We start from the raw sequence: 144179 nt of genomic DNA on the forward strand, positions 1-144179 counted from the left end.
ACTGTATAGCACAGGGAACTATATTCAATATCTCGTAATAACCTATAATGGAAAAGAACATGAAAAAAAGAATATATGCTCATGTATAACTGAATCACTTTGCTATACACCTAAAACTAACACAACGTTGTAAATCAACTACACTTCAATTTAAAAAAAAAATCCAAATTAAGATGTGCTGTAAGTGTGAAGTACAAACTGATTTTGAAGATGTTATAAAACAAAAAAAGACTGTAAGATATCTCTTTAATAATATTTTTATGTTGATTGCATGTTGAAGTGATATTTTGGATATGTTGGGTTCAATAAAAATATATTATTCAAATAAATTTTAACTGTTTACTTTTTTCAAAATGTGGTGACAGGAGAATATACAACTGCAAATGGCCCGTGTTATACTTCTGTTGGACAGCACCACCTGAGCCTTCAAACCTGTTTGTGAAGGGTGACATCTGTGCCTCGTGCATCTTTTTATCCTCAGTGCCTAGAACAGTAGCGGGTGCATAGTAGGCACTAGGCAAGTATTTATGAATACATGAATGAAACCTATGAGTGAATGGAATGAATGAATGAATGACTCTCTAAAAGTAATAAACTTCCCTCAGAAGGATGTTCATTACATTGTATCTTTGACAATGTTGGATGTAAATGTGCAAAAAGACTCAGGCTCTAAGTGTTTTGCTTGATTAGAACTCCAAGGAACCCCTAATGATCTTTGACTCAGACTCCAGCTGTAAAGTGGAAGGAGGTGTTAAAGCTGGCAGTTGCATTTCCTTAGGGAAGTGGGAACTGCCACCAAGAGGAAGGAGGTGATGTGTGGTGGGAACAGCAGGGCTTTGGAGTCACACGGACTTAGGTTTGAATTATGTTCCACCACTGGCTGTGTAACCTCTCTTTATTTTCTTAATTTTGCTGGGGCTCAGTTTTCATGGTGAAATGGGGATAAAAATACCCCTTAGGATTGTGTGTGACAATTAAATGAGATGACATATATTAACTTGCAAACCGCTTGTCACTTGGAGGTATTTCAGTAAATGTACATTCCCGCCTGCTCGCAGCCTGGATACATTCATGGCACTGCAGAGTTTAAGCTAGTCATCAATCAGTCAAGTGTTTATTGAATGCCTACTCTGGGTTAGACACTATTCCAGGAACTGGAGTACAGCAATGAGGCAAAACAGACGGAAATCCCTGCCCTCCTGCAGCTAACAGGTTAGCATGGGAGAAATAATAAACAGTAAGGTAAATGCATACTTTGTGAAATGATGATGGGTGTTATGGAGACAAAGAAGAGGCGGACAGGAGGTGTCAGGGAGGGCAGAATGGGGGTTGCAGTTTTCAATACAGTGGTCAGGAAGGCCTCGCTGACAAAGTGACAGTTGAATACACTTGAAGGAATGAAGGAGAGAGCCAGGTGGAGAGGGAGCAGCAAGAAAAGGCCGCACAGGACAGAGCAGCAGGTGTGTGTCCTGTTGAGGGATCACACGGAGATGGGTGTATCTAGAGCAGCAGGAGTTAAGGCTGAGAAGAACTGGAGATGAGCTCAGCAGGGGATCTGGAGATAGATCATGTCTTGTAAACCACTGTAAAGATGTTGGGTTTTATTGCAGGTGAAATGGGAAGCTAGTGGGTTATACTGAGCAGAGAAGTAACAGGATCTGATTAGGTTTTAACAGGATTGCTGTTACTCTGCCTGCTGTGTAGAGAGAGTGGGAGATGAGTTAGTTGGCTACTGTAAAAAGGGGAGAAATGAGGGCAGCTTGAGTGGTAACAGTGAAAGTAGTAATAACTGAAGGCTCATGGACCCCTAGGAGATCTGTGGATAGGCTCAGGGGTGTCCTTGAACCCCCTGAAATTTTATATAAATATTTGTGTGTAAGTGCATTTTTGGAGGGAGGGCTTCTACTGGAGTCTCAAAGCAGTTCCATGGTCCAAATCAAGAAGGACCTTGGTAGCAAATATGCAGGATACCTCCTGGCTCTTCAAAGTCCCATGATTAAGTCCTTCCCTCAGACCTTGATCCTAAATCTTCCAGGGCACCGATCCTGTTTGAGAGTCTCTCAGAGCTTCTGCCACCCCCTTTAGGACTGTAGCATCCCTGACATCCGGTTTTCACTCATCAGGATTGTTAAGAAGAAAAAAAAAATCACAGGGAAATGGGTAGATTCTGTTCTTTTTTTACGCTACACACTGTGGAAGCTTGGAAGCCACAGGCAGTAATAGCGAAAAGGCTTCACACCTGCCTAGAGATGGTGTGGGGCACTCATGAGGCTAGTTTGCACTCGGTGCATTTCTTTTTAATAAGCTCTGGTCTATGAATCACATAAATTTCAGCACTGAGAGCTGATTTTACGGTTTGGTTTGCTTAATAGTCACACAATTAAAATAAGTTGTAAAAAACAGTGGTGGTGTTTGCCAGGATAAATATTTAAAAGGGAACAGCTGTAGGAAGATGTAATAATTCATATCAGCCCATGGCTCTTCATTCTCAATAAAGCCTATGGAGGTTGGCTTTTTTTTTTTTGGCTGTGCTGTGCGGCATGGGGGATCTCAGTTCCCCGACCAGGGATCAAACCCATGCCCCCTGCGGTGGAAGGGTGGAGTCTTAACCAGTGAACCACTATGGAAGTCCCTGGAGGTTGGTTTAACCAGAGGGGGTTTTTTTTTTTTTTTTTTTTCCTCTCCTTTGAACATCTTTGTGCTGCAGCTGCCAGGTTGAAGTAAGACAGCTGAGAGGAGTCAGGTGTGCCTTTGGGAGTAGTTAATCCATGGCACAGAGACGGGGCTTCTGGGGCAGGGTTGAGGTCACAGATACAGAGTGACCTTCACAGAGTGAGGGAGACTCAAAGTTACTACCATCCTCCTTGAACTTTTGGTTGGGTTTTCTAGTGTGAAGTCCTGGTGGTCATGTTTTTTAGGAGGTAAGTTAATAATTTTCAAAGGGAAAATTAATTTTACCAAGAGAGCCTATTTGGGAAGCAAACTTAAGTTTTGTGTCCTCCACGGGACTGAGGGCCGGTCAATAGGTAGCACTGATGACTGCTGGTTTTCCAGCTCTGGTGTGCTGCAGAGGTTGAAGACTGGGTTGAACACTTCCTCTCTTGTTCCTCATGCCATTTCCTTTATACCAGGAGAGCCCCAAGCCCTCTTCTCTCCTTTTCTGGGAGGTTCCACTTCCTGCTGAAGCCTTCGGACCGAGCAGCCCACTATGGTTTCCCTCTCCTGCCTTCAGCTCCTGTCTCGGTCTTGGTGATTGTAAAGGAAAAAACTCTATTGTTTCCGTTTACATTATACACAATACTCTCTGAATATTACTTAACTCTGACACCAGATACATGGGTTTTCCAAACATCAAGCAATTCTGTGACACCAGCTGGGTGTCCTGCCATTTTATTCAATTCTGACGCTATCTACCTGGAGCTAGTGTCAGACCCCATCGGTTAAATGCTCAGTCCAATGAGACTGCCCCTTCCCACCACTTCGGATGCCAGCCACAAATCCAGGTTGTTACCTGCGCTTCTGACTGACTTTAGATCAGAATTTCCCACCACCCCGTCCTCAGGTTTCGATTAATTTGCTAGAGCAGCTGACAGAACTCAGGAAAACAATTTACTTACTGGATTCCTGGTTTATCATGAAAGGATATAACTCAGGAACAGACAGAAGAGATGCATAGGGCAAGGTATGTGGGAAGGGGTGCCGAGCTTCCATGCCCTCTGGGCACACCACCCTCCAAGCACCTCCCTGTGTGCTTCCCCACCTCCCTTCCCCAGCCTGGAAGCTCTCTAATGCCATCCTTTTTGGTTTTGATAGAGGCTTCATCACATAGGCATGATCCATTAAATCATGGTCCATTGGTGATTGAACTCAGTCTCCAGTTCCCTCCCCTCCCTGGAGGTCTGGGGGTGAGACTGAAAGTTCTAACCCTCTACTCAGTGGGTGGTTCCCCACGTAAACAGCACCCATTCTTAGGGGCTTTCCGAAAGTCACCTCATTAACATAAACAGGTGTGGTTGAAAGGGGCTTGTTTTGAATAACAAATGACGCCATTATCACTCTTCTCTAATCACTTAGTAAATTCCAAGGGTTTTAGGAGCTCTGTGCCAGAAATGGGGACAAAGGCCAAAATATATATTTCTTATTATAAATCACAATATCACAGTGATAGAGGTGAGAGGGTTCTTAGGGAATACCCAGACAACACAACACCCAGAGAAGGCTGGAGGAGTAAACTGACTAGGTAGATACCACATAGCTAGTGAGTGGGAGAAATCCGACCCTAGACTTTTGATCAAGGTCCTACCTGATTTTTTTTTTTTATTGGAGTATAGTTGATTTAAAATGTTGTGTTAGTTTCTGCTGTATAGCAAAGTGAACAAGTCATACATATATTATACATATATCCACATTTAAAAAAAAAATTATTTTTATTTATTTTTATGGCTGTGTTGGGTCTTTGTTTCTGTGCGAGGGCTTTCTCCAGTTGCGGCAAGCGGGGGCCTCTCACTATCGCAGCGTCTCTTGTCACGGAGCACAGGCTCCAGACGCGCAGGCTCAGTAATTGTGGCTCACGGGCCCAGTTGCTCCGCGGCATGTGGGATCTTCCCAGACCAGGGCTCGAACCCGTGTGCCCTGCATTGGCAGGCAGATTCTCAACCACTGTGCCACCAGGGAAGCCCTATCCACTCTTTTTTAGATTCTTTTCCTGTATAGGCCATTACAGAATATTGAATTCCCTGTGCTATACAGTAGGCCCTTATTAGTTATCTATTTTATATATATAGTAGTGTGTGTATGTCAATCCCAATCTCCCAATTTATCCCTCCCCCCGCCCCCATTGGTAACCATAAGTTTTGTTTTTTAATTGGAGTATAATTGCTTTAAAATGTTGTCTTAGTTTCTACTGTAGAACAGAGAATCAGCTATATGTATACATATATCCCCTCCCTGTTGAGCCTCCCTCCCCTCTCCCCATCCCACCCCTCTAGGTCATCACAGAGCACTGAGCTGATCTCCCTGTGCTTTACACACACACATCTTCCCACTAGCTATCTATTTTACACACGGTAGTGTATATATGTCAATGCTACTCTCTCAATTTGTCCCACCCTCCCCTTTCCCCCGTGTCCACAAGTCCGTTCTCTATGTCTACGTCTCTTTTCCTGCCTTGCAAATAGGTTCATCTGCACCATTTTTCTAGATGCCATATATATGCATTAATATATGATATTTATTTTTCTGTTTCTGACTTACTTCACTCTGTATACTTCGTTCTGGGTGATATTTATTTTATTTAAAAAATTTTTTATTGGAGTATAGTTTTAAAAATATTTATTATTCATTTATGCTGCACTGTGTCTTAGTTGCGGCACATGGGATCTTCGTTGAGGCATGCGGACTCCTAGTTGCGGCATGCATGCAGGATGTAGTTCGCTGACCAGGGATTGAACCCAGGCCCCCTGCATTGGGAGTGTGAAGTCTTACCCACTAGATCACCAGGGAAGTCCCTTATTGGAGTATAGTTGATTCACAATGTTGTGTTAGTTTCTGCTGTACAGCAAAGTGAATCATTTATACATATACATCTATCCACTCTATTTTAGATTCTTTTCCCATATAGGTCATTGCAGAGTATTGAGTAGAGTTCCCTGTGCTATACAGTTAGATAACTTATTAGTTATCTAATTTATATATAGTAGTGTGTCTATGTCAGTCCCAATCTCCCAATTTATCCCTTCCCCCCCGCTTTCCCCCCGGTAACCATAAGTTTGTTTTCTACATCTGTGACTGTATTTGTTTTGTAAATAAGTTCATTTGTATTATTTTTTAAGATTCCACATATAAGCGATATCATATATTTGTCTATCTGACTTACTTCACTTAGTATGATAATATAATATTTGTCTTTCTCTGTCTGACTTACTTCACTTAGTATGATAATCTCTATGTCCATTCATTTGCTGCAGTATGGGTGATATTTAAACCCATGGGAATGAGTGAGGTCGCTGAGAGAGGAAATGTAGATAGAAAATAGAACACAGGGTTACAGGAATTTTTTTTCCTGTTCAAATTTAAACCATCTAAATTCCTGGTATCATACAGGCTACTAGACTCTCAGTATTAAAAAGCAACCTAAGGGGGGACTTCCATGGTGGTGCAGAGGTTAAGAATCTGCCTGCCAATGCAGGGAACACGGGTTCGAGTCCTGGTCCAGGAAGATCCCACATGCTGTGGAGCAACTAAGCCCGTGCTCCACAACTACTGAGCCTGTGCTCTAGAGCCCGTGAGCCACAACTACTGAGCCCGCTCGCTGAGAGCCCGTGCTCCGCAACAAGAGAAGCCACAGCAGTGAGAAGCCCGCGTGCAGCAACGAAGACCCAACACAGCAAAAAAAAAAAAAACCAACCTAAGGTCATCTATCTAGCCACAGTTCCTACCTACATATGTATTTACTCAAATCCCCCAACACATCATCCAGCCAAGTAGCTAGCCAATGGGTGCATCATTAACAGGAAACATACTATTTCCATTAAGACCTTCCATTCATTAGAAAGTGGTTTTTCCTCATATCAAACTTTTAGGTAGGTGAGTATATACCTGTATCTGTATCTCCAAAAAGGAACAGTGTTGAAAGTGAAAGGGGACACCATTCCTAATTACACCAAGACAGCTGGGACTATCCTGGGCAAATCTTGCAAGTAAAAGTAACAATACTTTGGCCATCTCTGTCTCCAGATAGTCAACTGAATGACTTTTAAAATCTTTAAAAGGTGAGATGCCACTTGTCTCATGGCAAAATTAAGTATTTGGAGTTAAAAGAAATCTCAAAAAAAGAAAAAGAAAAATCATCTGCTCTAATTCCCTCATTTTAAAGAGGGAATTAAGGGACATTAAATTATTAGCCTAAGATCAAGCTAGCAAGTTAGTAGTAGCATGGGGCAGAGTTAGACCAGATTCTACTAGTAGAAACCCTTTTATTGCTTTATTTATAAACTTCAGTTTATAAACTCCTTTCACATGCATGTATTATTAGACTGTCACTACAGCCTGTGGGGTATCATCATCATTTTATAGTAGAGCAAACTTAAGTTTCAGAGAGGCGACTTGCCCAAGATCACTAGACATTAAAAAGTAGAGTAGGGGGAACTATATTAAATATCCTGTGATAAACCATAATGGAAAATAATATGAAAAAGAATATATATAACTGAATCACTTTGCTGTACAGCAGAAATTAACACAATATTGTAAATCAATTATACTTCATTAAAATTAAAAAAAAAAAAGTAGAGTGGGAACTTGAACCTGTCTTTTCTCGTGCCAATTCCCTTGTTCTTTCCATTACTCCATACTAATCTAGTGAGTGTTACATTAAAAGTGTTAGGTCTAAGTTATACTCTTTTCCCTGCAATTTTAATTCCATAGCGTCTTATTTTGTTCCCTGGTGTGTAAAAAGTAGTCATTACTTCCATCATTAAATGAGATCTATGTGAAAGCATTCTGTAAATTGTAAGGCACTGGACAAATGAACATTTGAAGGCTAGTTATGAGATGAGCATTTTTTTTTTTCCTCCAAGTTAGGGGAACTGTATTCAATTGGGTGAGACGTAGTATTGACAATAATTACTTTTTGTAGTATTTACAATAATTCTAACACATAGGCATACCTCATGCCTTTGTAGTATTTACAATAATTCTAACACACAGGCATACCTCATTTTATTGTACTTCATAGTGCTACATTTGTTTTTACAAACTGAAGGTTTGTGGCAACTGCATTGAGCTAGTCTATTGGTGCCATTTTTCCAACAGCATTTGTTCACTTCGTGTCTTTGTCACATTTTTATAATTTTCACAATATTTCAAACTTTTCCCCTATTATTTGTTATGGTCATCTATGATCAGTGATCTCTGACGTTACTACTATGATCACTGAAGGCTCAGATGATGGTTAGCATTTTCTATACAAGAATTTTTAAATTAAGGTATGTACTTTTTTCAAGACATAATGCTATTACACACTTAATAGACAACAGTATAGTGTAAACATAAGTTTTTTATGCACTGGGAAACCAAAAAATTTGTGTGGCTTGCTTTAATGCGATATTCACTTTATTGTGGTGGTCTGGAATGGAACCTGCAATATCTTTGAGGTATGCCTGTAAATGTTGGCTGAATTGGGGGGGGGGGTGGTCTCTAAAAAGAGAACAAGTGACAGGAAGAAATCCCTGGGACCACTTCTTACAATTTGGAAACATTGGTGGTACTCGCAGTCTAATGCCAAAACCTATTTCCCACAGCTCTAAGAGGTACCAAGGAGCTCTCTAAGGCATGGAGGAACAAGAAGGATTCAACAACCAGTGTAGTTATCTACATCAATCTCAGATACAACAAGGATTCACTTGATTTTGATCAGGGACCCATCACTCATGCTCTGGGATACAGAGCATTGGGAGATTTTGAGAGCTTTTGGGTCCTCCTAAAAACCCACTGGGGGTTTATATGCCTGGCATTCCTTAAGCTCATCCTTTAACTGTGTTACAGTAAAGGACTCAACAACCTCAAGGTACTCAACTCTTAACTTAGTGAAAGTTCCGACCCCTTAGAGCATGGCATTCAAGGCCCTCCACAACGGTTCGTAACCTACCTTTTCAGTGATAACTCCCACTGTTGTCAGGAATAAACACTCTGCTCCAGTTAAACTGGGCTGCTCACTACCTCCTGAGCATGTTGTATTTTTCCACCTGGATACTTTTCTCTTTATTTTTTTGGCTGTGTCGTGCAGCATGTGGGATTTTAGTTCCTCAACCAGGGATCGAACCCATGTCCCCTGCACTGGGAGCGTGGAGTCTTAACCACTGGACCACCAGGGAAGTCCTGATACCTTTCTCTTTAAACCTGCGCTGTCCTTTATGGTAGCTGTTAGTCACATATGGCTAGTGAGTACTTGAAATACGGCCAGTCCAAATTGAGATGTGCTATTAGATACACCCAGATTTCAAAATACATTTCTACAGGAACCCCCAAAATGTAAAATATTTCATTAATAATACTTAAATATTGATTACATATTGAAATTTAACGGAATATTTTGGATATATTGGATTAAATAAAACTAATTTCACATTCTTTTTACTTTTTCATGTGGCTACTAGAAAATTTAATATATGTATGTGGCTTGAATTATATTTTTAATATACAGTGCTCCTCTAGATCATTAGCATAGCCTCTTAGGCCCATATAGAAGTTGGCCCACCATTCAACACCCCCCTTGTACTTTCTCACATCCTGAAATAATAAGATGATAAACGACAGAAAACTCTAAGTGTGGGTTCATACATTTGATGCAGACATGCCTTTTACATTATCAAACTGAAGTTGCTATCACAGATCCACTGGACAGCTCACAAAAGCAAAGCCTTTCTGCCAAAGGCCTCAGGACAATTAATATGCTCCATAAGTGTTAGATAACTTCCTTTAGGCACCCACACTAGAAAAACCCAAAACTCCTGAATTCCACCTATATATCTCCTGTTTTTCTTCACTTCTAGTCAGTGTTAGCCCTTTCTGTGAAATTCTTTCAATACTATTACTTTTCTCTCAATACATACCTAATTACAGTCTTAGCTGCCTTGCTTTTAAAATCTAGTTTCCAAGTAGTCTCCCAGCTTCCTAGCCCCTACCCATGTTCATTCCGTTCTATACACTGCAACTGAAATAATCTTCCATAATATTTCTTTTTTTTTTTTTTTTTCATAATATTTCTTGCAGATATGACTCTCTGCTCAAAAACTTCCATTTTGCTCACATTGCCTACAGGATTTACTGAATCTCTCCAATGGTAGGGCACGGGCACATGAATTTTTTAAAAAGCTTCCTAGATGATCCACATACACTTTAAAAAAATCTTTGTATGAGATCTTCCTGTGTACCTACATCCGAGAACCACTGGTTTAATCAAGAGAAACTTTGGATTAAGGAGGTTGGTCATACTTGGCATATATTTTTCACCATATTCTCCTGGAACACCGTTTTGAAACAGAGACCTGATTAGCCCTGAATGACTTATATGTTTATGAGTAGTGTTCTTAAAAACAACAACAAAACAACCCCCCGCCCGGCCACAACCCTCTTGAGTTTGATTTAGGGAGTCAGAAAAGAAAAAGCCATATACATTCTAAATGCCACACTTGGTTTTCATCTAAAAGCTTGTCTGTTGGTCTGACTTCTATTAACTTATAAATTTCAAAATATAATTCTTAAGTAAATATATATTTAATATGTACAATATTTACAGCTTACAGCTTTTACAACTCAAACTTTAGATCTATAAGTGTGTGAAAAAGTGGGCATTTGAGTGTAATACTTTGAAAACTTCAAAAACACCTTTACCTCAAAAATATTTTACACCAATTTTCCAAAGCGGTATCTTCACAGGCTCATTGTATCTCGACAACCCAGTCAAGTTACCAAATCTCCAGGCATGGAGTAAACGATATCGTATTGAGAGGCGGCACTTTTTATACAGTCGTAGAGGATGTAGAACTCTTGGGTCTTTGAAACTCTATAACAAAGTCCCTTTCACCCTCCAATCCTGAGACAACAAATCCTGTAGTTCTACCTCATCATCGCTGTCAACATTCTCCTCTTCCTTTTTCTGCAGTTCTTTTATGGTCAGAACCTCTTTAAGCTTATTTTTTATCTCATCCTGGCGATTCCGCAGCTTTTCCACCCGACGGTAACACTCTATCTGCTCATCGATCTCCCCAATCTGCCGGTCCAGCCGTCCCTCCTCATCCTCTTCGGCAACTATGGCTTCGGAAATAGTGTTGACCTGTCTCATGGCTTTTTGAAATTCGTCCCATTCTTTGTCCATCTGATCCTTTGGGGCATCAACCTTTCGTACCCTCGCATCTATCTCAGGGTCGTCAAAAAACCCTTCCGGTAATGCTTCCGCGGTGTTTTCTCTCCTTTCCACCACTTTTTCATGTATTTCTGCTTTCTCAATTGACCCTGAATGAGGAATTAAAGGGGCCTTGGGAGGATTTGTGTCCGAGAAATCGCTTGGCAGCCTACTACCGGTTGCCTCCCGCGCGGAGGAAAGTGAGTGTTCCTTGCCCTGCGCGTTGGCCGGATGCTTACAGACATCCCCTCTTTTCCCTTCTCCTCCTCCTCCCTCCTCTTTCTCCTCCTCCTCTTCCTCATCTTCATAATCAGGGAGTAAACCGAGTCCCGAAGCCTTACTGAGGGTCGCCCTAGTGGACTCCTTTCCGGCTTTGTCAACGTTGGTGGGCAAAGCGGAAGTGGAGGGCTGTACTTGAGACACCAGGGAGGCCCTCGCTCTTTTGGCATCTTGGCTCTCTGCGTCCGGCGCCTTCCTCTTGGTGGACTGAGGCACTGCGCTGGCGGACTGAGGCACTGCGCTGGCGGACGCTCCCTGGGCGGCTTCCTTCACGCCTTTCAGCTCGGCCACTTTCTCTCGGTGCTGCTTTCCCAGGACGTGAGTCTGCCACAGGAGCTCGCTCTTAACCGCGGTGTTACACAGGGCACAACTCAGCTGCCCCAAGCGGTTGTACTTCGCAAATGGAGATTCTATCCGTTTGCGGTTGGTGCTCAGACGCTGCTTCTCCTTCATCAACCGCCGCAGTTCGTCCTGATTAACCACTCGCTTCCCCGCCTCAGGCCGAGCGGAGGCGGAGGACGCCATTTTTGCGACCGGACCCGAAGCGATTCTGGCTTCCGTCCCGCCGACGCCTGATGACGTCACTTCCTGTCCGGGCGCGGATTGGTTGAGGCTCAGGAGCGTGAGCCGTGGCGGCAGGGTTTCCCTCAGAATAGCAGCTGAGGCCGCTTTAGGCGGAGGCGGCGGGGCTCTCTTTCTACCGTCTGGCCATGGCTGCGATTAAAGCCATAAACTCCAAGGCTGAGGTGGCCCGGGCCCAGGCGGCCTTGTCAGTCAATATATGCGCCACCCGAGGGCTGCAGGATGTGCTGCGGGCCAACTTGGGTCCCAAGGGAACCATGAAAATGTGAGACGGCGGTTGGAGCGGCGGTTAGGGCGTCGGGGTTCGTTGGGTGTCGGGGCGCGCTGTGAGGCAGACGTTCCACAAAGAGTTGGGAGCGACGTGGACGCACTTGTGGGCCTGGTTTCCCTCGTTCTCATTCCTGCCCTGAGCTCATTTCTAGCCTGGTGGGAGAGGAGGAGAAATGCTACCCGAAGAAAGGGCCGACTGTGACCCCCCTCCCTGGCCCCCGACTTCTTGTTAAGGTTCATATGCAAGTAGAAAGTCAGTTCATTTAGTGTCGTATATGAAACATAAGCCATCTAGCTCCCCTGCTGTTTAAGAGTTTGGGTTTTGCTTGGCAGTGTGTTGTACTGGAGACGGCACGGGCTTTGGAACCTGGCAGGCTTGGGTTCAAATCCAAGGTCCGCTTTAGCTATGCGTCCCTAGGCAAGTTGAACGCTCTTTCAGCATATATTTACTTAGGACCATTATTTTCTTTAGAAGAGAGGGAAAGAGACTAGTGAGGGCAAAGAGGTGTAAGAGGAGAGAGGTACAGTCTCAGAGGAATGAGCAAAGTAATTAATATTAACAGTAAAAGAGGGCACTGAGTATGTACTAACTGGGATGCTGGGAACTCAGAGATGACCAAGATACAGTTTCTATTCTTAACGAGTTCTGGTAGAGATGAATGTGCTAATTATATATATACCATTATACTGAGGAAAGGGACTAATAACTGATGGCAGAAGGGAGAAGGAAAAGCTTCTCAATAACAGAGGATTCTTCATCAGTCTTGAAAAACGAATTAGAGTTCTCCATTTGGAGAAGGGAGTAAAGGCCTTCTAGATAGGGTAACTTCAGGAACAAGAGAAGCTCAGTGGTGTAAATCCAACAGAAACAAAACCAAACATGATGTAGTAAGGGAACCACAAGGTTTGTCCACAAGATCTCATTTGGTAGAAGAGGTAGAAAAAATAGACATTACCCAGCTTGGGAAAGGTAAACTATGTCATTGCTATATAGTTTGGATTTTATCTTGAAGGTGATGGAGAACATGAAAATCATGGAAGGATTTTTGGTGAGGGAACTGACTGAATCACATTGCCTTTTAAAAAGATAAATGCAGTGTGGAGGGTAAATTCAAATTCAGAGATACCAAGATGCTAAGTAGTCCAGACTAGAGATGATGATGACAGTGGAGATGGAGAGGAGGGGGTAGATCCAAGAGACATTTAGGTTGTAGAGTTGACAGAACTTGATCTAATAAACGTGAGGGGTGAGGGAAAAAATTAGTTGAGTGAATGAATGGGAACATTTCACAAAATAAGAAACCTGCAGAAAGTTCACAAATTTGTGGTTTGTAGACTTCCAAGTACTCTTCCAGGTACCAAACCACTGTTCATAACTCACGGACTGCTCTTGTCCTTAAACTTGTAAATGTGCTGTTTGGAATGAAATCACCATAGCAGTCCATCTGGGGAGAAGTGATTCTGTGGTAGTTACTGTGGTATCCCCCATGGTATAGTGGAAGTTTTCCACACCCAGTTACTTATATTAAGGATGGTGGAGTGGCTAACACTGGGAGTGTCTTGTTTGGCTCTTGCTATATGAAGTTTATAACCACTTTTTTCTGAACAGGCTTGTTTCTGGTGCAGGAGACATCAAACTCACCAAAGATGGCAACGTACTGCTCCATGAGATGGTGAGCTGATGTTGCTGACTTAATAAACCTTTAATAAGCCTTAACTGAGAACATAGTACACTTTGTATATCCTTAAACCAAGGCCGTCAGCTAAATACTGCAGTCCTGAGATATGCTTGTTGGATTAAACCTTAGGAAAAAAAAAAGTCTATTGGCTGTTTTCAAATCTTTGTGTAGTGCAAATAATAGCTTAGGGATACTTCCAAATTAGTTACATCTTTTAAAGGCAATGCATTATGTCCTTTGTAATCATGGGGAAAAAAATCCTTTGCAAGTTTAGTACATATATTCATCTTCAAGATTGAAGGATTTAATCTTATTTTGGAAATGTCATTGCATTCGAAGCAGAGACTCTTTTCTAAAATGTTCAAACCTCATTAGTTCTCAGTTTTTAACTTTTCGTTTTGACATTTATTATGTATGATAATATAAAACTTGTGAACTTATAGAATGAAGCTTATTTCATTTCTTAATTTTACTGTTGACCCTTAGGTTACCTTGTTTTTGGTGGACTATTTCTTTATCTCATTCTCTCTCTTTTTTAATCTGTTGCTTGCTTTTTTCAGCAAATTCAACACCCAACAGCTTCCTTGATAGCAAAAGTAGCAACAGCCCAGGATGACGTTACAGGAGATGGTACTACTTCAAATGTTCTAATTATCGGTGAGTTATTAAAGCAAGCTGATCTTTACATGTCTGAGGTATTAGAATTTCATAGAATGCACATTCATGTGGTACTTTATTTTGAATAAAAAGTTATTTATTTTTTTGCTAGTAAAATGGTTTAATTTTAGAGGGCAAAAGTTAATTTTTATCAAGATACTTTTGGACAATTATAAATGGAAATAATGAAATTTTTAGTCAAAATAATGCCTTTTATTGAAATTATATACCTTTTTAAAAAATGAAATATTTGAGATATATATAAAAGTTGAAAAATTATCCATGTACCCACGACTAATGGCCTAAGAAAGAAAACATCACTGAGAAAGTTGAAAACAAATTATGCACCTTTTAAAAAATAACTAGAGAAGAATTATTGAAGGTTTTCCACATTGTGAATTTACCTACTTTTCTAGTTTTATTTCCCTTTATAAACCGTCTCCTCTAGCCAGACTCCTTCATTCACTGGCCTCTGAAATCATTACATACATTTCTACCTCCATGCCTTTGTTCAATTTGTATTGTTTTCTTTGCGTTACTTATCTGTCTTTTCTAATTAAGCAGTTGAATTTTTGCTCTTTCAAGGACCATTTTAGCAAAGCATAACCTGTCCTTTCAAAGTGCTAAAAGGATCACTTTGTGTTTCATTTAGTATTGGGATCTGTCTATTAATTCAGTACCTGCAACTTATCTCAAGATGCTTTTAGCTGTAAGCAGTAGAAACTTGACTAAAAGTCACTTAAACAATAAAAAAATTATCTCCCATAACAGGAAATATAGCAATAAAGCAGGCTTCTAGGGTTAGTTGATTAAAAAATTCATTCAGTCATCAAGTACCCAGATCCTTTCTGTCTCTTAGCTCTTCCACTTGCAATGCTGTTTCTTCATGGGCTTATTCCCATCCTGGATGAAAGACTGTCAGAAGAAATCAGGGCTACCTGTTCTCCTTACTAACACTCAGCAGGAGAGGGCAAGAGAAAACCATTCACCCAGCCATAGAATAAAAGTCCTTCCTTTATATGATTGGGCCAACATTGGTCTTATGTCCATCCCAAACCAGTGACAGTTTTTTGGGAAATTGACTTAATCTCATTAGGATCCGCCCCTTGAGCTAGGGATAGGGTCAGCTTCCTCTGAAGCACTGAGGAAGAGAGATACCTAAACAAAATTAGGGTTGGGCTAGGAAGGAAGAAATTAGGGAAGGGGAGATGCTGACAGACATTGACATAGTTATGAAACTGTGTGACAGTGCAGTGACAGAGCTAGGCACAGGATGGGATAGAAACACTGAGGAGGGAGGGGTATCCTAAACTAGCCTGAGGTAGTCAGGAAGCACTTCCTGGAGGAAATAGGCCTGCGCTGAATCTTTAGGATTAGAAGGAGTGAGCCTGATGAAAGAGTGAGGGGTGAGGGGTGAGCCTGATGAAAGAGTGAGTGGTGAGGAGTGAACCTGATGAAAGAGTGAGGGGTGCAGAGAATGGCATTCCAGGCAGAAGGGACAACATGAGCAAAGGCACAGAGAAAAGAAGCAAACTGGTGTGTGTGCAGAGCTACAAGCAGTCTGGTGTTGGTGGAGTTTAAAGTGATGCGGACAGTAGTGAATAGGCATGTAATATACTAATCAAGAAGAATGTTCATACTGACATATGAATGAGTGATATGGTCAGATTGGCATTTTAAATATTTGGGGGACAGTTTTAAGGGAGTCAAGACTGAAGGTTTTCCTAGTAGTCTAGGTGAGAAGTTGTGAGGTCCTAGGCTGAGGAAATGTTTTGAAGATGGTTAATAACACAGGCTCTGGTGTCAGGCCTTGTGGGTTTAAATCCTGGCTCTGGCTCTTACTAGCCTGGTGATCTAAGCCTTTAAGCCTAAATTTCCTCATCTGTGAAACAGGAATGATAAAAACACCCACTTCATGGTGTTGAGAGGACTAAAATAATACATGTAAATCCCTTAGAATAGTGCCTGGCACAAATGCTCAATAAATGTCAACTTTTAAAGTTATTATAGGACTGACATAAAGGAATGGAGGAAGGGAATAAATTAGAACTAGTTCCAGCTTTCAATAAGTTTATGTATTATTTTTCAGAATAAACAATAGTGTTTTTTCAAAAAATATTTTTGTTATAATGTCAGACCTACAGAAAAGTTGCAAGAATATTCCAAAGAATAACATTTCTCTCTCTTTCATGAATATATATATATATATATATATGTATATATATATATATATATATATATATATGGAATGTGTATATATATATAGTAATATACATATTTTTTTCTAATGGTATAAGAATAAGTTGCAGACATGATGATCTAAATATTTCAGTGTATGTTTCTTAAACCAGGGAATTCTCATATACATAACCACAGTATAGTGATCAAAACAGGAAATTAATATTAACACATTGATAAATACTTTTATCTAATTTGCAGGTTTTATTCAAATTTCATCACTTGTCCCATTCAGTTGTCATACCCCTTTAGTCTTCTTTAAGCTGGAATAGTTCCCGAGCCATCTTTTGTGTTTCATGACATTGCTGACATTGCTACTTTTAGAGGATAGGCTGTTGTTTTTTTTTTTTTAAGAAAGTCCCTCAGTTTGGATTTGTCTGTTTCCTCATGATCAGACTCAGGTTATGAACCTTTGGCAGGAGTGCCATGGAAATGCTGTATTGGTCTTAATGCAGCATATCTGGAGGCACATGGTGTGAGTTTGTCCCGTTCTATGATGTTAACTTTGAACATTTGGTGAAGGTGCTGCCTATCTGTCATTTTTCTCCAAACAATGCTGGTTCTTTTCCTCTACACTACAGGGAGTCTTTTCTGCTGTGCTCATTCAGAAGAGCACTACACGACAGTGTTTTATAGTTTTCAGACATAAAAAGAACTTTTGTAGTTTTTTTGTACTGTTGTAAATTGTAAACAATTTTTCTGTAAGTTTGAGATTGTTTGAAATATGAAGCGCTGAAAGATTACAAATTACATACATACACTTATATTTAGTGGCATTGATATAGGTAATTAATTTTTTTGGACATACCTATTAGTAGGAAAGGATGGTTACTTTTACTTTGGATAACTTACTTTATAATTTATAGTTTTATGTTGATGTATTAGGGCCTGCACCCTAGAATAATAGCTGAAGGATTTGAAGTTGCAAAAGTAAAGGCACTTGAAGTTTTGGAACAAGTTAAAATTAAAAAAGAGATGAAAAGAGAAATCCTCTTAGATGTGGCTAGAACATCTCTACAAACTAAAGTTCATCCTCAACTGGCTGATATGTTAACAGAGGTATGTGGTTAAACTCTTGCAGAATGAGTACAGCCTAACACATGGTGGTATTTTTCTTTTTCCTATAAGATAATCAGCTATGGCATGTGGTTCTTTTGAACATACAACAAAATATAGAAGACAGACATTTATAGGCTTATTTACAGAGTAGATTTGATTGGTCAGAACAGTATGTGTAATTTTTCAAAAGTGTCATATTAAGCCTTCTTTTTTTTTTTTTTTTGAATTTATTTACTTATTTATTTATTTTTGGCTGTGTTGGGTCTTCGTTTCTGTGCGAGGGCTTTCTCTAGTTGCGGCAATTGGGGGCCACTCTTCATCGCGGTGCGTGGGCCTCTCACTATTGCGGCCTCTCTTGTTGCGGAGCACAGGCTCCAGATGCGCAGGCTCAGTAATTGTGGCTCACGGATCTAGTTGCTCCGCGGCATGTGGGATCTTCCCAGACCAGGGCTCGAACCCGTGTCCCCTGCATTGGCAGGCGGATTCTCAACCTCTGCGCCACCAGGGAAGCCCAAGCCTTCTTTTAAGTTAAGTTGAAAGTTGGGAGGGACTTGGCTGCCTATGGATCACCCCCTTTGGAAGCTGTTGGGGTGATGCACACTGGTCTCCTAAACCTAGAGGTCCATATTTATCATGTGAGGTTGGGGACGTTGTTTTGGCAGTGTGCCTTGTAGTTAAGGTTACCACTTTAATGAGCATGATTGATCTGATAGATAATATTCACATCTGGGAAGTGTATACTTGTTTACTTCTAAAGATAGAATATATATATAATATCAGGACAAAGTTGGGTATTTTGGGAAGGCTTTTATCAGGTAGCTGTAGTTTGATGATATCATCATTGTTCCTCAGCTGTGCATTTTTTGACACTTGAGTATATTAGTTTATCAGGAATGATGAGTTCGTAACAATCAAATTCACAAGACATTGACATAGAAATCAGAATTCTATCTTACTAATTTACCTTGAGAAATATAAATACTGAAACACCTGAGTTGTTTCTGGTCAATTCTTACCAATAGGAAAACCTACTTGGGAAATGAGATTAAGATTAAGAAATTAAGACATTTTCTTGCTGAGCAGTCTAAATAAAGACTCTTCTGTGTTTTCTGCTGTTAAAGTACGTATATCACGTGGCCCAGAATCTTCAAGCTATCTGATTAGGGCCTCCATTCTCTTTTGGAGTTATAGAAACACTAATACTCTCATTTTCCAATGGTTTGTCATTATTCCCCATTAGTCATCAAAACCAAAAATCATGTTACCTCAGTAAACTTTTCTAAGGTATAGTTTTTTTGCTTTTATTTTATTTGAGGATGGTTATACTATAGCATTTAATTTCTGTAGTCAGTTATTTTCATATTACTTTCTGAGCTAAGCAATAAGCTGTGTGGTGCTGTGCTTCTCAAATTGCATATCCCTGGGGATATTTGGCAGAATAAATGAGACATGTCTTTCTGGAGTGTCAATTTTACTTTACGATGGAGGAAAAGCATTATTTTCACATTAAAACAAACATGTATAACAGAACACTGTAAATCAACTGTACCCCAATGAAAATTAAAAAACAACAAAAAACAAACGTATATATTATGGCATGATGTGGAAAAGTTTCATGGTAAAACATAAGACTTAAAAATTTCATGTTGTTAGAGCCAGCAAATTTGAACTCTTTCCTTAGATTTCATTTCCTTCTTTTCCATTAAGGTGTCCTTTGGTGGAAAAGTTTGAGTAGTGTTTGTATAGTAGGCTTGGCAGTTAAAGAGACTTGATTTCTAGTCCTGACTCTGCTACTACCTGTTAGACCTTGTTTTAAGACCATAACTTCTTAAAGTCTTACCTTAGTTTCCTTCTCTGTAAAATAAGGGGTTTGGACCTGATAATCTCTGAAGTCCCTGTAGGCTCTAAAGTATCCATTGGCATTGGTTATCATTCGTGTCCATGACAAAGTGACACTTTCTGACCTTGCCCTGTGTTTTGGAGCCTGAAACACTTTATCTGCTTAGTCTGGTGATAGATTACTAGGGCCAGTGGTTTCTTTTAGTAGACCAAATAATTTACTGTTCTCATTCATTTCTCTTCCAGGCTGTGGTGGATTCTGTTTTGGCTATTAGAAGACCGGGTTATCCTATTGATCTCTTCATGGTAGAAATCATGGAGATGAAGCATAAATCAGAAACAGATACAAAGTAAATGATATAAACTTTAACAGTGCATAGATTCTAGAATACTTGGTTATCTTCAGATATTCTTTCACTGATTTCATTAGTTACTTCTATTCATTATCAGTCTATTCATTCAGCATATATTAATTGGATACTTACCAGGAGCCATTCACTGTTTTAGGTGCTAGGAATGAAGAGTAAACAAAACAGAATTTCTTTTTTTAAGAATCTTACATTTCTAGTTGAAAGAGATGGTGGACAAATAATGCTAATAAGTGCTGTGAAGAGGCTAGAGCAGCTGTATATGTGAGCATGTGCATGATTTTAGGGTAGTCAGGGAAGATCATTGTGATGAGAAAGTAAACTAGAGAGCTAAAGGGGTTTCTAGTGCTAGCCATGTGCATATCTGGAAGAAGAGTGTTCTAAGCAGAGGGAATAACAGTGGAAGAAGCCCCGAGGCAGAAGTGTGCTGGGGTGTTCCAGTGTGCCTGGAACAGAGGAAGAGGAAAAAGTAGTAGAAGGTGAGGTCAGAGAGGTAAGACAGTTATAACATTGTCTGAGTATGTATGTACTCAGAGTGAGTAGCACCTTGTTGACTTCGGACTTAACTCATTTTAAACATTCTATTATGGGAAACTCTAAACATATATAAGAGTAGAATAGAATAGTGAATGAGCTCCCACGTATCTGTCACTCATCTTTATCAATAATCAGTATATGGCCAGTCTTATATCCCCCGTATATACTCCTCTTTCCTTCCCCCTGCCCAAACCTGGATTATTTTGAAGCCAATTCAGATGTTATATTTCATCTATAAATACTTTATTTATTTTTAATATATGTGTGTGTATGTGTAGGTGTCTTTACTTATTTATAGAAGTTCTGTTTGGTTCGTTCTTTTTTTTTTTTTTTTATTGAGAATGATGTTTGCTGTGGGTTTGTCATATACGGCCTTTATTATGTTGAGGTAGGTTCCCTCTATGCCCACTTTCTGGAGAGTTTTTATCATAAATGGGTGTTGAATTTTGTCAAAAGCTTTTTCTGCATCTATTGAGATGATCATATGGTTTTTATCCTTCAATTTGTTAATATGGTGTATCACATTGATTGATTTGCGTATATTGAAGAATCCTTGCATCCCTGGGATAAATCCCACTTGATCGTGGTGTATGATCCTTTTAATGTGTTGTTGGATTCTGTTTGCTAGTATTTTGTTGAGGATTTTTGCATCTATATTCATCAGTGATATTGGTCTGTAATTTTCTTTTTTTGTAGTGTCTTTGTCTGGTTTTGGTATCAGGGTGATTGTGGCCTCATAGAATGAGTTTGGGAGTGTTCCTTCCTCTGCAATTTTTTGGAAGAGTTTGAGAAGGATAGGTGTTAGCTCTTCTCTAAATGTTTGATAGAATTCACCTGTGAAGCCATCTGGTCCTGGACTTTTGTTTGTTGGAAGATTTTTAATCACAGTTTCAATTTCATTACTTGTGATTGGTCTGTTCATATTTTCTGTTTCTTCCTGGTTTAGTCTTGGAAGGTTATACCTTTCTAAAAATTTGTCCATTTCTTCCAGGTTGTCCATTTTATTGGCATAAAGTTGCTTGTAGTAGTCTCTTAGGATGCTTTGTATTTCTGCGGTGTCTGTTGTAACTTCTCCTTTTTCATTTCTGATTTTATTGATTTAAGTCCTCTCCCTCTTTTTCTTGATGAGTCTGGCTAATGGCTTATCAATTTTGTTTATCTTCTCAAAGAACCAACTTTTAGTTTTATTGATCTTTGCTATTGTTTTCTTTGTTTCTATTTCATTTATTTCTGCTCTGATCTTTATGATTTCTTTCCTTCTGCTAACTTTGGGTTTTGTTTGTTCTTCTTTCTCTAGTTTCTTTAGGTGTAAGGTTAGATTGTTTACTTGAGATTTTTCTTGTTTCTTTAGGTAGGCTTGTATAGCTATAAACTTCCCTCTTAGAACTGCTTTCGCTGCATCCCATAGGTTTTGGGTCGTCGTGTTTTCATTGTCATTTGTCTCTAGGTATTTTTTTATTTCCTCTTTGATTTCTTCAGTGATCTCTTGGTTATTTAGTAACGTATTGTTTAGCCTCCATGTGTTTGTCTTTTTTACGTTTTTTTCCCTGTAATTCATTTCTAATCTCATAGCGTTGTGGTCAGAAAAGATGCTTGATATGATTTCAATTTTCTTAAATTTACTGAGGCTTGATTTGTGACCCAAGATGTGATCTATCCTGGAGAATGTTCCGTGCTCACTTGAGAAGAACGTGTAATCTGCTGTTTTTGGATGGAATGTCCTATATATATCAATTAAATCTATCTGGTCTATTGTGTCATTTAAAGCTTCTGTTTCCTTATTTATTTTCATTTTGGATGATCTGTCCATTGGTGTAAGTGAGGTGTTAAAGTCCCCCACTATGATTGTGTTACTGTCAATTTCCTCTTTTATAGCTGTTAGCAGTTGCCTTATGTATTGAGGTGCTCCTATGTTGGGTGCATATATATTTATAATTGTTATATCTTCTTCTTGGATTGATCCCTGGATCATTATGTAGTGTCCTTCCTTGTCTCTTGTAACATTCTTTATTTTAAAGTCTATTTAAAGTCTATTTAAAGTCTATTTTATCTGATATGAGTATAGCTACTCCAGCTTTCTTTTGATTTCCATTTGCATGGAATATCTTTTTCCATCCCCTCACTTTCAGTCTGTATGTGTCCCTAGGTCTGAAGTGGGTCTCTTGTAGACAGCATTTATATGGGTCTTGTTTTTGTATCCATTCAGCCAGTCTATGTCTTTTGGTTGGGGCATTTAATCCATTCACGTTTAAGGTAATTATCGATATGTATGTTCCTATGACCATTTTCTTAATTGTTTTGGGTTTGTTTTTGTAGGTCCTTTTCTTCTCTTGTGTTTCCCACTTAGAGAAGTTCCTTTAGCATTTGTTGTAGAGCTGGTTTGGTGGTGCTGAATTCTCTTAGCTTTTGCTTGCCTGTAAAGCTTTTGATTTCTCCATCAAATCTAAATGAGATCCTTGCCGGGTAGAGTAATCTTGGTTGTAGGTTCTTCCCTTTCATCACTTTAAGTATATCATGCCACTCCCTTCTGGCTTGCAGAGTTTCTGCTGAGAAATCAGCTGTTAACCTTATGGGAGTTCCCTTGTATGTTATTTGTCGTTTTTCCCTTGCTGCTTTCAATAATTTTTCTTTGTCTTTAATATTTGCCACTTTGATTACTATGTGTCTCGGCATGTTTCTCCTTGGGTTTATCCTGTATGGGACTCTCTGCGCTTCCTGGACTTGGGTGGCTATTTCCTTTCCCACGTTAGGGAAGTTTTCGACTATAATCTCTTCAAATATTTTCTCTGGCCCTTTCTCTCTCTCTTCTCCTTCTGGGACCCCTATAATGCGAATGTTGTTGCGTTTAATGTTGTCCCAGAGGTCTCTTAGGCTGTCTTCATTTCTTTTCATTCTTTTTTCTTTATTCTGTTCCGCAGCAGTGAATTCCACCATTCTGTCTTCCAGGTCACTTATCCGTTCTTCTGCCTCAGTTATTCTGCTATTGATTCCTTCTAGTGTAGTTTTCATTTCAGTTATTGTATTGGTCATCTCTGTTTGTTTGTTCTTTAATTCTTCTAGGTCTTTGTTAATCACTTCTTGCATCTTCTCAATCTTTGCCTCCATTCTTATTCCGAGGTCCTGGATCATCTTCACTACCATTATTCTGAAATCTTTTTCTGGAAGGTTGCCTATCTCCACTTCATTTAGTTGTTTTTCTGGGGTTTTTTCTTGTTCCTTCATCTGGTACATAGCCCTCTGCCTTTTCATCTTGTCTATCTTTCTGTAACTGTGGTTTTTGGTCCACAGGCTGCAGGATTGTAGATTTTCTTGCTTCTGCTGTCTGCCCTCTGGTGGTTGAGGCTATCTAAGAGGCTTGATGGGAGGCTCTCTATTTGGTTCGTTCTTAAATCTGCCTTGTCACTTTTTATGGTTTCCTGTTCCCTGCAGATCTTTTCAAACTTACCTTTCGTTTCTTTAAACATATAGTTCAGTTTGATAATTACAATATTTAAAGTTTTGTCTTGTCTACTTCTGGTGTTTATTTTATTTATTTATTTTGAAAATTAAGTAATTTATTTATTTTTGGCTGTGTTGGATCTTTGTTGCTGCGTGCGGGCTTTCTCTAGTTGTGGCGAGCGGGGGCTACTCTTCATTGCGGTGCATGGGCTTCTCATTGTGGTGGCTTCTCTTGTTGTGGAGCACGGGCTCTAGGCACGTGGGCTTCAGTTGTTGTGGCACACGGGTTCAGTAGTTGTGGCTCATGGGCCCTAGAGCACAGGCTCAGTATTTGTGGCACACGGGCTTAGTTGCTCTGCGGCATGTGGGATCTTCCCAGACCAGGGCTTGAACCTGTGTCTCCTGCATTGCCAGGCGGATTCTTAACCACTGTGCCACCAGGGAAGCCCCGCCCAGGGACGACTTTAAGCTAAATCCACAGCTTGAGGTTTTTTTTGAATAACCAGTTGTGAATTCTAACTGCAAGTCCATGTGAGGGCTGCTGGTTTGTACCCTGAGTATGTAGCCTTTGAGGTTCTAGTTTAATGTGAAGAGGGTCTTACTGTTATACTCTGTACTTTGGATGAGCCTTGAACTTTTAAAATTCTGTCCCCCTCTCATTATGAGGTCAAAATTCAGATTTGCCTGAATTGTCAGATGACTTTAGGGTGAGTGGTTGCAGTTATCTACTTACCTCTTGGAGTTCCTGTTTTGTTTTCAGTTTTGAAAAGAAAACTTTTGTAGCTCTTTACTGTTTTATGGCTCTGCAGAGTTTTTAAGGTTTTTTTGTTTTGTTTTTAATCCAGCATTTTTAGTTGCTTTTGGTAGTAGGGTTGGTCCAAATTACCTTACCATTGCTGAGGGCAACAAGTACTTGGTTTATATTTCAGAAGGATCTCCGTGGTTGTTGTGTGGGGAGTACACTGTGGAGCAGGGTGGGAGGTGCAAGGGCAGAAGCAGGGGACCGGTTAGGAATCTGTTGTAATATAGGTGAGAAAAGAAAAAAAGGTTTGGATCAGGGTATACTTAGAAAGAAGGAGCAGTAGGATTTGTTGACGTTCCACATAGAATGTGACAGAAACAGAAGATTCAAGGATGTCTCCTGGGTTTTTGCATTAGCAGCTGGAAAAGCAGAGATGCCATTTCTTGGGATGGAGAAGACTGGGAAGAGCAGGTTTGGGGAAATAAATCAAGAGTTTAGCTTGGGGAATGTTATGTTTTGATGCCTATTAGATGTCCATGTGGAGATGTTGCGTAAGAATTTGGAGAGAGGTGTCAGGAGTTCAGGATCGAGGTCTGGACTGGAAATATTTATTTGGGAGTCATCAGTGTGTGGATGACTTAAAGCTATGAGAGTTTTAAATTTAGTTTTTAATTTTTTTGGCTGTGCCGTGCAGCATGTGGGATCTTAGTTGCCTGACCAGGGATTGAACCCATGCACCCTGCACTGGGAGCACAGAGTCTTAACCACTGGATTTCCAGGGAAGTCCCTATGAGAGTTAATAAGATCATCTGGGAAGTGATATAGATAGAGAGAAGAGGAAGTTTAAAGACTGAGCCCTGAAAACTCCAATGTTTAGAAATTGAGAAGGTAGGGAGGACTGAGCAGAGAAGACTGAAAAGGGGTGGTCAGTGAGATAGGAGGAAAGCCAAAGGAGAATAGTGTCCCAGAAGGTAAGAGAAGAAAGTGTTTCAAGAAGGGGAGAATAATCTGCTATGTCATGTGCGGTTGACAGTTTGATGAGCAAGTAGTGAACTGAGAATTGACCATTAGATTTGGAGAACGTTTAGTTTTTTGGTGACTTTAATGAAAGTTGATTCAATAAAGGGGTGAGTGTGAAAGTCAGATTGAAGGTGGGGTCAAGAGAGAATGGTTAGGGAAGAAGTGAGGATGCAAATGTAGACAACTCAGAGGAGTTTAGCTCTAAAGGGGAGCAGGGAAGTGGGGCAGTAGCTAGAAGGGAATATGGGAATGGGGTTGAAGGAGAATTTTTTGTTTTAAAGATGGGAATTACTATGACAAGTTTGTTCCCTGATGAGGATGCTCCTGTAGGCAGGAACAGTTGATGTGAGGGAAGAGGGGACGGTTGCAGGAGCAGAGAGGGGAAATGGGATACAGTACACAAGCAGAGGGGTTAACCTTAGAGAGGAGCATGGGCAATTCATTCCTAGTCATAGGAGGTTCAGGTTCAAGTGCAGGTGGATTGGTAGAGGTAGTGATGGGACAGTGTTTTTATTTTGTCAAAGCAGCAAAATCATTTGCTGAGAGTGAGAGGAAGGGGAAGAGTGAAGGAGACTTGAAGAGTGAAGAATATTGAACATATAGTTTGTTTTGTTCTTCCTAAATAAAGTATCTTCACATTCAGTTAGGAGTTGGAGTAATCTAGTTAGATGAAAATTTTGAAAAATTCCCTATAATTATGCTTAACTATTTAAAAAATTATTTCTTTACATGAATGTGTAACAAATATTGGTTATAAAAGATTCATAAGTAGAAATGCATTTCCTAATTGGGTATAAATGAATTTTTAAAAGTTATAAAAATATTTTCTCTTGAAAGATCACTTGGAAAATAGGAAAAAAGCCTCCCCCCCCCCCCCAATTATCTCTATTCCTACCACCCAAGCATAACCCTAGTCTTAGTTTTCTTCCATTTTTCCTTTTCAATGCCAAGGTGCTTTTTAAAAATAATTAATTAATTAATTAATTTTTGGCTGCGTTGGGTCTTCGTTGCTGTGCACAAGATTTCTCTAGTTGCGGCGAGTACTCTTCGTTGCAGTGGGCGGGCTTCTCATTGTGGTGGCTTCTCTTGTTGCGGAGCACAGGCTCTAGGTGTGCAGGCTTCAGTAGTTGTGGCAGGCAGGCTCAGTAGTTGTGGCTCGTGGGCTCTAGAGCACAGGCTCAGTAGTTGTGGCACACAGGCTTAGTTGCTCCACGGCATGTGGGATCTTCCTGGGCCAGGGATCAAACCCATGTTCCCTGCATTGGCAGGCGTATTCTTAACCACTGCGCCACCAGGGAAAGTCCCCCAAGGTGCTTATTTTTTAAAAGAATAGTTACAATCGTGCTTTGTATGTAATTTGTCATTCTCTGCTTATTAGCTACCCCTGTAAATATTTTTACATGTTATTACATGGTTTTCATGACTAACACATAGTTGAGTCATTATCTGCTGAACAATGCCCTATTGTTGGACATTTAGGTTAACAATTTTTAGTTATTCCATGTAATTATTTTGAACAAATGTTCCTAAGAAACTCATTGTGTGCCTACCTTTCATTACTTGATCAGCTGTGTCACATGTTTGAGCCACATAATTTAAAGAATAATTCTGGGTTGACTTTTCATTGTGACTTCACAGTCACACTGTGTTAAAATAGGTTCTCTTTCCTAATTTTACTAATTATGTGTTAGGCTTAAAGTTGGTATAAGGAAACAGTGTGTAACAACTGCCCTGGCAGATATGTTACAACTTTAAGAGTATAGTTTTAATTTTATACCAAATTTTAGAGTGTTTATTCAAAGTAAGAAACATTACATATTTTTAATAGGTTGATCAGAGGATTAGTTTTGGATCATGGTGCCCGTCATCTAGATATGAAGAAGCGAGTACAAGATGCATTTATCCTTACTTGTAATGTATCACTAGAATATGAAAAAACGTACGTATGTCAGTTATTCTTTGTATCCTTTGAAATTGTTTTTTTCTGAAAGTGTTTTTTAATCCCTTTCTTACCTCCCAAATGTTTAGTATAAACTCTTTCTACCTTTCCCTCTTCCCCCACCTTGCCTTTACTAGCTTGTTTTTATTAATCTTTTAGGGAGGTGAGCTCTGGTTTCTTTTATAAGACTGCAGAAGAGAAAGAGAAATTGGTAAAAGCTGAAAGAAAATTTATTGACGATAGAGTACAAAAAATAATAGACCTGAAAGACAAAGTCTGTGCTCAGTCCAATAAAGGATTTGTTGTCATTAATCAAAAGGTGAGACAGAAAGTTTAGATTTTCACTGTTCGTAAATGTTCTTCAGTGTTTTGCCAAGTGGGGTTTGTGGACCCTATTTCAGGGGGCCTGTGAGGTCAAAACTATTTTCATAATGTTAATAATAATGCCTTTACATTGCGTCGACATCTGCAATGCTGATGCAAAAGCAATGATAGGTAAAACTGCTGGCACCTTAGTACAAATCAAAGCAGTAGCACCAAACTGTGCTAGTCATCGTATTCTTTATTGCCACATCACCCTGCACACAAAAAGGGCAGTTTCATTTAAAAATGTCTTGATGAAGTGGCAAAACTTAATAATTTTATTACATTTTGATCCTTCAATTTGCATCCTTTGTTTATTTTTTAAATTGAAGGATAGTTGGTTTACAATATTGTGTTAGTTTCAGGTGAAGTGATTTTTGCAGATTATACTCCATTATAGTTTATTACAAGATAATGGGTATAATTCCCTGTGCTATACAGTATATCCTTTTTGCTTATCTATTTTATATGTAGTAGTTTATATCTGTCAATCCCATACCCCTAATTTGTCCCTCCCCACCTTCCCTTTTCCCTTTGGTAACCACAGGTTTGTTTTCTATATCTGTGAGTCTGTTCCTGTTTTTCGTATACATTCATTTGTATAATTTTTTAGATTCTAGATTCTACAATGTAAGTGATATCATACAGTATTTGTCTTTCTCTGACTTATTTCACTAAGCATAATATTCTCTAGGTTCATCCATGTTGCTGCAAATGGCAGTATTTCATTCTTTTTTTATGGCTGAGTAATATTCCATTGTATACATACACCACATCTTCTTTATCCATTCATCTGTTCATGGGCACTTGGGTTGCTTCCATGTCTTGGCTCTTGTAAATAGTGTTGCTGTGAACACTGGGTGCGTGTATCTTTTCGACTTAGTGTTTTTGTTTTTTCCAGAAATATATCCAGAAATGGATGCATCCTTTTATAATTCTGTGTCACAAAATGTGAAGTATGCACAAAATACTTCTGCCACATATCAAAATAAGGGTCTTGAAGGAAAGCTCTTATGTAATTGAGTTGCAAGCTATAGTAGCCACTTTTTTCATGGAATGCCATTTTTATTTGAAAGAATGACTGACAGAATGGTTATTTAGACATAGGTATTTGGTAGGTTTTTCTCAGAAATGAATGAAACAGTCCTGTCACTTTAAGGAAACAACAGGCAGTATGTGTTGGCAATGATAACATTTAAGCTTTCAAACAAAAATTAGAATTTTGGAAAACTTGTATCTGCCACTATGGGCTTGACAGCTTTCCAGTACTTAAAAGACTTTTCTGATAATATTAGTGATGATTAGCAAACATGATATATTTTTTAAACTATTTATTTTTTTTATTTACTTGGTTGTGCTGGGTCTTAGTTGCATCAGGCAGGCTCCTTAGTTGTGGCACGCAGTCTCCTTAGTTGTGGCATGCAGCATGCATGTGGGATCTAGTTCCCCTGCATTGGGAGCACCATGAATTGGGAGTCATAACCACTGCACCACCAGGGAAGTCCCACAAATGTGATATTTTTGATATTGTATAACCATGAAATATGTCAGCATTTGGAAGCTCTGCCTTAACTTAGTGAATATTTTCTATATGACTAAAAAAATGCATGATTTAACAAAATCAGTAATCCATTCAAAGTGCAAGATAGACAAATGGATTTTAATGTGAGGAGGTATGAAAAGTTCATTGATGCGGTTTCATCTTCCACTTGGAAACTAACCTTGAAGAAACTATCACTTGTTGAGTTTTGGTATACTATCAAAGAAGAATATCCACATTTATCTGAAAAGGCTATTAAGATATTCCTCCCTTTTCCAATACATATCTGTGGAGGCCAGGTTTTCTTCATATACTTTAACCAAAACAACGTATCACAGCAAATTGAACGCAGAAACAGCTGTCAGAATCCAGCTGTTTTCTATTGATAGACATTAAAAAGATTTGCAAGAATGTAAAACAACAACACTACTCTCACAGTTTTTTTTTTTTAATTAAAAAAAAATCTTTTTGGCTGCATTGGGTCTTTGTTGCTGCGTGTGGCTTTCTCTAGTTGTGGCGAGTGAGGACTACTCTTTGTTGCGGTGCGTGGGCTTCTCATTGTGGTGGCTTATCTTGTTGTGGAGCGTGGGCTCTAGGCATGTGGGCTTCAGTAGTTGTGGTGCGCAGGCTCAGTAGTTGTGGCATATAGGCTTAGTTGCTCCGCGGCATGTGGGATCTTCCTGGACCAGGGATCGAACCTGTGTCCCCTGCATTGGCAGGTGGGTTCTTAACCACTGTGCCACCAGGGAATGGTGTATTTTTTTGTTTAGGGATTTATAATAAGTTTTCATTAAAAATGTTATTTATGTTAACATAAATGAGTTTATGGTTATTTTAAATGGATTAATAAATATTTCAAAAATGTCCATTTTAATTTATAATATGATAAAATATTATAGCTCACATAAAATACAGCTCACATAAATGAAAGCTCTTTGGGTTCTTAATAATTTTTAAGGTATTGATGCAGTGCTGAGACCAAAAAGTTTGAGAACTACTGGCTTAAAACCTGCGTGTAACTTTTATGCTAATTTGATTATAGGGAATTGATCCATTTTCCTTAGATGCAAAACATGGCATCGTAGCTCTTCGGAGAGCAAAAAGAAGAAATATGGAAAGGTAAGCTTGCAGATAATTATGAATCCTAAATTTTTTGACAGATTAAATTGAAATTGTCCCATGTGTATTCCCTTTAGCTTTTACATAAATGTTGTTGAGCAAAATAGTACCATACAAATTCCAAATTTTTTTTGTAGTTTCAGTAAATAATGGAACTATTAAAAATTAAGATTGTTAACCCACCTCAGAACTTTTTCTCATCAGAACCTCAGAAGGCTTTCATCTTCTTAAAACAGATTTGAAAAACAATAGAATACAGTGAAAATGCAGTCTACTGTGTTAGATTATCTTTTCACCTTTAAGAAATTAGTCTGGGTGTTTTCCATAACCAAAGCTATGGTGGCATATATGTACTTTCAGACTCTGTCTTGCTTGTGGTGGAATGGCTGTGAATTCTCTTGAAGACCTCAGTATAGATTGCTTGGGACATGCTGGTCTTGTACATGAGTATACATTAGTGAGTGTTTCTGTGGGCAGTGGTTATAAAGTGAACAGTAAACCTTTTTTTTTTTAACACTAAATGTTTTGAGAATCCATAGGATAGATTTTACAATTTATTTACCTAAGTGTTTGTTAAGAGTTCAAATATATCTTAACTTCTTTTAACATATATTTAGTTATGCTTGATAAGAGAAATTCACATGAAGATTGGGTTCTAATATTATAAACTAGGTCTTGACTTCATAATGACATTACGTATTAAAGTTATGTCTTTTTGTATTACCCTTTAAGGTGAGGAAAAATACACTTTTATTGAGGAATGTGTTTACCCTCACTCTGTCACCTTGTTGGTTAAAGGACCAAATAAGCATACTCTCACACAAATCAAGGATGCTGTAAGGGATGGTCTTTGTGCCATCAAAAATGCCATTGAAGATGGTAATCTCTTTCTTGTGATACATATGAACCTCATGTATTTTTAGAGTAGTAATACATCTATCATGGTATACATAGTATTTTAAAACATATGAATGATTACTATTCTCTCATTTCACTTTGGACAGCTTATAGTTTGGATTGTGAAGTTTTCTCTTTTGGAATATTCTTAATAGTATGCTGCCTTTTTTTTTTTTTAAATTAATTAATTAATTTATTTATTTATTTTTGGCTGTGTTGGGTCCTCGCTTCTGTGCGAGGGCCTTCTCTAGTTGTGGCGAGTGGGGGCCACCCTTCATCGCGGTGCGTAGGCCTCTCACCGTCGTGGCCTCTCTCGTTGCGGAGCACAGGCTCCAGACGCGCAGGCTCAGTAGTTGTGGCTTACGGGCCCAGTTGCTCCGCGGCACGTGGGATCCTCCCAGACCAGGGCTCAAACCCGTGTCCCCTGCATTGGCAGGCAGATTCTCAACCACTGTGCCACCAGGGAAGCCCCTATGCTGCCTTTTTAATTAACTTCTGTTCATTAAATGAAAAACTCTTAATATTGTAGTATCATTTTTTAGAAATTTATTTTTAAAGCCATGAAAAAGCTTTTACAGCTTAGAACCCATTCCATTTCCTCACTGCAGTGTAATTTTAAGAAAGATTAGAGAAGAATATTAGCATTTATTATTTAATGATAATTTAAACCTCCAACCTTCTAAAAGGAGTTAGGGTAGATAATTCAATAAAAACACACATGTTTGGGACGGAGTCAAGTTGGCAGTGGTGGAGGATGCGGAGTTCGTGTCTCCCCACAACTAGGGTGCCTCCCGGATGCTGGTGGGGGACCTCGATGCCCAAGGAGACAGGAGGAATCCCTGAGCAACCGGGTAGAATGAAGGGGGAGTGAGGGGGAAGGATAAGTGGAGGCCGGACAGGACCAGCTCACCTGAGGGGTGGTTGGGAGGGGGGAGGGGTTCCCACGTCTGGAGGGACCCTCTGGGGCTCAGAGGATCAGGGAGGAGCACGCCTAGCATCTCCCCTGCCCAGTTGGGCCCGGGAAGCCTGCTGGGCTCCTGGGCCTGGTGCTCTGTTCTCCAGGGATCCCTCCAGCCTCGTGGGTCCTAGAGGCGTAGGAGGGAGGGAGGAGAGGGGAAGAGGAGGAGAGGTGGATGGGGGTGGGGACCATCCGAGGCCAGAGGATCCAGTGCCGTGAGCGTTTCCCCTGCCCACTTGGCCCTGGTAAGCCTGTTGGGCTTCCGGGTCTGGTCCCCTGCCTTCTGGGGTCCCCTCTGGCCGTGTGGATCCCAGGGGCATAGGATGGAGGGAGGGGGGAGAAGAAGAAGAGAGGCCAACGGGGAGGGGCCCTCCGGGATCAGATGATCGGGGGGAATGTGCTAGCGTTTCCCCTGCCCACTTGGGCCCAGTGAGCCTGCTGGCGTCCTGCACCTGGTCCTCCACCCTCCAGGGCCAGAGGCACTCCTGGGCCCCTCCTGCGGCATTGAGCCTAAGCCCCCCCCACCCCCGCCAGGACCTTTTCCCCACCCTGTGGGTCCTAAGCATAAGCCCCGTCTGCCACCTAAACCCTGCCCCTGCCTAAGCCCCACCACCCCACAGCCAAGGCCTTTTCCGACTTTTTCTTCTTTGTCTCCTCTTTTTTTTTTTTTTTTACTATTTTGGTTCTGTTTTACCTTCCGTTGTTGTTTCATCTATATTTTTATTTTTTATTCTTTCTAACATACCTGTTAGTTTTCTAATCTAATTTTATTTTTTACTCTTTGTTATTATTCTGCTCCTTTTTTTCTTTTTTCTTTCTTTTTTTTTTTTTTAGCTGCCCCACACAGCTTGCAGGATCTTGGTTCATGAGCCGGGGGTTGGGCCAGAGCTTCTGCGCTGGGAGCTCTGAGTCCGGACCACTGGACTAACAGAAAACCGCAGACCCCAGGGAATATTCATCAGAGGGAGGTCTCCCGGAGGTCCTCATCTTGGCACCAAGACCCAGCTCTACCCAACAGCCTACAAACTCCAGTGCTGGAAGCCTCAGGCCAAACAACCAGTAAACGAGGAACACAATCCCACCCATAAAAAAAAAAAAAGTGAGACGACAAAAAAATATGTCACAGATGAAGGAGCGAGGTAAAAACCTACAAGACCAAATAAATGAAGAGGAAATAGGCAACCTACCTGAAAAAGACTTCAGAGTAAGGATAGTAAAGATGGTCCAGAATCTTAGAAATAGAATGGAGGCACGGATTGAGAAAATATAAGAAATGTTTAACAAAGATCTAGAAGAACTAAAGAGCAAAGAAACAGAGATGAACAACACAATAACTGAAATGAAAAATACCCTAGAAGGAATCAATAATAGAATAACTGGGGCAGAAGAATGAATAAGTGAACTGGAAGACAGAATGGTGGAAATAACTGTCGAGGAGCAGAATAAAGAAAAAAAGAATGAAAAGAATTGAAGACAATCTCAGAGACCTCTGGGATAACACTAAACGCACCAACATTGGAATTATAGGGGTCCCAGAAGAAGAAGAGAAAAAGAAAGGGTGTGAGAAAATATTTGAAGAGATCATAGTGGAAAACTTCTCAAACTTGGGAACGGAAATAGTCACCCAAGTCCAGGAAGTGCAGAGTCCCATACAGGATAAACCCTAGGAGAACCACACCAGACACATATTAATCAAACTAAGAAAAATTAAATTCAAAGAAAAAATTTTAAAAGCCGCAAGGGAAAAGCAAAAAATAGCGTACAAAGGAATCCCCATAAGGTTATCAGTTGATTTTTCAGCAGAAACTCTGCAGGCCAGAAGGGAGTGGCAGGATATACTTAAAGTGATGGAAGAGAAAAACCTACAACCAAGATTACCCTACCCAGCAAGGATCTCCTTCAGATTCGACAGAGAAATCAAAAGCTTTTCAGACAATCAAAAGCTAAGAGAATTCAGCACCACCAAACCAGCTTTACAACAAATGCTAAAGGAACTTCTCTAGGCAGGAAACACAAGAGAAGAAAAAGACCCACAAAAGCAAACCCAAAACAATTAAGAAAATGGTAATAGGAACACACATATTGATAATAACCTCGAATGTAAATGGATTAAATGCTGCAACCAAAAGACACAGACTGGCTGAATGGATACAAAAACAAGACCCGTATATATGCTGTCTACAAGAGACGCACTTCAGACCTAGGGACACGTACAGACTGAAAGTGAAGGGATGGAAAAAGATATTCCATGCAAATGGAAATCAGAAGAAAGCTGGAGTAGCAATACTCGTATCAGATAAAATAGACTTTAAAATAAAGTCTGTTACAAGAGAGAAAGAAGGACACTACATAATGATCAAGGGATCAATCCAAGAAGATATAAGAATTATAAATATTTATGCACCCAACATAGGAGCACCTCAATACATAAGGCAAATGCTAACAACCATAAAAGAGGAAATCGACAGTAACACAATAATAGTAGGGGACTTTAACACCCTACTTACACCAATGGACAGATCATCCAAACAGAAAATAAGTAAGGAAACACAAGCTTTAAGTGACACAATAGACCAGATAGATTTAATTGATATTTATAGGACACTCCACCTGAAAGTGGCAGAATACACTTTCTTCTCAAGTGCACGTGGAGCATTCTCCAGGATAGATAACATCTTGAGTCATAAATCAGGCCTCAGAAAATTTAAGAAAATTGAAATCATATCAAGCATCTTTTCTGACCACAATGCTATGAGATTGGAAATCAATTACAGGAAAAAAAAACTGTAAAAAAACACAAATACATGGAGGCTAAACAGTGTACTAGTAAATAACCAAGAAATCACTGAAGAAATCAAAGAAGAAATAGAAAAATACATAGAAATAAATGAAAACGAAAACACGACCCAAAACCTATGGGATACAGCAAAAGCAGTTCTAAGAGGGAAGTTTATAGCAATTCAGTCTCACCTCAAGAAACAAGAAAAATGTCAAATAAACAATCTAACCTTATACCTAAAGCAACTAGAGAAAGAAGAACAAAGAAAACCCAAAGTCAGGGCTTCCCTGGTGACACAGTGGTTAAAAATCCACCTGCCAATGCAGGGGACACAGGTTCGAGCCCTGGTCTGGGAAGATCCCACATGCCGCAGAGCAACTAATAAGCCCGTCCACCACAACTATTGAGACTGAACTCAGAACCTGTGAGCCACAACTACTGAGACTGCATGCCACAACTACTGAATCCCGCATGCCTAGAGCCTGTGCTGTGCAACAAGACAAGCCACCGCAATGAGAAGCCTGTGCACCGCAACAAAGAGTAACCCCTGCTTGCTGCAAATAGAGAAAGCCTGAGCACAGCAACGAAGACCCAATGCAGCCATAAATAAATAAATAAATAAATGAATGAATAAATAAATATTTAAAAAAAAAGAAAACCCGAAGTCAGTAGAAGGAAAGAAATCATAAAGATCAGAGGAGAAATAAATGAAATAGAAATGAAGAAAACAATAGGAAAGATCAATAAAACTAAAAGTTGGTTCTTTGACAAGATAAACAAAATTGATAAACCTTTGGCCAGTCTCATCAAGATAAAAGAGAGAGGATGCAAATCAGTAAAATTAGAAATGAAAAAGGAGAAGTCACAACTGACACTGCAGAAATACAAAGGGTTATAAGACACTACTACAAACAACTACATACCAATAAAATGGACAACCATGAAGAAATGGACATATTCTTAGAAAGGTACAACTTTCCAAGACTGAACCAGGAAGAATTAGAAAATATATACAGAACTATCACAAGTAATGAAATTGAAACTGTAATTAAAAATCTTCCAACAGACAAAAGTCCAGGACCAGATGGCTTCACAGGCAAATTCTATCAATCATTTAGAGAAGCGCTAACACTGATCCTTCTCAAACTCTTCCAAAAAATTGCAGAGGGAGGAACACTCCCCAGTTCGTTCTACGAAGCTACCATCACCCTGATACTAAAACCAGACAAAGATATCACACAAAAAAAATTACACACCAATATCACTGATGAACACAGATGCAAAAATCCTCAGCAAAATACTAGCGAACAGAATCCAACAACACATTAAAAGAATCATACACCATGATCAAGTGGGATTTATCCCAGGAATGCAAGGATTCTTCAGTATATGCAAATCAATCAGTGTGATACACCATATTAACAAATTAAGGAATAAAAGCCATATGATCATCTCAATAGATGCAGAAAAAAGCTTTTGATGAAATTCAACACCCATTTATGATAAAAACTCTCCAGAAAATGGGCATAGAGGGAAACTACCTCAACATAATAAAGGCCATATATGACAGACCCACAGCAAACATCATACTCGGTGAAAAACTGAAAGCGTTTCCACTAAGATCAGGTACAAGACAAGGTTGTCCACTCTCACCACTCTTATTCAACATAGTTTTGGAAGTCCTAGCCACAGCAATCAGAGAAGAAAAAGAAAGAAAAGGAATACAAATTGGAAAAGAAGAAGTAAGACTGTCACTGTAGATGACATGATACTATACATAGAAAATGTAAATCAGAGCTGCAATGAGGTATCACCTCAAACCAGTCAGAATGACCGTCACCAAAAAATCTACAAACAATAAATGCTGGAGAGGGTGTGGAGAAAGGGAACCCTTTTGCGCGTTGGTGGGAATGTAAATTGATACAGCCACTGTGGAGAACAGTATGGAGGTTCCTTAAAAAACTAAAAATGGAACTACCATATGACCCAGCAATCCCACTACTGGGCATATACCCTGAGAAATCCATAATTTGAAAGGACACATGTACCCCAATGTTCATTTCAGCACTATTTACAATAGCCAGGATATGGAAACAACCTAAATGTCCAATGATAGATGAATGGATAAAGAAGATGTGGCACATATATACAATGGAATATTACTCAGCCGTAAAAGGGAATGAAATTGGGTCATTTTTAGAGATGTGGATGGACCTAGAGTCTGTCATACAGAGTGATGTAAGCCAGAAAGAGAAAAACAAATATTGTATATTAATGCATATATGTGGAATCTAGAAAAATGGTACAGATGAACCTATTTGTAGGGCAGGAATAGAGATGTAGATGTAGAGAATGGACATGTGGACACAGCGGGGGAAGGGGAAGGTGTAACGAATTGGGAGATTAGGTTTGACATAAATACAGTACCACGTGTAAAACAGCTAGCTAGTGGGAACCTGCTGTATAGCAGAGGGAGCTCAGCTCGGTGCTCTGTGATGACCTAGATACTGGGGGGGGGGGGGAAGGTGGGGAGGGAGGTCCAAGTGGGAGGAGATGTAGGTATACATATAGCTGATTCACTTCATTGTACAACAGAAAGTAACACAACATTGTAAAGCAATTTTACTCCAATAAGAAAAAGAAACACCCCCAAACCAAAAAAACCCAAAACACATGTTTAAATGAGAATAATAAGCACATGAAAAGATGCTCAACATCATTATTCATTAGGGAAATGAAAACCAAAACCACCATTTCACAGTCATTAGGATGGCTATAATCAAAAGCTGGACAATAATAAATGTTGACAAAAATGTGGAGAAATTGGAACCCTCATACGTTTATGGTGGGAACTGTTGAAAAACAGGCAGTTCCTCAAAAGGTTAAAGGTAGAGTTACTATATGACCAGCAAATCAGCTCTTAGGTGTGTGTACAAGTGAGGTAAAAACATATGTCCATCCAGAAAACTTATACATGAGTGTTCATAGCAGCCAACCAGTGAAACAATCCAAATATCCATTAGCTGATGAATAGATAAAATGTGGTATATTCATACAATGGAGTACTCTAAAGGAATAAATACTGATATATGCTACAACAAGGATGACCTTGAAAACATTATATTAAGTAAAAGAATCTAGGCACAAAAGGTTATATGTTATATGATTCCATTTATATGAATCCAGGAAAGGCAAAGCCATACAGACAAAAAGTAGATTAGTGGTTGCCAGGGGTTGGGGAAAGGGGAAATAGGGAATGATTGATAACGGGTACAGGGTTTTTTTGGTAAATATTCTGGAATTAGATAGTGGTGATGGTTGCACAATCATGTGAATATACTAAAAACTACTGAAAAGTATACTTTATTTTTAAAATTTTTAAAAATAAATTTATTTATTTATTTATTTATGGCTGCATTGGGTTTTCGTTGCTGCGCTTGGCTTTCTCTATTTTCGGCGAGCAGGGGCTGCTCTTTGTTGTGGTGCCCGTGGGCTTCTCGTTGTGGTGGCTTCTCTTGTGGAGCACGGGCTCTAGGCGTGTGGGCTTCAGTAGTTGTGGCTCGTGGGCTCTAGAGCACAGGCTCAGTAGTTGTGGCATGTGGGCTTAGTTGCTCCATGGCATGTGGGATCTTCCTGGACCAGGGATCGAACCCATGTCCCCGTGGTGGATTCTTAACCACTGCGCCACCAGGGAAGCCCTGAAAATTATACTTTAAAAGGCTGAATTTTATGGTATGTGAATTGTATCTCAAAAAATAGAGTAATAAACTCTATAAACAATACATCAGATTTGTCTGATAAGCAAAAACATATATGTGAAATAATGGTAAAATAGAAGCTGAAATGGAAAATTAGAACCTAGGAAAAAAGAATATGAATATAGCAAACATAATAGTATAATATTTAAACTGCCAGAACATCAAGAGATACAGTTAGCTATATAGGTTTCATCATTGAAAAGGAGAAAACAGAGCAGTTTCTAAATTGAAAAAATATTGGGCTTGATATAAGACCCTCCTTCTTGTAGTCACTTTTGATAAAAGCTAGTAGCATTTTTTTCAAGAAGATAAACGTATATGATTCAGGCATGAAGTCGTTGGTAGTTCAACCTGATTCTTAGAATTTAGGATACAAAGAAAGATGGACTATTTTTTAAATCACTTTAACCTCTTAGTTTTTTTTTTTAATTTTATTTTTATTTTTTTTTATTTTTGTCTGTGTTGGGTCTTCGTTTCTGTGCAAGGGCTTTCTCTAGTTGCGGCAAGCGGGGGCCACTCTTCATCGTGGTGTAACCTCTTAGTTTTTTAAGAAATAATATTTCAAGGTAAAATTGACATATAATGAACTACTACACACATTTAAAGCCATGAAACTATCCCCTCATTAAAGATAATGAACATATTTATCACCCCAAAAAGTTACCTCATTGCCCCTTGGTAATCCTTCCCGCCTCCTCTCACTGTGTCACCCTACCTTCAGGCAACCTCCAGTCAGCTTTCTGTTGCTATAGATTAGTTTGCATTTTCTAGAATTTTGCATGAATGGAATAATACAATATGTAGTCTTTTTTTTGTTTGGCTTCTTTTACTCACCATAATTATTTTTAAGTTAATTGATGTTATTAATCAGTAGTTCATTTTATTGCTAGATAGTATTCCATTATATGAATATACTGCAATTTATTTCATCAGATTCACCTATTGATGAACATTTGGTTGTTTACAGTTCTTGGCTATTGCAAATAAAGTTGCTATGAACATTCGTGTACAATTCTTTGTATGGATCTATGCTTTCATTTCTCTTGGGTAGATGCTTAGGAATGCAGTACTATGGAAGGTACATGTTTAACGTTTTAGAAGCTGCTGAACTGTTTTGCCATGTACCATTTTACATTCCTACCAGCCATTTATGAGCATTCCAGTTGTTCTACATCCTCACTAATACTGGATATGGTCAGTCATGTTCATTTTAGCCATTCTAAAATTTAAAAAGCCAAATTGTGACTTCAATTTGGATTTTCTTAATGATCATTGATATTGAGCATCTTTCACATGCTTATTTACTATCCACATATCTTTGGTGAAGTTTCTGTTCAAATCTTTTGCACTTTTAAAAATTGGGTTGTTTTCTTATTGTTGAGTTTGAGAGTTCTTTGTATATTCTGGATTCAAATACCTTTTCAGATGTATGATTTGCAGATATTTTCTGCTACTCTGTAGTTTGTTCTGTTATTCTCATAACAGTGCCTTTCAAAGAGGAATTCTTAATTTCAATGAAGTATAATTTATCAATTTTTTCTTTCATGGATTATGCTTTTGGGTGGTATCTAAAAAATCTTTACCTAACCCAGGGTCACAAAATTTTTCTTTTATGTTTCTTTTAGAAGTGCTATAGTCTTAGGCTTTATATTTAGGTCTGTGATTCATTTTAAGTTAATTTTTGTATATGCTGCAAAGTATGGATCTAAGTTTGTTTTTTTGTGTATAGGTATCAAATTGTTTCAGCTCTATTTGATGACAAGACTATCCTTTCACTGAGTTGCCTTTGCATTTTTGTTGAAAATCAGTTAGTTGTCCATATTTGTGTGGTTCTATATTTCATTGATCTCTTTGTTTATCTCAGTGTTAATGTCATTCTACCTTGTTTATAGTAACTTTATAATAAGTCTTGAAATCTATAGTGTTAATCCTCCCATTTTGTTCTTTTTCAAGTTACTTTGGTTATTTTAAATGTTTTGCATTTCATATCAATTTTAGAATCAGCTTGTCAATTTCTACCAAAAAACTGCTGGGATTTTGGCTGGAATTTCACTGAATCTATGGATAAGTTTGGGAATAATTGATATTTTAACAATATTGAGTCATGGTACATCTTTCTATTTATTTGGGCCTTCTTAAATGATCTCAGCAGTATTTTATACTTTTTAGTATGTGAGTATACTAAGTATTTCACATCTTTTTTTTTTCAGATTTATCCTTATGTGTTTCATGTATTTTTATCCTACTGTACATAGTATTTTTAAGATTTCAATTTCTGATGGTTAGTTGTTAATATATAGAAATACAGTTGATTTTTGTATATTGATCTTGAATTCTGCAGCCTTGCTAAACTCACTTGTTTTAGTAGCTTTCTTATAGATTTCATTGAATTTTCTATATAAATGATAATGTTGTCTTGTTAATGGAGACAGTTTTACTTCTTTCTTTCCAATCTGGATATCTTTTATTTCTTTTTGCGCCTTATTTCATGGGCTAAAACCTTCAATACAACGTTGAATAGAAATGGTGAGAGTAGGCATCCTTTCCTTGTTCCTGATCTTAGGGAGAAAACATTCAGTCTTTTTCCACTATGTGTGATACTAGCTGTAGGTTTTTCATAGACATCTGCTATCAAATTGAGGAAGTTCTCTTTTATTGCTGAGAATCTTTATCAAGAATAGGTATTGGCCAATCCAAAAATGGGCAGAAGACTTAAATAGACATTTCTCCAAAGAAGATATACAGATTGCCAACAAACATATGAAAGGATGCTCAACATCACTAATCATTAGAGAAATGCATATCAAAACTACAATGAGGTATCACCTCACACCGGTCAGAATGGCCATCATCAAAAAATCTAGAAACATAAATGCTGGAGAGGGTGTGGAGAAAAGGGCACCCTCTTGCACTGTTGGTGGGAATGTAAATTGATACAGCCACTATGGAGAACAGTATGGAGGTTCCTTAAAAAACTAAAAATAGAACTACCATATGACCCAGCAATCCCACTACTGAGCATATACCCAGAGAAAACCATAATTCAAAAAGAGTCATGTAACACAATGTTCATTTCAGCACTATTTACAATAGCCAGGACATGGAAGCAACCTAAGTGTCCATCGACAGATGAATGGATAAAGAAGATGTGGCACATATATACAATGGAATATTACTCAGCCATAAAAAGAAACGAAATTAAGTTATTTGTAGTGAGGTGGATGGACCTAGAGACTATCATACAGAGTGAAGTAAGTCAGAAAGAGAAAACCAAATACCATATGCTAACATACATATATGGAATCCAAAAAAAAAAAGGTTCTGAAGAACCTATGGGCAGGACAGGAATAAAGACACAGACATAGAGAATGGACTTGAGGACACGGGGAGGGGGAAGGGTAAGCTGGGATGAAGTGAGAGAGTGGCACTGACATATATGCACTACCAAATGTAAAATAGATAGCTAGTGGGAAGCAGCCACATAGCACAGGGAGATCAGCTCGGTGCTTTGTGTCCACCTAGAGGGGTGGGATAGGGAGGGTGGGAAGGAGACGCAAGAGGGAGGAGATGTGGGGATATATGTTTATTATAGCTGACTCACTTTGTTATACAGCAGAAACTAACACACCATTGTAAAGGAATTATACTCCAATAAAGATGTTAAAAAAAAAAAAAAGAATAGGTGTTGGATTTTGTCAAATGCTTTTTCTGCATCTATTGAGGTGATCATATGGTTTTTCTTTTAGTTTCTTAATGTACTAAATTACATTGATTTTCAAATCATTCTTGGATAAACCCTACTTAGTTATGATGTATTATCTTTTTAATAGTTTCTTTTTTTTTTTTTGAATTAATTAATTATTTATTTATTTATTTTTGGCTGTGTTGGGTCTTCGTTTCTGTGTGAGGGCTTTCTCCAGTTGCGGCAAGCTGGGGCCACTCTTCATCGCGGTGCACGGGCCTCTCACTATCGCGGCCTCTCTTGTTGTGGAGCACAGGCTACAGACGTGCAGGCTCAGTAGTTGTGGCTCATGGGTCTAGTTGCTCCGCGACATGTGGGATCTTCCCAGACCAGGGCTCGAACCCGTGTCCCCTGCATTGGCAGGCAGATTCTCAACCACTGCGCCACCAGGGAAGCCCTATCTTTTTAAAAATGGATTAAAGTTTTAGAAATAATTAAATTTTCTTTTTTAATTTTGGATTTTTTTTTTTTGTCATTTAAACCATTACGTGTACAGTTCAGTGGCAATAAATACATTCACATTGTGCAAAGTTCACCACCATCCATCACAAACATTTTTCATCTTGCAAAACTGAAACTCTATACCCATTAAACAATAACTCTCCATTCTTTTCTCCCCCCAGCCCCTGGAAACCACCATTCTACATTCTGTCTTTATGAATCTGACTATTCTATGTACTTTATAGGAATGAATCATACAATATTTGTCCTTTTATGACTGGCTTATTTCACTTAGCATAATGTCTTCAGGATTCATCCACGTTGTAGCATGTTTCAGAATTTCCTTCCTTTTTAAGGCTGAATAATATTCCATTGTATGTATGTATCACATTTTATTTATCTGTTCATCTGTTGATGGAAACTTGGGTTTCTTCACCTTTTGGCTATTTGAATAATGCTGCTTACTGTGTCTTTTTTTTTTTTAACATATTGTTGGATTTAATTTGCTATAATTCTGTTAAGAATTGTTGCATCTACATTCATAAGGGGTGTTGTTCTGTATATATATATTTTTGTAATGCCTTTATCTTTTTTGCTTTTAGAATAATGCTGGCCTCGGAAATATTCTTTCCTCTTTAATTTTCTGAAAGTGTTGAATTCTTATATAGAAATGGTGTTAGTTTTTCCTTAAATGTTTGGTGGAATTCACCAGTAAAGGTTTCTATACCTGGAGTTTTCTTCATGGGAAGATTTTAAACTACAAATTCAATCTCTTTCATAGATACAGGATCATTCAGGTTGTCTATTTTTCTTGAGTGAGCTTTAGTACTTTGTGTCTTTCAAGAAATTTTTCTACTTCATCTAAGTTAAGATCATACTGCCCATGAGCTAAATCTGGTTTGCTGCCTATTTTTGGTAAATAAAGTTATATTGGAACACAGTTACTCCCATTTGTTATGTATTGTCTGTGACTTTGTGCTATGCTAGCATAATTGGATAGTTGCAAAAGAGATGGTATGGTCCACAGAGCCTAAAATATTTATTTTCTGGTCTTTTGCAGAAAGTTTGCCAATCCCTGATCTTAGTTTTCAAATTTACTGGCATAAAATTGTTCATAATATTCCCCTATTATCCTTTAATATCTGTAGAATCTGTAGTGACAGATTCTACACGGTTTTCATTTCTGACATTGGTCATTTTTATTTCATTGATTTCCACTCCGATCTTAACTGTCTTCTTTATTCTGCTTATGTTAAATTTCATTTGCTCTTCCTTTCCTAGTTCCTTAAGGTGGAGGCTGAGGTCATTGGTTTGAGACCTTTCTGCTGTTCTAGTATGGGTGTTTAGTGATATAAATTTCTCTTCAGGTACTGCTTTAGTAGTATCCCACACATTTTGGTATGTTGTGTTTTCACAGGAGAATGGGATCAGGGAAGTTTTCAAAGCTACTGGTAATTTTCTGTTTCTTAAGCTGGGTGGTAGGTACATGGGTACATTTATTCTTTATATCTTATACATGTAAATATTCTTTTGTATGTAGTCAGTATTTAACAAGGAATTTTTAAAAAGTGTGAATGGGAGGTGAGGATGTAATTACCTTGTGGGTAGACAACTCTCTTGAGCAGTTATGGTACAGTGAAGCAGAGAAAGGGGGTAGTAACTTAAAAATGATGTGGAATAAAAGGAGAGATTCTTTTTGTGTTGCTGTGTTTTAAAGATGGGTGATTCCAAACCAAGTTTACTGATTTAAAGTTTACAAATTCAAAAACTTTATAGAGCCATACCAGCAGGTATAAGAGTCATATCCTGATGTGAAAATTGATGTGTTTAACCAGAGCTTTTGCCTTAGAATAATAAGAACACCGAAATTTTTTTTTTTTTCTCAGAAAGTTTGGGTTCTGCTTCTGTACAGAAAGCAAATACTTCCTTGAGTTCTGAGAATTCCATACCAAAAACTATGGCCAAATTATGTTGGCCTAACATTTTTTTCAAATCAGATGTTATAATTAGTTACCTGCCACCATAAATTATAAATAACTACCTTTTAAATATAGTCATAAAGGAGAAGGATGAAGGCGGAAGAAATGTCTACTCTGTAAACAATGAAATAAACTGTTTGTAGCCAGCTGTTGTCTGTACTATGTTAATTGTTTAATGGTGTATAACTTCAGGATGTTTCATAAGACATCTGAGTGATCACTGAGCTATGCAACTTATTTTATTTCTGTATATATTTAAATACATTTTAGAGGCAGGCAAGATAATAGAACATGAATAGCTAGTCGCTTTTTTCTCTGTTTCTTCTGTGTGGTATGTCTTGCCAATCATTTGTTTTCCTCCAATAGGTTGTGTGGTTCCAGGAGCGGGTGCAGTTGAAGTGGCAATAGCTGAAGCTCTAGTTACATACAAGCACAGTAAAAAAGGAAGAGCTCGTCTTGGAGTCCAAGCTTTTGCTGATGCTTTACTCATTATCCCTAAGGTAGAACTATCCTAATGGCCAAAGAACAACTGTTTAGACAAAAGGTGTCTAATTAATTTTAAATTGCCCATATTATGTATAACAGTAGAGTAGAAAGACAGGTATTTGTATTTCCCTACACAGTTTTGTTTAAGATACTATATAGCTAAAGCAGGGAATTTTTTAGGATAACAGCTCTGAATTCGTGTAGGAGTTTCATGAAATGGCTAAATTACCACTTTGCTTCTATCTCTGAGATCCAAAAGTTGAAGTAACTCCAAAAATTTCCTTCAAAAATGGTTCATGATTAATCATAATGAAGAAGTGTAGAATGTAAAATTTAATTAGATTTTGAGTAGACCTTTATTTTGTTGGTGGTACCCAAAGTATTAGCACTTTAAATTATGGGAAGTGAGAACTTCAGGCTTGCATTTGTCATTGTCATTATAATTCCTAGAAAAGGAGAGAAACCAGTTTTTTTCCATGTATGAACAGAAGGACAGAGAACTACCATTTTTTTCCTTTGCCTTAATCTGATTGCGAACTACTTGGAAACACAGAGAACTCTTTCAAATATACTATTACCATGAATTAAAACATTACTAACAATGATAGCAAAGTCTCTGATAATTGCTTTAAAATTATTAATAATTTGTTGAATCTTTGTGAATTAGATATCCATTTTTTTCTTCCCCTGAAGAGGCAAAGTCGGTAACGATCCTATAGTTGACACATATTGGTAAATCTGGTAGACTTTTGGTGGTACCTTTTCACTCATCAGCTGTTGGTTTAGGACCACTTGGAAATAAACCTCACTTGGAGTGCACGTATCTCCATCCCTGTTGCCACAGGTCATAACTCTCCTCATGTGAATGAGGGGCACAGATATAATGCAGATGGGCAGGTTTAGCAAGTGCCCAGGAAAAACCAGAAAACATGTGGCTAGAGGGACCAAGCAAACAAGCATACCATTCTACTTTCTTCCGTTTAAAAAAAAATCTTTTGCAAGGAGGTGTTACCGGAGAGGGACCCCTTCGGGGACCCTTGTCTAACACTCGGAAATGAATTGTCTGAGGAGACACACATACTGATAAAGCAAAAGACTTGGGTGCTCGAGCAGAGAACAGCAGGGTAAGGGAACCCAGGAGAGCTGCTCTGCCTCGTGGCTTGCAGTCTCAGGTTTTACGGTGCTGCAGTTGGTTTCCAGGTTGTCTCTGGCCAATCATCTTGCTTGTGCCATATTTGGCCCGACTCAGGGCCCTTCCTGGTGGGCGTGCACACCTCTCAGTCAAGATGGATTCCAGCATGAGGATTTCTGGGAGGTTGTCAGGACATATTATGGGCTGGTGTCTCCTCTCTCTTTTTGGCCCCTCCCAAATTCTTCTGGTTGGTTTTGGAGGCACCTTGTCAGTTCCCTGTTCCTTATCGGGACCTCCTGTTGTGAGACAACTTATGCAAACGGTGGTTTCTGTCCACGGTTCCCTAACAGAGGGAAATTAATGTAGCAGGGTGGGGTGGGGAAACTCTAATTAGTCTTCGTCAGAACTTAGTGTGATGTACATAGGGAAAATGTTTAAATATAAAAGTTACTAGGTACATGAAATAATTTGATTTAGATTAAGAATGGAATTCTTCAAAAGGAGATGATTACTATATTATGGATGTGTTGTCACAAGACTGGAGAGCAGTGCCTTTTTTTTTTTTAAAGAAATATCCATTTTAATTTTTATTTATTAATTAATTAATTTATTTATTTATGGCTGTGTTGGGTCTTCGTTTCTGTGCAAGGGCTTTCTCTAGTTGCGGCAAGTGGGGGCCACTCTTCATCGCGGTGCGCGGGCCTCTCACTATCGCGGCCTCTCTTGTTGCGGAGCACAGGCTCCAGATGCGCAGGCTCAGTAGTTGTGGCTCATGGGCCCAGCTGCTCCGCGGCATGTGGGATCTTCCCAGACCTGGGCTCGAACCCGTGTCCCCTGCATTGGCAGGCGGATCCTCAACCACTGCGCCGCCAGGGAAGCCCGAGTGCCTTATTTTTTATATCTGATATTCAAATATATATGAAGGAATTCCATACATACATTTATTATTTTTTATTTCTAAAGGTTCTTGCTCAGAATTCTGGTTATGACCTGCAGGAAACACTAGTAAAAGTTCAGGTTGAGCATTCAGAATCAAAACAACCTGTTGGCATAGATTTGAATACAGGTAAGAAAGTAAAGAAAAATCAGCTGCTTAATAAAAAAAGAGGTTATACTACAGTGACCCAAAACTTAAGTAAGGGGGTGGAGGTTTGGATGACTTTTATATTTAAATTTTGGGTACCTTTGTTTTACTTTTGAACTTCTTAAAAGCAAATATTCATTCACTTAAGAAATAGTTATTGAGTGCTTGTTATTTGACTCGGTATTCACACAGAACAAAACAAAGACCCTTCCCTTGTGAGCTTAGGTTGTAGCAGGGAAAGATAGGCAGTAAATAATAACCTTAATAAATAAGTTCCTTTAACATTTTTAAAGGTAATAAATTCTGTGAAAAAATTAAAGGAACAGTGTAAGGATGATTGTGAATGCTAGCACAGCAGTGTGGGGAGGGGGTTTCAATGGGAAGAGGGTGGTCAGGATAGGCCTCACTGAGAATGTCTGTTGAACAAAATCAAAGAAAGTTAGGAAGTTCCACGTGGGAACTAGGGAAAGAATGTCCTAGGCAGAGGGAACAGCTAGTGGAAAAGCCACTGTCTGGTGTTTTCGAGGAGGAGGGAGATGAGAGAGGTAATAGAAGGTCAGATCACGCGAGGGCGTGTGGGCCATTGTATAGAGTTTGACTTTTTCTGTGGTGGAATAGGGAGCAATTTTGAACAGAGGTGTGACATGGTCTAAATATGTTTAAAAGGATCACTCTTGCTACTCTGTGGAGAGGAGTCAACTGAACAACTGGAAGGAATTGTCATTGGAATTGCCATTAACTGCATTGGAGAAGACTGTGGGTAGAGCATGTTGTGGTGGCCGGAGGTCAGCATTGAGTTTTGGCAAAGTTAAGTTTGAAGTATCTGGAGACTTTAAAATAGACAGTTGGATGTACAAGTCTGAAGCTCAGGAAAGTGGTCCGGCTTGGAGATAAAAACTTGAGAGTCGTCAGAGTGTATATGCTTTAAATCTAGAAGATTGGATGAGATCATCTAGGGAGTGAGCGTAGAGAGAGAAGAATATAGGACTGAGCCTTTGGGTACTCTGACATTAAGAGCTCAGGAAGAAGAGGAAGAACTAGCAAAGTAGACAGAAAAGGAACCACTAGTACAAAAGAAAAAAACCAGGCAAGTGTGATGTCCTGGAAGACAAGTGAAGAAAGAGTGGTTGGGAGGGTATGATCAGCTGTGTTAGTTAAGTGCTGCTGATAGATGAGGTCTGAGAATTGACCTTTGGATTTGACACCATGGAGGTCGTTGGTGACCTTGATAATAGTAATTTTGGTGGTATATTAAATATTGTTAGACTATACAGCCAATATTAACAGAATATATCAAGATTGTAGATTTGAAATAGTTTGTTTTTCCTTTGCAGGTGAGCCAATGGTAGCAGCAGATGCAGGAGTTTGGGATAATTATTGTGTGAAAGAACAACTTCTTCACTCTTGGTAAGTTTGTATTAATAAAAAGAGAAAGACTTTTAAGGACATAATTGATAACATTAAGATTTTTCTATTATTTTTGCCTGCTACAGTGGAAAATGGCTAAGTGTATGAAAAGGCATGGTATCCAGTTATTAAGACAGCTGCTGTCATTTTACAGTCCCTTTTAGATTTTAGTTCTATCAGTGTAAGTTATGGGAAATGTTAATCTTACTGTTTATTTGAGAGAGAAGGGAAAGAAGGACATTTACTGAAATAGTACCACATGCATAGTGGGAAAAAGATCAAATGATATGCTAAAAATGAGCTCAGTTTTGCTGGAATATAAAATTAGGCTTCTACTTTATCAGCAAATGAGTTGGAATTATAATGCAAGGGGTGATGTTTGTATTTATAATAGCTTTGTCTTATCTCACACCAACATCATTGCAGAACAAAGTGTCATTAGTAGCTGAAGATTTCTGGGGGGGAAAGATAAGAGTGGATTGGTAAGCTTTACTCACCCTGTCATCTTTTCCCTCAGCACAGTGATTGCCACCAACATTCTCCTGGTTGATGAAATTATGCGAGCTGGTATGTCTTCTCTCAAAGGGTGATTGAGTTCAAAATCAACTCTTCTAGAAGCTGAGACTTAGCATATCTTACATCCAACTACCATTATAGAGCCTGAGCCATTCTTAATTTTTACACAATAAATGCAGTTTGTATTTGGTGGTCTTATAAGTCTCGAAAGTATTTCATCAAGGTATAAAGAACACAAGAAATACTTTCACAGTAAATAATATTAATGAAAATATTTTTCCCTCGAAGTTCTAACTCCCTACCCTTTATTGTATGTGTGATATTATGATATAATAAGAAATATATATTTGGCCTATTTTATTTTATTTTATTATTTTTGGCTGCGTTGGGTCTTTGTTGCTGCTCGCGCACTTTCTCTAGTTGCGGCAAGTGGGGACTACTCTTCGTTGCGGTGCACAGGCTTCTCATTGCGGTGGCTTCTCTTGTTGCGGAGCATGGGCTCTAGGGCGCGCGGGCTTCAGTAGTTATGGTGCGTGGGCTCAGTAGTTGTGGCACATAGGCTCAGTTGCTCCACGGTATGGGGGATATTCCTGGACCAGGGATCGAATCTGTGTCGCCTGAACTGGCAGGTGGACTCTTAACCTCTGCGCCGCTAGGGAAGTCCTATATTTGGTCTTTATCCCCAGTTCCTGGCACAAGATCTGCTAAAACCTTTGTAATTTCCTGAGCAATAGGGGTGATAGGAACATTTTTTATTATAATATTTAGTCTTGGTTCCTGGTTCCTGACATAAGATCTTTTAAGACCCTTGAAATCTCTGGAATTAATAAGAGTGTCTTTATGTATGCTCATGAGGTAACTCTTGATGGGCCGCTAGAGAGCTTCAGGTTGGAGGAACCAACCGTGTGATTAGAGGGTTAGAACTTTAAGCCTCCCCACCCTGGGAGGGAAGGAAAAGGGGATGGAGACTGAGTTACTAATCAGTTATACCTACATGATGAAACCTCCATAAAAAAATCCCTAAACTATGGGGTTTGGAGAGCCTCCAGGTTGGTGAACATACCCATGTGCCAGGAGGGTGGTGGACTCCAACTCCATGGAGACAGAAGCTCCTGTACTCAGGGCTCTTATGGACCTCGCCCTATATACCTCTGCATCTGGCTGTTTATTTATATTCTTTATAATATCCTTTATAATAAACTGGTAAATGTAAGTAAGTGTTTGCCTGAGTTCTGTGAGCTGGTATAGCAAATTATCAAACATGAGGAGGGGGGTCATGGGAACAGAAGTTGGACAGAAGTGTGGGTAACGTGGGGACCCACCACTTGTTCATTGGTGTCTGAAGTGGGGGACAATCTTGTGGAACTGAGCCTGTGGGGCTCAGTTCTGTGGGGTCTATGCTAACTCCCAGTAGTTAATGTCAGAATTGAATTGTAGGACACCCAGTTGTGTCTGGAGAGTTGGAGAATTGGTTGGTGTGGGAAAATCCCCACACATTTGATATCAAAAGGTTGTGAGTAGAGGAAACAATTTTCCTTTAGTATGCTATTGCAGTTTTCATAAAATAGAATCTGTTGTGATTCTTAGACGTTTTGGGCAATATTTTTAAAATATTTAAAAAATATGTTTACTTATTTATTTGGTTGCCCTGGGTCTTAGCTGTGGCTCGCGGGCTCCTTAGTTGTGGCACATGGGCTCCTTAGTTGCAGCTTGCCGGTTCCTTAGTTGTGGCATGCAAACTCTTAGTTGTGGCATGCAAACTCTTAGTTGTAGCACGCATGTGGGATCTAGTTCCCCGACTAGGGATTGAACCCAGGCCCCCTGCATTGGGAGCTCAGAGTCTTAACCACTGTGCCACCAGGGAAGTCCCTTGGGCAACTTTTAATGAACAAAATATGGAGCACAGGTTTTAGAGTACCCAAGTCAATTTCCGATTTATCAGTGGGTATAAATGTAACAGGGCAAAATGTTGTATTCTCTCAAAATTCCTTTAGTAACTTCTTGCTGCCACTCTTCTCTCTAATAAATATGGCATCACTTTGTTAGTATAGCTTTGTTTCACTGATACCTGACAGTTTATTTTGAATATAGTTTATTATATTTTACCTGGCTCTTTCTTATATATGATCAGCAATTTACACTAGTGTGCTAACTTTGGTAGCTGTCTGACTGGATGATTAGATAGAACAGGTCTCATCTGGAAAGGCTGGGATTGTTGGCACCAACACTGGGAAATAATTTTTTTTGGCTTTGAATGCAGCTATTCTATATCAGTATTACAGCAATATCTTTCTTATTCAAAACACTAGAATTAATCTATTTTACTTTTTATTATTATTAAGCTCCTTGTAGTTAACTTCTATCCATGGACGCAAGTTGATGAGATTAAAATATGGCAGGTGCATTAATAGAACCTTGGCCTGCTGATGCATGTGGGGCAAAGTTCATTTAACCATTTAATGCCTTAGTTGAAAGCCTATAGTTTTATAGTCTGTTTTTTTTCCACTTAATGTGTTGTCACCATCTTTCCAAGTTAATAACTACACTTCTGAACTATAATTTTTTCGTGGTTATGTGACATTTCATTGTGTGGCTGTTCTGCAATTTGTTTAGCTAATTCTGTTTTCAATTTTTCCCCATTATAAACAAACATCTTTTTTAGACTCTACCCTTATTTTATAGGATAGGGCTTTAAAAATGGGTATATCATGCATATTCCCAGACCTTTTCTATGTAAAATGTTTAAATTATGAAATACTTAAAATATACTGAAAGGACAGAAAAAATATAATAAACACCTTTGTACCCTCCACCTAGCTTTAAAAAATAGTAAAGTTTTGTCATGTTTGCTTCAGATTTTCTGTAAAGAAATAAGAAAGTATGGATGTTGTTAAATTGCCACTGTCCCCTACCTCCTCATCAGATGCTTTTCCCACCCTTTCTCCTTAGAAAAAGGACTACCTAGAGATATTCTTTGATCTTTTTTTTTAATAAATTTATTTATTTACGTATTTATGTATTTATTTTTGGCTGCGTTGGGTCTTCGTTGCTGCGCGTGGGCTTTTCTTGTTGCGGAGAGCAGGGGCTACTCTTCGTTGCGGTGCGTGGGCTTCCCATTGCAATGGCTTCTCTTATTGCAGAGCATGGGCTCTAGGCGTGCGGGCTTCGGTAGTTGTGGCACGTGGGCTCAGTAGTTGTGGCTCACGGGCTCTAGAGCGCAGGCTCAGTAGTTGTGGTGCACGGGCTTAGTTGCTCCGCGGCACGTGGGATCTTCCCGGACCAGGGATTGAACCCGTGTCCCCTGCACTGGCAGGTGGATTCTTAATCACTGTGCCACCAGGGAAGTCCCTGAATTTTCTTTACTTGGGTTTGTTTCTGGTTTAAATATTTTGTTCCGTTGCTCTGATAATTGTTACTATATCAATACCACATTGTTTTAATTCTTAAAACTTTATAAAAAGTCTTGATGCATGGTATCAACCCCTTCTTTATGTTCTTCAAAATTGTTTTGGCTATTCCAAGATCTCTCTTCCCTCTTTTAGGATCAGCTTGTTGAGTTATATGTTTTGATTAGAATTTTAGAATTTCAATGACTTTATAGATTTCTGGTAGAAATAGATATATATATTCCTTCCACTCATAAATATTTTATATCACTTTATTGATATCTTAGTGCTTCAGTTTTTTTTCTTAGTAAATGTTTTCAGTGAAGTTTTAAGTGTTTCCTATAAAAATGCATTACATGTTTGATTAAATTTATTCCTATGTATTTTTTAGAAGCTATTATAAATACCATCTTTTATAAAAATTATATTTTTAATTGTTCATTGCCGTACTATAGGCCCTCTATGGGCTTTAATATATTGACTTTTGTATTTCATAACCTTGCTGAAATCTCTTATTAGTGCAATAGATTGTAGCTTATTTTGGATTATCTGGGTTGATAATAACAGGTTAGTTCTTTCTTCTTTTCCACTCCTTGTACTATCTCTACTATTTTACTGTTTTATGGAGCTGCCTAAGACCTTTTAAATTAATTAATTAATTAATTAATTTATGGCTGTGTTGGATCTCCGTTGCTGTGCGTGGGCTTTCTCTAGTTGTGGCGAGCGTGGGCTACTCTTCGTTGCGGTGCGCGAGCCTCTCATTGCGGTGGCTTCTCTTGTTGGTGGAGCACGGGCTCTAGGCGTGCGGGCTTCAGTAGCTGTTGCTCACAGGCTCTAGAGCGCAGGCTCAGTAGTTGTGGCGCACGGGCCCAGTTGCTCTGCGGCATGTGGGATCTTCCCAGACCGCTGCGCCACCAGGGAAGCCCCTGCCTAAGACCTTTTGTAGAATATTGGATAGAAGCAATGATGGCAGTCACGCTTATTCCTGTTCTTGCCTTTAAAGAGGATGTTTCTAGCATTTTACCATTTTTTTGTTTGTTTTTGCTGTGGAATCTTGGCAGGTAGTCAGCTGTATAAGGTTAAATCTGTTCCTTTGTATTTCTGTTTTGCTAAGAGGTTTTTTAAAAAAAGTTATGATTGTTGAATTTTATCAAATGCTTTTCTGCATGCTTTGAGTTTTTTTCTTTAATGTGTTAATGTGGTGACCTACTTTAATAAGTGTTCTAATGTTAAACTGTTCTCGTATTGCTGAAATAAATCTTCTTTGATTGTGAAATACCATGTTTGTTGATTCTGAGATGCAGATTTTTTACATTTTCACATTTCTGTAAGTAGAATATGTTTTACAGTCAATGGCTTCTTCTAATTGCTCTTGCTTGAACTTGGTTACCTGTGATTCCTTAGCATTTTAGTTAACAGCCATTTAAGAACCATTTGAGGAAGGAATAGGAGTCTTGATTGTTGCTGAAAACTTTCTGTTGTTAACTTCTGGTAAAGTAAGAAAATTTCAGCAGCAAAACTTTCCGAATATGTGTCAGTGGCTTAGAAGAAAATGCCAGAGAGAATGGTAGAAACTATTTTTTGAAATGTTACATACTACCACCTCTTGATGGCAAGAATAAATATCAAAGACTCTGAATTGAAAGGCGATTTAGAAGAGTTGGACTCCAATATGAAGATCTTAATGTTATTTATTTTGCTTATATTTTCCTCATTTTGAATGTATAAGAATGATAAATGATAAAAATAAGTGTAACTAAGTCTGAAAACTCCTTCAGTGAGTATAAAATAAAATGTGTGAGTGATAAGAAAGCATTATGCTATGGCTGAAATGACAGGATTTTTGTTTCTTAGTATAAAAGTAATGGTGTGTCTTACAATCAGTGACATTTTTGATTTGATGAAATATTGTATTAACTCTTTTTGCTGGACTTGAGGCTAATATTTATTTAGGTTTTTGTAAGTATTCATAAGCAGGATTGGTCCATAATTTTACTTGTTCACTATCTTTATCCAATTTTGGTATCAATGACATACTAGGCTATTAAAATGAGTTGGGGAATTATTCTTCTTTTTCTTTTCTTTGGAACAGTTTGAGTCAGTAAGATGGAGGGTTATCTCTTTCTTGACAGCTTGGTCTTGGCCTAGTAGTTTTTTAAATGGGAGGGATGGATTTTCGACTACTGATAAAATTTTCTTCATTGATTTAGGTCTTGAGTTTACTATTTCCTTTTGAGTCTGTTTTCATTATTTATATTTTTATGGAAACCTTCTATAAAATGGTGCTTTTACCCTTAGAGCCTTATTTTGTTGTGTATTATTCTAGAGATGCTGTCTCTTTTTGGTATGGTGGGGCTGGGTGGGTGGGGGTTGAGAGAGGATAATATTTTTCTAGTATCCATTTACTTTCTTTGCGTTTATTTAAAAATATATTTATTAAGAATATATTTATTAATTGACATATAGTTGATTTTTAAAAAAAATTTATTTATTTATTTTAATTGAAGTACTTTCTTTGTTTTTAGAAGTATGTCTCTAAAAACAGCCTATAGCTAGATTTTTATTATTTTTAAAAATTCAGTCTGACATTTCTTTTAACTGACAAGTTAATATTTTTATGATTACTGATATATTAGATTTACTTCTACCATATAATTTTGATACTTTCTGTTTATCCTTTTTTATGCTTTTTCTCCTTTACTACCTTCTATTGGATTGACCCAATTTTTAAATTTAGTTTATTACCCCTGTTTTCCCTCTGCTAGTTTGGAAATGATACATCTTATTTATTACTTTAAAAATTTTAACTTGCTTACTTAATACAGTTAATAACTCTCTGCTCCCCACCAACAATACAAAGTCCTTAAAACATTTTAAATATAGTCATCCCCTCTTGTTTTTTGTTTTAATTTATTTTATTTTACTTATTTTTAATTTTTGGCTGCGTTGGATCTTCGTTGCTGCACGTGGGGTTTTCTCTGGTTGCAGCGAGCGGGGGCTACTCTTCATCGTGGTGTGCAGGCTTCTCATTGTGGTGGCTTCTCTTGTTGGGAGCACAGGCTGTAGGCATGCGGGCTTCAGTAGTTGTGGCACAGGGTCTCAGTAGTTGTGGCTCGCGGGCTCTAGAGTGCAGGCTCAGTAATTGTGGCGCACGGGCTTAGTTGTTCCACGGCATGTGGGATCTTCCCGGACCGGGGCTCAAACCCATGTCTCCTGCATTGGCAGGCGGATTCTTAACCACTGCGCCACCAGGGAAGTCTGCCTCTTGTTTTATATTTGTTCTTATTCAATATTTTAGTTCCATTTTGTCTTTTAAATCCCCTAAATTAGTCATAATAATAATTATTATTATTATTGTTTTATACAACAATAAAACAGTTCCTGTTTATATTTTTCATTCTTTGTTTTAAAAAATATTTATTTAGTTAGTTATTTGGCTGTGCCAGGTCTTAGTTGCAGCATGTGGGATCTTCGTTGTGGCACGCGGGTTCTTAGTTGTGGCGTGCCGGATCTAGTTCCCTGACCAGGGATTGAACCTGGGCCCCCTGCATTGGGAGTGCAGAGTCTTAACCAATGGAACACAAGGAAGTCCCTCCATTCATTTTTTTTAAAAAACATAATTTTTATTTATTTATTTATTTGGTTGCACCGGGTCTTTGGTTGCACTGGGTCTTAGCTGCAGGCTCCTTAGTTGCAGCTCGCCAGCTCCTTAGTTGTGCCACGTGAACTCTTAGTTGCAGCATGCATGTGGGATCTAGTTCCCTGACCAGGGATCGAACCCGAGCCCCCTGCATTGGGAGCGCGGAGTCTTAACCACTGTGCCACCAGCAAAGTCCCACTCCATTCGTTTTTAACTCATTGCTTTGTTTACCATTCTTTCTTGCAGCTGTACTCTTCCAACTGGGTTCACTTTCTTTCTTTCTGTTGTATATCCTAGTCCTAGTGCAAGTCTGGTAGTAATACTCTCAGTTTTGGTTCCCTCTAAAGGTCTTCATTGCCCTCTGCTATTGAGGTGTAATTTACATATAGTATAAGCCTTTGGTGTCTGGCTTATTTCACTTAGCATAATGACTTCAGGATTCATCCTATTGTGGGAAGTGTTAGAATTTCCCTCTTTTTTAATACTGAATAATATTCCATCGTGTGTGTATACCACATTTCGTTTATCTAAGTTAACCACTATTTTCTCTCAGCATTTTGAAAATATTATCCTATTGTTTTCTGCTTTGTATGTGCATTATATATGCTTTATAATTTCAACAGTATTGGCAAATTCCCCTCCTAGGGGTTATACTAATTTGCACTACTGTCAGCAATTTATAGAGCACGGGACCCGTTTTTACCTTTTTTTTTTTCACTTAGGTAATATAAATTCTTCATTTGCTCCTGAGCATGGTACAGACTTTGGGCTTTAATATCTCATAGGAGCCCTGAGCAGAGCAAGTTTCTTTACTGCTTCACTTGGCAGGTGGGTAGAGTTTGTCTAGCATCAAGGCTCCTTTTTCATTTAGGGGCCTAGTGTCAACTCCTCCTTCAAGTGTGGCCCTGTTTCTGTGTGGGCATTAAAAGCTTGACACCTAGACCAGATCTTGTGTTTTTCCCAGGCTTCTACAGTTCACCTTCAGAGTTTATCACTCTGTTTTGGTTTCCTCTTGAGGAAAATCTCCCTTTCTCTCTTTTAAGTTCAACCATACAGTTTTTTTTTTCTTCTTTTTTTTTTTTCTATTTATTTTAATTGTGTAAAATATTCATGACATAAGATGTATCATTTTAACCATTTGAAGTGTACAGTTCTGTGGCATTAAGTACATTCACATTGTTGTGCAACCATCACCACCACTCATCTCCAGAACTTTATTCTTTCAAAACTGAAACTTTTAACCCATTAAACAATAACTTCCCATTCTTCTCTCCCCCCAGCCTCTGGCAGCTACCATCCTACTTTCTATTTCTATGAGTTTGACTGCTCTAAGTACCTCATATGAGCAGAACCATATAGTATTTATCCTTTTGTGTCTGGCTTATTTCTCTTAGCACAATGACTTCAAGGTTCATCATGTTATAGTTTCTTTATTTTGTGGCAAGTGTTACAATTTCCTTATTTTTTAAGGCCAAATAATATTCCATTGTGTGTGTATACCACATTTCATTTATCTAGTCATGTGTTGATGGGCACTTATGTTGCTTCTACCTTTTTTTTTTTTTTTTAAATATGAATGGCTTTTACATTTTTTTAAAAAAATTTTATTTATTTATTTATTTATGGCTGTGTTGGGTCTTCATTTCTGTGCGAGAGCTTTCTCTAGTTGTGGTAAGTTGGGGCCACTCTTCATCGTGGTGCACGGGCCTCTCACTATCGCGGCCTCTCTTGTTGCGGAACACAGGCTCCAGACGCGCAGGCTCAGCAATTGTGGCTCATGGGCCTAGTTGCTCCACGGCATGTGGGATCTTCCCAGACTGGGCTCGAACCCGTGTCCCCTGCATTGGCAGGCAGATTCTCAACCACTGCGCCACCAGGGAAGCCCGCTTCTACCTTTTGATTATTGTGAATAATGCTTCTATAAACGTGTATGTAAGTATCTCTTTGTGTCCCTCCTTTCATTTTTTTTTTTGATGTATACCTAGAAGTGAAATTTTTGGATAATATTGTAATCTGTGTTTAACTTTTTGAGGAACTACCATAAATTTTACATACCTACCAGCAGTGTACAATGGTTTCAATTTTTCTACATCTTCACCAACACTTATCATTTTCTGTTTGTTTGTTTTAAATAATAGCCATCCTAATGAGTATGAAGTGGTCTCTCATATTGTGTATGTAGTTTTAAACATGCTTCATTTTATCTGGCAATTTTCTGTGTTTGTGAATTGAGGGTGAGGTGGAGGGTCGTCCACATTGGCTAAATCTGCTATTTGCTACAACTGCCAGACCTACATATTTTTAATGCAAGTTGTTTAACTAATTTTCTCTTTTGGAGAGTAGCCAACTTTTGAGTACATAAAAAATTCATGACACTTCCATTAAAAATAAAAAAGACTTTATCGTAAGTTTGTTTCATAAATCTCTCAGTTTCACTTAAAGAATCATGAGCCAAGAACTGTTATCCCCCATCTGCCTTTCTCCTCCTAACAGTTTGTTTCCTACCCATATATTTTTTTACAGTCCTTTCCATGACAATAACTGTTTCTTAGAGATCACTTTACTGGTGCCATCAGTATTGCTTTATGTTTTGATCCTGATAGTCATACATTACTGCCTTCCCAGCCTCATCACTGTCATTCTAGGGTTCTTGCTCTTGAACATAATTCAGTTTAATATCACTAAGTATTAAGGCCTTGTAACAATCCATTCACTCTTCCTTTACAGCTGCCCATATAATTGTCAATGAGATCTAGGGGAACAAGGGTATAATCATTAAGGATATCCCCAGCGACTCTGTAAATAGCCTTGCTTTCCTTATCCTATGCTAAATTGAGGTCTTTAAGCTTATCAACTAGGAAATCAAGTGTCTCATGAATTAGATTTAATCTTCAATCATACTTTGCCTGGCCAGATGTTTGGGCTATATAGGAGAGGGACAGAGATGGGAAACTAGAAGATCAGTGTTTTAGTATTTAGAAGATCACTGATTTAGTGCTTTTAGTGAAAAACAAACATATGCTGCTAAGCTGTCTTTACAGGTTGCCTTGCAACACGGACTTGATTGTGGATTCTTGACTATGCTGCTCTTTAGTTATTTCATGAATATTAGCCTTTCTTTATAAAGGAGACTTTGGGACCTGAGTTGGAGCCTTTACTGAGGGGCATTATGTTTGAGGACAGAGAGAGAAGGGAAGTACCAGGGTGCTGGTATTTCCCCAGAGCCCACAGATGGTAAGAATTGTTTTCCCATGACCTGACTTGCCACCTTCTCCATGCTCAGCAGAGTCCTTGACAGTACAGAACAGAGCTGATGACAGTCACAATGAGCAATGACTGCAGTCTCCTTCCTTCTGAGACTTTCTCAACATTCTCAATTGCTTAGTCCAAGAATCAGCTGGCATAGCCCTGTGTCTGCTCATCGCCTGGGCCAGGATGGAGCCAAATGTCTTGTTGGACAAATAGCTTGTGGGCCTGAATCTGGCTCCTGTCCATACCTTGGAGATAAATCTTGATGTGGAGCTTGAGGAACAGGTTTGGGCCATATGCTTGCCTGGCAGGTGCTTCACAAAAGCTCAAGATGCATAAGGTAAGGCTTCAAAAGCAATGAGCTTCAAAGGATCTTTCCCATTGCCTGTTTCTTCTGTTGCCCTGGAGCTGTATACGAGGTCCAGTTGGTTGCACCATGTTTGTTAGTGGGAGTGCTGTTGACATCTGGAAGGCACCGATTATTGTGTTGACTGTTCTATCCACTGTAGAATGTTTCACATTCCTAGCACCTGGCCACTAATGGCCGGTACACCCCCATTCCTTGTGACAGCCAAGAATGCCCCTGCATTTCCCAATGTCCTCTGGAAGGTGGTACCACTGAAGGAAACTTTAACTGTTCATGATCCACCCACTTGTGTATCATTGTATTCTTTGTCTTCACTAAACTTCAGCCTCAGTTAGTACTCTTTCTACCTCACCCCCAATCCAGGTCAGAGAATCTGATGGGCTATCCTGGGGGGAGGACAGTGTTGGAAACCCCCTGGGTCATGGTGTTGTCTTGGTGAAGCAGGGTTGTGCTGGCAGCTAAGAATGCTGGCTTGGGAGCCAGAGTGCATGGGATCGTATTCCATCTCTGCCATCTATCAGCTGTGTGCCTGGGCCCAATTACCTAACCTCAGTTTTCTCATCTTTAAAAGGGGGATAATATTTTACCTATCTTACAGGATTGTTGTGGGGATAAGTTTGTGCAAATTCCTTCACACAGTGCTTGATTCATACTTTGTGCTTAACAACTGCTTAGCTATTTTTTTTGATTACCATCAGTGGTATGCATCAGAGAAGGGTTAGGGGTGCAGTTTGTGACACACACAGAGTAAAATCAGCTAGTGCAGAATAACCCTGTAAGTGTCTGACTGTAGCCAGTGGAACTCAGTGTCAACATTGCTTTGTCTGTAGGACCAGGATTTTGCTGCCTGGAGGCAGGTTGGATCTTGAGAGTGTGCCAGAGGGATGCCAAATGAGTGTTTGCTCTCCTGTTTCCCCTTTGGCTCACCTCAGTCTCTACCCTAGACTGTGACTGAAGAAACTTGGGCATTTTTGGCCGGGGTGGGGGGCTCACGTTGCTGAAAGGCCGGAAGGCCTGTAAAGCCATTTTCCCTACAGTGCTGGGCCCGAGCACTGCACAGCGTGCACTGAGAGGCCTTTTCTGTCAGTCCAGGTGGAGCTTTCTAGGGACACAGGCTTGACCTTCCACATCCATGTGGGTAAGCTGAAAGAGTGTGGTTTCAAGGCACCAAGAACATCCTGATACTCAACCCTCCCTACCTCCTGTGGCTAAAATGCCAGCATTAGCATTGAATTCCTTTGTATTAAGCAATATCTGCTTTCTGGGTTTTTGTTTTAAATGCAAGTGTGCAAAAAAGTGTTAACATGGCAGGTCTGACTCCTGTCCTTTGAAAGGCCTGCTTCTGCAGTTGGTCCTTGGTTGGCATCTGGTAACTCGGATTTCAGGAGTATTCCCACTGCCCTAACATCAAAGAGTGGCTCACTGTGCCTAAACTGTCAACAATATGGCTTATGCTGAACATTTGCTTTCCTTTGGGTGTCTGGAATTTGGGTACATGTCAGGCACAGGGTGCCCATGTGACCAGTCTCTAAGAAAAACCCTGGGTACTGAGTCCCTAATGAGCTTCCCTGGTTGGCAACATTTCACACATGTTTTCACAATTTCTTGCTGGGGGAATTAAGAGCTTCCGGTCTGACTCCACTGAGAGGGTCCTTGAAAACTTGCCCTTGGCTTCTTCTGGACTTAATCCTATGCACCTTTTGCTTTGCTGATTTTGCTTTGTATCCTCTTTCTGTAATAAATTATAGCCATGAGTATGACTATGCTGAGTCCTTTGAGTTTTCCTAGTGAATCATTGAACCTGGGGATGCTCTTGGTGACCTCCAACACAACAATATTCCTGATATCCAAGAAAACTACAGAGCCATATCTGAGCAAAAATCCTCAATAAAATATTAGCAAGCCAAATCCAACATCATATAAAAAGGATTATACACCATGACCAAGTGGGATTTATCCCAGGAATGAAAGGTTGTTTTAATATCCCCAAATCAGTTAATGTAAGGACAAAACCCACACAGTCACCTCAGTATGCACACAAAAAATCATTTGCAAAATTCACAATGCAATTCAGTAAACTTAGAGTAGAAGGAAACCTCCTTAACTTGCTAAAGGGCATCTATTAAAAAACCCACAGGAAACAACATACTTAATGCTGAAAGCCTGAATGCTTTCCACCTGAGATCAGGAACAAAGCAAAGCAAGAATGTCCAGTTTCACCTCTTTGATTCAACATAGTACTAGAGGTTTAGCTAGTGCATGTAGACAAGAAAAGGAAATAAAAGGCATCCAGATTGGAAAGGAAGCGGTAGAACTATGTTTATTCATAGACAACATTATCTGGTATCTAGGAAATTCTAAGGAATTATATACACAAGTTGTACTTAGAGTAGAGCACATTGTCAAGTTTGCACGAGGATGAGTTTAGGGGACTTTCTTCCGGGAGTCCTGAAAAGGCCTGGCAACTTGGGTCTTGGAGGCAGAGGAGACGTTAGATGGGAAATAAAAGATCTGCCTGCTGTCTGGTATATAGTTAATTGATCTACTAGACTGCGTAGGTAGGGAGGAAGACAGTGTGCTCTGATGTGCATCCTTAAGGCCAGAGCAGGGGACGTAGAGGTTGTTGGCTGTTTAATACTCTACTGCCATGCCCGTGCCTTCTCATGACTTACTCAGAGTGAACGAGGCTCTCACCAAAGGGACGGGAGTATGGCTTTTGAAACCAGGCAAATTCAAGTTTGAAACTTGCTTCTTTCCCTTGCCTAGCTGTGGGATTTGGGGCAAACTGCCAACCTCGGTTTCCAGATGGGATGATGGTAGTAACTACTGTATCTGTTACAAAGACATGCTCTTGACTTCCAGCAACTGAGATAAGTAACTTAAGCAATATAGAAGTGTATTTCTCAGAAGCAGGGAGATCAGGGCTTGTATAGTGGTTCCTCAGTATCATCTGGGATCCAGGACCCTAATCTTTTTTGTTACACTATTGTGTGCGCATGATTTCCATTCTTAAAGTTGCCTTTATGATCCATGATGTCTGTTGGAACTTCACCCATCATAACCGAGTTCCAGGCAGGAAACAGGAGAAAAGGAGAAAGGGTCCAAAGGGCCCACCTCAGGAGTCTGTCTTTGTTTTAAGGAGCCTTTTCAGAAAGTCCCACACAGTGATTTCCTCTATATTTTGTTAGCCACGGCTTAGTCTTTTGGCTACACCTAGTTGCAATAGAGGCTTTAAAATGTAGTATTGAGTTAGGCACATCGTCACTCTAGATAAGACCAGGGTTCTCATGCTGCAGAGGTAGGGAAGCATGACACTGGATAGTCAAAGCGGTCCCAGCCACATCTTACCCTGCTGAGCTGATGGAGGTGCTCAGTGATGTAATCCCTGAAAATAGCAAGCACAGAGCAGGAGCTCATGAGTGTTCTTTCCCTCCCTCCCCCTGGCTATCGAGTGCTTTAGCCAGGAGTAAGATGAATTGTTCTTTGTGGGGCTGAGTATAGAGTATAGGAGACAGGGTCACTAACCAAGGGGTCCTTCCAAGGGCAGTGTCTTTCCCATGTCTGAATACTTGGTTCAGTGCCTACCACTTTATAATGCTCGTAAGTGCTTTTTGGATGAATGAAAGAGCGTGGGATTTGGAGTCAGGCAAACCCTGTATTTGAATTTTGTCTTTACCACTTCCTAGTAAGGTTACTTAACCTCTTGAGTCTTAGTGTCCTTATCTATAAATTGGGGATGATGATAGAACCTACTTCACAGTCATTTTGGATCAAATAGGAAAGCACTTTGTAAACTTCCCAAGTACTGAATGGATAGCATTGAATTTTATGGGGAAAAAGTAGTATGGGAGGCAAAATTTGTCCTTGAGGTTCCCTCCCCCTTGCTCAGCCTGCTTCCCTTCAAGCCATCTTTGTCCAGTTCCTGTCTGGAGCATCCTACATAGCTATGAGCGTGGACTCTGAAGCCAGCATGCCTGGGTTAAGTCTCAGCTCTATCGCTTGACTGGTTGACTCTCAGTAAGTTACTTAACTGCTCTGTACCTCAGTTTCCTCATCTGTAAAATGGGAATCATAAAATAGTACCTAATAGGGTTGTTGGGAAGGTGAAAAGACTTTATGAAGTTTTAAGAACACGGTGTCACTTGGCACCTTACATCATACTCCTGGCACATGGCGTTAGCTACTGTTATTATCTGGCATTCTCTTTCTCTCTGCCTACCTTGTCTACATTTTGTGTTCTTTTTCCTTCCCCACTGAAATTCACATCCTCTGTCTCTCATGAATGATGAAGCACCTCTTCCTCAGTCCTTGTAGCTGTCCAGTCAGCCCTCCCTCACCATCCTGCTTCTCTCTGGCGATGCCCCAGTGGATGACAAATAGTTCGCCACCTCCTTGTCCTCGCAGAACCCTAAGCAGCAGCAGAGTGTGAGCTTGTGGCGGGTGGGGTGGGGTGGGGGGGGATTGCTGTGTTGGGAATGGGAGGAAGGCTCCTGTCCGGGAGGGTCACCTGAGTCCCCAGCCCCCACCCGTCATCACAGTGGCCTAAGGGGCCTTACATCACACCACCCCACCTCCCTCTCCTGCCTCATCTCTCACCCTCCCCGCTCCCTTCACTTCTTTCCAGCCACACTGGCCTCCTTGCTGCTCCTCCTGTCAAGCTTGTTTCTGTCTTGGGGACTTTGCTTTTTCTCAGCCTAGAACATTCCTCCCCCAGACCCTTGCCTGGCTTACTCCCTCACTTAATTATTACACTTCCTTTTTTAAGAAGTACCCTGCCTCCTGCTATGTTCTGTATTGTCTGCTTTATTTTTCTTCAGACTACTACTCACCACCTTAGATTTAAATAAAATGCTTATTGGTTAATTTTTTACTTCCCCTGCACCAGAATGGAAGATGCTTTCTGTCCTCAGCTGAATCCTCAGTGCCTAGGACAGTCCTTGGCACATAGTAGGGGCTCCAGGAGCTTTTGTTGATCTAGTGATGGCTAGTTAATGCTGACCTAAGCACACTTTCTCTGACCGTTTTTCCCTTGTTGAGCCCAAGAGGCAGGGGTCTCTGGGGTGGGATAGGGTGGGGGGCTAGTTATCACCTGGTGGGCTTCAGTAGCAAGACTTGGGATGCTGTTCTGGGACCTTGTCTTGGCTGGCCCCTACTTTCTCCTCTTCTGGCCCTAGATCATCTGTTCCCATAATTAAAGTCAGTTACAATCAGTTTACCCAGCAACTTCTTATGCCTTGTCTCCTTCTTAATTTTCCACAACGCTCATACTTAGCTCAGGGAGGCAGGTCCACCGTACTCTAAGGTAGACTTTTCTATCAGAGTTGACTGCAGGGAAAAGTGGCTTCTGTGTGGCTCTTGGAGGAAGTGAGGCCTCAGCCTTGGAGACCAGGCCACCTCTTGGTGGGAGAGTTTTGGTAGGTATTCAGGCCCTGGTGGTGGAATAGTATGGACTTTATGATCCTTTCAAGCCTGCATGTTTGTGATTCTCCAATCCTTATCTTCCCCATGAGAATATTAAGGCTCAGAGCCATTAAAAGCCTTGCTCAAGGTGTAGATCTGGGAGAGGGGGCATTCAGATGAGGGAGGCATAAAATATCCTAAAGCAAGGTGTGCAGAGGCCCTTCAGGCCCATCTGATTTGTACAGGGCAGCTTGCCCTTCCACATGCCTTCCTTTCCCACCTGCTGGTGCGGAGCACAGAACCCACAGTGCAAGGCTTTCTCATCCTCAGGGCTGGTCAGGGCTGGCCCGGGTGCTGCGTGCCAGGCTGGCCATGGAGAGACAGGACTAAGGGCAGGGCTCTCTTCTCCAACCTGGACAGCATCCCCTGGCTCAGAGGCTGCTCAGGGCCAGCTCTGCTCCACCCCTCCCCAGCCTCTACATTTTGCTGCAGGCTATTAAGTGTCCCCATCTGCACATCTCTCATTAATTAAAAATGCTACAAACCATCTGTTCGAGAGGAAGCCTCAGAGAGGGGCTGCTTGCCCAAGGCAGCATTCTCTCATACCTCTCAACTTTAATTGAAAACTTATTTTTAGAATAAACCCAGGCATATAAACCCTTCTTGCTGCTGATGGCAGTGATGATGGAGGGGCTGGGGGCGTGGAGAGCCCTTAGGTGCCAGAGGCTCTGGAGTCAGGGGTGCTGGTGTTGGGCAGAATTTAGGACACTTGGCGTTAGCCAGCTTGTCAGAGAGGGTAAAGACACTGAGGCTGTGGTACGTAGGGGGAGTGAGGGGCAAAGAAGGAAGCTGGAAGCTAGAGGGACAAGGGCAGAGATACAGGGGAGGCCCAGCTTAGAGGAATACCCCTTGGGCATGGGGAGAGCCAGGAGGCCCAAGTTGTCTCCTAACTGCCCCGACTGAGTGTGGGCCAGGGCCACTTCCCCAAGTCGGTTACTTCCCCTCGCTGGGATACTGGAGTTGGGATGGTTCCTTGCTTTCTGCAGTGGGGTGGTTTAGAGATGGGGATACACTTGAGGATCCAGTTCCACCACTAAGGACCACCCACAGGGACTAGGGCAGATCCCTGGTCTTCATCCTTGTTCTGACTCTGCTTCCCTCTACCCCGGCTCCATTTTCCCATTGTCCCTGCCCTGCGGGTCTCCCTGGGAATATTTTAAAAGCTTTGCAGTCACAGTCACTCATGAGATGGGGACAGGGGGTGGTAGAGATTTCAGCCAAGGCCTGGCCCCCTGGACGCTCTGCCCCACGGCTTGATTTCTTGGAAATGGGCGGGGCAGCTCCCTGGCAACTGAATAATCCTTCTCCCCCATCCACACACAAAAGGCACTTGGGTTCACTAATGACATTCTTTTCAACCACCCCCTAGCAAGACAGAACAGGAATTATCATCTGTGTTTCCACATGTTCCAGAGAAGGAAACTTTATTTTTAAAAATTTTACTATTTATTTATTTATTTATTGGCTGCGTTGGGTCTTCATTGCTGTGCACAGGCTTTCTCTAGTTGCAGCGAGTGGGGACTACTCTTCGTTGCGGTGCGCGGGCTTCCCATTGCAATGGCCTGTCGTTGCGGAGCATGGGCTCTAGGTGCGCGGGCTTCAGTAGTTGTGGCACGTGGGCTCAGTAGTTGTGGCTCGCGGGGTCTAGAGCGCAGGCTCAGTAGTTGTGGCGCACAGGTTCAGTTGCTCCGCGACATGTGGGATCTTCCCGGACCAGGGATCAAACCCATGTCCCCTGCACTGGCAGGCGGATTCTTAACCACTGTGCCACCAGGGAAGTCCTGAGAAGGGAACTTTAGAAATAGGAAGTGACTTGCCCACGGTCACACAACATTTAGAGCCAGAGCTGGTTCCAGAACCCAGGTCCCTGGCACCAAGGCCAATTCTCTTCCCGCCCCGTCTCACTGCCTCTTCTGGTCACCTCCCTCCTCTGAATCTTGGAGCAGAGGGGATGATGGAGACAGGGCCAATGTACTCTGAACGTGAGGCCAAGCTGACCCAGTCCATGATGAGCACCACTTGCCTTTTGGCTTTCCTGAGGGTGACTATGCGAGCCCGAAGCAGCTAATTCATACCTGTGTCCCCAGTGTCTACGGCAGAGCCTCATATGGTCCTCAGTCATTTGTACTGAGTGAAGAGGTGAGTGTGTGAATGACGGACGAGGGAAAGAAGGAGGGAAGGAAGCTCGTCCCCTCTAAGCTTCTGCGACTCAGAAATCAGAGCCATTCAAGCCAGGAGAATAATCGGTGAACCTAGACTAGACCAACCTGCTCATTTTAAAGAAGAGGCTCAGACAGGAAGTGACAGGGCCTAGGCCACAATCCCACTGTGGGAGAGCCAGGCCTGGAACCCAGGTCTCCTGATGCCTACTCTTTCCCCTTGTCCTGGGCAGGGATCAAGGACAGGAGGATCTGAGCTGCTTAGAATGGGCTTCACGTCAAGTCACGCCAGCCTCTCTCCACCTAATCTCCCCAAATCAATTTGCAAAACTTCCATTAATACTGTCAGGAAATCTGCAAGCTGTTTAAAGCCAGGGCATGGCAGTAACTGCTGGCGTAACAGCTACCTGGGGGGAGACACACATTAACGGCATAATTAAAGATTAGCGTGGCCTTGGGCAGTTCAACAAAATTTACCTTTCTCTGCAGACGGGGGCAGAACTTCGAGTGGTGGAAGACCCTCACAGTCGCTAAGGGCTGGGCCAGGTGGCTTTGCATCCCTCCTATTAACACTGTGCTTGCCCTCAGGAGACGGGGGTTTTCTGGGGAAAGGGAGAGTGGAGCAGCAACTTGTTTTGCCAGGCAGAGCGAGGCTGATCCAAAGTAATACTGTAGATCTAGGCTTCTCAAGCTTTGATGGGCAACCACATCACCGGGACATCCTGTGAATGCAGGTTATTCAGAAAGGTTGGGGTGGGGCCTGAGACACTGAATTTCTAACAAGCTCCCAGGTGATGCCCAGGCTGCTAGTTCTTAGAACACACAGTGAGAAGGAAAGCTGCGCGCGGGCTTTCTCTAGTTGCGGCGAGCCGGAGCTACTCTTCGTTGCGGTGCGCGGGCTTCCCATTGCGACGGCTTCTCTTGTTGCGGAGCACGGGCTCTAGGCGCGGGCTCTAGGCGCGCGGGCTTCAGTCCAGAGATGAGGACGGGAGCTGTGGCTCAAACACTAATGGACGCAGAAAGAAGAGGCCAGCCACCAGGCTGTTCAATGGTGTTTCCAAGCCAGCCCCGAGAGGGGGTTCTTTCTTTACACAGGAACTTGTGACACAGGGATTAAGACAGATGGCTCTGAAATTCCAACTGCCCCAGTTCAGAATCCTGGCTCCCACTTTCAGTGCCCAGAGATGGAGATAACAATAGTAGCTACTTTATAGAGCTGTTGTAAGGACTAAATGAGATCATTCATTTAAAGCGTTACCTCTGAGCATGTAGGAAGCACTTGATATCAATGTGAGATTTCTTTCAATCCTCAAAGACAGTTTGGATGTATGCACAGGAAAAATATCCAGAAGATACTTTGGGTTTTGAAAAGGATATTTAATCTATTAAAGTTATAAATTTCATAAAAATCTAGTTCTTAAGTTTTAAGATTTAGCTTATAATTTTTCTTTTTCTGTTTATAAGTCTATCAAAACTTAGCAGCTTTTTAAGGGGCTTTTGGATGATGTTTGTTTCATTTACCAACTTAATCAAACACCTTCAAATATGTAAAATGTTATTTGATAAATTTAAAGTACTATGTTTTATTACCTGACTGATAAACCTTCCCAAGTAATTTTAAGTAATTCTTATAAATCTAAGAGAATATTAAATTATCTTAAATGTTCCAACACTGTATATGAATTTAATGATTTTTTTCAACTTAAAAATCACATATCTAACTCAATTATTAAATTACATTTTAGATTGGAATTAAAGACTGACTTGCTACTCAAATAGGCCAAATTCTCCAACATTACAAATACTTAATGGTACCAATATGTACAGACCCTTTAACATCTAAAAATATTCATCCTGTGGGTTTGAGTTTCTCAAACATTTCTGTCTTTGAGACTGAAAGATCTTTACGCACTAAGGAGATAATTATGCATTCCCAAGTAGTTTTGGGGGTCACCTTCTCAGACGACTGAGGCTGTATAGTAGTTACGGGCCACAATGCTGACTGGATTCTTATCAGTGGCATTGATGGAACCCAGTAAGCTCCAGTCTAGATGCTGTGTCAGAGACTCCATGAATTAACGAAGGTGGTCATGCACTCCACGCCCCAGGCAGGCTTTGAGTTACTCGAAGCCTTCATTACTCATTTCTTCAGTCCACTGCAGAAGTGGGCAACCCCCTCCTGGGCTACCTCCACATGTGATCGGACTTTGCATTTGTTGGCCTCTTGAGATATCGAAATCTCCTCCTGTCTCCAGGCTCCAGAAACCTTTGACCTTGAGGAGATTCTGTAGTTCTGTTTTTATTATTTCTATTTTGTAGGGTCACACTTTCCTTGATGTTAAAATGGCATCCTTTGGAATTCTGGTTCTCTCTCATGGTTTGGTTTAACTTTGTGGTCACAACTGCCAGGGTCATGCTCTGATGAATCAATGTTAGCACAAAATTATTATTATTGACACTGATTGTCTTAAAATGAAGACAAGGGACTTTCTGCAGACCCCTGAAACATTCAGGAGGATGCTGCAGAGTGATGCTCAGGCTACTTGGGTCCTGATGACTCCTGGTTGCTCCTTTTCTGGACATTTATGGTACAAAGGAATGAGTGGCTCAGGGGTTGGGTCAGAGGCCTTGGGCAAGTAGCTTCACTTCTCTGAGACTCAGTTTCCTCATCTATATAATGGGGATTGTAGTATTTCCCTTCATGGGGTTTTCAGGGGAGCCAATGAGATGGACGATTTAGCATACATAGCACCTGGTACATTGTAAGTACTACAAAAAGTTATGTCCTTGTTCCTTGCCCTTCAGTCCATTTTCAAAATAGCAGCTGATTCCATGTATTTATATATAGAGAGCCATAATTACAAGGCAAGAGCAAATCTAAGCCAACAGACCAGACATCCTTTTCTACAAAACACTAACCATACCCACTGTCACAGTGGCTGCCTGGCTGAGCGAGAATGTCACCCCGAGGACAGGGGCTCTCTCAGCTCAGACCTAGCAGTGTGTGTGGATTGGCCTGGGGATGTAGCTGACCGGTTGCAGGGAGCCCGTGGCTATTTGTCCACAGCCCTCCTTAACCCTACCTTGACCCCACTCTACTTTTGCTGCCTCCCCTGCAGCATCCTTCTCCTGGGGAGCAAACTGGCATCAGTAGGGTTGTAGAAAGAGCACAGGTTTTATTATTATTTTTTAAAAAAAATATTAAAAATATTTATTTGGCTGTGTCGGGTCTTAGTTGCGGCACGTGGGATCTTTGTTGCAACACGCGGGAACTTTCATCGCAGCGTGTGGGGCTAGTTGCGGCACGTGGGATCTTTGTTGCAACACGCGGGAACTTTCATCGCAGTGTGTGGGGCTGGCTAGTTGCGGCACGTGGGATCTTTGTTGCAACACGTGGGAACTTTCATCGCAGTGTGTGGGGCTAGTTGTGGCACGTGGGATCTTTGTTGCAACACGCGGGAACTTTCATTGCAGCGTGTGGGGCTAGTTGCGGCATGTGGGATCTTTGTTGCAACACGCGGGAACTTTCATCGCAGTGTGTGGGGCTCTTTGTTGTGGTGTGCGGGCTCTTCATTGTGGCACACGGGCTTGTCTCTCTAGTTGTGAGGCGCGGGCTCAGTAGTTGCGGCGCACGGGCTCAAGAGCGTGTAGGCTTAGTTGCCCCGTGACATGTGGGATCTTAGTTCCCCGACCAGGGATCAAACTTGCGTCCCCTGCATTGGAAGGTGGATTCTTAACCACTGGACCACCAGGGAAGTCCCGAAAGAGCATGGGTTTTAGAGTCAGGTAACCTGAGCTTGAATTCCAGCTCTGTTACTGACTGACAGTAGAGACCCAGGCACGCCATTTCTCCTGTTTTCTCCTCTGCAGAATGAGTGTGATAGGATAATCCCCGCTTCATAGGCATGGCATGAGATTAAATGAGATGACGGGTGCAATAGCACTTTGCACACTATAAAGCCCTGTACACATATTCACTGTAAGGACCACTGCAGTACTAGAATGCCATTATTAAAATGACATTTTCCCTCCCCAGGTCACCTGCCTGGTGAATTTCTGAGAGGCAGCACAAATACCCCATCCACTGCAAAACCTCCTGTAGCCAGAGTGAAGCCTTCCCTTGTCCTTGCTCCCTCAAAGCCTATCAGAGTTCATGGAATACTGTAATCTAGTTAGTGGCTTATAGGTCAGTGTCTCCCATTACACAGTGAATCCTGGACTGTGTCTTTCTCTTCTCTGTCTGTCCAACATACAACAGGGCCTGTGTCAATGGATACTAGTTGAGTGAAAGAATGATTAACTCACTAAGGGCATAGTAGAGCAAGCTGCATCCTATCCCCCTAAGAATTTCATTTTGAGCCGTCTTCCCCTCTGAATCTTTTCCTGGACTCTGCCTGCCCTGACACTGCCCCTCCCCAGCCTTCTCCCTCCCTCCTCATTACCTGTGTAGATGCATAGCTCCTTTTCCCTGCCTGAAGGATTAAATGCAGTGATGAGAAATATGTTTTCTTATTGTTTTAGGGGGTGAGGGAGGAAGAAATTGAATCAGAGGCAACAGTTTATCTTGTGCTAAAGGGACTATGAGGTTTCAGGAAGCTGCGTTCTTACTGCACACCTTCCCCCAATGTTGACCCCTCCTTTATCGGGAAGGTATTATAATTAGCCGGGACACCTGGCGGCCATGTATGTGTGAGGGAATGGGGCTCCATGGCCTTGAATGGAATTCTGGTTCTGCTCAGGGACCACTTGTCATTGTAGGAGCATGTGGGGGACTTCATTTCACCCAGCCTGCCAGCACAGCCTTTGCCTAGACTTCTTAGGCATTGAGGTGCCATGGAGAGATGCAGTAAGTAGGAGCGAGGGTGACCTGGTTCTGGCATTGCTGGGTGTGCCACCTTGAGACCATTTCTCTGTCTGAAAATAGGGATCAGGACAGAAATGCATGTCTCACATGGGCTGGATGGGTCCCATGACCTGGCCCATGCCTCCTACGCTCTAAACCCCAATTTTGTTCTTGGGCTCAGAGAGGTCCTGCCTTTGGGGCTGATTCATACTGACAGATACATAGAAGAAGCAGATGCACACAAGCCAAGATGCTACCCTGTGGTTTATACAGAGAAATACAATGAAATGCCCACCTGGGCAAGGCTGATGCAACAGAGATCCAGGCCCAAATGTGGACTCTGCCACTTACCTGCTGTGTGAATCTCTCCAAGTTGCAGCCTCAGTTTCCTTTTCTATAAAATGGGAAGAATAATAAAAACCTACCAGATAGAGTGGTATGAGGAATAATGAATTATTGTATGTTAAATGCTTAGCTCTGTGTGGCATTTAGAAAACACACCACAAAATGTTAGCTGTTACTGTTATTATTAGTTGGCCTTAAGTAAGCAAGTCTTTCACCCATCACTGGGGTACGTTTTCCAAGAAAGGAGGAATGGTTCAGTCTGCTTAGCCAAGATGCTTTCTTCCAGGACGAGAGCAGGGATGGGCATTGTCAAGGTTTGCTTCTAGGAAAGCCATTTTTCCTGTTTATGTTGCTGACCAGGCTGCTGTAATACAAAGGCCATAATACAAAGACTGGGTTTCTACTTACTCAGCCACAGTTGCAATCTCACTTTGCCTCCCTGAGATTCCTCCTTAAAGGAAGATGATGGGTGGCTCCCAAACTCCTCACTCCTGCCATCGGCGCCAGTCTCTACGTTGGGTTCCACTGGTGACAACATTAATTATAATAATGATATGAATGGTAATATTTGCTGAGCACTTACTACACCCCAGGCGATTCTTCGAGGGGCTTTATGTACGTATTTGACAACAATCTCTGAGGCCACTTCCGTTATTATCCCCATTTTACGATGAGGAAACTAAGGCCCAGAGAGGTTAAGTAACTTTGCCCAAGGTCCCACGTTTGGTTATTTATCCCCACTGGTGTGGATTTATTATACAATGATACCCTTATACATAAGTCATTTTGCGTACGTGGAAAGAAATCTTTAGGGTGAATTCCTCGAGATGGAAGTGCTGGGTCAAATTTTGCCAAATTGCCTTCCATATACATTTTGTCAATTCACACCAGCAAAGTGAGACTTCCTGTTTCTCCAAAAGTCTGTTATCAAACTTTAAAATTAAAAAAAATTCCAGCTTTATTGAAGTATAATTGACAGTTTTAAAAAAATGACAGATGAAAAGCCATAGATATCCTGCTCCAGGTTTTGTGTGTTTTCTTGTTAATGAAGTTGAGGATCTTATCATATGTCTGAGAGCTATTTTTGTCCTTTTCTGTGAATTGTCTCATCATGTTCTTTACCCATTTTTTAAACTAGATCTTTGGTATTTTCTCATTCATTTCCAGTTCTTTAAGAAATTAATCCTTTTTCTGAAATATGTTTTAAAGTATATTTTCCTTGACCTTATCATTTGTCTTTTAATTTTGTTTATAATTTTTTTCATGTAAAATAAGCAATTTTATGTAGTTGAATTTATTCATCTTTTCTTTTATGGTTTCTGGGTTTTGTGTCCTACTTATGAAAGTGTTTTGCCCACTTTAAGATTCTTTTTTTTTTTTTTTTTAGTACATTTATGGTTTCATTGTTTATATTTAAATCTGAGATCTGAGATCCATCTGGAATTTATTTTGGTGTGTGGAGTGAGGTAAAGATCTAACTTAAAAAATTTCCCAGATGGCTAGTTCCTCAAATACAAAAAAACAGAGGTCCTTCATATTTGAAATCAAACCCAAACAAATCAGAGGCTGTGATTTGTTTGAATTTGTTTGAGTTGGACCCAACCCAATCAGAGGTTGTGATTTGTTTGGATTCTCACAGCTCATAGGATCCACAATAATCCTGGGTCATTCTGACAGTTGAGAGGCTGCGGTAATGTAACATGTCCCCCAAATGACCTCCAGGACCTAGTGAAGGCACAGGCACTTGCTACAGGAATTTTCCTGGGGGCAGGCAAGTGATGACTCTGATTAAACATCCCTAGGAAAAAAAAAAAAACAAAAAAAAACATCCCTAGAATGTAACATAGTTAACACTTAACTGAGTGCTGAGGGCCAGGCCCTCTTCTGGGTGTGTTACAGGAATTTACTCATTTAATCCTTACACCACCACTAGGAACTAGTATTGTTCTTCCCATGTTACAGACAGGTTTGGAGAGAAGTGACTTGCCTGGAGTCCCCCTGCAGAGGGGCACCCCTAAGGCTCCACTGCCTCTCTTCGGGTGTGAGCAATGGTAGCACCCAAGAGACTGAGCCCAGAGCTCCCCAATCCAGTGCAGTGGGTGAGCCATGGAGGCCCTGGTCTTCCCGCAGGTGCACATCGTAATCTCCTGGGAGCAGGGAGGAGTTAACACATGAAAAAGCAAATGCAGGGTTATGATCTTTGAAAATTAATCTTTTCTTTGGAAAACAGAATTTTGTTTTGGAAAACAAACCAAAAAACCCTCTGTGTTTTTCATAATAGAGATCACAGAAAGGGTATGAGATTTTGATGTTGCTTAAACAAGGACATAATTTTAAAAAGTATTTTAAGAAACATTGGTTCAGACTAATTTGCAGAAGAGAAAAACTAAGTTGAAAGAGGTGTCCAAGGTCACGGGATGGTGGTTGGGAAGAATGCCAGCTTTGGAGTCAGGGAGGTGAGAGGTCCAACATCATATCCTACTAACTGCATGGCTTTGGGCCAGCCCACAAAGTCCTTGCCTGTAAAAGGGGAAGGAAGGAGACCACTCAACTCTCGGGGGCGGGGGGGAGGTAAATGAGATTTTGTAAGGGAAGTGGGTGGTCCAGCTCTCAGTGCATGGTGGACTCTGTTATTGCTGTCATTGTTTATTGGAGGCAGAGCTTTAACAAGCAGGCCCATCTCAGGGATCATTGTTGGGTGTTCTGTCTGGCCTTGGCGGGACAGGTGTGGCTGAGTGAACCTCGAGGGACCTGTCGCCTGCTTCCCTCCTCTGCCTTCTGCCCTTGCTCTGACCCTTCCCCCCTGCAGCATCCTTGTCCCTAGAGTGAAGATGCAGGGTGCCCCTCCTCTGCAGGGGTGGAGGGAGAGGGGGCGCCGTGCCTATGAGGAATTGGTCAGTGGGGGCAGGGAACCTGCCTTGGAGCTGCAGCTCCTGTTTGGAAATACAAACTGCAGCAGATTTGTCATCTCTGGAGAGAAATTGCGTTTGGTAATTTCAGTGTTTTTCGCGCTTTGATGCTCCGTCTATTTAAGGGGAGGGCAGAAGGTGCGGAGGGAATCTAACTGGGCCTCAGTGAGTGGGAAATGGAGGCTGAGAGGTGAGCAGGAAAAACAACCGAGGGGCTGTGGTGGCCATGATGTTTTGAAAAAGGCTCTTCCCCGATCCTGGCGAAGTGGGTCTGGACTCTGGGGCTGAGATCTATTGTGTGGGCCGGCCATCCTCTAGTCTGGTAGTGGCTGGGTGGCAGCCTGGGCACACCTCCACTGCGTTTACAGAAGCATCACCAGACCTCAGCCAGGGGCCAACTGGCATAAATCCAGGCCTGTCGCCGTCCCTCGTTGGTGGTCTTGTCCACAGGTGGGGGCTTGGGCAGATGATATAGTAAAATAATGCATCAGGCTGGAAAGGCCTCAAGTCTAGTGGTTAATGTTCTCTCAATTGGTAGATAAGAATGGTTAACAAACACTTTGATAATAGCACTTTGTGCCTGGTCCTACTCTAAGGCCTTAGATATGTTAACTCATTAATCCTCACAGCAACTCTATGAGGAGAGTACTATTATTTCCCTCATTGTGTAGATGGGAAACCTGAGACCCAGAGAGGTTAAATGGCCCAGGGTCACGCAGGAAGTTGGTGGCACGAACTCAGGTCTCTTGACTCTAGTCCTGGACTTGTTGTTGACTGTCACCTGTGAGGTCAGTCCAGCATGGACCCTCCAAGACCAGGTGTGGGGGAAAGTGGTGGGAAAGTAACCAGGGTATTCTAAATCAAGGAGGATTGTTGGGGGTCCACCTGGTTAACGTTGGGGGTCCACCTGGTTAACCATGGGGGCTTCCTGGAGCAGGAGAGATTTGTGGAGCAGTCAGAATGATCTGAGAGGTTTACCCAGGTTGGTGTGGTGGGCACCCCAGGCATGTGACCCTGTGTTGGCAACGGATGGGCAGCTGGAATGCAATGATTAAGCAAAGGGGACTTCAGGCAGCTTAGCAATCCGGGAGGCTTGTCTGAGCAAGAAGGGGAAGAGACACTGGTGAGCAGAGCATTAGCACCTGTGTTTGTTCATCCATCCATCCATCTATCCATCCATCTATCCATCCATCCATCAAACATTTCTGAAGCCTCTTCTTCATAGCAGGCCCTGTGCTGGGGATGTAACAATGAACAAGACCTAGTCCTGGCCCTGGAGTTGATTGCAGTCTTTGCAAGACAGGCTTGTAATAAAGTCAATTATAGTGTTACGTGATAAGGCTGTTGATAGTTGGAGGTATCAGGGGCCCTGGGAGCTCAGAGGAGGGGCATCCAGCCCAGGCTGGGGGTGGAGGGATGGTTAGGGAAAGCTTCCCAGAAGAGTTGACTTCTGAGCTGAGGTCTGATAAAAAGTAGCAGTTCCTCGGGTTGGCACAGTAGAATCCCCTGGCAAGCTTTTAAAAAATGCTGATGCCCAGACCCTATCCAGACCTATTGAATCAGAATCTCCCCTGGTGATTCTAATGTGCAGCCAACAGTGAGAGCCGCTGAATTACAGGAAGAAAGGAGGAGCTGATGGGGAAGGGGATAACAGGGTGAGATAGGGATGGCATGAAGGTGGGAGAGAGGGTGGCGTGTTCAGGGGGCTGCAAAGCAGTGGACGAAGGATGAATGCAGGGAGAGCTGTAAGGGCTGCAGATGGGGGAGAGTGGGCACACACCCCACACCCCAGGTCCTGTGCAGGAGTCTCCCTGCTGCCAGCCCACCCCATGCCCAGTACCCATCCTGAGGGTGCTGGCTGCCTTGGTGAGGGGCAGACATTCAGCTAATACTTCTGTTTTTATCACCACCTCTCCATGAAGCCACCAGCCATCCTGCCAGCTGTGTGCAGAGCCTACCTCTCAGAATGGTGCTGGATCAGTAATAAAGAGCCCTGGGCTCTTAGAGGCAGCTCAGGACTGCTGGGAGGGCTTGGAGGTCTCAGGGGGTGGATGGCCATTGCCTGTTAGGGACCCTGGGACTTGGGGAAACCCTTGGAGGGGGCCGATGACCCACCATGACAGCCCAGAGCCCAGGGCTACTGGGAAGTGGAGGCCATGGCCCCTGGAGAGTGGGGAGGGAAAGGGCTCACTGACTGACTTATGTCCTGGTTCAGGCAGGTGTTTTCATGTGGCAGTGGCCCTGTGCATGCTGGGCACTCTGTGAAGGTCTGTCTTTGGTCAGGTTCTATCTCACAGACTCCTGGCACTAGCCCTGAAATTCCAGTGCCTTGAGGTCAGACAGATGGGAGTTCTGACCTCAGGGCTGCCGCACATCTGCTGCTCTCTGACCAAGGGCAAGGGACCTCTCTCCTTGAGGCCTCGGCTGCTTTATTGGTAAAGTGAGGTTCGAGGTCCTAATCTTGCACGGTTTTTGGATTGAGACTTGGCGCACACGTGTGTGTGTGTGTGTGTGTGTGTGTGTGTAAAATGCTCGGCACACAGTACAAGCTCAGTACAAGCTCAAATGCTTCCTCTCACTTATTTTCCCTGTTCCACTCTGGCTTTCCTCAAACATTGGTCCCGGATATTGAATAGCTTTGGGTTTTCACAGCTGTGCCTTCTGAAATGAGATATCAGGTGGCTCTGGATCCTGTCCTTTCTCCTTTCTCAGGGTAGGGCTGTGGGCCCCCTCCTGGGCCCTGATCCTGACCATCTCAGACTGGTTGCCCCTCCCCTCCACATGGAACACCCAGATATTTGTGCCCCACCCTTATCACCTTGCCATCGATGTCCCTTCCTACAGTTCTCCTGGCCCTGGGAGGTGGGCCTGGAGGACATGTGAGGTGTGGATTTACAGGTGAGGGCAGCTCATACCTGGAGGAAGGGTGAGGGGAAGTTGTGGAGGGCATTGCTGAGCAGAAGACTGTCAGCAATTTCGGAAGGATTCTGAAGAGATGCTTGTTGCTAGGTGACCAGCAGGGGCTGGGGGAGAGGCAAGGAGGACTGCCTCTCCCCTGTCCCTTTTACTGTTAGCTTCTGGGTGAATCCCTGCCCCCTCTCAGGTCCTGTCCTCCTGCCTCCTCTTCTCCTTCTCCCCTGTCTCTCCTTCTCTAGTGCCATTAAAAGCAAACGTGTGCAGGGATGGGACAAAGTCCCTGTTAGTTGGCTTGAGGTTTTTCTTTTCTTCCCTTTTATCCAGTATTAATATTTGCAGTATATGCTGTGTGTATATATGTTTGAGTGGGCATATTTGTGCATGTGGGGTGTATATGCACATGTGTGTGTGTGACAATAAGAAGGCAGTTTACAGAGGGGTGGCCGTGGCAACTGCTTCCCCATATTGTATTCTCATCGTGTACCAGACACCTGCTACATCCCTGTACCGAACTCATCTCCCTGCATCCTCATAGCCATCCTGGGAAGTAAGCAATTATGACCTCATTTTATAGATTAAAAAACAGAGGCTCAGAGATCTTAAGTGGGTTTGTTCCCACCAGAAAATAGAAGAGCCAGGATTTGAACTCAGATCTCCCTGTGCACTCCAGCACTGAGTGACATTCCATAGAGACAGGGCTCCCCAGCTCAGTGAAGCCATTCCTAGTCTCAGGAGAAAGGCCGGTGCAGGGGCAGTGCCCTGGCCCAGGACTCAGCAGGCCTGAGGTCTCCTCTCAAGTTTGTCACTGATGACTCATTGTCCTAACCTGTGAGTGGCCCTGTTGAGTTGGTGCCCATGGCTCTCTCCTTGGAAGTGGTCAGGTCCCCAGCCATGACCTGACTCCTGTAGGTCTGGGGGCTCAGAAGGATCCCCTTAGCCCAAGAGCAGGCCAGCTCTGTGGGATTCCTAGGATAGACCCCTGAACAGAGCCAGACAGAAGCTCGCCCCTCCTGTCCTCCTGGTGGTTCCTGGGCTGAAACAGACAGATGTAGAGTACAGTTGATGCAAGGGGTCTCAGAGCTGGAGCTTGGGATGAGCCCAGCACTGTGCAAGGGGTCTGAGATGCAGCCAGGGAGCTGACTTGTCCACATGACACTGGGGGATCCAGTGGTAACCATCACCAGTCCACAGGCATATCTTCCTTCTTCCCTGATGAGGGGTCAGGGGCTCTGACCCTGGAATCCAGGGCCCTGAAACATGATGAATGTGACTGTTTGGATGAGGGAAACTCAAAATTGGAGGGACCATCAGGAGACCCCTCAGCTGGCTTCAGAATTCCCTCTGAAGTGTCAGGCAGGGTTCCCTGCTCTGGTGAAAGATTGGTTGATGGCATCTGGTAACCAATAATCCTGACTCAGCACAGACCTACTATGTGCCAGGGGCTCTTACACATGCTGCCTTATTTAAGTGTAATTGCAGCCTTGTGGTGGGTATTGTTAATCCCTGCTCTTACAGATGAGGAGTGTGAGGCACAGAGAGGGTAAGTAATCTACCCAAGAATCACTGGATTGGTTGGCTGAGATGGTTTGGAACCCAGTTGGGCCACCCCTAGAAGAACTTGCTCTTGAATGTGTGTGGAGCACCGAGCATGTCCCTGGCTTTGCATTGAAACCTTCCGAAGCGATACCACATTGAAATGCTTTCAAACACCAAATAAGGCAAGAATTATTCCTCCTCCTTAACAGATGAAGAAACTGTGACTCAGAGGAAGTGGCAGATCTGGGATTGGGACCAGACCATGCCAGGAAGAAACAGCTGCGTTAAGGCCCTGTCCTGGCCAGCGGGGTGGGCACAGGCTAGCCACTGCTCACACCAGCTATTATGGGCTGCTTAGCAGTGGTTCCTGTTGGCGTGGGCAGGTGCTCCCTGCCAATTAGGCAAAAGAGCAGTGAGGATAATTTCTTTATGCAAATGGAGCTTTGAGCTGAAGGCAGTGGAAACGTTTGTCTTAAGGAGATGCTCTGCTTTCTGCTTTGCTGCCCTTGGTCTGAAGATTTCCCCTGGGTCCCCTGATCTTCCGTTTCCCCCCCACACCACTGGCTGTCTTCCAAAACTTGCTATGCCCCCTTCTCCACTCCAGGCAGCCGTGAGGGTGTGACGCTATGCCCACTCACTCATCTCCCCTACCCTGACCAACCAGGACCAGAGCATTTGGACCTGGGCTTCAGTTGCAGCAGGAGGGATTCTGGTTAGATCCCAGGAAGCACTTCCAGACAATTAGGCATTGTGGGATGGTACATGTAGGATGGGAGCTTTTAAGACCTAGAGTCAGCAGTAGGGACAGTGAAAGGGATGGGGGTAAGGGGTGGCCCATGACCTCTGACCCTGTGCTGGGTCAGGCTCTGACTCAGGGGTTATATGCTGGACTTGGAACCCCTCTGCCCACATCCCCGCTCTGAACCTGCTCCTAATGTCCTTTAAATGGATTTCTCCCAGCTTCAGGGTTTGGGGGTGAGTTTCAAGATCCCAGAGACAATCCCACGGAGAGATTCTGACACCTCCCCGCCCTACCCCGTTGCTTACAAAGAGATTTCAGGTTTTCTGAGCAAAGCAACCTCCTCCCCTGACTGCCTGTGGGGGGCAGCCTTACCCCACGCACCCTCTGCAGAGCCCTGTGGAGCCTAGCTGCTCTAAGGGTGAAGTGAGGGCTCCTGGAGGAAGAGGCAGAAGGGCTGGGCTCCTTCTTCCTGTTCCTGTGGAGGGGAGAGGAGGGAAAATCATGGCCTGAGAGTAGCCAGGGTACAGCAGGATATGTGGGTGGGGCATCTGGGGATACTGGGGGCCAGGCTGGTTCAGGGGGCAGGTCCTCACCTACATTCCAAAGCTCTCCAGGGCCAGGCTGTGGCCATGCTAGACCCCGCTCTGCAGGACCCTGATGGGTGCCCTGGATAGGCAGTTTGGATATGGCGATGGGGAGAGGAGGTGGGAGTCGGGCAAGCTGGCTGTGGGCAGGGAGAGATGGGGGCTCTGTGGCAGGGTTTGTAAGGCAGGGCGTGGCCTGTGTCCAGCCTCCGGTCACCTCACTGCACATCCCCCAGGGTGTTCAGTCCCCGGCACCCAGAAATGCAGGGGGTGGCAGAGACTTTGGACTCAGGAAGACAAGGCTGGTATGGGCTGGAAGTAACAGGGAAGGGAAATGAGAAGACACTGTTCAAGACACTGTTCAAGTCCCTACCAACCAAGAGACCTTGGGCTTTCTGGCCCTCAGTCTCCTGGTGTGCTGATGGGGCCGAGGATGCCGGCCCCCACCCCATCCCTTGCTGCGCGGGCTGCTGAATTAAGTGAGAGGTGAGGAAAGTGCTTGACACATAGCAAGTGCTCACCCAGGGCCAGCTCCTTCTGGCCAACTTGTTCAGAGAGGCCGACTCCCTGACTTCCTTTCTACCCCTCAAACCACAGCTCTAGAGAGGCAGCGTGGTCTCATGGTTAGAGCAGAGTCTAGTGCCAGACTGTCCTGCTTCACAAGCCCGCACAGCCACACACTAGCTAGGGGTCCTCGGGTAACTTATTTAACTTCCCTGGGTCTCACTTTTCTCATCTGTAAAATGGGATAATCGTTCCTGCTTCAGAGGGTTGCTCTGGGGATAAAATGAGTTAATATGCCTAAGGCACTTAGAATAGCGCCTGCCCCACGTCAGCCCTCTGTAAGGGTGTGTGCCGTTTTCACTATTAGCTGTTACAGTCCCATACATCTGCATGACCCTCAGGTTCTTGCAAAGCTTTCCCCAATATGTGCTGCTTGAATTCCCCACAGCAGCCTCTGAGACAGGCCTGCCGGGAGTCCCACCCGTTTTATAGGTGAGCACACAGAGGCTCAGAAGATGAAGTGACTTTCTCATGATCCCACACCATCCCCTCCCTTTAGAAGTGACTCTTAAGCTCTTTTTAGTGTGTGTGTGGCCCTGAGTACCCTCCAGCTCACCTCCAGCCTGGGACCCCTGGCCACGCAGGCCTCAAGTCCTGGGCCAGTGAGGATGGCTCCTCTTCCTCTGGGTTGCCCAGGGCCATCAATGCCTGCGGGTTTGGTGCAACAGGCAGGCAGGTTCAAGGCTCCTGGTTCAGGATTGGGACGGGGGTTTGGGTGGCTGGAGCCGAGGGGAGGCAGGACGAGGTGCGCCTGTGGGTCCCGGTTAAGGATTTCAGCTGCCTCTGAGGCCTGGGCTTCCCTTGAATTATCATTTGCAGGTGGCTGGGTGCCCGGGGTAAGATTTTCATCTGACAGGTGAGGCTTATCTCCCAGAGCTGGAGAATTGACTCTACAATTGACCAGGATGTTTTACCTTTGATGGTGTCCCCTGGCAGTCTGAGTCCCGGCTCAGGGGGCAGGGGTGGCACTGTCGCTCCCAGCCAAGCTTCTGGTCCTTTTAGTCATGGACTCACACGGAGCCTCAAACCCAAACAAGAAGGGGAACACTGCGCAGTGGGGGTGGGGAGCAGGCGACTCCAGAGTCAGACCTGATTTGAGTATCGGCTCTGCCACTGAGCAGCTGTGTCTCCCTGGCCAGGTTAATTAACCCCTCTGATCTTCCATTTCCCCATCTGAAAATGGGCCTAACGGTATCCATGTGACATAGTTGTTGTGAGGAGTAAATAGGATAATGGGTGTAAAGTGCTTAGCGCAGCACCCAGCACCCTTGTAAGTGCCCAGTTAAATGCTGTCTTTACTCATAGTGTATGAATGTGATGCTCTGAGTGCCCACGCAGTGCCTGGCTCCAGGAGGATTCTGCTGTTGTCCCCGTTGCTGTGCTAGATCTACAAAGGCTTGAGGACCACACTTCCTGAGGGCTCCCACCCCAGGGAAGGGGCAAACCGCTCTGCCACCCAACCTTTACTGAGCTCCTACTAGGTGCTGGCACTGTGCGTGCCAGTAAGACCCTGCCCTGCTGCCCAGGAGCTCAGGTTCCTGGGTCCATGGTTACATCACAGGGTGATGGGGATGGTAAAAGGGGGTGCGTTGCAGAGGGCACTGAGTGGGGGAAAATGAACCTCGGGGTGATTGTGGGTGGCTTCACAGATGCGTGAAACCATCCACATTTGTACTGTGCATTAAAGCACAAGAAAGATTTGGGGGCAGGGTGGGTGGTAGTTCTCCCGAAGACAAAATAGCATTCACAAAGGCCTGGAGGTAGAGAGTTTAGGCAGCTCCTCCACTTTTCCACGAACACTCAGAACAGCTCCAACTCCAGCGGAGGGACACATTTCAGGCTGGGGGACGCAGAGCTGGGCAAGCTGTTCAGAGAAGGCTCCTTCTCTCGAAAGAGGCAGTGGGAGGCCAGGTTTGACAAGACTGGCCACAGGATCAGGGAGCTCGGGAGGTGGCCCTTCTGCCTGGCAGAAGGAGGCTTATTTAAACAAAACAAAAATAAGAAGGTGAGGGTAGAGGAGGAAAGCAAGACCAGTCTGTGCTCTCGCTCTCCTGTGCTGGGTCAGAGGGTGAGGGTTAAGGGGGTGTACCCGGCCCCTCACTTCTGGTGGGGGCAGCAGCCCTGGGATGAGGGTGCACGACGCTGAAGAGATACACTCAGCCCACGTGGCAGAGGGGCCCAGGAGCCCAGTGTTGAGGGGAGTAAAGGACCTGCTCGTCGAGCTTGGAGGGCTTCTTAATCAGTTTTACAAGAGGCCTCCATCTCCACATGTCTCTCCTCACCAAGATTCCCTGGGGAAGGAAGAAGGGAGGGGTGCCGCCGTCCAGAGAATTTCCCCAGATCCTCATGCCTGCAGCGTTTGCCTGGGCCCTGCTTGCCTCTTGTCTTCCCAGGACCAGAACTGTGGAAGGGGTGGGGTGCCTGCCTGCCAACTGCGGATGCTGGATGTCTGTGTAGTGGGGATGCTGGGTGGCAAGAAGCATGAGGAAGGGCTGCCATACACTTCCTAGTTTTGCCACTTACCAGCTGGGTGGTAAAGCGTGTCGTTTAAGCCTCCAAGCCTCAGTATTGGTATCTACAAAATGGGGCAGTAATGCTCACCATCCGTAGTCATTCTGACGATGAAATAAGATCTAGAGGAGAAATCTAGCACAGGCCTGGCAGATCCAGTCTTCAGCTTTGACACACACTGGCCTAGATGATGTCTCAGAGAAGTGTCAGGTGAGGGGTCGGCCTTGGTGAGGTCTGTTAGCAGGTGGGTGGGTTACTAGATGAGGCCATCCATCAGCCTTTGAGGATGATCTCATCATGCCTTTGCTTATAAATCCATAAAATGGGGTTAATAATAGTACTTACCTCACAAGGTTGTGTGAAGGTTAAATGAATTATAAGTAACTGTGTTTGACTCTGTTAATAAATAGTGCTTAATAAATATTAGTCATTATTACTGCTTTTGTTATTCAGTTAGTTAGCTATTGAGGCAAAGTCTCAAGCCCAAGGATTTGGTTGCAGATATCAAAACAGGGGTCTAGAATGGGACTTGGCCTCAAGAAGGAGGCAGAAGGCCACAGAAACCAGGGTCTAGGTGAAAGTTGGAACCTCTAGGTCATGCCAAGGCCTGGGTAGGTTGTCAAGTCTGGGGTGTGTGTGTAGGGGACTGCTCTGTGGCTCACTGTAACCCGCTCCTACCCCTTCAGAACTCTCCCAACACATTTCCTGCTCGCCTTGGGTTCCAGCCAGAAGGGCCAGGTTCAGGTGGCCGTGCCGGGGACACCTGCATCCCAGGCACCTCCCCACCGGGCTCCCACACGGTCAGGCTCAGAAAGTAGCAGGCCCAGCCCTGCGGGGAGAGGTGATGTCAGAGAAGTGGACCTTTCGTTCACCTACGGCTTCAGTGGCTCGAAGATCCTCCCCTTCTCACGAGGGGCTGTGCTGGGAGAGGCCTTGGGGGCTTCCAGCCAGGACTGGGGAGGGAGACAGTAGCCTCCAGGCTGGCCGAGGCCCTCATCTAGCTGGCATGTGTGATAATGACCCTTCCTACCGCAAGCATCTGTTTGCATCCATTGATGCATGGAAGAATAAGACTCTGTTGGGGGGGGGGACCCAGACCTTTAACTCTGTCCACAATTGGGGTTATATATTCAGAGTTGTGTCTGTTGGACCAGTGGAAGGGCCAGTAGAAGCCAGGATGCTGGGGGACAGAAGGGTCCCTGAGAGAGAATTCATCACAAAGGGCTGAAGAAGTCTGGTCTTGAGGTCTGGCTGCTGTAGCATGCCTGAGGGCTGGAGGGGTAGGGGTTCTGAGAACAGGTGTGTGGCTGGTCACCAAACCCCTTGGGGGAATTCCCTGGTGGTCCAGTGGTTAAGACTCCTTGCTTTCACTGCCAAGGGCCCGGGTTCCATCCCTGGTTGGGGAATTAAGATCCCACAAGCCACGGAGTGTGGCCAAAGGAAAAAAAAGTACATGTTTAAAAAAAGAAAAAACTCTTGGAACCCAGTGACATTGGTAGCCTGAGTGTCCCCAGAGGGAAAAAACTGTGTGTATGTTGACCGAAAGGGTCATTTCGTTTAGTCCCTAACCCTTTGGGAACCAAGCAACACTGCTGTGGAACCCCTCCTGCCTGCATCTGAACCTAACGCTGATTGAGGGAAAGTTCTTCCCACCCTGCAGGAGAATGCTGAGTACTTAGCACAGTGCCTGCTTCAAAGTAGGTGCTCCAAAATACTTGGTTAAAGTATAAGATTAAAAAAGAAAACAACCCCACCTCATTTAGTGGAGGGTTTTGTCATAGCAAATTTGCGGAGCAATCAAGAGAGTGAAAACGCAGATCTATTCATGGGTGAGCTACTTCCTGGGGCTCCCAGATGCCGGGAGAGAGTTTGCAAAGGATTGAATCCCCGAGTTGGCAGATATTCCAATCTGATATTGCTAGGAGCTTGGAGCTAGCGATCTTTGGGTGTTGTTAGTGCCATTCACACCCACAGGCTGGTGAAGAAAGGGCTCTCTCAGTGTTTTCTGATGAAGGAAGAGTGGTTTGCCAACTGGAGAGATAGATGGAATCTAAGCAGGGGAAATGGAAGTCATTTGGCCGTGCTCCTAAAGCATCACTCCTTCACTGCTCACGGGGTTATTCACTTTTCCTTTCTCTTTCCTGCTGAGCTTACTGATGCACTGGCCCAAACCTGTTCATGTGGCTCTTGCTGTCTGGTCGCCCAGTGAGGAAGGATCAGCGGGCCTGCCAGCATCCAGACTATGGGAATTGTCTCTGAGGAGACTTGACAGTCCAGATAGGCCACAAGGGGTTATTTCCTCTCCTCCTTTCCCATCTTCTGGTTCCCAATGCCCTCATGGTCTTCTCTCTCGCCTTCTCCTCAGCAATATAAGATCAAAGACTGTAAATTATTCATTCACAGTTGAATGGAGCACTTTTCAAAGTCAGGGCTGCTGGGCATCTTGGTCTCAGAGTTGCCAAGGGTGAAGGCCCACATGTTTGGGTCCAGCAGCTCTGTCAAGTCCCAGCCTTGACATCTGGAGCCAGCCCTGCCTGATCCCTGGCCTTCCCACCTGTCTGATTTCCTCCCTGACTTTTCCCTGTCCAGAGTTCCCTGCCCCACCTTACCCCAGAGGAAACCCAGTATCAGTGTTACTACCTCCTGCCCGTGTGGGTGTGTCTGTGGCCTCCAGGGCTCCTGTTACCCGGGACTCCCAGGCTGTCCCTTCGGGTGGGAGCAGGGAGCCTGCATGTTTGAGAGGTGTGCCTAAGATGAGGCAAGCACCAGACCAGTAGTCGTGCTAACAACCACTACAGCAAACATTTGATGCGTGTGCCACGCGTGTCAGGCACTCCTTTTAGCACTTTTTAATGTAACATCCCTATCTCGCCCATAACAACCCTAGGCGATAGATACTGTTTCTAGCCTGATGTAACAGACGAGGAGACTGAAGCTCACAGAGGTCAAATGACTTGCCCAAGGCCACACAACCTACAAGTAGCCAAGCTGAGATATGCATCCAAGCATCTGATACCAAAGTCCAGCGATGTACCACTCTGTTAAAGCATATGCTAGTTCATTTATCCTTACACTGACCTCACGTACAGATGGGGAAACTAAGGTCTTGAGAAGACAAGTGACTCATTCTAGGTCATGTAGCTAGTGAGTGGCTGAGCCAAGATTTGTTTGTTTTTTTGTTTTTTTGGAATCTCAGTCTTTATTGGCTGCAAGGCTTCACACGCTCAGGCCAATGCCAGGGCTCAGATCTTGCTGAAAGCAGCAGTGTCAGCGCTCTGCACATGCTCCTCGAACTTGGTGATCTCCTCTGCCAGCAGGTCCGTGCCCACCTTGTTGTCCTCCACCACACACTGGATCTGCAGCTTGTGGGTGCCGTAGCCCACGGGCACCAGCTTGGAGCACCCCGCCCAAGTCAGCCCGTCCAGCTGGATGGAGCGCACGCAGGCCTCCAGCTGGGCCATGTCCATCTCGTCATCCCAAGGCTTGACGTCCAGGAGAATGGAGGACTTGGCCACCAGGGCAGGCTTCTTGACCTTCTTCTCAGCGTACTGCCGCAGCCTCTTCTCCCGCAGCCGGGCAGCCTCCTTGTCCTCCTCCTCGTCGCTGCCGAACAGGTCAATGTCATCGTCCTCGTCGTCCTCTGTGACGGTGGCCACCTTCCTTGGGGGGTCTCCACTTGGCGCACGGGAGACACGTGCTGGGTCTGCGGAGCTGTGGCCGGGTGGGCGGGCGAGCTTTTCTCTAGCGCACTCAGCCAGGCCTCCAGCTTGGAGACAGCCTGCTGCAGATCCTGCACCACCCCTCGCAGGCTCTGGTTCTCCACTTCCAGGCTGGCAATCCGGATGACAAGCTCACTGAGGTCTCCACCGGGCCCACTGGAGGCCCCAGGGCCTGAGCTGCCGGCCAGGGACTTCTGGATGTTTTCTCTGGCTCTTGTGATGTCACGGAGGATCACGCTGGCGCCGTTCTCCTGGCGTGAGGAGCCAGCCACGGACCCGTTCATCTGCTCGTAGAATTTCCTTTCTGCATCATCATATTTGAACGTGTCAAACCAGATCTTCTCGTGCACTAGAAAGTTTGTGGCCATTTTCACACCAGCCAAGGACACGGCGACCAACGAGGAGGGCTCAGCGTGCGCGACGGCAGAGGAAAGAGCCTGAGCCAAGATTTGAATCCAAGGCATTCTAATTCAGAATCGATGTCCTCTGTACCACCTTCCCTGAGACTGATGGGTGAGCTGACATTCTAGACACCCTTATGAAGGGAGGGATGAAAGAGACCCACTTGCAGACCCAAGGAGACTCAACCTGTGTGCTGGGTGGGGTGGGGGCCGCAGGGAGCCCTGGATGATGATGGATCCAGGGTCTGGAATTTCTTGAGCATGAATGTCAGCATATGTGCCCGTGATACGGATTCAATCTAATGCCACCCTCATTCAGAGATTCAGAAGAACTGACAAAGGAGAGAAACCGAAGCACTTCCTCTCTGAGCTGGTGCTTACCAATGAGCTTTTATCTCCAAGTAGCAGAATAATCATAACCCACAGCTCCCGCGTGTGGCTGATTAGCTTTGCTGCAAGTTTCATTTGATTACAACATGAAGGTCTGTCCCTGACTTTGGTTGCAGCTTTATGGCTGCTTGCTCACAACTGAAAAATAGAGGTAGAGGGACCATTAGGGCCCAGGAGCATCAGATAATGAGGTTGGTGCTTTAAGAGCATTTTCATCAACAAAGACCATTTGTGTGGCCCCATCCAGTGTGCAGAGCCACTCTGTATGTCATCTTAACGAGTCATCACAGCAACCTGGGGCTTTCTTCCCATGGGACAGTGGCCAATAGTTTCGGCCATTCACAGAGGGTGGGGAGGAAGGGGAATAGGATGGAGACAGTGTTTGGTTTGTATTAAAACTGTGAATGTGCCGATTGGAGGGTGTGCATTTCATTTTTAAGACAAATTAAAAACCCAATCTTGTCTTGTGCCTGAACCTGAATAGTACTAATCTTATTTATGTTATTTTTGAGTGCTTGCTATGTGTTGGGCACCGTGCCATGTGTTTATTCTACAGAGCAACTTTATCCAGTGGGGAAAAATACTAACCTCATTTTACCAGTGAGGAAAGGGAGGCTGGGACAGGTGGAGTGAACTGCCCCGGAGGTACAGCTAGTAAGGGAAGGAGCTAGGATGTGAAGTCAAGGAATATGATTCCAGAGCCTATACCTTTCTTGCTGGGCTGTTCTGCAGCAGAGTGTCTCTCAGGGACCCTGACTTCCCACAGAGCCCGGTGGGCAATGGGAATGCAGGGTCCTCTGGCAGGAGAGTCCTCTGCCCCTCTAACCTGCACCTTCCTCATCTCTAAAGGATCGTTTCCTGATCCATCTCACAGGTGATTGTGGGGTAACTCCTTGCTAGCTATGAAGCACTGTTTACCTGTTCGTGGATAGGAGGCAGTGGTGAGCAGGGCAGAGGGAAATCCTTCCAAGAAGAGACAGATTTGGACAAGGGGGTGCAGGTGGCCTGAGACCTGTGGCCCAGGTTTGGGACCTTAGCACATGCTTTTCCCTCTGCTGGGAATGCCCTCCCCTCCCCCCTCTTCTCATGACTGGGTTTTTAAAACTTTCAGCTGTCAGCTTAAATGTAACCTTTTCAGAGAGATGTTCTCCCTTCCCACCCCTGGTAGACTGGCCTGAGTCCCCACCTCGGCCAGCCCTGGGGGCTTTCCCTGACTCCTCCACTTCATCCCAAACCTCCCTACAAGACCCAGCCCTGCCTGTGTATGAATTATTCAGGGAGAAGCTGAGGGCTCATTATGGGGACAGATATTCCAGCAAAAGCCGTCTGGCTGGAGAAGAGAGAGAGTGGGGTGGCATTTATTGTCAGGAAGCAATTTCTCATGGTAATTAAACGCTCACACGTGTGTGTGTGTGTGTGTGTGTGTGTGTGTGTGTGTGTGTGTGTGTGTGCGTGTGCTGGGGAGATGTATTTTATCACTGTCCCCCTCCCAGGGTCTAATCTGGCCTGTGTCATACCAAAGTCCTGGGTCTAAATAGCACCACCCTTCCCCTGACTTGGGGGAGGAGGGGTGGTGTCGGTTCATGTTTTTGATTAAAGAAAAAAAAAAAGAATCAGAGCCTCAGTGAGGTTTCATGAGAAACGGTGGGAGCAGCAGGGTCGAGGGGAGCTGATTATGTAGATGTGTTTAAGCTCTCAGCCGGGGATGGCTGGCTTCCATAATCCCACCGGGGGCTGAGACCCCGGCTGTGTTTGCTGGCTCAGATGCAGCTGGGGCCATTTCTCAAGTTCGTGGAGGAAGGGGATGAGCAGGTGCACGGGAGGAGGGGCTGCCTGTCAGGTGAGGGCCCTGCGGGGTGGGGGGAAGCGCTGTGGAGGAGCCCTTTCTCTTCTGCAGCACGTACCCAGCCTCTGTCCCCACACGTGTGTCTGCCTCTGGGCGACACTTTGTTGGACAAATGCTAACCCGGCCTCTGCTACAGACGTGCTACGTAGCCCTGAGCTGGTCCTCTGGTCTTTCTGCTCTTGGGTTTTCAGTCTGTAAAATTGGGTGAAGCTTTGGAGATAGATGGTGGTGATAGTTGTACAGTAATGCAAATGTACGTTATGTATATTTTATTTATTTTTTAAAATTAATTAATTAATTTATTTTTAGCTGTGTTGGGTCTTCGTTTCTGTACGAGGGCTTTCTCCAGTTGCGGCAAGCGGGGGCCGCTCTTCATCGCGGTGCGCGGGCCTCTCACTATCGCGGCCTCTCTTGTTGTGGAGCACAGGCTACAGACGTGCAGGCTCAGTAGTTGTGGCTCACGGGCCCAGTTGCTCCGCGGCATGTGGGATCTTCCCAGACCAGGGCTTGAACCCGTGTCCCCTGCATTGGCAGGCAGATTCTCAACCACTGCGCCACCAGGGAAGCCCCCCGTTATGTATATTTTAACACACACACACACACACACACACACAAATGCTAAAAGAAAAATGAGATGAATCTGTAGTTTCCTTCTGGTCTTAATGTTCTCTGGATTAATGATCCTGGATTCAAAGAAATGCCAAAGGGCTTATCATTATTCCAAGAACAGGCTGCGTGACCTCAGCTAAGTCCGTTTTCCTCTCCGATTCCACTTCCTTTGGTGGTGGCAGAATGGCTTCTCCAGACCTGGCCAGTTGCTTCCCCTCACTCTTTAAGTTTCCTGCCAGGTCTCTGAAGTTTGCCCCCTCTCCAGAGCCTGGACACCCCCCTGTCTTTGGTTACCCCACCATCACTCGTCTCAGCCTCTGGTGGCTTTTCGTAGAGGCTGAGGGGGACCTCTTCTTGGCTATTCAATGAGCCATTGAGAATTTCATGGATAACTCAGGAACACAAGTCAAACAGGAGGCTGGAAGCTCTGGATTTATGAAGAAAAATGAGTCAAACTTGGCAATTTATGAGCAGCTCAGAATAGCAGCATGGTGGGGGGAGGGGAAGGCTGGAGGACTTCTCTGAAGGGTTGGGGGCACAGTTGGGGGAGGCAGAGGTGCTAGTGGGGCTGGAGAGAGCATAGGGAGCCTGGGCCTTAGCATCCGGACAACTAGCTTTGTGGGAAGTTGTCTGTGCCCTGGACAAATGGACAAGTGTTGTCCAGTGAGGGGGCAGGGACTCCTCAGGCATCAGAGGGAGGGTCCAGCCCACAAATCCTAATTTGGTCTCCCTGTGGCCTGGCCTTGGCTGGATACCCAAGAGAAGGGAGGTGAAGGCAGAGAGGGGGCACATTCTCCAGCCTTGGGGGGTACACGGCCAGAATGGAGAGGCTTAGCTGGCCTTCCGGGGAGAGAGAGAGAGAGAGAGAGAGAGAGAGAGAGACCCTCACTTGTCCAAGAGGCTTCTTTTTGAGGTTTTTCCAGTCTTCCAGGTGGGGCCCACAGTCTGAAGGTGGTGAGATACTTCACATAAATCCAATCCTAGTAGCCCAGAGGGACATCCCAAAGGCCACCCCAAGGTCAAAGCCCCTGAAATTTTATGGGTCCCAGTAGAGGTGGCGTGGGGTGGGAATCTGACTGGCTTTGCTCCCATGCCTGACAAGTAGTGTCTTGTCCCTGTCACCTCCCCAGCATGGTTCCTCCTGGATAGTTCCAGCTTCTGTCCAGTTTCCTCCACTTGGGATGGACTCCAAGCATTGCATTCACAGGTACAAGGTGTAATAAAAATGGCTTATGTCTGAGGATCAGGGATGGAGAGAGCAGGGATGAGCCCCAAGTAGACACTGCTTGTCTGGGTGTCATGGAAAAAGTTCACATCACCCGTTAGGTCTCAATTGCCTCATCTGAAAAATGGGAATGACTTTCCCTTCCATCAACCCCTCTCATATACTTACTCATACAGCTCATAAACTGTGATATTACTGAAATAAAATTGTGAATGAATATGTGTTTGTAATCCTCTAAGGTGTTGTGTCGAGGTGGTAGATTCTTTTATTAATTTTCCATGGGAATCAACCTCAATCACCTCTCCTTCTTGGGCTTTAGATTCCCCATGTCTGAAATGAAGAGATTAGACCAAGTCAACTCTCAGTCTCTTCCAACTTGAACAACATCTAATCCTATAACTATCTTGGTATCTCAGTTCCTGATCAACACATTCCTAGTTGAGGGTGGGGGTTTAGGGTCCAGAGCTTGGAGGAGGCAGGGTTTTGTTCAAACAACCACTTAATAAAATGATTTCTAGGTAGGGGGCCTTACTGCTTTCTCTTAATCTCTTCCAGGGCCCTACTGAAGATACGGCTAGATGTGTGCATTCTTCTGACTTAGATGGGTGGGACTGTCCCTTAGAATGTATCAGAAAAATTTCCCCAGAACTCAGGTTGTACAATGTGGAACGTTCCCATTTTAAGAACCGAAGGACATGGAATGTCAAGGGGCTTAAAGGCTCCTGAGGTAAGGGTGAAGACACATTGTTGACTTGGGAATCATTATTTAGAGTCAACAAATAGTTATTGAGCTCATACTATGTACCAAATTCTGTTCCAGTTGCTTTCATATTCGTTTTTCTATTTGGTTCCATAATAATCATGGGAGGAAGGCAGTGTTATTGTCTTTTGGTAGATGAGGAAGCTAAAGCTCAGAGAAGTAGAGGAGCTGTCCAAGGTCACAGAGCTGGGAGTGGTGGAGCTGGGACACAAGTCCAGGTCTATCTGATCTCAGAGCCAGAGCTTCCCCTGAAAAGTGACTTCTTATTCCAGGGTCACTTTTATGTCCATTAAAGCCACAATGTCATCTCACCATTGGTCTGTACTGATTTCTCTTTGATTATGGTGATATTTTCCTGTTTCTTCATGTGTCTAGTACTTTTGGATTATATCCTAGACATTGTGAATGATATATTGGAGAGACTTTGAATTCTACTATATTCCTCTAAAGAGTGCTGATTTTTTGTTTTTAATTTGGCTGAACTCACACTTCAAACTTTTATCTCCTCTCTGGTGGGCAGCAGCTGAAATCTCAGTTCAGTTCTGGTAAACTTAGCTGGGCTTTTTGGAGTCTTCCCCGTGCATGTATGTTGAAGGATCAGCCAGAGATTTGGGTAGAGTTTATACATAGACGTTAGAGCTTAATCTCTGTGGCTCTCTCCTTTCTGGAATTTCTGCCATCACTTTCAGCTGCTGTGTTCATCCACACTTTCTATGATTCTTCAAGCCACTAAGGCTGCAGGTTTCCTAAAAATTTAACTATCCTGTAGGGCACTGACCGTGGTCTTCCCTCAGGAGGAATCCTTTAAAAACATGAAATACACCCGTTGTCATTCTTCCAAGTGTCAATTACTCTCTGATTTCTGCCTGTTTTTTTTTTACCAGTGTCTTTAGGTAGTTTTAAAATATTTTATCCAGAGTTTATAGGTTTTTTAAAAAAAATATTTATTTATTTGGATGTACTGGGTCTTAGTTGCAGCAGGTGGGCTCCTTAGTTGTGGCTCCAGGGCTCCTTAGTTGTGTCATGCAAACTCCCAGTTGCAGCACCAGGGAAGTCCTCAGAGTTTATAGTTGTTATGTGTGGGAGGACAGGTCTGATAGGAGCCACTTGACCATCATTGGAAGTTTTGTTCTCCTTTTGAGCACGTGGTTCCTCTTATGGTTCTTACTAGACAGGGTCTGTTCTTAAAGCTACACCAGGCCTAGCAGTCTCTAGGAATCTGGTATTTAACTCACAGTAGTAGGTATTTATGTGTTGTCACTGGCTTTTGGGAATGTGCAGCTGTGTTCATGACAGACTTCTGGGTGGCTTTGCATCACGTGCGTGTTCCCTTCAATATCACCTTTCTTGGGAAGGATCACTTCTAGACTGCAAAGGGCATCCAACCTCAGGTCTCCCTTCCAGGTGCCATCACGCAGGAAGGTGGAGGGGCAGGCTTTGTTCTTTTCAGAAGCACCCTTTTGGCAGTCTCCATTGGGAGGAGAAGAGGGGTCAGGAGGGAGAGGGAGACAGATTCTCCAACTCACCAATGTCATCCAAGTATGTATCTCTTTAAACTCTGCCTTAGGGAGTTTGTCAGATGGCCACCACCTGTCCAGGCTCCTCCAGACACCTTCTGGAGCTGCAGGTGTGTGCCAAGGGCTGGAGAAAATTGGCTCTTCCCCTAAGTTCCTTTTCTCTTTTGTTGGCGATATCAGAAAGGCCAGAGCATCATGGCAAAATCCATGTGTTTTTAAAAACGTTCCTTCTTTGTAGAGGGGTTGTTTTTCTCTCCCTTTTCATCTTAAAAAAATCTTGTGTGTTAGAGAGATGAAGCCGGAAAGAGAATGTCCCTCTGATGGCTGAGAATTATTGTTTTAAAGGCTTTATCTAAGCCGCTCTTAACAAAACTCAAACATCTGGCTTGTGGCGCCTGAGTGCCAACTTTCATCTTGAACGGAATGCATGAAGATGGCAGGCACCCAGGCTGGAGGGAAGGAGGGCAAAGCCCGCTGTGGCCTTCTTGGCTGTCGTGGTTGTCATGGCTGTCGTGGCCACTGTCTGTGCTGTGCCTTCTCCGTGGGGCAGGGACAGGGGCAGGGGCAGCAAACCACTTTCTCGAGTATGTCTTTATGCCAGAGACATTTTGCTAAGGGGAATGTATCCATGTCCAGCTTTCAGGGCTTAAAATCTTAAAAAGAATCAGGCCTTAAGCCTAAGAGAAGCAGGGCTGGCGGGAAAGGGAAGGCATGTTGTATTATATTTATCCAACACATGTTCTGTGCCAGGTATTTCATATCCATTGTCACGTTCAGTTCTTGTAACAACTCCATGAGGTAGGTGTTGATGGCCTTTCATTCCAGGTAGGAAAACGGAGGTTATAACTCGCTGAAGTTTACTCCATTGGCAAGTGGCAGAGTCAGGAGTCAGTCTCAAGGCTGGTGCCTCTAGAGTCTAGGTTTCTTCCATCATCTCCAAACCTCATCAGGTCCAGCTTTCACATTTTACAAGCAGGGAGACTGAGGCCAGAGAAAGAAAGGGCCTTGGCCAAGGCTCCTTAGGTAGGAGGCAGAGCTGGCTCTTGGCCTCCGTTCTTCAGCTGGGTCGAGGAGAATGAGTGTAGAATGGCGCAGCCTGAGGGCACCAGGGCTGTAGCCTGTCAGAAACTGCACGGCTCCCGGGACCTGGTGGCCCTTACCTGAAGCCAGTAGGGGTGGGATGATGAAGAGCGCTGGAGTGGTTCCTGCTCCTGCGGATGCACCGCTGAGCTGTCTGGGAGCATCTGTTCGCCTGCTCTCTGATCACTGTGTGGGCGGAACCTGCCCATTAGTATTTCACACCCAGGGTCTCAGCACAGCCAGGCAGTTAGAATGCCCAAGATTGGACTCTCTTGCAGCTGCCTCTAAATGTAGTCAGGAGAGCTTTCTCCTCTATTCTTGAGCCTCAGTGTTTCCAGCTGTAAGATGGAGGCAAGGGACCTGCCTTGGAGGATAGGAGCGATGGGGAAATTCCTAAATGATGTTTTGGAGGCCCTAGAAGTTAAATCAGATAAATATAGGGCATCCCTATCATGAGTTGGTCATTTGATCTTTTTCTCCCCACTCTCCTTGCTCTTCCCTTCCCTCCTTTCTTCCTTTTTCCTTTCATGACATTTGTTGAGCATCTGAATGGCCAGGAATAGTGGCAGAAGGAAGGACTGGGAGGTGGGACTGGGCAATGGAATTACGTAGGAAAGGGTGAGTATGTTGGGAGAACTTCTTGAGACTCAGGAACTGGGGGGGGGGGGCATAGGAAAGAAGGCAAAGAAACTGCAGCAAAGATAGAGGTGGCCGTCAGACCAGAGACAAGCCCCAGGAGAGGCCAGAGGAGGGGAATTTAGGGAGATGTCGGGTCTTCACGTATCAAGAACCAGGCTAAGCCTGAAGAGACCCCAGCCAGGGTGGGGAATTCTGTGTCCTTTTCTGTCGAAACCACACCTCGGAGTTCTTTTGTCCAGGATTACCCCAAGGAACTCAAGGAACCAGGCAGGGGCTGCTGTAGGTCCTGCTGGCTGGGATCCTCTCTGGAAGTTGCAGGGTCTGTGTCCCGAGTCTGGGGGAGGGGACCTGTTCTGTTGACATTTGGCAGGAGGTCTTTTTGTGGTCTAGATCCTAAGGCAGCATGTCCTAGTGAGGCTGCCCATGGGATCCTCCAGTGCTTGGTCCATTCTGCCCTTGACACTCTGTTCCCACCAGTGAATTGGATGGGGGAGCTGTTTCTCCCTGAGGATTGCAGTGTCTCAAAGACAAGGACTCTGTCATGTTCACCTGGGTATCCCCAGCCCCTAGCCTACCTGTGGGTGATCAAAGTCAAGGCTGAGGCAGTATGGAAGAGCAGAAAGAATAGGAATGTTGAGGTTGATCAAGTCTGAGTTAGCATTCAAGTTCTGCCACCTTTGAGCTGTGTGACCATCAAAGGTCAGATTCCCCTAGTAGCATATTCTGTGACCTAAATTTGTGTGTAGGAGGTGTATAGGGCTGTGTGCTCGGGAAGAATACCTATGCGGGAGTGAGAGAAGCAGGATGGGGCAGAGGAAGAAGTCGCGTCGTGGTGCAGTTGCAACAGAGACCTCAACTGATGCCTTGGGGAGTCCTGGGGCTGGAGTGGTCCTTGAGAGTTGTCCCACATTGAGACAAAGGAGCCAGACCTTTGTGCCCCCATTGTCCAGTCATTGGATATGGGCTCCCAGGGAAGGGGTGGCAGCTTTGACAAGGCAGCTTTCAGCTGAGGGCAAATGCCTGAAGCAGGACTCAGCTGTGAACCTCAGTAGTTAACAGTGCTGGCAGCTGGGGTAGTGAGGGCCTCAGCCCTGGAGGGATAGCATCCATCACAGGGAATTTGAGTAAGCTGTTTAGCTTAACTGAGCCTCAGTTTCCACAATTGTGAAACGGAGACAATTGATTTATTTGTTCAGCACCTCTTTCAGGTGCTGGGAAACATGGCAGCAAACAAGACAGACGAAGTCCCCACCCTCAGGGAGCTTACGTTCTAGCTGGAAAGAGAGATGACTAGAGTTAGAGGGTGCTAAGTTCCGGGGAGAAACTTAAGACAGAAAGGAGACAGACTGCTGAGTTGCGTAGTTCTCTATTTTATATATGGAAGGCAGAGCAGAAACCTGAAGGAAATGAGGGAGGGTGCCATGACACCATCTAGGTCAAGGTTTCTCAACGTCGGCACTACTGACATTTCGGATGGGATAATTCTTTGTTGTGGGGTTCTGTCCTGTGCATTGTTTGATGTTTAGTAGCATCCCTGGCCTCTACCCACTAGATGCCAGTAGTTCCCTCTCTCCTGTTGTAACAGCCAAAAATGTCTCCAGATATTGTCCCCTGGGAAGTGAAATTGTCCCCTGGTTGAGGACTACTGGTCTAGAGGAAGAGAATCCCAGGCAGAGGGAACAACAAGAGCAAAGGCCGAGAGGTGAGAGCGTGCTTGGTACGTCCATGGAACAGCGAGGAGACCAGTGTGGCTGGAATGGAGTGACCTGGGGAGAGAGGGGGCAGAGGGGATGGAGAGATGGCGGGTCATGAAGGACCTTGTAGGTCATTGTCAGGATTTTGGCTTTGACTCTACGTGAGAAGGAAGCCCTTGGAGGGTTTTGCACAGAGAAATGATATGATCTGGCTTATATTTAAAATGAATTCCTCTGACTGCTCCTTCACAGTGGTGATGGAAGATTAAACATGAGGTTTCTGACACACAACAGGGGCTCAATAAATGTGCCTGTTATCCTCAAGAACAGGTGGAGTGCACCCTTGGTTTGCATTTGAGGTCATTGTGCAACTGGGCTACCATCCCATCCTAGGAATATATAGTTACGTTTTTGTGACTCAGGCCTAAATGAGGACCCAAGAATTTTAAGAGCTGGAAGGGGCTTTCAGGTGAGCAGAGCCTAAACCATTTATTTGAGAGAAAAATACTGAGGCTAGGGAGGTGAAGTAACCTGGACAAAGTCTCCCCCTGCGTCTGTGGCAGTGCTAGGGTTAATCTCTGTAGAACTACTCTTTGTGAAGGCAAGTCTTTGATGGTGACCTAGTTTGTGCTGCCTTATGTGTGGGGGTTTTTTTTTTAATTAAAAAGAGAGATAAAATTCAAAGACAAGAAGAAAGTGCTCAAGGCTGGATGGGCTTTTGCACAAATAGAGGATTTGACTGGAAAATTAGTCGTAAAATAATAATAATCAAAAGATGGAAGCCGGGAAGCCAGATTGCCAAGTCAGCACCATAGTAGATCCTTTCTGAAGTAGTGGAGCTACCATGTTGTTTCTGCAGAAGGGGCAGAAGGAATGGTTGCTGTGAGACCCACTTACAGCCGGCTTTGTGTTCTTGGGTTTGAGTGATATTTTTCTAATGGGTGAGTCCCATTCTTAGATGGGAAAGGAAGGCAGAGATAACCTTGAATTTGACCCCACTGACTGATGATGTTCTCTGTGGGGTAGACAGAGCCTGGATGTAGGGCCCCGGGATCTGGGCTTTATTAGGTCACCACTGTCTGGTTTTGTCACCTTGGTCAAGTTATGAAAAGTTCTGATACTTCCATTTCTTCACCTCTAGACCAGGGTCAGTAGTTCCTCCATTTTCCCAGGGTGATCCAAAGAAAAAAACACTTTATCTCCCAGTTTCTTGGCTCAGTGCTTTGCATTGAATAGGTGCCTGATATACATTTGTTGAAGGAATGAATATTTATAGAGAAAAATGAGGTGACGTATGGGAAATATTAAAGTAGAGCATGAAGGATTTTGTAAGAATCTCTGAATATTGATGGGTGAACTCCTGGTCTTTGGTGAGTTGGTGGGTCCTAGATTGAGAGGTTCCTTTTGTCCATCCACCTGCCACAGGCCACACTGTATGGAAACTTTCCAAGTGGGAGAGTTTCTCTTCTGTGCCTTGTGAGACTTGCAGAGGGGTGGTTCAGGTATCCGCATCTGGGGCACATTACATTGCCAGGGCCTGATACTGGGGCCATTCCTGACTCCCATGGGCAGGGGTAGGAGTAAGCATTCTCCCAGGGCTTGGGGACCTGCCCCAGTTCAGGCAGGACCACAGGAGACACAGTCCCTGCTCAGGGTGACTTCCTCAGGCCCTCAAAGGAAGCTTTGAAGTCTGTAGACCTGGGATTGAATCTTGGCTCTATCAGTTGCTAGTATGTGTTCTCGGGCAAGTTGCTAAAAACCTGCCTCAGTTTTTTTCATATGTAAAGTGGGATTATTATAAGCAACAAAATAAAAAATAGATAAATTGGACTTCATGAAAATTAAAAACTTTTGTGGATACTATCAAGAAAGTGAAAAGACACCTACAGAATGGGAGAAAATATTTTCAAATCATGTATCTGATAAAGGACTTGTATTTAGAATACATAAAGAACTCTTACAACTCAAAAAGGCAAATAACCCAATTAAAAATGGGCAAAAAAAAAAAAAAGCAAAAAAAAAAAAAAAAAAAATGGGCAAAGGATCTGAATAGACATTTCTCCAAAGAAGATGTACAGATGGCCAATAAGTACATGAAAAGATGCTTAACATCATTAGCTATTAGGGCAATGCCAAGCAAAACCACAATGACATACCATGTTATAACGGTAGGATGACCATAATCGAAAAAGACAAGTGTTGGTGAGGATGTAGAGAAATTGGAACCCTCATACACAGATATTGAGAATGTAAAATTGTGCAGCCACTTTGGAAAAACAGTTTGGCAGTTCCTTAAAAAGTTAAACATGAGCTACCATATGATTCTGCAATTCCACTCTTATGTATACACAAGAGAAATGAAAACGTGTCCACACAAAAGCTTATGCACAGATGTTCATAGCAGCATTATTCTTAATAGCCAAAAGGTGGAAACAAACCAAATGGCCATCGACTGATGACTGGATAAACAAAATGTGGTACGTTCATGCAATGAAGTATTATTCAGCAATAAAATGAATGAAGTGCTGATACATGCTATAGCATGGTGAACCTTGAAAACATTATGCTAGGTTAAAGAAGCTAGTCACAAAAGATCACATATTGTATGCGTCCATTTATATGAAATATCCAGAATAGGCAAATGTATAGAGATAGGAAGTAGATAAGTGGTTGTCTCCGGGGGAATGGAAGGGTGGGTGGAGTGAAAACTAAAAGGTGTGGGGTTTTGGGGGAGAGGTAATGAAAACATTCTAAAATTGGTAGTGGTGACGGTTGCACAACTCTGAGAATATACTAAAAACCATTGAATTGTGTACTTTAACGGGTCAATCGTAAAGTATGTGAATTGTATCTCAACAAAGCTGTTAACCAAAGAAAAATGGAGTTATTAATAGGTCTACCTCTCAGTTTTGTTGTGAGGATCAGTGAGATAATGCACAGCATCTGGTGTGTAATGAGCTCCCAGAATATGCTAATTATTTTATTATTAACATTATATAGGAGGGAATTCCCTGGCGGTCCAGTGGTTAGGGCTCTGCACTTTCACTGCAGGGGGTACGGGTTCAATCCCTGGTCGGGGAACTAAGATCCCACAAGCCACACGGCTCAGCCAAGAAAAGAAAAATTATATCGGAGATCAGGGACAAAGTTGCTAGCACAGTTCTTGACAAAGAGTTGGTGGCTGCAGTGTTAGTGCCCATCCTGTTCTTTGTACAGGCAAATCTGAGAGGTGCAGAGAGACTCCCACTGAATCCAGGTCTCTGGTCAGCACATGCCTTTAGATCTTTACACCTCCAGTTTGGAGACCTGCCGTGTTAAGCAGCCAGGGGAAAGATTGGTTTGGGCCCCATTACAGGGTTATTAAAACCACAGACCTTTACGTTTCTCTGGAGAAACTCAAAGGGGCATTTGTGGGCTAGGGACGAGTCTGTCAACCTGTCCCTGTTTCACCTCCTCTTGTCTCCCTTCCTCACTCAGGTAGGAACTCAGCAATTTCTTTTCTTTTTCTGGGATTACTCAGTAAGGAGCTGAATTATTGTTTTTATTAATGGGACTCCCTGAGCATTTTCAATTTGAATCCTTCCCTGTAGCCTAAGTCTCCCCGCCCCAATTTCTCTTTGTAATGCGGATTAGCTACTTGGAAGGATATTTTACATTATTTTGCTCCCAGGAGGGATGGGGAAGGCAGGGCTGATCTGGGGGATGTGTGGGAGGCTTTGGTACAAAAGTGCTAGTTTTAGTGGTTTTAATTCTATCCCCCACCTCTGGTCCAGGACAGAGCCGTCATTCGCCCTCCTTCTCCTCCAGCCTCTCTCCCCTCTGTCCCACACACCCCACGTGGCTGTGGTGAGAGGGAGTTATGGGGCTGAGGGGGAAATGTACCATGTGGATTCCTTTATTTCCCCACTGTAAGGTCTAGTACACATAGGGAGTTTCAGGGTCCCGGTTTCACATGGGACATGTGTGAAGGAGAGGGAGAGAGATTGAGTCTAGTGGATGTTGGTTGTTCTCTGGGGTAGCTTCAGCCACAAATGAGCTGCCTCACCCACAGCCTTACCCCTCCCAGGGGTGGTCTGCATCCAACGACTGCTCACTGTTGGGAGGGAGGTATAAGGGCTCAGCCCCTTCCTCAGAGAGGGACAAATCTGAAGGGCCATCTCAGCTCCATCACTCCCTGTGGGATCTGCTGAGGCCCTTGCTATGACTATATCACAGTTCAATTCCTCCCTCCACCCAATCCTGCTTCCCTCACTCCTGAGATAGACACAAGCAGCCTCTGACATCCAGGAGCTGGCCTTGCACTTAACCTAGGCCCGTTAGACATAAACCCTCTTACAGAACACTGGACGAGGCCACTCAGTGACCATGATCAAAGGAGGCACAAAACAAGACCACTCTGTAATCTCGTCTAAGCAGAGACAAAAGCATGATCACTGTGCAAACCACAAAAATACCAAACATCCTCCTTTACTGACTAATGTGAGTGGTGCTGCTTCTTTACCAACTATGGCTTTAGCCTCACTTTGGTCTGTCTCCTTCTAGATTAGATTTATTAAGCCATCTGAACATAGAATATAATCACAGATGCGTATGAAGCATAGAAGAACCCTTGTTTCCTAATAGAAGCCAATTCAGAGCAAAATTGAACCATCTCCTAAATCACCTAAAATGAGTCCAAATCCTGTAAGTCCTTTTTAACATCCCCTTACTGAGATGTCCTACAAGTCATCATGATGTTCCTCACTGCAGCAAGCAGTAACGCCAACTTGCTCACCTGTGGAGGTGTTCCTTGGGGTCTTTGGCTGGAGGCATTGATGCTCTTCCATGGGTGTCGACCCCCAGGAAACTCCTAGGAAACTTTCTGAACATGAACCTCCGTCTCAAAGTCTACCTAAATCCACCTGAGAAAGTTAGTGCCAGGAGTGGCCCAAGAGGCAGCACCTAAAATGATCTTGGAACTGAAGGGCAGAAAAAACTGAATATCAAGGCCAGTTGCTTCTCCAAGATCATAACCATGACTGGGAAGGAGTGGGATCCCCGGACTTGCAATGGGAACATCTGGGTCAGTGCACCTGAATATCATCAATCTTCAGATCCCCCTGGTCCTTTGGGCCTGCAGATGGCCTGATCTTCCCTATTAAAGGCCACTCACCTCCTCTGCTCTGCCCTTGCTGGAGGATGACGCAGAGGCCTTGGACAACATACACTGCCCTTAGGCTCCAGCCCCACCTCTCCTCTGGTCGTCAGACAAATTACTGGGGTAAAGTCAACACATAACTTGGCTGGAGGAAGTGCTGGGTCTGCCATAAAAGGGAAGGGACTTTATAACCTAGTTGTTGCAGGACCCAGACAGTGTGTTCCAGCAGAAGTGAGTGAATATGTACAGGATCCCTTACAGTGCAAGAGGTATAGGAGGCACTCATTCTCCCAGCTGCTGGGAGTGTTGGCAGCTGATAGCTCTCAGCTGAGTCCTCCAACAGTTTCCCTCAGCTGAAGAGAGCTACTTAGACCAAGATTACACCTCCTTCCCAACGTAGGCTTCATTCAACAACTGACAATGTTCTGGGGAGGATAAAATTCCGGCCCCCTCTCCTCAAAGTGGGATGACTGGAGGGCCATTCCAACTCCAGAGCTGTCTTTGGGAATCAGGTGAAGCCTTTGTTGCAACTGCATTGCAATTCGTCTCCTCTGCCCGTTTCTTCACCCTCTCCTCAGGGTTGATCCTGGAGGAACTCGCATAAATTTCCCACATGTAAATTTCTGTTTTTTATTTCCCCAGAGAACCCAATCTTAGACAATGAGAAAGAGAATGAGAAGAAAGAAGATGTGAAAAGCAGGAATAATGGAGGAAGGGGGATGGACCCTCTGAAGATATGGGTCCCTCTCTGGAACGCCAACTGAGGCTAGATGTTTCAGCCCTCATTTCAGTGCAGAAGGCTCTGCAGGGGGTGAGAATGACCCATTAAAGTGACATAAAAGGGCAGTTCTCCCTTAACGACTAGAAGCAGGGCAGAGCTGTGGAACAAGAACAATGGGAAAACAAGATGGGATAGTTGGAAATGAAAAAATATTACTGTTGAGATAAAACGCAATATAAGGATTGAAAGGTAAAGTTGAAGAAAATTCTCAGAAAGTAAAAAAAGAAAAGGGCAAGAAAAATAAGAGAAAAAAAGAAGAGACCAAGAGGAGCAATCCAGGAGGTCTAACATCTAAGTGATAGGTGCTCCAAAGCAGACAGAGGGGTGAAAATTATCAAGAAATAATGCAAGATATTATCCTAAAGCTGGAAGACCTGAATCTACATCTTGAAAGGACCTGTGAATACTAGACCAGTTGGACAGCCATATGAAAAAGAAATGAACATTAATCCTGGTCACATACCATGTACAAAAATTAATTCAGGATGGATCATAGACCTACATGTGAAAGGTAAAAGAGTATAGTTTCTAGAAAAAAAAAAAACCCATAAGAATAGCTTCATGTCTTTGGGATGGGCAAAGATTTCTTAAATAGAATACAAAAACCACTAATTATAAAAGAAAAATCACTAAATTTAGGCCCTATTAAAATTAAGAACTTCTCTTCGGTAGAGATGACATTAAGAGAGTGAAAAGACAAGCCAAAGACTTGGAGAAGTATTTGTAATACATATACCCAACACAGAAGGTATATCTAGAGTGTATACAGAAATCCCACAAACTCATAAAGAAACTGTAAAAATGAGCAAAAGATTTACAAAATAAGTCAATAAAATAAAATGTCAATAAAGAAGTACAAAATGGTCAATGAACACACTCAAAGGTGCTCAATATTATTGTCATCAGGAAATGCTAATTAAAACCACAATAAAATACCACTATACCCCTACTTGAATGGCAAAAATAAAAGGTCTGAAAGTACTGATGAGAATGTGGACCAACTGGAACTCTCAGACATTGCTGCTGGTAGTTTAAATTTGTACAACCACCTTGAAAAACTGTTTGGCAGCATCTACAAAAGCTAAATTATATGCCTACCCTGTGATCCAACAATTCTACTTCTGAATGTAGACTGAAGGGATGTGAATACTTATTTCCACTAAAAAAACATACACAAGAATGTTACAGAAACATTGTTCATAGTAGCTCAAAACTGGGGACGGTTCCAAAGATCCATTGCCGTTTGTATAAATAAATTGTGGTATACGCAAATGGAATATGATGCAGCAGTGAAAAAGAACCAATAAACTCTACATGGAACAACATGGGTGAATGTCAAAGACATAATGTTAAGCAAAATAAGCTAGGCACAGAAGGATACATACTGTAAAAGTTCATTCATATGAAACTGGTGAAACTAGTCCATGGTGATAGAGGAGAGAATAGGGGCTACTTTTAGAAAGCTATCAAACAGGAGGAGGCATGAATGAATTCATTAGATACTGGAAATGTTTGTATCTTGATATATATTTCTGTAGTTTACAATATGTAAGTTACAAAACTACATGTAAATTCCAACTTAAACAAATAAGAAACGGCCCACTGAGTGCCCAACACAATAAATGAAAAAAGTCCACACCAATTTTGCACATCATTGTGAGTCAGAAGAACAACAGGAGAAAGGAATATTCTAAAGATTGCCAAGAGGAAAATCAGGTCACTTACAAAGCAACAAGAATCAGACTGGCTTCAAACTGTCATCAGCAACATCGGATACTTTATAATTCTGAAAGAAACGATTTTCAATCTAGGATTTCTGTATCCAGCCAACCCATCACGCAAGTTGCAAGGACTCATAAAATTTATCTCCTGTAAATCCTTTTTAAGGAAGCGACTTGATGATGTATTACAATAAATGAGGGAGTAATCCAGGAAAAGGGGAAAATTGGGAAGACAAGAAGCTGTAGTAGATAGAATTCAGAAGAGCAGGGATGAGTTCCAGGGTAAGAGCTGTGCACGGGCCTGGAGAGCAACAATTCCAGATTGAAGCAAGAGGACCAAAGGTCCCAGCAGACAGGGGTGGCGGTAATGGTGGTAGTCCCTAATGAAAAGGGGCACTGGATAGAATACGCTTTGTTAAGACTTCTAGGACAAAAGAATAAAGAAAGACAACTTAAAACTTATAAGCGTGCGCACGCACGCGCACACACACACACACACAGCTATATCTGAAAGAGAACTGTAATTATAGTACACTACTTGGCTCTGCAGTGAGTAGTCTTTACCTGTGCACAGTAATGTGCCTAGTGATTTTTAGCACTTTTCAGTTCTTAGAATTAATCCAAAAGGCTTATTATGGTTATAGAATAAATGTAAATATTATCAACTTTACCAACATAAAAGTATAAGTATGGATGACAGAAGTTAGGAGGAAGAAGTGGGAGAAGTGAGGTGAAGGGAAGGATAGGAGTATTAATATCCTCCTTTTTCAAAGTGCAGATTCTGTTTTTGCAAAGTGCAACCCTAGAGGGTAGAAGATCACAGAGGTAACCAATGGAAGAACTAAAAATAGAGATATGGCGGGAGGGGGTGGAGGTGGTGCAAGAGAGGTAAATCCTTGTCTATTACAGTAGTAAGTCAATAGATTGTGTCTAAAACTGATGCATGAAGAAATATCAGCAGAAGCATATTATTTAGAAAAGTGAAGGTAAATGTAAGAAGAGACGTTTTAAAAAGTTAGACGTGGCTGCCTAGGGGGAACAGATCTGGGAGTAGGAAGTAGTTTAGCAGGATACTGTATTTAACCTTGTGCATATATTATTTTGAATAAAACAGTTTTTTGGCATTTTTGTTTGTTTGTTTTGTGTTGAGGAAGATAGACACGGATCAGATCAAGGAGGAGATTATAAGAGCCTTTCTCTTTTTCTAAGGATCATCATGGTACCAAGGAACCCTGTGATAGACCTCACCTGGAAAAGGACTTGAAGTCATGCTTTGACATCTGGGGACTGAACTCATTCAGTTTTTATAGGAGCAGGGATTTGAGGACTTTGAAATGTCACTAATTTTCTTGTCAAGGCTTCTCTGTGATAAACTTCATCCCCCCCCCCTTCTTCTCCCTCAAAAATACAAGTTTCAATAAATAGCAAGCTCATAAATAATACGGGGCACCGCAGTTCCTAATGAAACAGTGACAAATGTTATATCTTCATGGGATCAGGAGAAACAACAAAGGGGAGCATGGGGAGGGGCCTGGAGCCCCCCGAGCTTGTGAGATTTTATTAAAAATCCTTTACGTTTCATGCAACCCATTAAAGCAATTCTTTTGCAAGATAATTAAACATCGTTCAGAGACGTCACTGCATTATTAGGACGCAGAGCCTAAGCTTCTGCAGGTGAAGGGTGGGCTTCGAGTCTGGCCAAGAGAAAATGCGCTGGCCTGGGTCCTCACCTTGGCTCCCCTGCTGGATAACTGTATGGCCTGGGGGAGTTCCTGTTACCACCTGGGCCGCAGTCTCTTTATCTGTAAAATGGGAGAGTTGGACTGGGTCTGTGTTCCTAATCTGTTTGGGATGTAGACAGATTTTTCTCCCTCCACAAAATGCACAGCCACACATACAATTTTGTAAATAATTTCAGAGGGCTCATGGCTCCCTGAGACCCATCTGTGATCCTCTAAAGTCATTTCAGCGTGGATACTCCAGGATTCTATTCTTTTTCTTCTCTATGGCTTACAGCCTACAGCAACTGGCTATGGTTTTCATCAGACAGTTGTTTTAACAGCGTGAAGCAGAGCTCTTCAAGAAAGTCGTCCTTGCTCTCCATAAGTACCACCTTCCGCTAAGCACTGGCTGGTGGTACATGCAAGCTCCCCTGACTTGCAAACATCTGACTTGGGAAGGTCCTATATGATCAGCCAGCTGGCCAGTGCTGTACTCAGTACTGGTTCCCTTCAGATCCTCTTAGAGGAGACCAGCTCCTTGGGACTCCAAATCCCTGAGGTTCTAGCCTGCCTCCTGGAGCCATGATGTGAAGGGGAGCTCTGTGTGGCTCACTCTCAAGGTTCCTAGTTCAACATCTGCAGGTTGCCCCAAACTCTCCCTGTTACACTGCTGCTGGAAGCCAATTTAGCAAATGATTTCCTCTACTTCGCAAGCAAATCTTCCCTACCCCTCCCAGACTGGGAAGGCCCATGTACCTTGTCTGCTGTCCCTGCCCGGTGCCCAGGTCCACCTATTTCCCTGTGTGTGTCTGGCTGCTCATCAGCCTGACATGCCTCTCCTGGCCCCCCAGTCTATCAATAGCAATTAGAAGAGTCATAACTACCATTTCTCGAGCACCTTCTATGTGCTTGATGCCAAGCGTAGTATCCCCATCCCCATGGTTATAGAGGAGGAAACTGACACTCAGAGAGGTTAAGGAATGTGGCCAAGGACACACAGCTAGCAATGGCTATGGTAGGCAGACTTATAAGATGGTCTTCAGTGATCTTTACTTCCTGGTATTCACACCCTTGTGTAATCCTCTCCCCTTTAGTGTGGGCTGGACCAAGTGACTTGAGTCTAATAAAGAGAATGTGGCAAAGGTAATAGGATGTCACTTTTATGATTAGGTTACCAAAGTTTGTGACTTCCTTCTTGCTAGCAGACTCCATTTATTGCCCTCTGGCTTGTATGCTTTGGTGAAGCAAGATGCCAGGTGGGAGAGGCCCATGAAGCAAGGAACTTAGGCCCTCATTGCAATAGCCTGCAAGAAACTCAGTCCCACCACGTGAGTGAGCTTGGAAGTGAATTCTTCTCCAATCAAACCATCAGATGAGACTGCAGGCCCTGGACTGACACCTTGATTGTAGCCTTGTGGGAAACCATGGTTTGCAGAGGACCCAGCTAATCTGTACTCAAACTCCTGACTTGCAGAAGACGTGAGACAATGAGTAAGTGCTGTTTTAAGCTGCTAAGTTTTAGGGTAATTGTTGCACAGCAATAGATAACTAACATAATGGTCAAGCTAGGATTTGAAGCCAGGTCTGTTTGTTGTTAACATTCTGGGTTGATTCTGCTGCACCAGGCTGCGTTTCTCTACCTCTGCCCTTTAGCCCCAGTGTGGAGGAGCTATCGGCAATTTGCGGGCCCTGTAGCACCTCAGCGTCCAGCTCCAGGGCTCACGTATGCAGTGGGGGATGCAGGGGACAGCTACATAGCTCAGCCTGGAGGCTAGTGAGAGAGCATTGGACCAGGAGCCAGGCTATCCACTTCTCACCTGAGCTTTATCCTAATGAGGCTTATGACTCTTCAGGCCTCCATTTCTCTGTGTCAGCAAGGTTATTGGATGAGAACATCATTAAGGTTCATTCCCACTGGCTCTTCTGAGTTAAAGTTGGATCCTCAGGCTACAGGAGGCCCTTCTAGGCAGCCCCAGCTCCAGGATGAGTGTGACATCACCTGGAGGGGCTTGAGATTTGGACAGAGGGTGTGGGAAGCTGCCCTGCTTGTTTTTGGGGAGGGCAGTTGTGCTTGAGCCCCTGGTGGGGTCCTGCCTTGGTCCCTGAAATTCCTATCTAACCACCATCTCCTGGAGGTCTTTCAGTGACCTTTGGGTTGGGGGAAGCCCACCGGCGTGGAGGCTTTGTTCCCAGAGCAAAGGGCAGGGGCAGTGGGACTGTGAGTGTGTGTTGAGAAGGGTGCTAGCTCACTGGGCTTCAATAGGGGGCATTTATTATGTGCAGGGGGATGTGATAAATGGGGGCCCATCCTCCCTCTGCCTTAGTTCATTTCCCTGGCCCTCGGGTGATTTATGCAGCTGCATTTAGTGTCCTGCGAGGCTAAAACAGAAAAGTTATCCAACTTCTTTCTTCCTCTTCTTCCCTTGCCCTTTTCCGTTTCTAGGCAGCGGCAGGGGTGAGAGGAGGGTTTTACCCTCTCCTATAAATTATAGTTGTGGACATGAAAAGATGCTCAACATCACTAATCATTAGAGAAATGTAAATCAAAACTACAATGAGGTATCATCTCACGCTGGTCGGAATGGCCATTATCAAAAAACCCACAAACAATAAATGCTGGAAAGCATGTGGTGAAAAGGGAACCCTCCTGCCCTGTTGGTGGGAATGTAGATTGATACAACCACTATGGAAAACAGTATGGAGGTTCCTTAAAAAACTAAAAATAGGACTACCATATGACCCAGCAATCCCACTACTGGGCATATACCCTGAGAAAACCATAATTCAAAAAGAGTCATGCACCACAATGTTCACTGCAGCACTATTTACAATAGCCAGGACATGGAAGCAACCTAAGTGTCCATCGACGGATGAATGGATAAAGAAGATGTGGCACATATATACAATGGAATATTACTCAGCCATAAAAAGAAATGAAATTGAGTTATTTGTAGTGAGGTGGATGGACCTAGAGTCTGTCATACAGAGTGAAGTAAGTCAGAAAGAGAAAAGCAAATGCCGTATGCTAACGCATATATATATGGAATCTAAAAAAAAAATTGGTACTGATGAATCTAGTTGCAGGGCAGGAATAAATAGGTAGACATAGAAAATGGACTTGAGGACATGGGGTGGGAGGGCGAAGCTGGGATGAAGTAAGAGTAGCATCGACATATATACACTACTGAATGTAAAATAGTTGGCTGGTGGGAAGCAGCAGCATAGCACAGGGAGATCAGCTCGGTGCTTTGCGATGACCTAGAGGGGTGGGATAAGGAGGATGGGAGGGAGGCTCAAGAGGGAGGGGATATGGGGACATGTGTATGCATATGGCTGATTCGCTTTGTTGTGCAACAGAAACTAACACAGTATTATGAAGCAATTATACTCCAATAAAGATCTATTAAAAACAAAAATTATAGCTGTGGATACTCACACAGCCTTCTCTGCTTTCTTTGAACTGCATAGAGTCCCTGGGGTTCAGAGAGACCTCCTTTAATACTCCAAGGAGGCAGAAAAGCAGAGGGCTTAAGAGTGTAGGCTTGGAGGCAGACCACTGTATTTGAATCCTGGCTCCACCACTTACTAGCTGTGTGACCTCAGGCAAATTCCTTAACCTCTCTGAACCTCAGTTCTGTAAAATGAGGGCAATAGTACCTTATCTCACAGAGTCGTTGTTAGTACTGAATGTGACAGAGTATGTAAAGGGCTCAGCATAGTGCTGGCACATAGTAGGCAGGCAATAAATGCTAGTGATGATGTCTATTCACAGTCCTGAGATGTCACTAGCCTTAAGTCTGCTGACCTTGAACTCTGATTCTTCCAGGAGCTGTCAGCTGCCTGTCTGTCAAGTTCTGTTGCTCTTTTGAATGTGGCACTTTGGTTCTAATTTAACCTTGTTTTCCTGCTGCTTCATGAATGGGTCCTTCAGTCTTGTCTTGGAGGCAGCAGAGGTGGGAGGCTGAGGAGGAGGGGGAGAGAGAAGAGAGTATGATGCTGGAACCCAGAGGCAGGAGGCCTGGCTTCTGCAGCCCACCTTTGCATATCTCTTTATAATTCACCAATAGTTTTCACTTTCATCACCTCATTTTTTCCCCCATCTATAGAATGGAGGTTATCAACATGTGTGAAGTTTTATTTTCACTTTACAGAAGAGAAAAACTATGACTTAGAGAGGTCAAGTTGGTTGCTCAGAGTGACACAGCTAGAAAGAAGTAGAGCTGAATTCTAATCCTGATGTGTAGGCCCCTATTTAGGGCCTTTACCATTTTCCCAGGGCTGCTGGTGACCCTGGGTGAGTTCCCCTCTCTGGCCCTCAGTTATCTTGCCTGGAAATGAGGTGCTGGGCCTAGACCATCCCTGAAGCCCCTTCAAGCCTGGGCTTCTTGTCCCCAAGTGGAGCCCAGGTCTTTCTGGTCCTCAGATGGGAGGAGCAAACTTCTCAAAGTCTCTGGCTCAGTTGCTGATGGAAGACTTCTGCCTCAGCTTCACTGTGCCTTTGGAGTCTTGGGGCCTGGAAGCTGAGTGTCGTACTTAATTATTCAGAAACCCGTATATCCTCTGTAAGCAAGAAATCTACTTCGACAGGCAAGAAATGCCACAAATTGTTTCTTGCTCTTTGCTTCAATTCTGGAGTGGGAAGCAGGGGTTGGGAGTCGTCTCCGGCTGCCCGAGGGAAGTTCATGTTCACTTTTGGGTATAAACACTCCTATCTTATCCAGCTGTGTTAGGGGCAGGGTGACCCATGGGTCAAGGGCAGGGGAGGCAGTCCCATGGCCCAGGGCCCCATTCTCCCCATAGATCTGCTGAGGAGCTTTTGGAGATCTGTTATCCCCTTTGAGCTTCAGCTTTCTCATCTGAAAAATGGGTTCACATACACTTTGCCCTGTAAGGACAGTGAGGCTGTGAAGATCACTCAGGACCTGAGAGAATTCCTGAATTCGTGGAGTTAAAAAATGTTAGTAATGGGATTCATCTGGTCCCTCTTCTGACCTGGGGCTTGGCAGGGTGGGAGGGAGGAAAGCTGCAGGAGAATGGACAGAGATGCTCTTGTTTCAGAAGTTTTCAGAGAAGCAGGATGCTCAGCCACCCCTCCTGTGATTCCTGAGATTTCTTCTTGCATGGGCTCTTGGGGAGATTCTACATCATCTTTGTATGGGGTCTTTGGGTCAAGCTGGTAGGCAGTTGCTTTTGACTCTCCAGGCCAGACAGAAAGTGAGGAGAAAACCAAGTGCTTACTATGTGTTGGTCACTGGGCTGTGGACTTTGCCTGAGTTATCTATTCTCTTTCAGCCACTTTGTGTGGCACGGATTATTTTGCCCATTTTACAGATGAAAAGACTGAGGCTTAGCAAAATTGTCACTTGCATTAGGTCACATAGTGGCAAATAGCAGAGCAAGGATTTGATCCGAGATACATGTGTCCCCTAGCTCCCTTTCCTGTCAAATTGTGGAGCATTTTCAGGAAAGTTGGCTTTCCAGGTAGAAAATAACTTGAATGGCATCCCAGAGCCCTGGCTCTCTGCACTGATGCAGCTCAGTCAGAGTCAGCTGTTGGTCCTTGGCCAGTCATCCTTGTCTTGGTTCCTTGTCTCTATGGTTGGACATGGGCCAGGTCATTGGTCTTGGAGTCAGAACTCTAAGAGGAGGGAAGAGCGCCCCTGGTGGTGGTAGTGTGTGGGCACCATGCAGCCTCTCACCATCATGGATACCTCTACTGTACCCCTGCCTCTCCTTCCACCAGGCCAGTGGACTCCTGGCCACATGAGGCCGCTGGTCCAAAGAATTTCTCAAGCTGGGGTCATGGCACCGCTCATTAACCGATTATTAATTCAGTCACTGAGGCATACGTTTGACCAGCATGTAGCTCTAGGCTCAGCTCTGGGCAGTGTGTGTGTGTGTGTGTGTGTGTGTGTGTGTGTGTGTGTGTGTGTGTGTGTGTGTGTGTGTGTGTGTGTGTGTGTGTGTGTGTGTGTGTGTGTGTGTGTGTGTGTGTGTGTGTGTGTGTGTGTGTGTGTGTGTGTGTGTGTGTACATGCATACACTAAGACGTGCCAGAGACTCAGTCTCCCAGGGAGGCAGCCTTGCTCTAGGGGCTGGGGTAGCAGCCTGAACTGGACAGAGCAAGGAAGGCATGATTAGTTCTTCAGTAGGAGTGGTGCAGAAGGGTTATCAGAGAAGCCAGCCCTCCCCTCACGGCAAAGCCTGCCTGGGGGGGATTTATTTAAAATGCAGCAAAATTTACTGAGTACCTACTGTAGACCACGCCCTGCCTTAGGCACTGAGTGAGGATTCAAAGATAATTCAGACCCTGTGGTCTCTACGTTTGGGTGGTCAGGCCCCCTCCCTCTGAGACATCAGCAAGGTATCCTTCCTGGTGGAGGGGATACTTTCCAACCCATCCTTCGCTATGTGGACTAAGGTGGAATGTGCGTACTGTCTGGGGCTGGGGAATATGTCAGATGGGGCAAGACCAAGACAGGGAGAGCACTTAGGTGACTACTGAGTTTGTCCAGGCAAGCAGTGACAGGGGTCCAGAGAGGCAGGTGCTGCCGGTGCTCTGCCCGTGCCCCTCACACTCAGCGTTTCAATGTGCGGGGATCCAATGGCTGTCACCTCCAGCTTGCAACCTGGGACTCTGCCCCAGGGCTTTCTCTGGCTCCTGGAACTGCTCAGCCATCTCAGCAGGGCCAGTGAACACTCTCTACTAATCACTCAGAGTGAACTCCTCACTCACTGGGCGGGATTACCCTGAGGCGTGCTCTACGTTGTCTCCAGACACCCCTCCCCCCCCCCCCCAGTTGTCCTCTGTGGTAACCTGCTCATAACACGTTCTGTATTGGCTTCCTTCCTCCCCTGTTTCCCAGCCCCACCCTCCTACTGATGCTCCTAGATAAACATCTTGCCCTCAAATCCTTGTCCCAAGATCTGCTTCAGCGGAGCCTGACCTGAGCCACACGGCCATGGGGACAGTGGGACTGGTAGTCAGACAGGTCACAGTGTGACCCTGGGCAAGAGGCTCAGTCCTCTGAGCATCGGTGCCCTCCCCTGAGAGCTGGCGGTGGTGGTAACGCCGTGAGGGGTTTTGAGAATTCAATGATCGAGTGCTCCTGACCCACGGAAGATGCAGAATAAATGGGAGCTATTATGATTATTATCTAATTGTGAAAAATTGGAAAACAATCTAGATGTCCAGTTATTAGCGCAGTGTCAGTTGGGCTGGAAAGGGGGTGGTGGGAGGGGAGGGCGGGTGGGAAGCTCTTGAGACAAGTCAGGTCCAGATGTGAGAGTGGAGGAGGAGGAGAGCTGCCTGGGCTGTTGGTTTCACATTGGTTTCAGGCCCCACAGGTCTTTGGGGGGAGTTTGGCTCCAGGAGGGATGTTCCTGATTTTTCAGAAGTGGTGATGAGGCTGGTGGGGGACCTGTGGTGCCGCACTGGCTGATAGTCCCTGAGGAATTTCCCTTTACATCGTGAGCATCCCTAGTTTCAGGGTTCTGGTTCCCTGAGTCCACCTGCCACGGACCTGAACCCCAACACCCAGTCATGGAGCCTCATCGGATTGTCGTTCACTCCACCCGCTTTTGTGCACAACCTTCACTGGGAAGTATTTATTACACGTCAGTGTGATAAATGAATAGTCATATTTTACTGTGAATTATCCCCAGCCCATGCGAAGCACAGATCTATAGCCTGGAGAGTTATTAAGTGCTTACCACGGAATGCTATAAAATCCTCATCATTTTCCCCACCGGCCTCTCCCACGAGGGAATGGGGAGGAAAGGGGACTGAGGAGAGAAGGGGCAGCTGCTTCAGTGGTGGGAGGGGGATAGGGAAGCATGCCTGGGCGGACCAGTCGGATTGCTCTGCTCAGAGAAGCCACCCTGGGGTGGGATCCTGGGGTTCCTGGCTTCCTGTGTTTGGCTGTGACCTTGGGTAAGGTTCTGGGAGGCCTCAGTTTCTCTATCTATAGACAGCAACCATGGGCAGCAATGGTTTTGGAAGCTGTAAGCCACAAGCGATATCTGATAATGGCTGATAACATAAAGTTTAGTACTGTAATGAAATAAAGCCTACGACAAAGTGAATCTGACTCACATTTCATGGAGCTGCTAAATTAATTGTACGGTGTCGAGAGCCCATACAGTTTAGTTTTTTCTCTGATTGGGAGCCCCCATGTATCAACCAGGATCGCAGCAGGAAACAAATGACACCCTCACATTAGGATAATTCCAGGAAGGTTTTAATAAAGGCACAATTTACAAAGGTGTGGGCACGGTGTAGGGAAGCCACAAGGGATAGAGCAGTGCCTCAGGGCTAGGAACAGCTATTCCCTGGCTCTACCCCTCCCTTGGGCTGCGAGAGCGGGGAGAACGGAGCAGAAATCAGAAGCCAGAGGTCACCGGGTGCGTGGTGCAGGCTGCTCCACGGGGAGCTGTGACCTTCTGTCTTGAGGTCCTGAGGCCCAAGGTGGCCTTGCAGGGAGGGAGCGTGGGAAACAAGTACTTGTCCCCTCTCCTGTGTCCTGCCAGGGCTCCCATTGGCCAGACCCAACCAGGAGGCAGAGGGAGTCAGGCTGTGATGGGGTCCACGCTGGGCCGAGGGCAGGGTGAGGATGGAGAGTGGATCTGAGTGGGGAGCGGAAGGGACCCAGCCAGCCCTCCATCGCAGCCGGCCTCTGCTTGAATATTTCTTTCAGGACAGGGAGCTCACGGCCTCCCTGAGGTCCCGCTGTTGGCCGCTGTTGGGCTGCCCTAATTACTGGGGAGTTCTTCCTTCCAGCAAACTCAAGTTGGCCCCCCTATCAACCCTCCCCATTTAACAATGAATGCCAGTAGTTACTTGGCTGTGTGTGAGAGGTAAATGGTAAACAATGTGACTACACTAGTATCAGTTTGCTTTGCATGACCTACCACATTTTTACAGCATTTTATCTTTGCTGATTCTCCCGTATCTGTAACCAACAATGATGCGGATGCTTCCACTAATTCCATGCACTGCCAAAGGCTCTTGGAGGTCTGTGCTGTCACCTCAGTGCACTCGCTGAAAGACTAATAATTAGAATGAGGCTGATGTTTCAATTTGCAAAGTTCCCTGTGACCTTGTGTGAACTCCTGCTTCCCTTTATACCGGGCATGTTTTCTCCTTCCGGCCCTGAACCTGAACAGCACTTGCACAAGGTAGACCAGACATCCATCTCGACTGAAGCAGGGAAGGGGGACCATGCGTGCAGACAGATCGTCCCTCAGACCCTGTGAGGTCCTTGAGATTTGTGAGGACAAGGGAGGGGCAGGGTGTGTGCCTTCACAGTTTCTTTTTCCTGGCACCTTCTTCCGGGCCACTGCTGCCTAAAACCCCACTTTCGCTGACTCAGAGGATCTCAGGAATGAGAGGGACCTCAGAGGTCTGACTGTTTTTCTGATGGAAAACCCTTGAGAGCAGGCCAGGAAGGTGGCCCGGTTTCTATTTGAATACCTCTAGGCACAGGAAGCTCACTACCTTCAAAGATAGCCTATGGATGTTTTAGAAGCTCTGATTATTATGCAATCAAGGAGAGTCCTGGCTGTTTTTAGGGTTTTACTGCTAATGACAGGGGAAACAGAAGGGAGCAAAGAGAGTAACAAAGAGAGTAACAAACACGTGACACAGGCCGGTACTACTGTGGCTTCTGCTCAGTCTTTCCTATCTTTTTCTCGGAGAAGGGCCAGGAAGGCCAGTTCACCTTCCACTCCCTCCTCAGCCTGGAGCTCAGTAAACTTCCCATCAGATCAAGAGCTCCACGGGGCTCCCCTCCCCAGAGAGCTCTGCACTTGGTGGTAACCTGGATTAACCCTCCAGGCTGCTTCTCCCATCACCCTGGCCCCTGCTCCATGCCAGGCCCAATTCTCTCTCTGAGGCCCGGCTTCCTCTCAAAGCTCCCTAGCTTAGCGCTCCAAATTCGCATCTCTTCTGGGACCCCCAGTGGCTCCACCCCCTCCACTCTGTGCTCTATCAGAAAGCCATGGGCTTCCAGACTGGACCCTTCACTTCTGGGGGCTGGAAAGACCTCTGGGCTCTGAGGAGACTGGGGGGCAGAAGATGGAGGAGGCTGGGCCCCATGAGCTAGTCTTTTTAATAAGTCCTTTGTCCTGTCAAGGAAGCATGACCTTCCTCCCCATCCCACCCCACCCCCATCCTGGTGGAGCGCTGCCACCCTCCATCCTCTGCCACCACTGCACCCAGGTGGCTGGCCCATCTCTTCTCCTGCCCACACCACACTGCCAAAATCCTTGATGTGTTTACTGCATTTAAAAAAAAAAAAAAGAAGCTTTAAAAATTGCACAGATAATGCCTGTTATTGTAGAAGAATTAGAAAATATAGGTAAGTGTAAAGAAGATAAAAGTCATCCACAGTCTACTGCCCAGAGATAACCACTGTTGAAATTTTGGGTGTATATCCTTCCAGACTTATGTAAAGATATTTTTCTCCTTCCAAGAATGGCATCATACCATACATGTTATTTTGCAACCTGCCTTTTCACTTGAAATATACATGAACATTTTCCCACGTCAATAAATATCCTCCCCAGCACTGTGGTTTATGTCTGCACAGTGTTCGGAGTGTGCATGGCTCACCACTGGGGTTTTAATCCTTAGGGTGCTGGGGAGACTGCCCTCCCCTCCTCCATGTGTGGAGTGCGCCCTCCTCCCTGGTCTGCTGAAAACCGCCCTGCTGCCCTCTGGCTTTCCCTCTTGCCCCATTTCTAGGAGCTCAGCCAGGACTTGGTTCGGGAAGTGTTCTTATTCTCCCCACCTCCTCCCTCCCCCTTTGCCACTCATCCTTCTTGCATCCATCCTCTATCAGTGCTGCTGTGCAGCGGCTGGCCTGGGTTCTGCTGCTCTCCTGGGGCCATGGTTGGTGTTTTGGCAGAGACTGGGGGCCAAGTGCTATTGGAATTTTCAGTTAATAGAATTTCTTACTCCCCCTTCCCTAAATGTTTGCCTGTCCAAATTGCCCCTGTCTTTCAAAGGCTCAGGTCAGAAGCCACCCCCTCCAGGAAACCTTCCCTCTCCTGAATACCCACAGTATTTTGTCTTTACTCTTATCCTGGCTCTGCTGCTTACTAGCTGTGTGACCTTGGGCAAATTACTGAACCTCTCTGACTCTCAGTTTCTTCATCTGTGAAACGGGGTTAATACTAGCATCTATCTCATGGGGTTTTGCCTGGTAAGCAGTAGGTGCTCCATCACTGTTAGCTGTTAGTATTATTATAAATCTTAGCTTCTCTCCTAGACTGCAGGCTCCCTGAGAGCAGAGCCTGTGTCTTTCTCAGTCATCCTTTGGTCTCACCTGTGCTTTCCATCCCCAGGACCTAATTCAGGGCCTGGAACCTACTTAGCATGAATCATTTGTTGCATACATGAGTTCAAACCCAAATCCTGATTTTCAGACAAGGAAACTGAGGCTCATAGAGGGGCCATGGCTTACCAGGGTCACACAGCAAGTTGGTGGGGAAGCCAGGGGTCCTTTCTTTTGGGCCACTGCCCTTCCCACTGAATCTTCTCTGCCTGGCTGGCCTCCACACTGACAGATCCTATCTTCTTTTAACAGCAGTTAGCTGTGAAAGGAGCTATTTAAGAATATTCTTTCTGAAGGTTCTGGTGGCTGGAGAGCTCCTTCTAAGAGCCTGACTCTGTGGTCCCAGGAGCCTAGGCACCCCTCCCACCCCAGCATCCCCCCATTTCCATGATCCCCTCCCCTGAGTCCTCTGTAGGTATGGGAATGGGATGGAGCCCTTGCCCCTTCCCCGGGCTCCAGCTCCAGGCCCTCCCCTCCGCCTCTGCATCTGTCTCCTGGCGGCTGAGGGCAATCATTAGGGGACACAATTAGACTGCACACTCCACTACACACAGTGGTCATGAGCCAGGCAGCTGGGGGCCAGGAGCCCAGCCGGGCTGTGGGCACATCATGGCATGGCAGAGCTGGGGTGGCAGGGAGAAACTGTGCTGCCTAGCCCAGGGGTGACTGAACTTCCTGGAGGAGGCTTGAGGTGTCCCATTGCTGGCCTTCCAGGTGTCCGGCTCAGAGCTGAGGGGACCAAGGGGTGGCTGGGCTCTGAGAGACTCCTGGCAGCAGGGCAGGTGGTGTGTAGTGGGAGAGGGGCAGTGACCTGTCGCAGCACCTTGGGCAGTGACTGCCCATCTAGTTCCTTGAAGGAGAGCCCTAGCCAGCCTGTATCCTGGGGTCTCTGAGCCTGATGCCGGAGGTCCCCGTCAGTGGACTAATCCCATGGAAAGAACATGTGCTTTGGAGTTTGTGTCTTGGTCCTGTCATTTCCTTGCTATGTGATCTTGGGTAGGTTATTTGACCTCTCTGTACCCCAGTTTTCTCATCTGTACAATGGGGATAACAATACTATGACTTCATAGGTCTGTGGGGATTAAATGCAGTTATTCGTGTACCTAGCAAAACCTCAGCAAACCTTGCTTTTCTCCCATATCCTTTTTGCTTTTTGGTACTTCCCTTCCTTCTCAACAGAGTAAGAGCCCTTAGGGCTCAAAGGAAATCATAACTGCCAGGTTCTCAGGGCCCTGTCTGCACCCTGCCTTGCCACCCTCTCCCCTGAGCCAGACCATGGTCTGAGAGTTCAAGCCCCTTTGCTTCTACTCTCTGCTGGCACTTCCCCCAGGGGCCGGGCTGCTGTCTTCCTGTTCATTCTCCCACGAAATTAAAGATTCCTCCCTAAGGCAAATGACCAGTTTGGGGAGTGTTGGCTGGCGTTCGGGGGGGCCATGGGAAGACCAGACTAGCATCCTGAGGTGGAGAAAAGGCTCCGAGATGAGTCTTCCTAGCCAGCCCCTCTCTGTGGTGTAGACCCCCAACCAAGACACACAGATGTGGCCAAACCCCTCCCTTTATAGATGGAGGAAGTGGAGGCTGGAGGGCGCAGTGACTTGCCCAGGGTTGCATAGCGCGGTGGTGTCTGAGCTGTGACCTGGAACTAGTTTTCCAGACTCCCAGTCTGGAGCCCCTGCTGCTTCTTCATCCAGCATCCTCTGTGTGTGTCCTGTTGGTCTCAAAACCCTGGGAGGATTGGGAAGTGGGGTCTCAGCCTTAACCTTGACCCCTTGCTTTGGGGGATTTGACTTCCAGGGCTGTGCTTAGGGTATGGCTGGTGAGGCTGTGTATTGAAGTGGACTTGGGTTGCACGAGGCCCGCCAGATTCAGGGCTGATGGCTTTTCAAAGGTGCTGGGGGATTTCTTGGGAGTTCTTAAATCCTTCATCTCCCGGACCCTGTCAGGGGCACAGGGAGGGGCGGGTGTTTAGGGAGGAGGGTGCTCAGGGTGCTAAGTCCTGTGAAGCCCGGCTGATGCTGCAGAGTTTCATCTAACGTGTCTCATGCCAGTTCAGAAAACGTGGAGATGGCCCCCACCTCCTTTGCCCCTGCGCAGGCTGGGGAAGCAGAGGTTCCCAGGGGAGAGACTTAGCCAGATTCGACACCTGCCTGACTGCGTCAGGGGCTGGGAGAGGCATGTTCTATTTCACCACCTCCATCCTGGGAGCCACCGGCCTTAACCTTTCCTGTGTAGCAGGCCTGGTGCAGGGATCACCCTCTCAGGAGACTTAGCAAGAAATAGAACGTTTAGCTCTGATGAACTTGTGCATCGCGGAAGCTTTGTGTTTCAGAATTCAGTGCTGTTTTAATTTTGAATCACATATGGTGGGTGAGGGTAGGGCACCGGTATCACACTCCATTCAGTGCTTGGTGCTTCCAAAGCTCTCACTCTGCCTCTGAACAGATCCATTTGAGGATCACTTGACAGCTATGGATCCTCTTTCCAGAAAATTACAAGTATGTACAAACATTTGGCAGGTACTTTCAGACTTCACAATGTCCCCTTGTTTAGAACCCTTGAGTTAGAAGGTGTAGTCACGTTGCTTCCCCTGCTTTCTAAAACAGGGTGATTGACCTGCCAAAGGGATGGAGTTGGGGAAGCATGCTTTTCTGTCCTTAGGAGTGCCTGGATTGATGGGGGAGACATGTCCTGTCCTGGGGGAGCTCCTTGTCTGATGGGGGAGGCAATTAGCACTCTCTACGAGTTCCTGGGCTGTTCATGGGATGAAGAGAAGTAAATGATTATGAAATGACCTAAACACATTGGGGGCTGAGAAAGGGCCCAAGTTGTAGGGCTGGGCAAGAGATGAGCATAATCTGGGCAGACTTCCTGGAGAAGGGGTCGAGGCTGATTCAAAGAGAGATAAGAGGTAGGCAAGTCAAAGGGAGGTGGTGGGATGGGTGTGTGTCAATGTGCATGGCCAGGTGTTGGTGCAAAACTGAATCCAGTCGAGTTGCCAAAAAGGGCAAGATGCACCAACACATCTGCACTGATTTACAGGGTTCACCTTTAGGAACATCTGCTCGTTTTCTCCCCTGACAAAGGAAAAGAGTTTCAAACATAAATCCTGGAATGGCTTGGATGGATTTTTTCCACCCCCCTCTTCCTGATTGCCGGGCCTGAGGGTGTAGAAAATGTGTTGTTTTGTGTTTATCACAGCCAAGCAGAGCTTGGGGTGGCAGGCCTGACAGCTTGGTCATGTGGAGGTGATATACGGAGGTTTGGGAGAGGGCCCCGGAGAGGAAACTTGGCATTCGTCCTTCAAACACAAAGTCACACTCTTTACTTCTTTATTTCTTTATTTGCTGCACGGTGATAGCTTGCTTGCAGCTTGCTCCTCTGTGGAGACATGAAGCATGGGCACGGGGAGAGAGGGAGGCTGGGGGCTGGCTCACCTGGGCATCCCCAAGAAGAAGCAGCCAATGGCCCCCCTGGTGGGTTAGGCCTGGATGGCGGAGCAGGCCGGTGACCCCTGCTGTCCTGTTTTTTCCAGGACTGTTCTGTTGCTTTAAGATTCTTCTGACTGTGGAATTCTGTGCTGCTGTAGAATCATGATCAATGCTAGGGTCTTTGATTTAGGATTGGGACAATCCAGAATTATTTCCTAACTCAAGAACTTTGAGATTAAATAAAAATGAATCACAAGTTCTGTAGGATTCCTTTACCCTGTAGAGATGAGAAAGGATCCATTTCTTTCCCACATTCTGGAGTCTCCTCCAGGAGAAGGGAAAGGGAAACCTCTTGGGGTGCAAATCTGTGGCTGGGAAGGGGGATAACCCAGTTGTGCTTAATTCTTCTTCAATATCCTCTTGAGAGAGGGAAGCCCAGAGTAAAACCCACACCCAAATACTTTCTTCTCAATTTTGAAATTCATCGCATGATTCTTCCGTCACGGGACCCATTATTTTCTTTGTAACTCACCAAGTGAATGTCTAGTCTCTCACTCTCTATCCTGGTCCCCACGGTTGGGACTGCTTATAGATTTCTGGTGCATTAAACTTGGTTTCAAGTTCCCCACTTGAGGGGTTATGGGGAGCATGGTGAGGGGGCCTTGGGAGGATCACTCATCTCATCGTTGAGCCAGTCTCATTGTTAGAAAGTCCACTCCCTCTTGCTATAGTACACCTCTTTTCTTAATAGTACTATGAAGCAGTTACCTCCTAAATCCTTTATTTAAAAAGCCCATCATTTGAATACTTTTTGGAAAGTAACTATATGAGGTGAGAGACCAGGTTATGCTATAGTAACAATAGCCTGCAAATCTTAATGGCGTAACACAACTAAGATTTACTTCTAACCTCTGCAGAGTCCACTGGGTGTGTCCTCCAAGGGGCAGTTTGGCAATCTGTGCTGCTCCCATCTCAGCTCAATTCCTCTGTCTCCCCACAAAGCCTTTTGGCCACAAGTGAGAAGAGACTGTGGGGCAACCACGTACCAGCTCTTCTTTGCTTTGCCCCTTCTGGGTTACTTCTGCCCACAGTCCTTTGGCCAGAACTTGGCCTTGTAACTGCATGAAAGTTGGGAAGTATGGGGCTCCAGATGGAATGTTCCGTGAGCACCACTGTCTCTGCCAATCTCCTTTCATACCTCCTCACCCTCAGGCAGCCTGTGGTGCCCCCGGGGGACTGGGCAGAACTGCCAGCCACTCTAAAGAGAAACTACTATGGAACAATCAAAGTACAGTAGGGTGGGCTCTAGAGAGCATCTAGATCTACCTGCTCCTCTTCCTCATTTTATACATGATTAAAGTACAGCCCAGAGACATTCAGGGGCCAAGTCACGGTTGCACAGCAAGTTATCAATAGCTGCAGGGCTGGCCCCAGTCAGGGTCCCCAGGGCCACCTCGTTCAGCACTCCTATCCCTACACCCTCTCATAGCCTGGTCCCAAGGGGCAGCTTGGGAGGGCAGGTGGAGGCCTGAGAGCTCACTGGGGCTGTGCAGCTCGGGGTCCTAGGGCCCAGTCCTGGCCAGCCTCCGTCATCTGACTCCATTCATCCTCAGCATGATGGCCAATTAGTTAGCGTGCGCCATTATGCGGCCTTAACAACTACTTTAGATGCAGCCAACACGGGCGTCATGTGGCAGCTGCGATGGACGAAGGCAGCAGTTGTAATTAGCAGAGAAATCGGGGAAGGACAAATGTGAGGCTTTTATAGTCAAGCAGACCTCAGAATTGAAATAACTCTGTTAATTGTGCTTCGTGTGCTTATTAACATGACTTCAGTTAGTAAATAATGAGCCCCTCTCGGCGAGTTTCTCTCCCCATCGTCTTTGGTGGCTGAGAATAAGAATGAAAAGAGCGAACCCTCATTTATTGACCAACGACTGTGTGTCAGGCACGATTCTGACTGCTGTATGTGTGTCAACTCATTTGATTCTCGAGAAACTGAGGCACCGAATGGCAGGGTTTCTTGCCCAAGGTCCTGCAGCAGTAATGGAACAAGTGGTCAGTTCTCTTAACCCCTGTGTTCTGAGAACCAAGCCGGGTCTTCCTGTAAGGCGGGGGTTTTGCTCCTGGCATCCTGGAGATCCCAGGGGAATGCAGAGAGAATTCTGGGGCTCTGTGAACTTGGATGCGAAAAAGTAACATCTTTATTTTCCCTAAACTTTAACTGCAATTGAGTATTTCCCTTTATTAAGAATGTAGGCAACGAACCACAATAGAATTAGCAGTACTGGGGATTTGTCATCAATAGAAATCATAGGCATTTTCGTATCATATCTCAGTTGTTCTAATATCTTGAAAAACAATTTTTGCTCAGCACTACTTCCTGCCACTAGGTCTTATCACTTAATGCGTTGATAAAGAGCCTCATATATTACTAGGAGCACACATTTATTTTTAAAAATCTTTTGAAAATAACAACTATTTTGCTATAATTGATTTCCTTTACAAGTCTATATACTTTGTTTTATGCTTTTAAAGGTGGGATCCCATGCGCTTCACCAGACTGCCAGAGGCAGGCAACCACAGTGCAAAGAAGGCCACGGACCCCTCTGAGAGGGTCTCTCTGAGCCTCACTCACTTGCTCCAGAAACCATTTCACTGAAGTGAGTGAGTGAGACCCTGGTGGACGCTCTTCCCACTGTATATGGAGCCACTGGCAATTCCTTGAATGTGCCAATGCTTTCTCTTCCATACCTTTGTTGCCCCTGCCTGATCTGTGGCAACCCTACCCCACCCCATCACCTGGCTCCTTGGGTTTATTCAAGATACTGGAGAGCAGTACCTCCACGCCCATCCGGGGAGGCCTCCCTAGTCTTCCAGGCCAGCTTAGGTGGCCTCCCTTACTTCCCCACAGTAAGTAAGGGTAGTATTTATCGCATTAGATTGGCTTAAAAAAATTAACTATGATGGAGCACTTTGGAGAGGCAGGCTTTTGGCACACAGGGTGCTGGCTAGAGGCTTGGCTCTGGGAGCTATGGGCACCTGCTCAGCTTTCTCCTCTGGATGAAGATGTGGCTCTATTAGTGCTGGGTTAGCTTTAAAAAGAATCTATAGAGTGTTTGTGAATGCCCTGAAGTAAGAGTCCAAAGATGGTCATGGCCAAGGGTCTGGATGGTGCCCTAGCCCCCTGGGCATGAATGGGCAGTGATGTTGCTGGAATCCGAGGGCCCTACCTCTGTAAAGAAGGTCTCTAGTAGCTGTGCAATCCCAGGGACCTCAAGGGCCAAGGTCATACAGGGTGCTGAGGCAACTGCTTCTGCTCTGGGCAGCAGTTCATGTTCCTCATAATGTGGGTGTTGACCTCTTCCTGCCAACCCACAGCCTGGGGAGACGCTGCAAACACCCCCTGCTCCAGTGGCTGCAGGCTCTCCCCTGAGCACGTTGCGTGGAAGAACGCATTTAATCCTCCTAAGCCCCCTAGAGGCAGCACTGTTATCTTGATTGTGCATATGAGGAAACTGAGGCACAGAGAAGCTCAATGCCTCGTCCAAGATCACACAGTGGTGGAGATGGGAGTAAAATCCTGGCGCTCTGATTCCACCGCCAGAGCTCTGAACACCAGACCTGTTGCCTCATATGTGAGACACACGGTCCCGAAGGCCTTGTGTAATTCAGAAAGCTGCATAATTTAAGGCAAATCCTGACAGAGGTTGGTAGGTGTTGCTGTTTATCCGCTAAAGTGGCGTTGCCGTGTGGTGAGCATGCAAGCGTAGTTTACAATTCACTGCCAGCTTCAACATTCTTCATGCTTAAGAAAAATGTTTGAGATACACATTATTTCAGATTTTGCATATAAAGTGAGACTTTCTTAATCTCTTTATATCACGGTGTCAAATTCATATAATGCAAAATCTCATAAAACACGGGGACACCGTGCTGCCAAGGGACTTCGGTTCTAATCTGTCGAGGGAGGCTGGACTGTGAGCTGCTCCAGGGAAGGCGTGTCCATGTTCGTGCATGTCCCCATGCCTAGCACAGTGCCTGGCACCCAGCAGGCACTCAGCAGAGGGCTGCTGGATGAACACAGTCTAAGTTAAAGCAGTGCAGTTCTGTTCGTTATGATTTCTGTTTTTGGAGAGGAGCTACCTTTAAGGTTATACTTCTTTTTTTTTAAAATTAATTTATTTATTTTTGGCTGTGTTGGGTCTTCGTTTCTGTGCGCGGGCTTTCTCTAGTTGTGGTGAGCGGGGGCCACTCTTCATTGCCGTGCGCGGGCCCCTCACTATCGCGGCCTCTCTTGTTGCGGAGCACAGGCTCCAGACGCGCAGGCTCAGTAGTTGTGGCTCACGGGCCTAATTGCTCCACGGCATGTGGGATCCTCCCAGACCAGGGCTCGAACCCGCGTCCCCTGCATTGGCAGGCAGATTCTCAACCACTGCGCCACCAGGGAAGCCCCTATACTTCTTAATAGTTCTGTTCATCCTGGATTTACCACCTTCTTCTTTTTCTCCCTTAAAAAAGGGGAATAGGGAATTCCCTGGTGGTCCAGTGGGTAGGACTCCTCACTTTCATTGCTGAGGGTGTGGGTTCGATCCCTCATTGGGGAACTAAGATCCCACAGCCGTGTGGCGAGGCCAAAAATTTAAAAAACAAACAAATAGATAAATAAATAAGGGGAAGAGACATCAGTAACTGATAATGAAAAGGGGCAGGGATGGGGAAACACTCAAGGATGTGCAATAGGGCAGGTGTGCCATCCTAAAGAACGGGCTTGTATGTTCAGGGCTTGGGCGTGGCTTATGTATCAACCAGGGTATCTGCAGCAATGGAAACCAATTCTGGGCAGCTAACAAAAAGGGGGTTTTACTTAAGTTTCATGGGGCCTCCCTGGATCCTAGGGAGGTGGACAGGCTAATCTTGGGGACAGCAGGAACCCAGGAGCTCCTGGAGTGGGAAGAGGACAGAGAGCTGCCCACTGCAGGCCAGCCGGGTCAGGATGCTCCACCAGAGGGGACCCTCCACCCTTGCCCCCAGTACACACAGCTGGGGGCTTCCTAACAGGGAGGTTGGGCTAAAGGGAAGGGGATATGGGTGCTGGTGTACAAAGGAGACATGTGTCCACCACTTGCATCACCAAATAATCAGTCTGGCGGGGACCATGAAGGTCATCTAATCCCTCCTGTGTCATAGATGAGGGAATTGAGGTCTTGGCCTCACTTCCAGGTAGTGACAGAATCAGGACCAGACCTTCCTCTCCTGGGTGCTCTCCCCAGAGAGGGGGCAGAAATGTTTTAACACTATAAAGGGCCTTCAAAGCACCATCAGTCTTTATCATGATGGGTCAAAGGCCCTCCTACCAGTGTGCCTTGATGGGTCCTCCCTCCATCTCACCCCAGTTCTCTCTTCATCTAGAGAATGTAGTATCTGGGATAGCCCTGGAAGTACCGGGACAGACTCCTGGTCAACACTTGGGGGGTGGAGGATGGCACTGTCACACCTGAGTAGGGGTCAGGGGGTGGGACTGGGGATGCAGCCACAGTGGCCCCTAGCCAAGGCCACCCATGCCACGTTTCCCGGTGAGCAAGAATCAAGTTGGGAGGAAAGCCCCGAAGGAAAAATATACGAAGAGGAGGCATCTCAGAAATGTATAAACCCTGCCTTGGTGTGGGAGTGGCTCTCGGAGACATTTTTATGTCCCTTTGTAGGGCTACCTGCTGTGGATATATGAATCCAAGATAACTTTTACCTCCAGAAGGATACAGCCACTGCCTGCTCTTGCCAATTCATTGGGCTTTATCCTGGGTGGGGATGGGGGAAGGGAAGGGAACTATCTACCACGTGTCAGACCTCTCACTTACGTAATCTCATTTAATCTAGTATTTGTGCCAATCCTCTGAGTCAGCTATGGTGACCCCATATTATAGGTGAGGAAGCCAAGGCTTGGGCAAGTTAGGTGACATGTGCAAGCCCCCAACTGAGAAAAAGTGGAGCTCAGGGCTGGCCCAGTGACCCCAATTTGCCTGGTCCTCAAGCAGGTATGTGTATTAGTCAGGGTTCTCCAGAGAAAGAGAACCGGTTGGGTGGAGATATATTTATTATGTATAGTAAGTGAATAAATAAATAAATAAATAATATGTTTGTTTATTTTTTTTGAGGAATTGGCTTATATAATTATGGAGGCTGAGGTCTGCAGATGGCAAGATGGGGACAGGAGAGCCACTGGTGCAGCTGAAGTCGGAGTCCAAAAGCCTGAGAGCCAGGAGAACTGATGATGTAAGTTCCAGTGTGGGAGCTGCCAGGCTTGAGACCTAAAAAGAGCCGATGTTTTTGAGTCTGAAGGCTGGGAAAAACCAATGTCCCAGCTCCAGTAGTCAGGCAGGAGGAGTTCCCTCTTACTTAGTCTTTTTGTTCTATTCAAGCCTTCAACTGATTGGATGAGACCCACCCACATTAGGGAGGCCAATCTGCTTTACTCAGTCTACCAATTCAAATGTTAATCTCACCCAGAAACACCCTCACAGACACACCCAGAGTAATGTTGGATCAAAGGTCTGGGAGCGCCATGGCCCAGTCAAGTTGACCCATAAAGTTAACCATCACGGTGTGGCCATGGCCCAGTCAAGTTGTCCCATAAAGTTAACCATCACGGTGTGGCTCCAGGGAAAGTTAGGGGAGGAGGTCTTGGACCCCATTTCACTCCCTCTCTGCAGAGAACTTATTTTGGGGGAGTGAGTCAGTGAGAGAGAAGGGGGCTCAACCCTCCTCTCTGCCCTTTCGGAGGAGGACACTTACCCATTCCCAGAAGACAGATAGACCAACCCCACAGGTGGAAGCCAAATAAACCCCAATGGACATTAGTTCCCATTAGGCTCCTGCCTGGGGCTGAGTCCTTACAGCCAGAAATATGAGCCAAGGCTCCTGGAGAGGAAGGAGTCAGCTGGGGACCCATCATTTCTTCCCCTGGGACTGCACCAAGCCTGCAGTCCTTGTCTCCATCACCCTGGCAGTGTTGTCACAGGCCCAGTGCTTGGACTGGGACCTGAGCCTGACTGGTTTCTGGGAAAGAGACTGCGGGCCTCCTACAGGCATTCTCTCCTCTTTCTCAATAAGAACCCAACACATGGCCACCCAGAACAAAGACTGCATTTCCCAGATTCCCTTGCAATGAGGTGTAGCCATGTTAGCAAGTTCTGGACAAGGGAATGGAAGCAGAAATGGTATGTGCAATTTCCAGGATGTGTCCTTAAAGGGACGGGTGACCTCTCTTCCCCTGTTTCTCCTTTCTTGCGGGCTGCAGTGCAGATGTAGCACTGGGGCAGCCATGCTAGGCCCTGAGGTGGACTTAGGAGAGAGGCTGTGGAGCAACAAGGTAGATGGAACTTGAGTTCCTGACACTGAAAGCACCACAGCAGCCCTGGACTCCCACCTGGAAAGTTTTCGCTAAACCCAGTCCTGTTTTTGTAGGCCCTCCTTTGCTGTGTGACTGGGGCAGTGGCTCAGCCTCTCTGGGCCTCTGCTGGTTGTTGATAGAGATAGCTGCCCATGGTGTGACCTCCCATGCAGGGGGTCAAGGGTGAGCAGGCAAAGGAGATTTCAGCTCCAAGGAGACAGAGTGTGGGAAGGCCTGGGGCCTCGGTCCTTGTACCAAGGAGAGTTCAGCATTAGCTGTTTGGGAAGAAGACGGTGTAGTAATAGGAGAGGCAGCTTGGGAAGGGTCAACTCTTGGCTTTGCTACTTGCCAGTCAGGTGACCTTGGGCAAGCTGTTTCCTCTGAACCTCAATGTTCTTGTCTGTAAAATGAGGACAATGGTACCTCCTTCACAGCTTGTTCGAGGATCAGAGGCAATGTTTGTAAAGGGCCTGTGTGAGGAGGTGAGCGGTAGCTGGAATTTTTTATCATTGGTTTGAGAGTCCAGAGACCTAGATTTTTGTGTGTGCCTTTGTGATTGTGGGCAAGTCATGTTAACTTTCCAGACTTCAGTGGACTCAGATGTAAAATGGGGGGACGTTCTTCCCGGTCCTGATATTCAATCCAGTCCTCCTTGCCCTCATTTTACAGATCATAAAACCAAGGCTTAAGTGGCAGAGACAGCTTGCTGTATTCCCCCTCCACGGTGTGGGGAAGCAGCTGTCCCCACGGGATTGCACTTCCCAGTGTGTTTCTCACAGATAGAATGTGACCCGAAGGGATGTGCGCCACTTCTGGGCCCAGGCGGTTAAGGCGTCCATCCTTTCTCTCCCACCTGCCGGCCACCCACCCAGGCCCAGGGTGACCTTGGAAGCTGCCTGTTGAGGATGGCACAGCCTCTCTCAGCCCGGCCCAGTCAATGACCGTGGGGAGCTCGGTCGATGCACTCTCCCTCTCCCCCCTCCCAGGGCTGCTTTGGACTTTACGTGAGCAAGAGGAACACTTCTCTGAGATTTCAGGGTCTACCTGTTGTGGTAGCTAGTGTTATCTTTTTTTTTTTGGCTGTGCCACTCATCACGTGGGATCCTAGTTTCCCGACCAAGGATCGAATCCGTGCCCCCTGTAGTGGGAGCGTAAGTGGGAGTGTAAGCGTGGAGTCTTAACCACTGGGCCTCCAGGGAAGTCCCCAGTTAGTGTTATCTTAACGAACACACCCAAGAGGTAGAGTGACTTGCCCAGCATCTCCGCCTCCTCCCTGATTCTTGGTGGCATCCTGTGTGACAGTCTAGTCTTTTCTATTAGTTTGCCAATTCCTTGAGAGCCAGGACGGCGGCTCACACTCCTGCAGGCTCGTGACACCCAGCACCAGCTGCCTCTCATCCACTCCACATGGATGACCTGCAGGGACCAGGCACCTGCTAATAAAGACGTGTTGATTTGCACTGAGCGTTGATTTGAACTGGGCGCCTTGCCTGTATCCTACCATGCCGAGAACTGACCTCACAGATCAGCTCTCCCACATCCCTAGAGCCCCCGGGGTGTGAGCACCCCAAAGCGATAGGCAAGGGAGCAGGAGGTCTAAGCTCTTGAAAGAGGGAAGGCTGACTAGGGCAGGAGCCAAGGCCAGGCAAGTCTGGGAAAGGCATATGTGGCACAGGGGCGATGATACTTTGTGGAATTGAGGATGGAGATATGCACTGGGGCTAGAGCACTGATCAGAGTACAGCTCTGCCCCCAACTTGTGTGTGACCTCACCAAAGTCCAGGGTCGCTGGAGTGTTGGTGACAGGAGCAGAGACTGCAACCCAGGCTCCGCGCTCCAGCCATGGATGGGCTCTTTCCGGAAACACTGCTCCTTCTCTCTCTCTTCCCTTGAAGCCTGGACATCTCTTGATTAGGATGCTAATGGAGGAGGGGGCTGAGGAAGTGAGGGAGCTGCAGAGCAGGAGAAATACCGGGGACTGGGGAGCCAGTGGCTAATTAAAGGCTCCATGTCAAAGAGGAATGCCAAGTAGGTAATTTCCATGCCATTTGAATAATGGGAAACCGGTTACCATTTCTCAAGTTTGCTTGTTGAAAAGAGAGAGGGGGGGAAAAGAAAGGAGGGGGAGAAGATCATGGCTGGAGGGGCCTCTACATGCTGCTGGGGGAAGATGGGGGTGGCACGGAGAGCAGAATTGCTCCAGGGAGAGGGAGGGAGGCAGGGAACGGAGGAGGACAATTTTCTGCCTTTCTCTCAGAAGGTCCTGTGAAGGTCCTTGAACTAGGAAGCTAGGGGAGAGGGCAGCCAGGCAGAGTGGTGGTGATGTCTTAGCCAGAGTTAAGGGAAGCCCTCCTTATGGGCGCATTGCACTTCACAGTTTATGTCCTTTGTCCCACTGGATCACCACGACAGGCTGTGAAGTAAGCAGGGAAGGGAAGATGATGATTATTCCTATTTTAGAGGTGAATAACTGAGCCCCAGAGAGTGGGAGTGAAGTGCTCAAGGACACGTTTGTTTACTTATTCATTCATTAATTCAACAAAACAGTTTATTGGAGAAAGACAACATGCCAAGCCCAGTGCCATGTGATAAAGGCCTGTGGGTAAGGAAGGCACAGCCCTGCTCTCAGAGAGAGAGAGAGAGAGATGGAGAGGTGAACCATATATCACGAGGTGCTGTGGGTAGCAGGGGAAGTTGCCTGAGACAGTTGGGTGCTTCCCAGTGGGGCAGCCATTACAGTGAGGTTTCAGGCAGGAGTTTGTCAGGTGACTGAAGGGAGGAGCATATGCCTGCCTGAGGGAACAGCGTAGGCAAAGGTGTGGAGTCCCAGGAGGGCTCTTCTTGTCCAAGGAATAGAGAGAGGCCCAATGTGAGAGGATGGTAGGGATCGTGGGGTGGGGCAGGGGTGGGAGTTGTGGCTGGAGGGCTTGGTGGGAGGGGGATGAGACCACGGGCCAGGCCCCAGATTGTGGAGGGCCTGCACGCCTCATTAGGACATGTGGACTTGATCTTCAGGCCATGGGACTCTAGGGACCCTAGGGATCTTCAGGCCATGGCTGAGGAGGTACTGGTAGGACATAGATCGTTCGATGGTCACAACTACTGCTGTCTCTTTGCTGGAAACCAGCCCTAATAACCCAGCCTCCCAGCCCAGGCCCCTGAGCTTCTTCAAGTCCTGGGACCTCATGAACAGAAAGCCAAGCCGTGGGGTGGAGGGTCCCTGCTGGTCTGGCCTGTTCCTTATTGTATCAGTTGCATATCAATGCATAACAATTATCCCAAAACTCAGTGGCTTAAAAAGCAAACAAACATTGGGACTTCCCTGGCGGTCCAGTGGTTAAGATTCCATGCTTCCACTGCAGGGGCATGGGTTCCATCCCTGGTCGGGGAACTAAGATACCGCATGGGCGCGGACAAAAAAAAAAAAAATTTTTTTTTTATTATGTCTCACAGTTTCTCTGGGTTAGATGTTTGGGAACAGCTTAGCTGAGAGCTTCTGGCCCCAAGTTTGTTAGAGTTGAGATGCTGGCCCAGGGCTGCAGCCATCTGAGGGCTTGACTGGAGCTGGAGAGTCTGCCCCCAGATGCCCCATTCCAAGACGGCTCATTCACATGCCTGGCCAGTTCATACTGGCGTGGTTGGGAGGCCTCCATTGCTCACCACGTGGACTTCTTAGAGAAGCAGGGCTGCTTGAGCATCCTCACAACTTGGTGGCTAGCTGGAAGTGGCAATGTCTTCAGTGACCTAGCCTCGAAGTCACACCAGGTCATTTTGTCATATCTGCTTCGTCACACAGCGTGGGAGGGGACTACATGAGGTGAGGATCTCAGGAGGCGAGGATCGCTGGGGTCCATCTTGGAGGCCACACACCATACCATCCTCCAGGGAAGAGCCAGCAGCAGTCCTGTAGCAGGGCTAAGAAAGCAGGGCTTCCCTAGAGAAGGAGGGGAGGGCCTTCCTAGGTTGTTAGGACAGGGCAGGTCTCAACCGGCTCTGCCTCCAACTTGCTCTGTGACCCTGAGCAGTCTCCCAGTTTCCCCGGGCCTCTGATTGCCATCTCTGTGATGTGGGAAGAGCTTGCTCTACTTTGCAGGGCTGGGAAAGCACAGAGGATCCAATTTCTGAAGGATGGATGAGAATTGCAGATTGTGGCCTCTTCCCTCTTCTCATCCTAATCCCGTTTCTTCACACAGTCAGATAATCAGTTTTCCCAGTAGTCTTTGCAGCAATCAGTTTGTATACCTACCCAAATAAGCACCATTTTTTCTTTAAGCTAAGTCTCGGCTCTAAATCTCCGACTGGCTTCCGTGCAGTTAAAGCAGTGTGGGGCTTCCCTTTCCTTCCCACACGACCACATGGCTCCCTGGATTGTTTGGAGCAGAGGCAGGGCCCTGTGCCAGCTCTGCTCACCTCTCTCACATTACCCTGAGCTCTGGGTGGCCAACACTCAGGGCTCAGGGCAGGCCAGCTCTCCTCTCCTCTCCTTCTCAGCCTCCCTTTGGCGATGGGTGAGGGCTTGGTGGGGAGCAGGTGAGGATGTCAGGGCCAGAAGGGACGTTGGGGACGTTTTACAGATAAAACTCAGAGAGGGCCAGTGAGAGGCCAAGATCACACAGCAAGTGGGCAGCAACACTGCGCCAAGAACCAGGTCTCTCAGCTCTCATGCAGGGCTCTTTCTGGTCTCACTGCTGGACATGCCCAGGAGGTACTCTGACTGGTTATTCCAGATGGGCCCTGGGCACTACGGCTTTGGCACCCCCATCTCTGGGAGAGGCAGGGCAGGTGCCAGGGTGGCATAGAGTGAGAGTGCTATCAGAGTGGACCAGCCGGACCCATGCTTCATTGGCACTGTGGAAGTGGTATTTACAAAAGAAGAATACGCAGTGGACCAAACCTTCAAAGACTCATGTTCCATGGAGGAACAGGGCAGGAAGTGATCAGAAAGCAAGTGGAGAACAACCCTAGATTCCATGTACCTGAGGGCCTGAGAGGACCTCAAAGGTTGGCTGAAATCTGAGGGTCTCCTATGAAGGGGAGAGGTGAGCTCCCACCCTGCAGAACTCAGAAATGCGCCAAGCCAGCAAGGGACCAGGAGGCATGGAGCTTCTCAGGGGTCCGCTAGCCGCTTCTCCCACCCTGCTGCTGTCGTCCCCTGTGCTCACAGCAAAGTGGGAGGCCCCAGTTCTCTCTGGCCCGGGCCACCAACCTGCCCTGTGGCCTCCAGCCAATGCTTCCTGAGGTCCTGCAGGGTGGCCTCACTGAGTCTTCCTCTTGTCCTTTTATTTCCCACACTGCCCAGTACAAATCCACTTCTGGTCAGTTGACTCAGTAATTTCTAAGTCTTCATTTTTGGTCATTATTCTCTCCTAAATTTGTCTTCCACTGTGAGCTCAAAAATGCAAACTCATTTTGATATTGGCTTGAGTAAACCTTAATCCCAATGAAAAAACAAATCTGCTAGTGCTAGGAAAATATTCCAGGTGCCCAAGAGTAAATCGCTTCTGAATTATTCAAAGACTAAATTTCTCTCTCCACAGACTAGAAACTCCCCAAGGGCAGGGCTGCGTCTGTGTCACCAGATGGCAGGATGAGGGCAGGAAGTCACATGTGTCAAGGGCCTGTTTGTGCCAGGCATTGCACCTTTGTGTGTAGTTGAATGTTCCTGGTGTGGTGGAATTTCTGTCTCCATTTCATAGCCAAGGAGCCTGAAGACCAGAGAGGGGAAGCACTTGTCTAAGGTCACACAGCCAGTGTGAGAGATGGGTTTGGAAGCTGGCCTTGGGTGATGCCAGAGTCTAGGTGCGTTTCCTATACCACATAGAAGGCGGGGTCCTGCTCCCTACCCCCAAGCTCTGCAGTTGTTGGTCTTGCCAAGATCCTCAAGGAGCTGGTGAGAAGTAGGGCCCCCAAGGCAGCCGGATTTGCCACCTACAGGTGGCTGGGTTAAAGAGAAACACTGATGCTAACTGGGGAGCAGGAGCCCTGACATCTTTATTTCCTGTCTTGGCTGCTTGGCCCGACAAAAGGGCTTTGTTTTGGTTGGCTCAATGACAGCATCTTGTCACGCCCTTCCGGCCTCCTTCAGCCTGCCTCCTTTTCAGGGCCTGTATGAAATAGGGGTCCCCCTATTCCCTGTCACTATTTCATGCAGAGCCACAGACAAGAGACCAGCCACCAACTAGATGATCTTGAGCAAGTTGCTTAACCTCTCTGGGTCTCAATTTCTCCACCTGCAAAATGGGGATGAAAGTTGGATCAGATGGTTGCTAAGTTTTTGTGATGACTTCTTTCCATCTTGACAATTGGTATTTGGGAAGTTAAGGTCAGGGTCACTTCTGGACTCAGGCTGCAGAGATGGGGGATATCTCCAAGCAGAGGCATCTTTATCCAATCATAGTATTCTTAGACAGAGATGCCATTTGCGTATAATTTACACTTTCCTTTAATGTCAAAATTCTCTGACATACCAACCCTGACTTCTCCCTCCCTCTCCCACTTCCTCTCACCACCTGCTTTCTGTCCCCCCACCCTGCTCCCCATGTCAGCCCTAGCCCTGTCTTGCCGGGTTGCCTTGCTCCAGAAGGATGACTGAGTTGGCTGAGAGCACCGTGCTGGGCCTCAGCTGCAGCCCCTGCCTGCTTTACAGTATTACTCAGTATTACTCAGCCTGGTAGCATCCATGTTAAGCTTGGAGGCTGAGCAAGATGCCGCAAATTCCAGAGTGAAGTGGCAGAGTCGGCATTCAACCCCAATCTGCCTGACTCTGGGACCGTGCTCTCCTCACTGCCCTAGGCTCTTTGCCTGATTGGGGATGTGTGACAGGGCAAGAGCAATGGCCTGGCTAGAGATGATGATAATGGTGATGAAGATGATATTAAGACTGCTACTCAAAGTGTGGTCCATGGGCCAGGAGCTTGAACATCACTGGGAGCTTGTTAGAAATGAGGCCACATGTAGCCCTACAGAATCAGGATCTGCATTTGATCAGGATCCCCAGGAGACTGTGAGCGCACTAGAGGCAGAGAAGCATTGCTCGAGAACTCTGCCTGCCACATTGGCTTCCAGGTTCCAGAGCTACTGACTGCTTTCTGGAAGTGGAACCACGTGATACCAGAGCCAGAAGAGCCCTCAGACGTCCTTAAGGCTGGGCGTTTTGTGAACCGTGCACTTTGGTGCACTGGGGTTCCCAGTGGTGTCTTTGTGGCTTTTCTGGTGCAGGCAGGACTCCAGCTTCCTTGCTTGCTTAAACACCTCCCCTTGGATTAGGTGTATAAGCTTTTCATGGAACACAATTTCAGTGGAGTAGGATGGGATTTTTAGGGTCTACCGACTAAAAAAAAAATTTTAAAGCATGCTTTATTCCATTCTTTTGTTTTTCAAGTGAGGAAACTGATACTCAGAGAGATACAGGAACCTGCCCCAAATCACACAGAATCTGGGACCAGAATCCAGCTCTATCAGTTAGGATTGTTTTCGGCTGCAAGTAGCAGCAAGGTTGACTAACAGAGGCTTATGCAAGGGAAGAGTTTGTTTCTTGCAACAAGAAGCTCAAGCATAGACTGCTGAGGACTGTACCATGGCCCGGGCTCTCCCTGTTTTCCACTTTCCCCCCCTTGGACAGCCCTTTACAGCACCGCCCCCAGTCTGGGGCTTTTATTTTCAGGGCAGAAGATGGTTGTACTGCTCCACACCTTACATCCATGTTCCCAGTGGGGAGAAGAGGGAAGGATGAATGGGCAGAGGGCATTCTTCTAGTTAGTTTTGTCTTTTTATTCAGGGAAGGATGCCCTCCCCTGAGCCTCTGCCTATTTGTTTTAGGCCAGAACCAGGTTACATGGCCACCCCTAGCTGGAAGATGGCCAGGAGAAGGGAGTGGGGAATGGGCTTGGGTTAAAACATCGGATGGTGAAAGTCTGCCTATCTAGGGATCCTATCCTGGTATCCTGAGATTCTTCAGGGTCCCAGAGTTGCAGCTTTTGGGGCGGGGTGGGATATGTTTGAATCAGAGAGGCACCTGATCAAACCTTGGGGCTTGAATCTCCTACCATCCTAATGGTCTTTATGGGGACCATTTGGTGTAGGGGCAGGAGCTTTGCTAAACAAAGACCTACATACTTGGGGGCTTGGGGACAGAGGGACTGGATTAGAGCAAAAACCACAAGGGCTAATTCTAATTCTCTATCTTCACTGCTCGCAGCCCCTAATGAAAACATGTGTAAAAAACCCGCAGGGTTAATTTTGCTGAAAAAAAATTCCAATAAAGCTCCATTAGATTTTTGCGTTAAATTAAGGTAATGGATGCTTAAAAGCCATGCTAATTAGGCTTTGTTATTAGCAGGAATGTCAGGTGGATGGGATCTGGCCTGGAGCTGACATTGTTTTGGGGCCACCTATGGGAGATGGATTTGTCAGTGGTCTGGATGTATCACACCATCTGGCCTTAGCAACCCAGCTCCCACTCACGCCTTGGAATGTCTTTAGCCATTTAAGTTCATTTGCCTGGGACTGGAATATTCTCTTCACCAAGATGACAGACAACAAACTCCATTTTCTGTTGGTTTTTATTTTTTACTTTTTTTACATTTCCAAATTTTTATCCTAATGTTTCTGCTAGGAACATGGCTCTGATGGGTCACTCCTTTGCTCATAAACTGTTGATAGCTCCCTATGTCCTATCAGATAAGTCCAGAAACCCTGCCTTGGCATTCAAAGCCTTTTGGGATTTGGCCCTTATTCACCTCTCCACGTACCCCATTCCTCGCTGTGTATACTGAGGGCTGGCTCCTCCCTGAACTGGGCCTTCCCAATTCCCCTTGACCTGGGGAACCCCCAGACCCCATCATCTCATCCTTCCAACACTTGCGTTATTCTTTCCATCTTATAGATGAGGAAACTGATCCTCAGGCTATCAGACCCCTGACCACTCAGACTCCCTTATGTAAAGCACCTGGCATGCTTTGGATGCTCAGAAAATTCCTGTCTCCCACTTTTCTCCCTTTTTATCAACCTAGGCCAGGTAGGACATCTTCAGGGTGGCTACTTGTCCTGTACCAGGGCTTGGGACTTAGGAATTCCAAATGCCACATGGCATTTGGGAAGCATCTCTGTTTGAGAAAGGGGAAATGTACAAAGCCAGGATGAACAAGAGAAGGGAAGACCCGGTGCCCTGCTTTTTCCATCATCCTAGGCTGTCTGGGCCCGGCCACGTGCTGGACACTGGAGGGGCTTTGCATGCCTCAGGGAGACATTGACTCCTGACCCCAGGCTCATCTACCTGTTTACAGGGGAGAAAACCTAGACTACTTGGCTCCAGGCAGTCGCCTGCTGTTGAAAGGAGTTGGCTGTGAAACGGCTGCTTAGCATATGGGGCCTTGGGGCCCGTGGAAAGTTGCAGGTCAGAGGTGGGCTGGGGGAAGCCACAGCCCCACGGGAAGCTGACCTGAGTGCAGCCACCCGTGTTCCCAGGGGCGCAGGGTCACTTTCCAGCTGTCCTATTCTTGCATCATCGTTCATGTCTGCTCCAGACAATCAAGGATGTACACCTCTTCTCCAGGGGCACCGGCCTTTCCAGATCTGGACTAGGACAGGACAGAAGTCATTGAAACCTCTTCTTTTTCTGTTCTTTGGGCTCTGTCACATATATTTCTAACCCATGGGGTTGGCCATTCCCCCTTGGGGCTGAGTTAGATTTTCCCTTTGGGGTCACCACCTACCAGGCCCCCAGGTTTGGGGTGAATTCCTTGGCATCTACATTGCCTGACTGACCTAAGACAGGAGGGAACATGCCTCCCCTCTTTTACACAATGAAGATTTCCCCAAGGCTGGGCCTGCCAGCAACATTGCCTGAAATGCAAACCTGCACTGACCATCAGGAGGTGGCCCTGCTCCAGTGCACTGTCATCGATGATGGGAGGAAATAGACCCAGGCCTTCCCTCGCTGGCTTCATGTACAGTCCCCCCACCCCCGCTCCCCGTAACTCTTCTTTCTTAACGAAGGCCACGTGGCCTTGTGGAATTTGCCTCTGAGCCTTTGTGTGTGACAGGTGGCACCCAGATGGGACCCACCTTGCCTGACATCCTTCTCCCCAAACTTTCTTTAAATGGCTGGGTAACCTCTCTGCCTCACCAATCCTGCCCAGATGACAGGAAGGAAGTTCTGGCAAAGGTGCATGAACCCAGTTGCCCAGGGTCTAAAAGAAGAGATTGTGTCTGGGTTGGAGGGGACAGGAGAGAGAGAGAGAGAGAGAGACTGAGACAGAGAGAGAGACAGAGAATGTGTGCTGGGAATCTGGAAGCAGGAAAATGAAGTGCCAGCCTGGGCAGGGATGGAGGGGAGGGAGAGACTTGGAGAAGCAGGACATGCCCTACCCAGCCTGGCCCTGGCCATCTGCACTGCACTGCAGTGCTGGCATTTAGCCCAGGTGGGCAGAGTTCTGAGCACCTCTCAGAAAGTGTGACCTGTTGGTTCAGCCCACTGCCTGGGACCACTCAGGCCTCCACTCCTTGGTGCATAGCTCATGGCTTGTGAGGTCATCGAATAGGAAGACTAGACAATAAGAATGAAGGAGGCAGCACCGCAGGGGGTTGCCAGGAAACCTTGGCCTTTCTGGGCTGGGATGTGGAAGAGAGGACCAAAGGCCAAAGAGTCTCCGGAGGGCTGTGCCTACACTATGAGTTAATTAGAGGCCAGGAAGCTGGGGAGATGAACCCTTCCCCGGGCTCTTCCTGCCCGCCTGCACCAGAAGAGGCAACAGGGCTTTGGAAAAAGAGATGAGGAAGAGGGACTGTGTCTACTGCCCAGACCTCAGGGGTTAAGGACTTTTCGCGTGACCAGCGGAATAAGAATTCTAAAGTTTCTGTCCATTGCCTTCCCAACAGCCACCCCTCTCCCCCACTTCTTTTTTGCTATCAGACCTAAGATACTAGCACCCATGTTTTTCAGGGGAGGCTGGGACCCTCCCTGCCCTAGGAGTGAATCCTAAGCGATTAATCTAGGCCAAATGATAGTTCCATTTCCTTTGCTGGTTATTGTTCACGCACAGGCATGTTGTGCAATTCTGGACAGTGGCAACTAAGGAGAAGGTTGTTGGTGGAGCAGGGGTGCCTTCTGGGAAAGGCCTTCTGAGATCTGAAAAACTGACTTGCCAGAAGAAGCAGCTACCCACCGTCTTTGGTTTTTGTTGGGTGAGGATGTGATGCCTGGAGCTTTGGCAGCCATATTGAGATCACAAGGGAAGTAGTTAAGATGCTGAGGAAAGGAGAACAGAAAGTGAGAAAGAACCTGGGTCCTGGATGGTATCCCAAGGACCCAGCTGAATTAACCAAACTTGGAATTGCCTTACCTCTGGCTTTCCTGTTATAAGAAATGATGAATTCCTTATTTTTTTTTTCAAAACCACTCATAATTGACTTTTCTATTGATTGTTGCTGAAAGCAGCCAACCTTATCAAATTTCTGAAGTCAGGATGAAATAATTCTAATTGTTTGCTATGAGTCTTTCCTTGGGGGCAATTAAAGGTTCTCTGAGCTCACTGGAAGCCTATTTTATCTAGAACTGCCCCTTTTCCCTCTGGGTAAAAGTTGTTGAAGAGTCCGGGTTTGGAGGCCAGAAGACCTGGGTTCAAATCCCACACTTTTATGCAGGCCCTTTATGACTTTATGTTAATTATTTAAACCAGGGATTGGCAAATTTTTTTTGCAAAGGGCCAGAGAGTAATTATTTCAGGCTTGGTGGGCCACATGGTCACTGTCGCAACTATTCAGCTCTGTTGTTTTAGTTCGAAAGCAAGCCATGGATAACATACAAGTAAATGAGCATGGCTGTGTTCCAGTAAAAACTTTATTTACCAAAACAAGTGGCAGGCCGGATTTGGCCCACAGGCCATAGTAAATCAACCCTGGACTAGACTCTCAGAGTCTCAGCTTCCTCATGAGAAAATGAGGCTAATAACTCTTCTTTCAACGTGGGGCAAATCTAAGTATCAAATGAGTTGACTTAAAACTGTCACTACATAAAGTATAATTTACACGTGGGCCCCCTTTCCTAGGAGAACCAAAGGTCCTGGCCCTCAGCAGTGGAGAAGTGCTTGACTCTACCACCTGCTAGAGTTGTGTGACTTAGGGAAAGTTACCTAACCTCTCTGAGCATCACTTTTCTCCTCTCAAAGTGGGGTTGCTAAGACCTACTTCACACAGGGTAGCAAGGATGAAGTGGATACTGTGTGTGAGGTGCTGTACAGACTGAGTACACAGTGAGTGGAAGTGAGTGTCATGAAGGAGCAAAGCCTCCTTTTTCTGGCCTGTCTCACCCCACCTGTGTCTTGACATTGGGTAGATCTCGGTTTCCTCCTTCACCTCCCATGGGCCCTGGAGCCCCAGGGAGACTGCAAACCTCCCCCCTGCCGTGCACTCTCTCTCCCTCCACTCCCCCACCCCCATCCCACCACACCCTCTTCTCCATTTAACAGAACGAGTAATTAACAATGTTAATTCTAATCTCATTTGCTAATGAAGGCAGTCTAATTGCACCATAATTGGCAGCCGGCAGCAGCAGAAAAACACAAAATAAACCCTGCGTGTGTAATTCGGTTTAACTTCCTTATAATTACCTTGCAGGCTGGGCCCCGCTGGTTGGGGGTGGAGTGGGAGGTTGAGGAATTAAGAGGGAGGGAGCCAAGACCTGAGGGTGGGAGAAAGGGTGAACGTGCACTTACCTGTCCCACTCCTGATTATCCCCAGACCTCTGAGAGGAACTTCCTCCCCCTCACTTCCCATTTCCCACTTTGGGCTGTCCTGGTAGACCTAGTCTACAGGCTGACTTGCTGATCCTTAGTAGTCCATCCTCCAAAAGCACGGCTGTGAGTCTGAAGTCCAGCCTATCTTTCCATCCTCAACTCACAGCCTTGACCTTATTTTCCAGCAAGTCGGAGCAGTCCTGCTTTTGCACAGGCTGGTCCTCCATTTGGAATGCTACCCCTACCCTGCTACACCTCTCTGGAGAAAACCCACCCCTTTAAGGCCCTGGGAGGGAAGCCTTCCCTGACCCCCAGAGGCTGACTTGCACTCCTTTTCCATGTCACCTGGTACAAACCTGCATTATACCACACATCCCATTATTTTACCTGTGCCTGTTTACTGTTTACATGCTTTCTTTGTCACTAGATTGTGTCTTTGTTTAAATACACTCAGTGCCTGGCCCAGAATAAAATGCTTGATTCTATTTTTGTAGATTGCTTAAATGAGAGATAGGTGACCTTGAAGAAGGTTCTGGAAGCATGTGGCTAGGCGTGTTAGGGGACCTGGGTTCTGGTCCTGGTCTCTAGCTGACTTGCTGTGTACAACCTGAGGCACTTCTCTGTACAGTGAGAGGCTCACACTCCATAATCTCTCGTTTTCTATCTGTTTTCAAAGTCTAGGACTTTTTGAATTTTCATGGTTGAAATTCTTTCTCCCTTCCAAAATGAATGAATGAATGAATAAATAAATAAAAGGCAGCCAACATTATAATATCAATTCTGGACCATCTTTTTCACTGGAGGTGAAGTTCCCACCTAAGCTTCTTGTGCAGTCTTCTCCCTCTCCACCAGGTAACCTCACACTGATGTTAATGATTCTGAATAAATAAGTAAAATCTTCTCTGAACCCTAATATAATGTCTCCCACATCTATCCAAGTAAGCAATGCCTTAATAGCTTCCCCTGCCCAGTTTTGGAGAGAAATGAGTATTTGTTCTGCTTATGCATACAACCATCTCCATAGCAACCAGCTGTGCTTTAGGGTGAGCCACAACCGCTTTGGGTTAAGGGGTGGTAGGTGAAGGAAATT

General features: G+C 44.8%; 3 protein-coding genes across 7 annotated transcripts; 1 reads left to right on the top strand and 2 right to left on the bottom strand.

Annotated features, from left to right (window-relative positions):
- Positions 1–9151: 9151 nt before the first annotated feature.
- On the bottom strand, positions 9152–11751 carry ZNF830 (zinc finger protein 830). Its single transcript, XM_068529574.1, has one exon. It carries the CDS (start codon positions 11705–11707, stop codon positions 10565–10567), a length of 1143 nt encoding a protein of 380 aa, XP_068385675.1. The 5' UTR covers positions 11708–11751; the 3' UTR covers positions 9152–10564.
- On the top strand, positions 11432–107605 carry CCT6B (chaperonin containing TCP1 subunit 6B). 5 transcript variants are annotated; one of them, XM_068529564.1, is made up of 14 exons: positions 11432–12029; positions 13644–13707; positions 14274–14408; positions 17494–17667; positions 19753–19856; positions 27440–27550; positions 27710–27869; positions 30496–30572; positions 30933–31035; positions 31310–31451; positions 45493–45626; positions 47708–47810; positions 49163–49235; positions 49753–50044. In XM_068529564.1, the coding sequence occupies exons 1-14, from the start codon at positions 11893–11895 to the stop codon at positions 49823–49825; spliced, it is 1590 nt and encodes a 529-aa protein (XP_068385665.1). In that variant the 5' UTR covers positions 11432–11892; the 3' UTR covers positions 49826–50044. The 5 variants fall into 5 exon arrangements, with proteins under 5 accessions (XP_068385665.1, XP_068385666.1, XP_068385667.1 ...); XM_068529565.1 differs by lacking the exon at positions 27440–27550; XM_068529566.1 differs by lacking the exon at positions 14274–14408.
- Positions 88140–89094, bottom strand: LOC137754752 (elongation factor 1-delta-like). The gene is given in 2 exon segments (XM_068530611.1): positions 88140–88632; positions 88635–89094. Coding segments are annotated over 2 exon segments (843 nt in total). The 5' UTR covers positions 89050–89094; the 3' UTR covers positions 88140–88204.
- Positions 107606–144179: the final 36574 nt, after the last annotated feature.

This window comes from Eschrichtius robustus, chromosome 20 (assembly GCF_028021215.1).
Source record: "Eschrichtius robustus isolate mEscRob2 chromosome 20, mEscRob2.pri, whole genome shotgun sequence".
Classification (NCBI taxonomy): Eukaryota; Metazoa; Chordata; class Mammalia; order Artiodactyla; family Eschrichtiidae; genus Eschrichtius; species Eschrichtius robustus.

Coding starts and splice junctions, on each gene's coding strand:
- ZNF830 (XM_068529574.1), bottom strand. CDS start 11,707: ATGGCGTCCTCCGCCTCCGCTCGGCCTGAGGCGGGGAAGCGAGTGGTT.
- CCT6B (XM_068529564.1), top strand. CDS start 11,893: ATGGCTGCGATTAAAGCCATAAACTCCAAGGCTGAGGTGGCCCGGGCC. Junction 12,030..13,643: donor CCCAAGGGAACCATGAAAAT/GTGAGACGGCGG, acceptor TTTTCTGAACAG/GCTTGTTTCTGGTGCAGGAG. Junction 19,857..27,439: donor AAATCAGAAACAGATACAAA/GTAAATGATATA, acceptor TATTTTTAATAG/GTTGATCAGAGGATTAGTTT.